Here is a 121896-nt window from a genome sequence, read left to right on the forward strand (position 1 = left end):
TCAGCTTGGAGTCATCATGCCCTGACGAACGTGTTCTTCCTGCACAGAAAGCTTCCAGCCAGACCCGCTTCTGCTGCCCACCTCAGCCCCACAACTCTGCATCTCAGCGGATGCATTTGGTCGCTCCACACATGTCACGTGTCACATATCAGGCATCAGGGTGACCAAACCATGGAGAACCTTCAAGGGCTCATGCATAGATGATTTTTTTAAAAATTGCTGGTTTAGCCTCTTCTGCTTTGTGATTCCATAACTTCAATTCCAAGGTTGTTTTTTGTTTGTTTGTTTCTTTGTTTGTTTTAGATTTTTTGAGACAAGGTTTCTCTGTAGCTTTGGTGCCTCTCCTGGAGCTAGCTCTTGTAGACCAGGCTGGCCTCAAACTCACAGAGATCCACCTGCCTCTGCCTCCTGAGTGCTGGGATTAAAGGCATGCACCACCACCACCAGGCTAATTCCAAGGTTTTTCATTGTAGCGTTTCTAGAATTTAGAGTACTGAAAACTCTTAAGGAAGTCTGCTTTATGTCACTCCCTGTAAATACTAGTAAGATGTATTCTTGTATTTCAAATCCGCCCTTCTGTGATTCTACGTAAGGCTCAGTTTCCCTGACTGTACAATGGGCGGTTTTTATCACAGCACTGCTCTGTGCTAGTGTTATCTGATGTATATCAATCAATCGTTAAAAATTTTATTCTTCTGCTCTCATCTCTGAGGCCCCTCTCACAGCTATCAGTGAATTCTTATCTCTTAAGTCAGTGAAAAGAGAATTTGGGGTTTGGGCCACTGTTGCTTTGATTTGTGCTTATATTTAATTGTCTCGCTAGTAACTCCATGTCACCAGTGACATTCTTGAAATGTCCTCTCCTGACCCATGAAGGCAAGCCAACTGGAACCATCCAGTCTGGAGAATTCTCACCTGCATACACGACTCTCACGTCCAACAAGCCTGTGCCCCATCTTCCAACAGCTGATGAAAACATCTGGAGTGTGACCTTCGCTTCTCACCCTCTCTTCTCACCCAGACTCCGGTACACTCTCGCATCCCTTCCTGGTGCCCTTAAGGCACCAACAATGACCTTCTCCTTCCCAGAACCCCCTCCTTCCCCGTCAGACTCAGTTCCTGTCTCAAGTGAAGATTTGCCTCCCTCACACACCGTCTTAGGGCTGTCCTACCCTGACGCAGGCAATGGCATCGAAGTAAGCAAGACCCACAGCATTAATGGGAGAAATGGGCCAACTTGTACCAGAAGGGGTCTCTGCAGGCAATGTCTGTCTGTGCTTGGTGCTACACCACTACCTCCAACAAGACCAAAGCACAGAAGACTAGTTTGGGGAGGAACGGGAACCTCCACCAGTCCCCTCCTGCTGGATCAGGTGACACTGACCACGTGACGCCTTGGCGTGTTTCCTGGGAGAATTTGTGGTGATTTCAGACACTGACTTTCAGAGTCTAGTCAGCTGACCCTCAGCTCTTGTGTCAAGGACGCTCTCGGGATTGGTTACCAGCAGGAACAATTGCCTAGAAATAGTGTCAGCCTGGGATTGATCAGATCCTCAGAGAAAGTCCTTTTCTAAATCTGGACCCTGGAGTGACCAGCAAGGGCAGAAGGGTGCTTAGGCAGCTAATGGTTTCAAGGATTGGGCCCCAGAAAACACTTTAGTTCAGGCATCTTATACCTTACTTTATCAAAACATCCTGTAAACATGAGTTTGGTTTAAACTGTTTTAACTTGAAATTAAAAAGAACAGAACTTTTGTTTAGATTGCAAAATATGAGTCAAAGAGAACAATCAGCTTCAACGACAAATTTAGTAGGTCTATAAGAGGCCAGACCTCAGAAATGTCGCCAAGTATGTGTCTTTGGCCCTGGGCAGCTGGGGGCTGCCAGAGAATTGTGTTCCCAGTGTGGTTGAGATGTCCAGCCACTGTCGCTTAGCCCAGGGAAGGCTCTAGAACACAGAGGGACCAGCAGCACAGCAACTCATGACCCCTCCTGGTTCAAGACTGTGTCAACTCTACAAGGTCCATTAAAAGTGAATTGCAGGAGCTGGGAGATGGCTCAATTGTCAAGAGCACTGGCTGCTATTCCAGAGGCCCTGGCAGCCTACAACCACCTGCAGTTCCAGTTCTAGGGGATCTGATGTGCTTGCTCCTCTGGTCCCTTTGAACACCAGGCACACCCGCGGTACACACGCTTACACACAGGCGAAACACCCGTACACATAAAAATAAACAAACACAAAATCTTCATTAAGACACATCTCAAAGGTCCCTGAGCCAAATTTTCCCAGGGAAGTCCTTACAGAGGTCGCTCAGCTTGCCAACGCTGGTGGCAGAGAAAATGTGTAGAAAAACATCCTTTTCTCTTTCTGTGGGCAGGATAATTCTCTGCCTGACCCCAACATGGGAAAGCTGCAAACTGGAAGACTTACCCAATAACAAAACTAGGATGAGTATCCTCTCCACATTCCTGGCTAAGACTCAGAATGGGGACAGAGATTTCCAACAGCTGAGACCTGCAGGATGCCCAGGGCAGTATCAAGGGCACTGCTCAAGTCTGTATCACGGAGCTGAGCCAAGGTCCGCGATCCATGCTTAGGAAGGGGCTTTGTGAGCACAGTGGACGGACACTCCAGTAGGGGACCTGCCCAAGGGCCTGTCCTGTAAACGCTGATAGTGCATACTCTGGGTGTCAGCAGTAAGAATTCACAGTCATGAAAGACTTCCCAGATGACGTGGGAAAGGGGTTTTTCTAGAAAGAGAGGTCCTGGTTTACTTTGTTTTCTGTTGCTGTGATAAAACACAGGACTAAACCAGCTTGAGAAGACGGTTTGTCCAACCTGGAAAGCCAGGGCAGGAACCTGGAGGTCAGAACTGAATCCGGGACCCTGAAGGAGCGCTGCTCACTGGCTTGGCACCCTGGTTTGCTCAGCCGTCTTTCTCATACAGCCAGGCCCTCCTGCTCAGGGAGCATTGTCCACACTGGACTGCGCTCTCCTCCATCAATTAGCAATCCAGAAAATGTCCCACAGACATGCGCACAGGCTCAGCTGTCTCTACTTTGTATCCAGTTGACAAAACCCAACACGAACCCCAAGTGGGCACTTGCTCCTGGTGGGGACAAAGCTGAGCAAGATCCTGGCAGCCGCAGGCTCCACCCCGTACCTGGAAGCTGGAGGAAGAAAGGCTTTCCCGCATAAGCCACGCCTCCCCGCCTGTTTTCCTAGTCATACACAGTTGTCGGCTTTGCCAGACTGGCACCTGCATGCCCTTCAGTACCAGTCACCCTTCTGGGAAGCCCTGGTTGCACCCTGCTTGGGCGTCAAGGTGCCCTGTTCTGAGGTCTCAGAGCTCCTAGCAGCGCGGCAAGGTAGGCAGGGTCTGTTGGTCTGTGTGTGGCCGGCAGATTGTGAGCACCTGTGGCTGAACCGAGGGCCCTAACTGTGACTTCTGAAGGTTGAAAGTGGGGTGTGCTGCGCTCCCTTGTGGTGAACAACGGGAGTGACGCGGGATGCTATGAGAAGAGACTGCAAAGAGCCCACTTACTGGACTCCCACAGCTGAACTCGCTCCCTACACCCTCCCCCAGCCTAGCTAGAGGCTAGCCAAGCTCGTGGCTGCTATGGTAATCAGATGCCTCTCAGTGCCTCAGTTTCCCATGAGAAAAAAAAAAAAAAACAGCTGATTCACAGAGACGGCTTAGAATGCCCAGGTGCTATTAATGTCTTTAAGTTAGATCCGGCATTCCACCCACCTCTGGGTATTAGTCCTGTAAAAAAAAGTCAGAGTACTGTGCTGTGTGGCGCACCGCAGCCCAGGGCTGGGTTTTAGGATTTCTCTCCTTTCCTCGTTGCTTCTTCAATTAAACATTTCTGTATATATATATATATATATATATATATATACATATATATATAGTCATATATATACATATATATACATATATATATAAAGTCAGAGTATATGAGGTTGCTCAAAGGGATATCAATCGTAGCCAAACACTGGAAACATGAGGGATGCTCATCAAAAGGAGCCTGGTGGCGTCCATCTGACACACCAAGGAACGCTGCTCTTGCCCTGGTGAAATGACTTGGAGAGATGTCGGGGCTGTTGATAAATGAGAATAATAAAATATGGCTCTTTCTTTCCTCTCTTCTTCCCTACCTTCCCCTCCTCCCTGCCTTCCCCCTCCTTCTCTCCTCCTTCTCCCTCCTCCCTGTCTCCCCCTCCTTCCTTCCTCTTTCCTTTCCCCTCCTTCCCTCCCCCTTCTTCCTTCCCCCTCCTGCGTTCCCCCTCCTCCCTGCCTTCCCCCTCCCTTCCTTCTCTCCTCTTCCCCTCTGCCTTCACCCCTCCCCTCTCTTCATTTCCCTCCCCTTCTTTCTTTTTTCTCCCCTCACCTTCCTTTCTGAGTGACTGTCCCAGAGCCGCTGGGACTGAGCAGGTAGGAATCCTCCCATGGGAGATGTTGAGTTTGATCAGGTTGAGGAAGACTTCCTGAATATGGCATCAAGGTGTCTGCACTTGTGGGGAACTACGTGGTGGTTGAGTGAACAAGAGCAGGGTGACCAAATGGGGCATCCTTCCAAGGAGCGAAGGGTGCTGCTCAGATGTCAGAGTTCCTGAGAGGAGGCCCGGCCCAGGCCTCAGGTTCGACTCTGGTGGGCTGTGTGTTTCCAGTCTCTGCCCGCAGTTGTCCCCCTTCCCTGCTGCTTCACACTCTCCACCATTCCAGGTGCCTGCAGCCGTCTGCAGTCCTAGAATATTAGATAGAAAATTCCAGAAACAATTCAGAAGTTTTGAACAGCAAGCACTCTGAACTGTGTGGTGGTGGACTCTTACATCACCCTGCTAATTACCCCTGGGGTGTGACTCTCCTTTGACAAGTGTTTCTGCGCTGGGTGTCCTTCAAGCTTGCTATTTAGTAGCTGTCTCCAGGATCATGACAACTGTGAGGGTATTGAATGGTGTTCACATTGCCCCTATTTTCCTAATGATTCCAGAACACCAGAGAAGTGCTACTGGCAATGGGGTTTAGTAATGAGTAGCTATGATGGGAAAAGTTCTCTGCTTCAGTGGGGGGAAATATGCTGAAGTTATAAGATCTACAGAAGAGCAGACCTATGTATGAAACCATAGAGAAACAAAGAGAAACCAATGCTGTTTTCTGTCACGCACAGACTGTGGAAGTTACTGGCACTGTGTGTAGCAAGTGCTTGGTCAAGATTGGGGGAATGTTTCTACAAAAGATTTGAGGTGCTTCTGTTAGGTCCTCACTGATGACCGGGAGTCTCCACCTCTTGCATTGCATAAATGGTAGAGCCCTGAATCTGTGGAAGCAGTAAAAGGGTTAACCTGAAGGCAGAAGGCCCGAGTAATGCTTACGACTTGCTCTGAGTCTGTCTCATCACTGGAAAGCAAGAGTAGTAATGATTAACTCCCAGCTGCCACAGGATGCTCCACAGCCATCCTCCCGGGACTGCAGCCCAGTGTCCTGCATTAGTCAGCTCCAGAGGGCAGGAAGATCTGACTCCCTAGGGACTGTGCTCCTTGGAGAGACATCGTGGGAAATCTGACATCCTGGAGACCAGCCCTTCCTTGGGAGTCTTTCTCTTCTTATAGCACCTTCCCAGGTGACCTCAGGCTGGGTGTCCACCAGCAAGTGCCTTCCCCTGTCTCTGCAGCCAGTCTAACCCTTCTTGTTGCCATTCAGGACTCAGTAGCCACCACAAGCGGCAGGCAGTGATTCAGTCTCCCAGGGAGACCAGGGTCTCTTTCGAGATGGTTCCTGGTTCAACTTCAAACGGTTAAGTCTGCTTCCCTCTTGACACACACTCTGGATAAAGAGACAGCCTCTGATTGGCTCACATCATCAGATCTTCAGAGGCAGCTTAATCCAACAATGGTATGGTATCTTTGGGTTCTATGCAAAGGAAATGAGAGAGAGAGAGAGAGAGAGAGAGAGAGAGAGAGAGAGAGAGAGAGAGAGAGAGAGAGAGAGAGAGAGAGAGAAAGCAATGTGCCACATACATTGCAGCATTATGGTCACTGTCATGAAGCCAACCATACATGAATGAACAAATGGAATATGGTACTTACACACAGGTCTAAGAGAAGATTACCCAGTCTTCAGAAAGGATGAGATCCTGCCAAGTGGGAAAACATGGGTGAACCAGGAGAACGTCACAGTAAGTAGATACAGAAATAAAAACACAGAAAATACCCATTATATGTAGAATCTAAAAACATCAAACCAGAGAATTTTGGTTACCTGGGACTCCAGCGGGAGTGGAGCACTGCTCAAACTATATATAAAGGCACCAAGTGATAGCCACACAGGGTCAACGTGTTCATGGTGCGTCTTGTTAACTTCGCCATAGGTAACTTGCTGAGTGTAGTCTTAAGCATGAAAGATGGAGATATTACAGATGGACCTTAATGTAGGCACAGTGTTGGGGGCCGAACACACATGTGAACAAAACAGTGCATAGCCAGAGGCAGCACACAAAAGCATCAGGGACATGGGGCAGATATTCCACGTGTGGCATGTAAGCAGGATCATGGCCCTCAGGTTGGTGCCCTACCTACTAGTGTGGGATCCTGAGGTTGTCAATGTATGCTGGCCAGACTGTCTAAGAAACCAAATCATTTAGAAGTTGAGACTGTCTCCCGGATAAATCAGCCTAAGAGGCCGGCTTAGGAAGCCAGTCTTTGATTCTGATCCCATGAGGCCAGGGCTCAATAATCCACGTAACAAATCTCTAAAATAAAAATAATTCACATTTCAGTTTTGTTTTGGTGTGTGTATGAGGGGTGGGTGTATGTGCATGTGCAGGTGCAGGTGAACCTGCGTGGAGGCCACGGGTTCCTGAGAAACCATTCACCTTGTTTTTGAGACAGGGTCTCTCACTGGCCTGAGCAGGCATGGCTGACCACCAGAGAGCCACAAGGACCCACTTGTCTCTGCTCCTCAGTTCTGGGGAGCAAGTGTGCACCCACATACCTGGCATTTTTTGTGGCTTGTGGAGCTTGAACTAGGGTCCTCGTGATCAACAACAAGCCTTCTTTACTAAACAAACTATCTCTCCATCCCCCTTTGTTCTTTATGTCTGTTTGTGGCTATTTCTAGAGATAGGGTCTGCTTGGCCTGGAATTTGCTATGGAATCCAGGCCAACCTTGAACTCCTAGGTTATTCCCCCATTTCTGCCTCCTGAGTGCCGGGATTGCAGGTATGAGCCATCACACCCAGCTTTGGGTTTGTTCTCACATGGTCCATGGTATCTTAGAACGCACAAGCCATCCAGTAGGGCACTGTATTTATCTGAAAAAAAAAATTCCTAGCAGATGAAATATCCCAGACTGTTTTCAAAATACCAATGATAGAGCAATGGTCAGTGCCGAGAGTCTGTCTCATGCCAGACTAACTTGGTAACTTGGTTGTATTAAAAGCCAATTTTTAATTTAAAATTAGTATTGTGTGTGTGTGTGTGTGTGTGTGTGTGTGTGTCTTACACATCATCTGGGTCTTACCTTTCTTTCTATTGCTTATATTTGTCTTTGTTTCAACAGAAAGCACACATGGGTTTAGCTGTATTTTTCACACCATTCATTTTAAAGATTTTCAGCTGTGTGACCTTGAAGGCAAGCTGGGCTGTTAGCAATTTTCCACTCAATTCATCTATTTTGGGTGGGGAAGGCATCTTAGCAGAATTAGCAGGAGGAATATGGACTTCAGACAATAGCAGGAATCTAGTATTTTCTGTTCATTTGTAGTTGGACCTAAGTTAATTCTAGGCATCTTTCAAAATGAACCATCAGATTTTTTTCTTCTTCTTTATCTTTTTTTCTTCTTCTTTCTTCTCTCATACAATACATCCCAACACAGTTTCCCCTCTTCCCACTCCCCCCAGCTCCCTACCTACCTCTCCTCTCTTTCGGATCCCCTCCCCCTCTGCCTCCCATCAGAAAAGGCAGACCTGCAAGAGAAAACATCCAAACACAACAAAACAAAATACAATAAGACAAGACAAACGTCCTCAAACTGAGGCTGGACAAGGCAACATGACAGGAGGAAAAGAGTCCTAGGAGCAGACAACAGAGTCAGAGACACTCCTGTTCACACAACTAGGAGTCCCACAAAACACCAAGCTAACACCACACATACACAGACAACCTGGTGCAGACCCATGCAGGCCCCATGCTTGCTGCTTCAGGCTCAGTGAGCCCATATAGCTCCAAGGGGAGGGACCACGATGGAGGCATCCAATTTAGACTCTGTCTCTGCCATGTGTGGCTGTGGGTCTCTGCATCTGCTCCCCTCTGCTGCTGAAGGCTAGCTCTCTGAGGACAGCTGGACAAGGCGCCAATCTATGAGTGCACAGAATATCATTAGGAATCATTGCATTGATTTTTTTTTGACCAGTCGTATTTCGTTCTACTCAAGGTCTCTGGTCTATCCAGTCTCAGGTTCCTGGTTATTCAATCAGTGTCAAGCATGGGCTGCCTCTCTTGGAATGAACCCCAAGTTAAATCAGACATCAAATGGCCACTCTTACAAGTCTGTGCCACCATTGCTCCTGTACATCTTGCAGGCAGGACAGGTTGGTTGTAGGTTGAAGGTTTTGTCACTAGGTTGGTGTCCAGGTTTCTCTTTCCCTAGCCTGCAGAGTACCTGACTGCACCAGAGAGACTAGAATGTAAAGGTGAAGGCTCCGTGAGGCATCAGTTCAAGCTCTCCGCAGTCATTGAGCTGTGTGCACGTTGTCCTCTGCAATGGGGCCCCTGCTGTGAGTTTGCAGAGAGCAACCCTCTGTCCTAGCATCAACCTGGGTCATTTGGTGATGGCACAGGACCCCCTCAACCAACAACTCAACCGAATGAAACCCGGTCCTGCCACAGGGAACCTTACCTGGCTACAAGAGATGGCCGATTCAGACCCCATGTCTCCCATTACTAGGGGTCATCACTATGGTTGCCCTCATAAATTCCCAGAAGTTTCCACTGCACCAGGTTTCCACACTGACCTCCAAACGCCCCCGATTCCAGCCATCTCTCCTCTTCATTTGACCCCTCCTGCTCCCATCCCCATTCTCCCCCAGTTCACCCACAAAATCTTTTCTATTTCCTCTTCCCAGGGAGATCCATGCAACCCCCAATCTCTTCTTTACCTAACCTCTCTGTGTGTACAGACTGTAGCTTGTTTATCATTTACTTAATGGCTAGAATCCATTTATAAGTGAATGCATACCAAATTTGTCTTTCTGGTTCTAGGTGACTTCACTCAGGATTATTTTTTTCTAGCTCCACCCATTTGCCTGCAAATTTCACGATGCCAATTTTTAACAGCTGAATAATACTCCATTGTATAAATTACCACATTTTTTATCTGTTCTTCAGTTCCAGTTTCTGGCTATTATGAAAAAGCAGCAATAAACATAGTTGAGCAAGTGACCTTGTGGTAGGATGGAGTGTCCTCTAAGTATTTCCCAAGAGAAGTATTGCTAGGTCTTTGGGTAGATTGATTGTCAGTTTTCTGGGGAACCTCCATATTGATTTCCATATTGATTGTACAAGTTTTCATTCCCACCAGCAATGAAGAAGCCTTCCCCTTGCTCCACATCCTTGCCAGCATAAGCTGTCACTTGTGGTATTGATCTTGTCCATTCTGAGAGGTGGAAGATGGAATCTCATAGTTTTGATTTGCTTTTCCCTGATGGCTAAGGATGTTGAGCATTTCTTTAAGTGTTTTTTAGCCATTTGAGTTTCCTCTCTTGAGAATTCTCTCTTTAGATCTAAACCCTATTATTTAATTAGGTAATTTGTTTTCTTGATACCTAGTTTCTTGGGTTCAGATTTATTTCTTGAAGGCCTCTCTGGACAAACAGGAACCATTCATGCTTTCCACTGTGCTCTGACCCCTGCCTGCTGGGACAGGCACGCGAGGCTCTGCATGGGTGAGCCTTGTGGGCAGCAGCAGAGCAGGGTCCTTTAATTCTTGCACCCCATGGTGCTGTGTTCCATTTGTTGCCCCCTGGCCCTTTCTCTTTAGCCTTTTTACCTCCTCCTTCTGCTCTCCAATCTGTTTACGTTGTCTTGGTTTGTTTTTCTGAAACCTTCCCTTTCCCCTCCATCAGTGATCCCTGAGGGATTCTGAGGAAGAAAGGAGAGCAGTGTCTTCAAGGAGAAAAGGACATGGCACCAAACAGTGTTTGTGGCTCTGTTCTCAGCTTTGTCCTTCTAGCCAATGCTATTTTCAGGCACTCCTTTAAGTGAGAGTATCTTTAAATATTATCCTTATTCTAATAAAGTCATCTCCCTCTGTGTGTGTGTGTGTGTGTGTGTGTGTGGGTGGGTGTGTGTACACATGTGTATGTATACCATGTGTATGTATACACATGCATGTGATGTGGGATTCTGCTCTGTATGCTGTGAATATGTTTCATTACCATTGGTTAATAAAGGAGCTGCTTCAGCCTATGGCAGGGAAAAATAGAGCTGGCAGGAAAACTAAAGTAAATGCAGGAAGAAAGAAGGTGAAGCCAGGGAGATGCCATGTAACTACCGAAGAAGAAGGATGCTAGAACCTTACCTGTAAGCCACAGATATTAATAGAAATGGGTTAATTTAAGATATAAGAGATAGCTAGGAATATGCTTGAGCCACTGGTCAAAGGGTGTTGTAATTAATATAGTTTCTGTGTGATTATTCAGGTCCGGGTGGTCAGGAAATGTAAAAGCAGTCTCTGTCTATATGCATATGGAGGTCATGTCTTCCACCTTCTGTTTGAGACCCAATCTCCCACTGACCTGTAGCTTCATCATGTAGGTGAGGCTAACTGGGCAGAGAGCTCCAGAGACCTTCCCGTCTCTGTCTCCATCCCTACATCCTGGCATCCCTAGGATCACAAGCATGTGCTGCCATGCCCAGCTTTTTGCCTGGGATCTGGGGATCCAAACTCAGATCCTCACACTTGCCAGTGTTTGCTACCTGAGACTTTGCCTTGGTCCTCTAACAAAACCTTGTAAAGTCTTCCCCGACTTCCCATGGCCTGGACAGCAGAAGAAGCAAGGACACATTGTCATGAGGAAATGCCATCTAGGAGGAGGGATGGGGTGAGTGGAAGAGGGCAGAGGGGTGGGAAGGTAGGTGATGTAGAATTCCCCTCTGTATGCTGTGAATATGTCTTATTATCATTGGTTAATAAAGAAGCTTTTTCGGCCAATGGCTTAGCAGAGGAAAGCCAGGTGGGAAATCTGAACAGAGATAGAGAGAGCAGGCAGAGTCAAGGAGATACCATGGAGCTGCTGAAGGAGACAGATGCTGGAAACTTACCAGTAGGTCACAGCCTTACGGCAATACACAGATTAATAGAAATGGGTTAATTTAAGATGTAAGAGCTAGCTAGAAATACCCCTAAGCCATTGGCCAAGCAGTGTTGTAATTAATAAAGTTTCTGTGTGATTATTCAGGTCTGGGCAGCTGGGAAACGCAAGTGCAGTCTTCATCAACAGGTGGGTGCACTTCCTGTAGGATCCCAGACCCTGAGGACTATGCTGTGCAGCCATGTAAAGCAGCATTCCTGATCTCCTAGGGGATGGAAGTGCAGGAGATGTTAACAAGTTTCCCTTTGGGTATTCACCCAGACAGTTGATTCCCTACTCAGAATGATGGACAGGAGTAACCATCCCTACAAGCCAACTGGGTGTATGTAAGTAACTCCCACATGGGGTACCATACTGTTACCCCAATCTCCAATTAGGAAAGCCTCAACCATTGGGTTGGGATAAGGGAAGGGCCTTGGTGGTAGTGAGGATCAGAGGGGGCAAGGACAAGAGTGTTTGTCTCCTGTCACCTGTGACTGAAATAAAGCATGAACACCTTCAGTACCATGGCATTTCCTCTTGTAGTCTCTTCTCTCCTTTCTCCCTTTCTTCTCCCAACCCCTCAGGCCTCACTAATGGAGGGAAAGGATGTTTTCCATCCCAGGAAAAAGAATAGAGAAGACAGGCTAAAGTTTGGATGGGTCTAATAATTTACAATAAACTGGATCACTGAAAGTCCAAGCTCAGGGTGTCTATGGGGCCATGGTAAAAATGATTATGTGTGACCATGATGTGTGAAGGTGTGCAGGGCCACACTGTTGGCAGGTATGATAGGTCATGCTGCATCTGTGAGTGCACAGGGCAATGCTGTGTCTGGGTACACAGAGCCACACTGTTGAGCTTGTGAAGTTCCACTTCTAACACAAGGCTCTCTATAGCAATATTTTATTTGTGTTTTAATAAATAAAGCTTACCTGAAGATCAAAGTGCAAAGCTAGCAACACTAGTCAGCCATACAGGCCAGGCAGTGGTGGCATATACCTTTACTCCCAGCAGCCACACTAGTTAGCCATAAAGGCCAGAGCAGTGGTGGTGCATGGCTTTAATACCAGCACTAGAGAGGAATATAAGGTGAGATGATACAGGAACCCTCCCTCTTTTCAGTTTGAATATTTCATAGTGGTACGAGCTCTCCTGTGGCCTGGTTGCTTTGATTTTCTGATCTTCAGCTTGAACCCCAATCTGTCTCTGGGTGTTTATTATTTGTGCTACAGCTCTCCATGTCTAATTCTCCCCATTGGGCTCACAGCAAGTTCATTATACATTTTTTATTTTAATTACTAATTTTTTAAAAAGATGGAGCCTACATCCCTCATGACCCCAATGGCAATTCTGATGATTATAGAAGAGAACAGACCATCCTCAGTCCTGGGGTGCAGTGGGCTGGTTGCACAGGAACCTGGGAACTCAGTTGCTTTCCTACCCCAGGTCATTTCCCCTGAAGAACATTCAAGTTACACCATCAGTGCAAACAGCTGAGGAGTATAAAAGATTTTCAAGCTGATGGCAGAGGGGTCTGTGTCATTGGTCTCTGACCTCTGGATTCACAGGAGATCCTTTGTTAAGCTGCCTCCCACAGCGAATTGGATGAAAGCCCCACCTTTCTATATGTTTGCAGAATACTTCAAAGATGTTTGGCTTAAAAACACAAGCTCTTGCCAGAATGTGTTGCTGTGCAAGGCCACCAGTTCCAGCAACCCTGTCGCCTCAGAAAAAGGTGACTCTAGAATAGGAAACTCCCATAATGGGGTTCATGCCTGTTTGTGTTGCCCTTATAGACTCTCCTGAGGTGAAGGCCGTTGCTGCAGCATGTCCCAACATTGTGCTAACAGTGTGCTCAGAAAACAGCTTAGAAAAACAGCTTGGGAGGTTGGCCAACTGGTCAACCCTCTGTTCCTGTCTTGCTCTGAAATAAATCATGTCCTTAGATGGCAAAAGAAAGCTCTGGGGAGATAACTTATGGAGTAAATTACAGATCACAGAAGGGTAAGATTGCTATGATGCTGGGATTTTGATGATTGCATGTCACAATGTGGTACTAAGGCTCATTTCTCCCTCAGTGATGGCTGTTTCATCCCCTGCAGTGATAGATATGGTTCTACTCAGATGCCTAACCATTAAAGCAAAATATAATCACAAGGTGTGGGTACTTTGGAAATTTGGATTCTATGTTCTCCCTCTGTACAGTGTAGTCAGTATCTCATAGGATGTCCCGGGACTCATGGAGTGGAACCATAAATCAAGTGACTGGGACTATGTCATGAGTGTTGATTAAGGAGGACACACAAAACTGAGTAAAGATGACTGGGCATATCATGATGAACGATGATCCAGCAGGAGATTCCTAGATATTACCACATGTTCTAGCAACCAGCAAAGATTGGTAACAATGCCTCAAGTTCTCAGATACAGTAGAAAACAAGTCACTGAGGCTCTGGTGGGCTGGCTCAGTGGTTAAAGGTGCTTGCCAAAGCCTGAAAAACTAAGTTCAATTCCCAGGGTCCACACAATGAAGAGAAAGGAACAATGCCTGCAAGTTGTCCTCTGACCTCCACAGGCATGCTACATGCTATGACATGTGCATGCCCAGACATATGTGTACCCACATGCACAAACTAAACAAACCTAATTGATGTGGGATTCCCCTCTATATGCTGTGAATGCCATTGGTTAATAAAGAAACTGTCTGGGCCTGTGATAGGGCAAAAGAGTAGAGCTAGGTGGGGAAAACTAAACTGACTGCTGGAAGAAGGAAGGCAGAGTTTAGAGAAGCCATGGAGCTGCCACCAGAGACAGACATGCCGAAACTTTGCCAATAAGCCACAACCACATAGTCATATACAGATTAATGAAGATGAGTTAGTTTAGTATATAAGAGTTAGCCAGAAATACGCTTAAGTAATTAGCCAAGCAGTAATTTAAATAATACAGTTTCTCTGTGGTTATTTTGTGAGTCTGGGCAGCTGGGAAATGAACAAGCAGCCTTCCTATAATACCTAATTAAAAAACAGTGCCTAGAAAAAATATAACAAAATTGCATAGAGCACACACATCATGCACATAAATATGTATACATATACATAAACTTTATATGTGTATATGTTCATCAAATGCCATAACTGAGCAGCCTAAATTGAGAAATAAGATACTCGTGAGTGGAAATAAATAAGAATATTAAAGTCCTATAAAATGTTTTTTTCCATAAATGATTGCGATTTTCTACTAATCACACACAAAGTTTAATGCTAGCTTGATTTGGGAGTCCCCTCTGTGTGCTGTGATTACCATTAATGAATAAAGAGACTGCTTTGGACCTATAACAAGGCAGAACTTAGGTAGGCAGGGAAAGCTAGGCTGAATGCTGGGAGGAGACAGAGAGACACCATGGAGCTGCTGCCAGAATCAGACATGCCAAAACTTTGCCAGGAAGCCACTGTCACGTGGCGATACACAGATTAATAGAAATGGGTTGGTTAAATTGATATGTAAGAATTAGTCAATAAGAAGTTAGAGCTAATGGGCCAAGCAGTGATTTGATTAATATAATTTCTGTGTGATTATTTTGGGGCTGAGCAGCCAGGAGCTAAGAAGTGCCCCTCCTCCAACACTAGCTTTTGAAAAAAAATTATTTTATTTTTAATTATGTCCCTGTGGGTATGTGCACATGAGTTCAGGTACCTGCAGAGACTAGAGGCTCCCCTGGAGCTGGAGTTAAAGGATGCTGTGAACCACCCAGGTCCTCTGCAGTACAATGAGCTACCTACCTCACAAGTCCCTAGTGCTGTATTTTTAAACTAAATAAAGTTAACATAATATTTATCTGGAAAATTGCATAATTAAGAATAAACAATGATAAGGAAAATATTGATTTTTTTTCTACAAAAGTGTTCTCCTGTCAGATTTGACAGCTATTTTCGGGTTAAAATTATTTGGCACTGGAATGATAGCTTGCGGGTAAAAATACTGCATACGTGTGGTGACTGAGTCATCTCTCAGAAAAGCTGGGCCCGGTGGTAACACGCTGTGTTACACACACCATAAAGATGACAAGCAGCTGCTTGGGGCTCGCTGGCCAGCCAGCCTTGCCTGCAGTGAGCCAGCCTCGCCTGCAGTGAGCCAGCCTTGTCTTCAGTGAGTCAACTTTGCCTGCAGTTAGCCAGCCTTCTCTGCAGTGAGTAAGCCTCCTCTGCACTGAGCCAGTATCGCCTGCAGTGAGTGAACCTGTAGTGAGCCAGCCTTGCCTATAGTCAGCTAGTTTTACCTATAGTGGGCCAGCCTTGCCTGCAGTGGGCCAGCCTTGCCTGCAGTGAGCCAGCCTTGCCTATCGTCAGCCAGTTTTACCTGTAGTGGGCCAGCCTCGCCTGCAGTGAGTGAACCTGTCTCAATAAGCCAGCCTTGCCTGCAGTGGGCCAGCCTTGCCTGCAGTGAGTGAACCTGTCTCCAATGAGCCAGCCTTGCCTGCAGTGGGCCAGCCTTGCCTGCAGTCAGTCAGCTCCAGACCAGTGAAAGAAACATTTTCAAAATAGGAAGAGGATAGCAACTGAGGATAGCAGCTGAGTTTGTCCCCTGGATGCCTCATGTGCACACACATAAACATACACAAAGTTAAAATGATTTAGAGATGCAGTACAGAGCTAATGAGAAACAGGAAGATAAGTAAAACAGAGCTGGGGGCCCATAACCAGATCTTATGACTTATCAGTAGTAAACATTCCATAAAAGTGGTGTCACAAGTTACTGGAGATGGATGCTTTAGATAAGTGTTGTAAACTTTTTTAATTCTGGAAAAGATAATATAAATGCCTTATCTTATACCTCAATAAATTCCCTATGAAATAGGTCATAACTTAGAGAAAAAAATCCCTTGAAATATGAAAATATCAATTTCTGGGTAAGATGGCAGACTAAAGACTGGTGATTACTTCTTTATGGCCCAGTAAAGAAAAGCAGTCAGGACAAGGAAAATAGACTCTCGTGAGAGAAAGAACCAACAAATTTATAGGAATTAACAAAAGTCTACCCTAAAACGTGCATGGACTCAGTTCACTAGTAGAGATACAGACTGGCTAGTCTTAAAATGAAAGATAAACTATCTATTGTCCCCAAGAAATATATCTGACAGGCAAAGACATCCAGAAACTGGGTGATGGGATTCCCCTCTGTGTGTTGTGAATACCATTGATTAATCAAGGAACTGTCTTGAGCCTGTGATAGAGTAGAATGGAGCTAGGCAGGGAAAACTAAACTGAATGCTGGGAGAAAGGAGGTGGAGTCAGTGGAGAAGCCATGGAACCGCTGCCAGAGGCAGACATGCTGAAACCTTGCTGGTAGGCCATGAGCCTCATGGTAAAATATAAAATAATGGAGATGGGTTAATTGTAGATGTAAGAGCTAGCTAGCAATATTCTGAGGTAATTGGCTAAGCAGTGATTTAATTAATACAGTTTCTGTGTGGTTATTTCAGGAGTCTGGCCACTGGGAAACAAACAAGCAGCCTCTTGCTACAACTAGGAGTCTGAGTCTAACTAACTATCTAACTAGGCAAACAGAAGCTGAAAAGCAGGCGTCTGTCTTATTTTCTCCATGACCAAACGTCCCAACAAAGCAACTTAAGGGAGACAGTGTTTGTTTAGCTCACAGGTCAAGGTGCAGCCCATCGTGGTGGGGAACTGAAGGCGGCAGGAGCTTGAAGCAGTGCTCTTAAATGCTATGCTGTCTCTCCATGTCCAGGAAATCTTAACAAAAACCTCATATTTTATCAGATTATAGTGGAATAAAAGTAGGCATAATAAGCAAGAAAAACTATAGAAACTGCAGAAATACTCAGAGACCAAACAATAAACTCCAGAATGACCCATAAGTCATTGAAGAAATCAAGAAGTAATTTTAAAATTCTTAGAACCAAATGAAAACGAAGGCCCAATATATCAGACCCCGCAAAATATAGTTAAGAAAATTCTAAGAGGAAAGCTGCTATCTACACAAACTTACATTAAGTTGCCACTATAACCTAATGATGTATTTCAAGGTCATAGAAAAACAAGAACAAATCAAACCCAATAGCAGTAGATCTAAATAGATAATAAAAAAATCAGGTAAAAGTTGATGAAAGGCTGACTACAAGAAAAATGTATAGATCAACCAAATGAAGAGTTAGTTCTCTGAAAACATAAAATCAACAAAACTGCTAACCAAACTAAACAAGGAAAAAAGAGATAAGACCTAATCAGTAAAATCTAAAGATGAAATGTAGGCATTGTGACAGATTCCAATGACATCCAGAGAATCCTAGGAGAAATATTGAAAATCTATATTATAAAATACTGATACCTAAAAGAAATGGTTAAATTCCTAGACACATACAACTTATCAAAATTAAATGGAGAGGATATAAATAATTTTAATAAAGTCATGCCAATTAGATTAATAATAGTTAGTAATAAGAAGTCTCCTGATGTGGGAGGTGATGTATGCTGTGAATACGTATTATTGCCATTGGTTAATAAAGAAGCCGTTTTCAGCCAGTGACTTAACAGAGTAAAGATAGGCGGAAAGAGATATAGAGAGAGAGTAGGCGGAGTCAGAGAGATGCCATGGAGCCACCAGAGGAGTATGTATGAGCCAATGGTGTGGAGAGTCCTTCGGTATATCTGTTGCTTTTGTTTGTTAATGAATAAAGAAGCTCCTTGGCCTCTGATAGGGCAGAATAGAGCTAGGTGGGGAAAACTAAACTGAATGCTGGGAGACAGAAGGCTGAGTCAGTGAGAAACCATGTAGCCTGCCTCTGGGGACAGATGCACTGGAACCTTGCCAGTAGGTCATGACTTCATTGTGATGCACAGATTAATAGAGATGGGTTAGTTGAAGATATAAGAGCAAGCTAGAAATATGCTTAAGCTATTGGCCAAACAGTATTGCAAATAATATAGTTTCTGAGTGATTATTTTGTGGTCTGGGCTGCTGGGAATGAACAAGAGGCCTCCTAAAACAGTCTCCCCCCCCCCCGAGAAAAGTCAGGACCAGATGGGTTCAGTGCTGAATTCCACTCAGTCTTTAAAGCATTAATGCTCCTCCAATAGCTGTATGAAACAGAAACAGAAACAGATCTACCAAACTCATTCTATAAAGTCAACCTTACCCTGATACCAAAGCTGGGTAAGGATAGAACAGTAAACTATAGATCAGTTTCCCAGATGAACATAAACATAAAAATTCCCAATAAAAGTCTTCCCAAACAAATTGAAGAATATATATTAAAGTAATGAGTAAGTTGCCATCATTCCAGGGATGCCAGGATGGTCCAACATACATGAATCAATAAATGTAATAAAATACATAAATAAACTTAAAGGTAGAAATTTCAAGTCATTGCAGTTGATATAAAAAAGCAAGTAAATAATTTCATACTTAATTTATGTATATAGGTTTTGTTTATAAGTATGTCTGTGCATCATGTGTGTGCCTGGTACCTGTGGAGATCAGGAGGTATTAGATACCCTGGAGCCAGAGTTATGTACTATTGTGAGATGTCATGTGGGTGCTGGGAATCAAACCCAGGTCCTCTGCAAAAAACAAGAGCTCTTAACCACTGAGACATCTCGCCAGACCCCAGGAAGCACTTTTGACAAAGTTTACCATCCATTCATAATAAAATCCCTGAAAAAACTAGGAATATAATGAGGATACCTCAATATGATAAAGGCTATATACATCAAATCTAAGGATAACATTGTACTAAATGGAAAACTGTGGGCATTTCCCCTAAAATCAGTACCAAGACAAGGATGCCCACTGTCATATCTTTCACTCAATATTGTGCTCCAAGTTTTAGCTAGAGTAATAAGCTAAGAAAAGTAAACCAAAGAGATGCACACAGGAAAGGAAGGCATCCAAGAATCTCTCAGAAGATGATGCAATCCTTAAAGAAAAATGTTAGAGACCTGTACAATGAAAACTTTAAAGCTTAGAAGGAATTAAAAGCATCAGAAGACAGAAAGACCCCTTGTTCTCATGGGTTGGTCAAATTAACATGTGACAATCACTAGGTTGCTGAATACAGTCTACAGATTTAAACACAATCCCCTTTTAAAATCCCAGTGATATTCTATACAAAAATAGAAAAGGAATTCTAAAAATTCACATGAAAGCACAAAAGTCCCCATGTAATCCTAGGCAGTGAGAACAACACCAGAGATATCATAACACCTGATCCCAAACTATACTGCAGAGCCACAGTGACAAAACAGCATGGCACTGACACGAGATCAGATGCGAAGACCCAGGGGAATAAAATAGAGGACACAGAAGCAACCATGGCTTATAGCTGTGTAAATTTAACAAAGATATAAATATATGTGTATATATATAAATTGTGTGGGTATATATATATATGTGTGTTGTGTGTGTGTGTGTGTGCGTGTGAGCATGTGCGTATGTGTGTGTGTGCGCGCGCGTGCGCGCGCACACACACACACACACACACACACACACACGGTGGGGGAAAAGCCTCTTCAACAAATGCTGCTGAGAAAAAATATGGGAAAGAACAAAACCAGGTCTCTATGTCCTATTACCCTGCACAAAAAGCAATAACAAATAAATAAAAGATCTTAATGCAATACCTACAACATGGAATTTCTGGAGAAACCATAGCACAGAAAATGAGCCCATCAATTTGTATGTGGATCACACGAAATTAAAAAGTTCTTTTTCTCCATCCAATGCCAGGTGAAGGTTCTATGGTGATATGCAAGATATTCATGAGTATGACAATAGGATCTGGACATTTCTGGCACCCCCTCCTAAGCTGCCCAAGGAACTAGCTGGGGTCGTCTTCCTGGACACCTGGGAACCCCTCTAGAGTCAAGTCTCTGCCAACCCTAGAATGGCTCCCTTAACTAAGATTTATAATTCCTTGTTCCCATATCCACCCTTCCTATATCCCAACCATCCTATTCCCCCAAGCTCTTCCCATCCTCCACTTCACACTTTTCTCTCCCTATCCTCCCATCACCCCATCCCACCCCACCCCCATGTTCCCATTTTTTGTCCGGCAATCTTGTCTACTTCCAATATCCAGGGGGATAACTATATGTTTTTCTTTGGGTTCACCTTCTTATATAGCTTCTCTAGGATTTTTTACGAATTATAGGCTTGATGTCCTTTATTTATGGCTAGAAACCAAATGACAGAGCCCCACATAGGAGCACCAGACTGAGCTCTCAAGGTCCTGATGAGGAGCAAAAGGAGGGAGATCATGAGCAAGGAAGCCAGGACCGCGAGGAATGCTTTTACCCATTGAGACGGTGGGACAGATCTAACGGGAGACCACCAAGTCCAGTCGGAATGGGACTGATGGAACAGGGGACCAAACCGGACTCTCTGAATGTGGCTGACGGTGGAGGAGGACTGAGAAACCAAGGACAATGGCAATGAATATGAACTCTACAGCATGGACGGGCTCACTGTGAGCCTTGTCAGTTTGGTTGCTCACCTTCCTGGACTTAGGGGGAGCTGGGAGGACCTTGGACTTAACATAGTGAAGGGAACCCTGATGGCTCTTTGTCTTTGGAGAGGGGTGGAGTGGGGGTATGGGTAGAAGGGAGGGGAAGGAATGGGGAAGAGGGGAGGAGATGGAAATCTTGAATAAAAAAATGAAAAAAAAAAACAAAAAAAAACCAAACAAACAAACAAAAAAAAGTTCTGTACAGCAAAGGGGCACATTATCAAAGCTAAGAGAAAGCCTGAAAAACAGAAAACACCCATGCCAGGTATACATCCAATTTGGAATTAAACTCTAGATCCTAGGAAGAACATGAAATTTTAAATTCAAAATATTCAATCAGTAAGTGTAGTGTGGAGCTCGGCGGGCAGGCCTGCTTTTCGTCCCGCCCGGCTCCCTCTTGGTTAGCTTTACCTGAAATAATTACACGGAAACTGTATTCTTTTAAATACTGCCTGGCCCATTATTTTCAGCCTCTTACTCACATCTTGACTAACCCATATCTAATAATCTGTGTAGCACCACAAAGTGGTGCCTTACCAGGTAGATTCTAGCGTATGTCCATCTTGGGCTGGAGCCACGCGTCTGGCTTCTCTCTGAGGAGAGGCACGGCGGTCTGTCTAATTTAGGAGAGGCGTGGCATCTTATTGATCCTTCTACCTCACTTCCTCTTCCTGTTCTGTCTAGTCCACCCACCTAAGGGGCGGTCTATCAAATGGGCCAGGCAGTTTCTTTATTAGCCAATGGGAATCCTCCATCATTTCCCCTTTTTCTGTTTAAAAAAAGAAAGGCTTTAACTTTAACATAGTAAAATTACATATAACAAAACAGTTATCAAGTAAGAATTACAGTTACAATATTTATATCTACTTTATCTTTTATCATAACAAAGGAAAACAACTATAACTATCTATCTATTCTTCAACTCCATCAGAGACTCCAGAAGGACACAATATTACCTAGGTGAACAAGAAGTAAGCTACTTCCAAAACTCTAGAAATGACAGAGACATCTCACTGCCTGGACAGTCACCCAAAAGTTCTTTTGTACTGTTGGGGCATCCATCTTCAGCCTACAGGCCCAAAGTTTCCAGCAGACATTTCCATGATCAGGAAATTTCAAATTCAAAGGTAGTTCAGTCACTATCTGCTGTGTCCTTTAGCCAAAACCGAAAAGTGTTCAACATCCTTTGCTACCAAAGAAACGTCACTGAGATTTCATCTGACTCCACTCAGAATGGCTATAAATGTGGGGCTGGAGAGCTGGCTTGGGGTGAAGAGCGCTTGTTCTCACAGAGGACCTGGGTTCAGTTCTCAGCACCCACAAGGTGGCCCACAACCATCTATGATGCCCATTTCAGGGGCATCCGGCACTTTCCTCTAACTTCCCTGCGCAACACGCCCATCCAATGGTGCTCATACATACATGCAGGTGAAACACGCATACACATGAAATTCAAATAAATAAATCTTTTTAAAACAGACAGCAAATGCTGGCAAGGAGATGGAGAAAGAGGAACGCTTACACAGTGCTGGCGGGAATGCAAACTCAGGCAGCCGGTTTCCACTGTGGAATACGATGTAATACTGCTGACTGCTGCAGAAGTTCTGAAAAAAGCTGCTCACAGAAACACCACATGACCCAGCTCTGCCATGTCGAGGTGTACACCCTCACAGCCACACCCTCACAGCCACACTAACATGCAGTATTCACAGCGGCCAAGCTGGGAAACCAGCCAGAGCTCCAGCAACTGGTCAACAGAGTGTGCTGTGTATAGACAATGGGGTGTCATCAGCTAGGGTGTCCACGGGAAAATGGGCAGCACCAGAGTTAGCCAGACTCAGAAAGACAAGTGTCACATTTTTCTCTCATATGTAGAACCTTGATTAAAATACGTGTGTGTGTGTGTGTGTGTGTGTGTGTGTGTGTGTGTGTGTGTAATATGAATGGAGAAATAGGAATGTCACTCTTAGAGGAAGGAATCTAAATGGAGTGGTAGGGACCAAGAGAGCATGATGGGACCCATGTGACATGAAGGGAAAAGGGAGTCTTTCGGAGAAGGATCACCAAAAGGGAAAACGTGATTGAGAACCCATAGTCTGTTACTTCGTATGGTAAGCGGTTAATCAAAAATACCCCCATTCAACAGTAATTACTATAGTTTATATTAAAATTCAATCTCATCACAAATTATAAAAGCAATTGAATTTTAAAAGAAAGCTCTTGAAATTTTGGCCACTTTTGTAGGTCAAAGCTCTGACAATGCCAAAGACCAAAAATAGATGGCAGGGTACGGGAGGCACTTGTGCAAATGTCCAGGTTTCTAAGCACACCAGTGCTGTGTGTTCTCAGCTCTGGCAAAGGACAGGCTATTTCTGGGTTGCCGTGAGCCTGCGGGTGCCCATTTCTGTTTTTCTGACCTCTGTGAACCCATGAACCAGAGACATGAGAAAACCGTGTATGGAAATGCTACCGCGGATGCAGAACCCTTGTGGAGCGGCTAGGGAAATGTCAAAATAGTCCAGCGTCTACAGACCACGTCATGAGGAGTGTTTCCAGACGCTGTGCTCCTTTAAGCTTCGATTTTAAACACCATGGGGGCTTGGGTCATAAAATTCTCAGGGGCGCAAAAGGCGGAATTTAAAGAAATGAACTTTGCCAACTTCATGGGTTCTTCATAGGGACGAAAGAACCCCAGCTGATAGAGGACCTCTCCTCACACAGAACAAGGGGTGCCTGCCTGCTAGTAAGAGAGAGCCAAGGGGACCTAGCTGCATCTGTGCAGTATTTATGGCATCTACTACCTGGGGAGCAAGACCCATAACCCACTCATCTGGTCAGTTCCAACATAAAAACTAAAGCCTGTTTTGCTCATAGAAATGTCTATTGTGTGGGCACACATATGTGTACATACACTCACACAGACACAGACCATTTATTAAAGATGAGTAAATCTTTTTAAAAATTAAGATAAATCATTAGCAAATTACATAGTGGGGAAGGGGCATTAAGAATTGAACTCATTTGTGTCCCTGCTCCCTGAGATAGTACATGGTGTGTGCCCAGATGCCGCTAGCTCCTCCCACCCAACTCCCCCACAACAGACTGTACCCCTGAGCTGCGACAATAAAGCCTTTCTCCCCTAAGTTTTTCACAGAATTTTATCACAGCAATGGAGAAAGAAATTAAGACAGTGAGCCCAAAGGTCCCAGTAAAAGGAAGAAAAGGCACAAATTGTCGGCATATACACAAGATAAAATCCAATTAAATGCTGCTTGTAAGCAAAAATAAATAAGAATGAAGAAAGAAAACCAAGGTTAAAAGGCAAAGGATGGCAAAAAAAAAAAGTTGTGACATGTTAATACTAGACCAAAAACCTGGAGTTTCTGTCCAACGAAGAGAAACAAAGACCAAGCAAGAATCATGTGTAAAAAGACTTTCCCTAGCCTAAAGGGTTAATTAGTTAAGTGGATAAAATGATCCTGGAAATCTGTGTAGCTAGCAACAGAGCTTCAAAAACCATGACGCAGAAACCAGCTGATATGAGAGAGGAACAACAAGGTCCCCTGATGACAGTGGGAGATCAGTAAGTGACAGTCAGGCATGCAGACGCTGAAGGGACTGAGGCACAGGGACAGCGATGCCAGGCAGGCCACCTATTGGCCATTTGCCCCCACTCCTCCCCAAAGAGAAAATTGCACCCTTTTTTCTAGTAGAGTAAGCAAGTACTAAGTACAAAGGCAGTCACATTTTAGAAAGTAGGTCTCTCTACGTTCAAAAGTCTCCTGTTCACACGATGTGCGTCTTCTGACCACAGTGCAGGTATGTTAGAAATCAGCAATAGGAAGACCATTGCAGAATCCCCACAGAGCTAGAAATTAAATAATATAATTTAAAACAACGCATTTTTCATTCGAAAATTACATTGTTTACACATCAAAAGATTATTTTTTTCCCTAAAACTTAGTACAAAATTTTAGACCCCCATTTCCATGATGCTACCATGTCACATTAGAGGGTGGGTCTGGTCAAGGAAGCCAAGATCCACAGCAAAACATAGAATATGGGTCCTGCCCTGGAGGAGACGTATTCATGGAGTCACTTAAATCTTCCCAAGGGCCTACTGAGTGCTAGGTGCTTCTCTGGGCACTAACTACATTTTGATGAAGGAAGATTGAAACTGAACAGGACAACTATCTAAGAAGCGCTTGAGAGTGTGAAATGCTCGCAGAGAAACCAAAGCAAGATGAACAGCAACTAGGGGGCTGAGGAAGGAGGGGAGAGTTGAGGAGATGCTGAGGCCAGAGAGAAGCATCCTGGCAGTGGAAATAGTGAGGACAGAGGCTTTGGGGGAGTTAGGATGAGAGGGAAGAGCAGGGCCTCCCCAGGAAAAGCACGGGGCAGACGAGTGTGCGAAGGGGTAGAGGCGAGGAAGGAGGCTGACCACGAAAATCTTACTCTTTGCGTTCTTCATTTCTACAAGATTCACTCTTTACATTTTATTATTACTCTGTATGCATTGTGTGCATGTGTGTGCATGTGTGTGGGTGTCTGGTGCTTGTTTATGTGTATTGTGTGAGGTGTGCATGTCCACATGTGTGTATGGGAATGCAGATGCTGTGTGTTGGTTTGTGTGCATAAATGTGCGTATGTGTGTGTATGTGTGCACAAGTAGGCATGTGTGTACATCTTTGTGCGTGTGTGTGCATGTGAAGGTACATTTATGCCACAGTTCAGGTCTGGAGTCAGAGGAAGAGTTTCAGGAGTCGCTTGGCTCCATCCATTGTGCACAGCGATCACTTTTATCCGGGTGACTCACATCTGTACTTGAGTGAAAAATCTGTACGTGAATGAAAAGGAGAGCCAAGGAGAACAGGGCTGGTCCCTTTGGCTGATGGGTAAGAGACAGATCTTGGAGGCACATGAAATTCAGTGGGGAGGCCAGGTGAGCATCCTCTGCACTAACCCTGAGGCCAGCAGGTGGCAGCAGGGCAAGGTGTCCAACCTCGCCTCTCTGCTGAAGCAGTGTGTGAGAGGAGGATTCAGAGTTACCTAGGTGCTTGTCTTCTGAGCACCAGAAGAGTGGAACTGGGAGTTCACTACACCAACTTGTGAGCGTGCTTCCGAAGACCATCTTTCTGGAAACTGAAATTCTAAATGCGATTTCATGTTCTCAGAGACTTTTGGTGGAGACATTTCAAGCCTACAAAACACACAAACAAACGCCCAGCAAAGATCCCTTAAATTGTCTGACTCCCTGGAAACTGATAGCAGTGAAAATAAAGTTTTCAAAGAAAAGAAAATGAGTTGAGATCATTTCTGGCAGTCAACAGAGTTTGTGCAAAGACCATGCATCATTTGAGAAGTCTGCGTCTATAAATCAGTGCCCGCTCAGTCAGGCCACAGCCATTCTTGCCAGCTTAGCAGGAGAGCTGTAGAAGTCAAACTGTGGGTTTCTCTCCATTTAGTTTGGTGTTGGCTGTTTGCTTGCTGTATAATGCCTTTATTATGTTTAGGAATGTTCCTTGTATCCCTGCTCTCTCCAAGACCTTTATCATGAAGGGATTCTGTATTTTGTCAAAGGCTTTTTCGGCATCTAATGAGATTATCATGTGGTTTTTATTTTTTAGTTTGTCTATATGGTGGATTACGTTGGCAGATTTTTGTATGTTAAGCTATCCCTGTATCTCTGGGATGAAGCTGACTTGATCATGGTGGATGTTGGTTCTGATGTGTTCTTGGATTCGATTTGCCAGTATTTTATTTAGTATTTTTACATCAATGTTCTTGAGTGAGATTGGTCTGTAATTCTCTTTCTTAGTAATGTCTTTCTGTGGTTTGGGAATCTAGGTAGTTGTAGCCTCATAAAAAGAATTTGGCAATGTTCCTTCTATTTCTATTGTGTGGGATAATTTGAGGAGTATTGGTATTAGTTCTTCTTTGAAAGTCTTGTAGAATTCTGAGCTAAAACCATCTTGTCCTGGGCTTTTGTGGTTGGGGGACTTTTGATGACAGTTTCTATTTCTTCAGCAGTTATAGGTGTGTTTAATTTGCTTATCTGGTCTTGATTTGATTTTGGTAAGTGATATTTATCCAGAAAGTTGTCCATTTCCTTTAAGTTTTCCGATTTTGTAGAGTACAGGTTTTCAAAATATGACCTGATGATTCTCTGGATTTCCTTTGTGTCTGTTGTTATGTCCCTTTTTTCATTTCTGATTTTGATAATTTGGATATTCCCTCTCTGCCACAATATTCCCTCTGAGTCCACTGAAATCAGGAACAAGACGAGGTTGTCCACCCTCTCCACATCTAGTAAATATAGTTCTTGAGGTCCTAGCTAGAGCAATAAGACAACAAAAGGAGATCAAGGGAATACAAATTGGAAAAGAAAAAGTCAAACTCTCACTATTTGCTGATGATATGATAGTTTGCATAAGCAATCCCAAAAAAATTCTACCAAGGAACTTTTACAACTCATAAACACTTTCAGTAATGTAGCAGGATACAAGATTAACTCAAAAAAATCAGTAGCCCTCCTCTACACAGATGATAAAATGGCTGGGGAAGAAATCAGAGAATCAACACCCTTCACAATAGCCACAAATAGCACAAAATATCTCAGAGTAACTCTAATCAAACAAGTGGAAGACCTGTATGACAAGAACTTTAAATCTTTGAAGAAAGAAATTGAAGACACCAGAAAGTAGAAAGATCTCCCATGCTCTTGGGTATGCAGAATTAACATAGTAAAAATGGCAATCTTATCAAAAGCAATCTACAGATTCAATACAATGCCCAGCAAAATCCCAGCAAAATTCTTCAAAGACCTCGAAAGAATGGTACTCAACTTCATATGGAAAAGCAAAAATCCCAGGATACCCAAAACCATCCTGTACAATAAAAGAACTTCTGGCGGCATCACGATCCCTGGCTTCAAACCACTACAGAGCTACACTACTGAAAACAGCCTGGTATTGGCATAAGAACAGACAGGAGGACCAATGGAACCAAATTGAAGACCTGAATATTAATCCACACACCTTCAAACACCTGATTTTTGACAAAGAAGCAAAAAATATAAAATGGAAAAAAGAAAGCATATTTAACAAGTGGTGCTGGTATAACTGGATATCAACATGTAGAAGAATGAAAATATACCCATATCTATCACCATGCACAAAACTAAAGTCCAGATGAATCGAAGACTTCAACATAAAGCCAGCCACACTGAACCTTATAGAAGAGAAAGTGGGAAGTACACTTGAACACACTGGCACAGGAGACCACTTCCTAAATAGAACCCCAGCAACACAGACACTGAGAGAAACAATTAATAATAGGACCCCCTGAAATTGAAAAAATTCTGTAAAGCAAAGGACATGGTCAACAAGACAAAACAGCAGCCTACAGAATGGAAAAAGATCTTCACTTACCCCACATCAGACATAGGTCTGATCTCCAAAATATTCCAAAGAACTCAAGAAATTGGTCATCAAAAAAACAAATAATCCAATAAAAAAAATGGAGAACAGACCTAAACAGAGAACTCTCAACAGAGGAATATAAAATGGCTGAAAGACACTTAAGGAAATGCTCAACATCCTTAGTCATCAAAGAAATGCAAGTCAAAACAACTCTGAGATTCCATCTTACACCTGTAAGAATAGTGAAGATCAAAAACACTGGTGACAACCTATGCTGGAGAGGTTGTGGGGTAAAGGGAACACTTCTGCATTGCTGGTGGGAATGCAAGCTGGTATAGCCCCTTTGGATGTCAGTGTGGCGATTTCTCAGAAAATTAGGAAACAACCTTCCTCAAGACCCAGTAATACCACTTTTGGGTATATATCCAAATGATGCTCAATCATGCCACAAGGACATGTGCTCAACTATGTTCATAGCAGCATTGTTTGTCATAACCAGAACCTGGAAACAACCTAAATGCCCCTCAACCAAAGAATGAATAAGGAAAGTGTGGTACATTTATACAATGAATTTATACACAGCAGAAAAAATAATGACATCTTAAATTTTGCAGGAAAATGGATGGAGCTAGAAAACATTATCTTGAGTGAGGTAACTCAGACACAGAAAGACAATTATCACATGTACTCACTCATAGGTGGTTTTTAAACATAAAGCAAAGAAAACCAGCCTACAAATCATAATCCCAAAGAACTTAGACAACAATGAAGACCCTAAGAGAGACTTACATAGATCTAATCTACTTGGGAAGTAGAAAAAGAGATCTCCTGAGTAAATTGGGAGCATGGGGACCTCAGGAGAGGGTTAAAGAGGTAAGGGGAGAGGGAGAGAGGGGAGCAGAGAAAAATGTAAAGCTCAATAAAAATCAATTTTAAAAAAGAAGTCCAGCTGTGGTTGCTGCCTTCAGGGTGCTATAGCGGGGAGGGAACTGTAGAGGGGAGGGTGCTTTAGGGGAGGGTACTGTAGAGGGTAATGTGCTGGAAAGGGAGGGTGCTGGAGAGGGGGAGGTGCTGGAGAGGGAAGGGTGCTGGAGAGGAGAGAGTGCTGGAGAGGATGGGGTGCTATCAAGGCAAGACCAGATATTGGAAAAGAATATGCACAAACTCACTTTCGAAACTAGAGTAGAGAGTAGCTGATCCTCCATTGAGCAGTGAACTTGGTGCTCATATAAGAGTACAGAGGTGATAAGGGATTCCCCTCTGTATGCTGTGAGTATGTTTTATTACCATCGATTAAAAAGAAGTTACTTCGGCCTATAGCAGGGCAGAATATAGCCAGGCTGGAAGAGATATATAGAGAGAGTAGGCGAAGTCAGAGAGGCACCATGTAGCCACCTAAGAAACAAGAGGTAACAAACCACAAACCTCATGGTAAGACATAAAATAATAGAAATGGGTTAATTTAAGATGTAAGAGTCAATTAATAAGAAGCTTGAGCCAATAGATCAGACTGTGTTTTAATTATCATAGTTTCTGTGTGATTATTTGGATCTGGGTGGCCCAGAAACAAAAGAGCAGTTTACGACTATACAGAGGGACAAGAGATAAGGAGATCATTCACTGAGGGTGGAGGATGTGGTTTGATAACCCTTACACCCTTCCCTCATCCACACAGATTAAGTCATGGGGAACTGGATCATCAGAGACGCCAAGGAGAGATGCATATGCATTACATATAATAGAAGAGACACGTTGAACCCAAAATGGTGGTAAAGACTAGGCCTGCAGTGAGCATAGCCCGGAGGAGCAAGCAGTTCATCCTTGTAGAGGGACATGTTCACAGCAGGCCACTGTAGCCAGACAGAGCAGGATATCCTGTGCTGTCCAGTGTAGAAGGCGCTGGCTCCATGTGACAGTATAACTTCACACACGAATCAGAAAATAAATAAGCCTAAAATTCAGTTTCTCAGTGACATGAGCCCAATCAAGGGTCAGTAGTCACACATGGCCACATGCTGCTGTCCTGGACAGGACAGATGCAGAATCTCTCAGTTGTTCCAGAAGGATCTACGAACTTCTCCTGTCAACTGTACCCAGCAGAGACCAGCTGGAACTCAGGTCCTGGTGGACTTAAGTAGCCCTCGTCACCTCTGTTTAGCCACTCTCCAGCTGAGATACACCCTAAGAGAGAGCACTGGACACACACAGAGAATCACAGACTGTCACCTGTGCCTGGCTGTCTGCCTTACACACACAGGAATAGGGGAAGGGATTGCTGCTGAGTCCCTGGCAAGAACTCAGTTTTCCAGCATTAACATTTTAAATTCAGTGTGTGTGTGTGTGTGTGTGTGTGTGTGTGTGTGTGTGTGTGTGTTTATGTGGGTAGGTACACATGTGTGTGAGCATGTATATATGTACGCCTGTAGAGACAAGGTCTGTTTCAGACAGTCTTCTTCGGGAGCCTTCTACCTTGTCTTCTGAAACGGGTCTCACTAAGACCTGTGGTCGACCAATTAGATGAGGAAGGCTTTCCAGTCAGCCCCAAGGACTCATCGAACTCTGCTTCCAGGAACTGGGACTGCAAGTGTCTGCTGCAGTGCCCAGATCTGTCTATGGATGCTGGGGACTGAACTCAGGTCCTCACGAGTGCAAGGAGGTCATCTCCCCAAACCCTTACAAGGATATTTTTACTGTCACTAGTGTTTTGTCTTAGGTGGGCTGGTTTGGTCATTTGTTTCATTGGAAAACAGTTCAGAATGGAAGGCACAGATGATGACACCCGCTCTCAGGGCACACAAGACCGGGTGCATTGTTTAAGCTCTTTGGGCAGCAGCTCCTTCCTCCATTAAGAAAGCAGCTAAATCACAACTGGCGGTCCTATCATGTCACCTGATTTACCAGAGTCCTGGAAGCTGAGGGAGTGGCCTGAGCCACTGGCCACACTCTCAGGAGGAAACAGAGCTGGAGGGGGAGAGCACACTCAGTGTCCCCACCTTATATCCGCGCCCCTGGGAGCGGATACCTTATGCACGTGTGGTGAACCCCTGATCACTTCTCAGAAGTCATGAAGAGGATAAGGATGTCCCCTAGACACCAAGCTACTTGTCCCAGGTCAAGAAAAAAGTGTCAGAGCCATGACTGGAACCAAGAGCTTTGGATACAGTCAAATGGCCCTCCTGGGTTCCCGTGATGGTCCTCTGTGCCGACCTACATGTGAGGACCAGGAGGCAAGGCTGCCTTTGCAGAGTCTGTATGTTAGTGGGAGTGGCCAGCTTCTGCAAAAACCCAGTTCTACAAAGGCTGCAGAAGATAGTGCTTCAGAGTTCAGAGGTCTGAACTCTGCAGCCACTAAATACGCATGGGTAGGTTTCACTTCTATGCCCTGTGGGTATTTCTGACTTCTGCCCAAAGCTGATGGAATATTGTGAGGCAGCTCACAATAAGGAAGCATGGTCCCTCCTCCTCCTGACTGGCAGCAGCTGAGAGCCTCATGCCCATGTGGGTCCTAGCACAAACGGGTCAGGGTGTTGAGCTGGCTCCTGCTGTCAGCACATTCCCGAGTTATCTCTCGGAACTGCAGCTCATCAACAGCAGGCAGGGAGAAAGACTCACTGTGGCTCCTGGCACAGGTCACCACAAGTCTCCATCCCATCAGACAACCCTAGCAGCCCCCAGGGACAACAGAGTTGTGAATTTCGTCACTGGTCTACTGACATAAATTGAGCGAAGCTTGAATGTCACTGGCTATGTGCTGGCTCGGTGGTCTTTCCCGGACACAAGCCTGCAGACGAAGTGACAACAAGTCTAAGAAGTGTCAGCATCCAAGCCTCCGGTGACCCTGAATAACCTGTGGATGGGACAGTCTCACAGGGATTGGCAGGGCAAGCCCCAAAAGAACCTTCTAGAGCCTGGTTTAATTCTCTCTTTGCTGTCACTTGTTTGTCAATACGATGGTTTAGAGGCAAAGGAAAGGACCACAGGGTTTCAAATAAGTAAATTTTTTAATCCCCTAGACCTCTGCATATACTGACCAGGAGAAAATACCTCAAGTAAAAGTGGATGTTTTCACCAAAGGAACTTTAACCTTATACAGATTACTCCTCGTTATCAGAGAAGAGAGGCTGTGCATGGATCCACTTACCACTTGGCTAGCATCTGGTCACCCGATCACCAGTACCGCAGAGAACCAGCAAGTGCACAAAAGCCCTCTGGGCCTGGCCCAAGGGGTTATGTTTTCACAAGATTGCAAGGTAAGCAGACACTGTCCTAAAAGAAAGGGTGAGCCCGGGAGGACTGTGTGGGTGCCATTGAATCAATTAAAAAGCAAAAGCAAAAAAAAAAAAAAAAAAAAAAAAAAGCACTGAAATATCAAGAAGTCTCAGTTCTTCAGCAAGCTAGAGATGAACTCCTGCTAGAGGCAAACAGCACAAGCTGGCTGCGTTCAACCTTCCAAGACAGGCTTCCTTACTTGTTAACTCTGACTCTGAGCCCAGGGTGTAGCACAATGCCTGTTCTACAAGCCACACACTACTGTACGGTTCGCACGCGATTGAAACCCACGCACTCACACGCGTGATGGCACAACAAAGAATGTCCCCCTTTATTGTATTCCAGGGCGTCTTACATAGGGTCTCCTTCCAAGCCCTAACTCTCAGCCGCAAGCCCACCAGAAACCACTCCCCTGCCATCAGGAACTCCTGAGGGTCTCGTGCTCAGAGCAGCTGCAAAACAAGCTGTTTGCTCAGAGCAGCTGCAAGCATAAGAAGACAAGTTGTTTACTCTGGCAGGCAGGGGCTCGCAGGAAATTCAGGGTCTGGTGGTCCAGAGTGCCCCAACACCAGGGCGCCATTCAAAGAGGACTAAATGCTACCTAGCATTGGGGCGCAGATAGAGGTGCTAAGCCATTTAAGTCACGTGACCTCTCTGGGCCTTCACTTGTTTTCTCTACAATAAGGGTTGAGCCTAATAGTCCTCATCTAGAGACACACATGTGTTCTGACTCAAGAGGCTTTTAGTACTTCTTAACTGGAAGCAGAGAAACTACAAAACACTCTACAGCATGCAGAGTGTCCCCAGCCACAAGTTCAAACCACGCTGTGGTTAAAAAACTGGTTTCAACCATATCAGATGCTATTTTCACGAGGTGACATCCACCCAGACACCTGACAGTCCTCCAGACTACCCAGTGTGTCTTCTCTTCTAGGCCCCTTGTTTGAAGTTGTCCCAAATTGTTTCTTTTTATTATAAATAATAATTTTTATACCATACCAAAAATATGTGACTAAAACACTCAGTTTTAATCAAAAAAAAAAAATCAAACTTCCAAAGACTTTGCGAGCAGAACCCTGAGAAACATTTACAGTGGGGGGGTGCCTCCACTTGGCCTTTCGTAGAACCCACACTGACAGTAGCATTAATCTTTGGGAAGCTACCTTTATGGTTGTTTGGATTATGCTTCCCAAAGACATGGCTCATCAAATAATAACTTCTTTGGCGCTGGAAGTAAGCACTCAGCTTCGTAAAGCCCCATCCCATGGGAAGGAGGCTGCGAGAATGTCGGTGTGAGGTCTTGGTAGCTGCACACACTCCTTCAAAAGAAAGCCAGGGTGGAAATCGGTTCCCTACAAAATGCTCTTGTGTCTTTTCCAGAAGCTAGACCCAGAAGATTGTTTTCTCTCACTACCTCCTGCTTCTCATCCTCTACCTCTCCTGAAGTCTGAGCGGGAAGCTCCTCCCCCACGGGAAGCTCCTCCCCCACAGGAAGCTCCTCCCCCACGGGAAGCTCCTCCCCAGGCTTCCTCAGGACCTCACAATGGTTGTGTTTTTACCACACACTCTACTTTGCTTCTCTTTAGCTCGCTGGACTTTCCTGCCGGGAGAGGCTGTGTCTTGTGTTTTCTGCACCCTCAGTGTCTAGCCACAGTGAGCATACAGTAGATGCATTATAAATGCCAGCTGACACTGGAGTCCGTAGCAGACAGAAAAATGCTGGATCGAGCATCATTGGATAGAGACTTCCAGTGCCGGAGAGGATCCTAGAAGCCAGGCTCCTAGAACTTGGAATTGGATAGGTGGCTCTTGGGTTTCCGACTCATGGGTGTGGTAGTTTCTTGGTGCTGAGTTTAATGACCAGGGGTGGGGGAGGGGGAAAGAGGTGCGCCCTCAAACCTGTAAGTTGTGAGTAGCTGCAACTGAATCCCCAGACAAAACCAAGGAGCAAGATGATTCTGCCCCTCAACCCAGGAAAACGGAAGTAAGGGGATTTGAAAATAACTTTGTGTGATGGTTAACCTCAACTGTCATCTCGACAGAACCAGGAACCACCAGACACAAACCTGTGGGCTTGTCTAGCGGGGAGTCTCTAGGCTGGGTTAGCCGAGATGGGACAATCCACCCTAAATGTGGGTGGTAGCATGCATGTGGGCTGTGGTCCCAGATGAAAAAGGACAGCACGCTAGCGCCACATTCATGTCTCTGTGTTTCTGCAGATGCTGTGACCATCTCAAGCTCCTGCCGCGGTGACTTGACCCCCATGCCTGGCTGCCCCCTCCGACTGTGAGCCCAAATCAGCCTCTCTTTATTTAAGCTCCATTGTCATTGATTCTGTCGAATTTACAAGGCAACTAACTAACATGATGGGAATGTTTCGAAAGTCTGAAGGAAGGTTTAAAATGCAAAATTAAAGAAAAAAAGGGTAAATGGGAATGGGAAAGTCCCCAAATACAAAATCAGTCGCTAAGTAAAATGCCTTGACTCAGCCGACAAGCCAGAAAACCAGGGAGTTGAAAACACGCACAGCCTTCAGCACAGAAACATGGAGACGGGAAAAACAGAGAAGAAAAGTTAAAGAAATAGAGGCCCACTTTCTGCTCCTATAACAGGCTGTCCACAGTCAGGTAAATTACAAGACAAATAAAATCAAATTTATTGCCTACGGGTCTAGAGGCCAAGATGCCAGATCTTAGAGTGCTGGCAGAGTCAGTATCAGGAGAGTTCCACAGATGAACTTTCCTGCTGAGTGGCTCACGTGGCAGGAGCAAGAACACGCATGAGAACCTCCACAGTACTGTTATGTGATTGTCACCAGAATGGAGTCCTCAGGACTGGACAGATTCCCGAAGCTCTCGCCTCTCAAACTGAACAATCCTGGCTTAGATGACCCTATTTTACAGCATTTCCGTTTTCTGATGGGTTTATCGGAGCAGTAAATGCACTTTGGGAGGGGAAGGCGGGCGCTCACAGATGTGTGCCCCTGTGTATGTAGACCAGAGGACGACAGGCACCATCCAACTTGTTGGGGGTGGGGGCTATTCTAGTTTGCAGTTGTTGTTGTTATGAGACAGGGTCTATCCCTAAGACCCGGAGTCATTGATTCACTTAGACTGGCCGGCTTCAAAGCCCCAGGGACCCTCCTGCCTGCTGTAATTATAAACCACTGTATCGGCCTCTTCACGTGGTGCTGGGAATCAAAGTCAGGTCTCCATGGCTGCACTGCAAGCACTATACCGACTGAGCATCTCTAACCTAACGCTGAACAGACTCAGCCAGGCTGTAGTTATATATAGTCAAAATTTACCACCCAGGTGTAACCCCATCCCAAGTACCCATGGGTTCCAACAGGTGATGCTTTGGAGAATACCAACGTACTGACCATGGCGGGCTCTACCCTCAAAAGTAGAGAGCAGAGACTGTGGACACCCGGGAAACTCTCACAAGACCATCAGAAAGGAGCCCCCTTCATTGGCACAGCAGAGACCCAAGACAGCGCTGCGGACCCACTGACTCCCTGCCAGTGGGTGCCTTAGCTTCCCGTGGCTACTGTAACAAAACGCCACAGCTGGGCAGCATAAGCCAACAGAAGCGCCTTCCTGCAGTTCTACCGGGCAGTCTGAGGTCATGGCTGGCAGGCCATCGCCACATCCCACACCTGCAGGGGGATCCTGCGCTGCTTCTGCCAGCTTCTGGTCGTGGCTGCGATCCCCTGGTTTTCCTTGGCTTGGAGCCACAGCACGTACTCTCTGCCTCCATCTGTGCGTCTTCTCCTCTTCCGGGAGGGATGCCAGTCCCGCTGGACAGGGCCCGCCTACTCTAGCATGAGTTCATCTTAACTAATTAAGTCGGTGCCATCCGTGTTTCTAAATGAGGTCACATCCTGAAATGCTGGAGGTCAGAGCTTCAGTGAATATTTGGAGGGAATGTAACAGTAACCTTCTATCCTTCCATCTTTTATTTTAATGGTGATTATGTTTAAACACGTTCTAACAGAAAGCTTTCTTTAGAAGGGAGCACCGAGGAAGACGGAGTACTCCTTGCCCTTCAGGTTTAAAAGAGGGGAATCCCCAGTAACAAGGTGGGTGGTAGGAGGATGCGCTTTTTTCTCCTGCTCCACTCTCTGACCCCAGAACACTTTCCACAGCGTGGTTCTGACAAGGATGGAGTTAGCCTCCGATCTAGCCAGTGGAGGGCATAGCCCTGTGATCCTGCCCGCGTAGGCTCTGGAAAGTCAAACTCGGGTCCTCTTGCCCACAGAATCATCTCACAGTGTGATATGTCTTCATGTATTATCACATCACAGTCCACTCTTGATCTTAGGGTGCTGGCTCTCTATAGTCGAGAGAGACAGACACACAGTGAGACTCTCATACAGTTCTCGCCTTAGAGCCCAGCCCATCACAGCATGCGGAGATGCCTGCTGAGGTTTGCAGACCTTTGCTCTACTTGGCCATGGTCCCGCAACAGGTGTGATCTCAGCAGAACGTCCCCCTCCCAGGTGTCTAGTGTGATGGAGCTAAGATAACACCACCTTTGGCTCTGACACTTTTGATGTGCAGGGGTGATTTGCCTGCCTGTGTGTATGTGTACCGTATGCATGGTTTGCCTATAGGAGTCAGAAAAGGACATTGATTGGGTCCCCTGTAACAGGAGTTACAAATGGTTGACAGTCAGTCACCGTGTGGGTGTTGAGAATCGAACCTGGGTCCTCTGGAAGAGCAGCCTGTTGATTGAGTTTTCTGTCCTGCCTGGTTCCCACAGTTGTTAAGTACCAAAGAAGTCACACAGAGGTCTACATTAATTATAAACTGATTGGCCTAGTATCTCGGGCTTCTTATTAACTCATATAACTTACACTAGCCCATAATTGTTGTCTGTGTTAGGCATGTGGCTTGGTACCTTTGTCAGCGAGGCAGTCACATCTTGCGTCCTCTGCACCTGGATCACGACTGCAGACTGAGCTTTTCTCTCCCAGAATTCTCATTGCCCCACCTCTACTTCCTGCCTGGTTGCCACACCTCTACTTCCTGCCTGGTTGCCACACCTCTACTTCCTGAATGGTTACCACACCTCTACTTCCTGCCTGGCTACTGGCCAATCAGCATTTTATTAAGAATAATACAAGTGACAGGGTACAGACCATTGTTCTGCAGCAGCAGCCAGCGCTCTTAACCGCTGAGCCTGTTAGCTCCCGCCCTGGGCCATTTTTGGGGGGTGTTAACAGAGCACGACTCTCCTTTACATTATCTATTTACTTATTCCTTTGCCTGCAGTTGCTATGGACATTTACTTTTTTACTCTTAATTTCATTTGATTTTCAGTACTTGTGATTTAGCCCAGCGCTTTGTACACAGTAGGCAAACAGTACTACTGAGCAATAACCCCAGATGTCACTTTTTAAGTGCCCAAAATACCTGGGAAGGGACAATTAGGATGCATGCTGGTCTGGACAGTAGGCAGTGATCCTGGTCTACCAGGGGCTTCCCTTCCATCCACTCCCATTCTGACGTGAGGGCCAGCATGAGCTGTGTGTACCACAGGCCCCTAGGTATGTTCGGCATTGGCACAGACTTTGCCACATGGGGTTGAAGGCACAGCACAGCCCACCCCACCAGGCCCCGAGGAATTCTGCCCTCAACAGTGGTTTTCTTGCTTAGGAATCGTGTTTGCTTTCAGCACCCACAATCATAGCCCTCGTTCTAAGACTACTGCTTTACATAGGAAAAAGTGGAAGTGATGTGAGGGAGAAAGGAAACCAAACCGACAGTATGGTCGTTATGTAAGCACAGTCCTTCCTGAGCAACAACAGCCATCCTCCCCAGCCCTGCCTCAGGCCCCCGAGAACCAGGGTGAGCTAGTGGGGACTGACCATTAGTTTCTCTCATGCTGTTTGTGAACACACACTTGCGGAGGTGTGAGCCAGCCCTTCATGTCTTATCTGCCTATTTTAAACAATCAACGTCTCAATCGCCTGTTCAGCTTCTTCATTCACAGCCACAGGAGGATAGGCTTCTCCCCACTGTTGGGCACCGCAGGCTTCATTTCTGGGTCTGAATAAATGATGACAAGCTTCTCAAATGGGAGCACTGACTCCCTTTCTGTTTTCTCGGTGACATTCTGAGTCCCTGTATCTTCTTCAAGGCACATGAAGTGCAGCCCAGAGTCAGGCTCCACTCCTGACAAGGCCCACTTGTAGCCCCTAGGGTAACCAGCATCTCTCCGACTTGCTAAATCTGTCCAGTGTCTTACCACACAGGCACTATGTCACAGAGCCATCAAAAGCCCCCGTCTTTAGGTAGCAGACATTACAGTTCTTGTTTACATTGTCTGACCCAGAGGGTACAAGAGCAATGTGTTCCCAGTCAGTCTGTCTCGGCCCTGCTGGAGTCTTCTGCATCCGCTCATCTCAGGGGCCTAGGTGGTCACCGAAGTGAACACACAATGGTGCCTGCTGTGGGTCGCAGGCACCTTTTGAGCCTGGAAGGGGGTGTTCTTGTGATGGGCACCAACGTGCTCTGTTTTAACATACCCCCCAAATTCCCATGATAATTCCCATAAAGTTATGTTCCACATGAATAGCTCTCATTAAATTGCCCATTGGCCAGTAGTCTCTGCCCATGAGGCTGTAAAACCCAAACATGGGATGTTTACCAATGCTGAATTCTTGAGCATACAATGCAGCCCACCAGGGTAGTTTGTTTTCTTAATTTTCTTCTTTGTTTTTACAGTGATGCTGTGGCCACCCATGGACCAGAAGTCCTTTGTCCCCATTCTGTTATCTTTCTCTTTCCCAAAGTACTGGTATCTGTGAGCCAAGGTCATCCTAACAAATCTGATTTCATGTGTGCCAGCTTACATCATAGGAGAGGTCAGGCTATAAAAAGATGGTAATAAAGAGAACTGACTGGATTTATCTCTTGAAATTAATAAAAAGCCGTTGAAAGATGGGCAAGGAAGCTGCCAGAGGTGGCAAGAAGCCCTGAATGGTTCGTAGGTATCTTGGGGTTTTGTGGTTTTTATTTTGTTAATCAAATTCAATCTGGATCCGCTTTGTAAAAAATCGTGTTAGGGACTTGGGAGTGGCCAAGTCACACACTTGCTGTACAAGCATGAAGTCCTAAATTCGAGCTTTAGGACTCACACAAAAAGTCAGATGCGGTACTCTCTTGTTAATCCCAACACTAGAGGGGCAGAGACAGGCAGAATCCGCCCTACAGCTGCCCCAGGGCTGCCACAGGCCTGCGGAGAAGCAGCAATGCCTAATTCAGAAAAACAAGATTCTGAAGTCTTCAGCTACTGGAACTTCTACATAGGAAAGCTTCTTACTCAGCCTGCATTGGGAGAATAATGTCCCAATGAGAGGAAAGTTCCAGAAGATGAATCCTGACATACCACGAAGAAGCTTTCTCAAGTATGCAGCCCCAGCCGATAGCGTAATGACTCCATAGCTCTAAGTCAAAGAGGCTGTGTCCCTCTGTGGGCCCCACCTGGCTGTGATAGTCCTGAAGGGGTGGGGTGGGGGAGAGAGGAAGAAAAGGGAGGAAGGGTGAACCTGCTTAGTCCTGTGTGGTGACACACATCAGCTCTGACTACCGAAGATGCCTGGTGACACGGCTAGGACCTCGTGTGAATCGTGTCCTTCCTGACCTTCTTGGCCATCTGCGATCAACCCTGTTCTCTGCGATGACAACACACAATCCGTCTCTTGGGTCATGCTTGTTTCAGGTTGGCTCCATGCGGCTAAGGGATGCCCTGATGCCAAGATATCAGACACCATCTCCTGAAGCCTGTGTGACAAATGACCCCAAGCCCTCCTCGCTCTGCTCTGCCCTTTGTCTCAAATGTGCCTGTGGCCTGGCTGGCCATCAAAAAGGCCGCATCTATTCCAACATCTTTCTTCTTTGACTAGCCCTGCCTTCTGGTGTGGAATCTGGGAAAGTTAAGGTTGGCATGATTTCAGGTGTTCACCTACAGTACTGAACAGAAGACAGAAACCTGGGGGCATTTTATTTATGTTACATGGAACCTGATAGGAGTTGAGATATACGTCTGCCGTTAATTAGCATAAATTATCCGTTTGTGTGGATTAAATGATCCACACCCCAGATTGCCCTCGGGTCATATTTCTGAATGTGGCAACTGCCCACAAATAAAATGACAAGGTCACAAAATGCCCAGATGGAAATACCCAGCACTGAGGTAGCTCCTGTGGTTTCCCTGTGGGGCACCATGGAGCTGCTGCTTGCCCGTGTGGCTCGGCTGTCCTCTAGGCTGTCACCAATAGCATTGTTTTACAGCCGATCAACTCTGGGCTTCATGTCTGTGTTACCGTCTCGATGGACGTGTCATGTGACTGTGGAGCTGTGTGGACTCTCTAGTCTAACACTGTAAGGGATCCGAGCACCTGCCTTTGCCTTATCTGATCGTTCCTTCTAGTTCAGGATGGATTTCAACATCGCTCCTTGGCACAGGTTGCTTTCCTTGACTCTCACCTGGAGGCCTCTTGCTCATGGGCATGAAGATCTGGCGTCCTGATAGGGGCTGTACCCATGAGTCAATTGCAGGTGTGAGGGCTTGTGAATTGCCAAGTAGGAGGCAGCCAGGACCATGTCCGGTCCCTGGATGTCGAGGGAGGCTTGCCAATCATAGTCGCTTTTTGAACTAGCCCACTCCCACAGCCTGCCCAGCGAATAATAGACATGGTCTCAGCTCCTGACATACTTGCCTAAGATGTCTTGACACCTCTGAAGAAATCCCTAAATGTCTCTCACTCAGCAGATGACCAAGGGGCTGCAGGGGCCCAGGCAGTGGAATGCCTCTGGGAGGCAGACAAGATGGTCACAGCCATCCTCACCAGTGTCCATCCCCCAACGCTGCAGGGAAGAGGACTATCACGGGTCACTGCCTTTGGACTGAGCAGTTATACCACTGATCATTTAACAGAAGAGGATGAGGGGGAGGAAGAGGAGAAAGAAGGTAGGAAAGCAAAAAGAGAGAGACAGGGAGCATGGACCAGAGAAAGGGGAGACAGGCAGGCAGGCAGGCAGGCAGGCAGGCAGGCAGGCAGGCAGACAGACAGACAGACAGACAGACAGACAAATAGAGGTTACATTCCTATTTTTAGCAGGTTTGTCAGCAGGCATACTTCTCTACTTTGCTTGGCAGCATCACAGTGCCCTGGGATCCTTCTGTCCAGTAGGAAAAACAGCCTAAATCCATTGCATTTAGATGTCCTCACCGGCATCCTAAGGACCTTCCCTAACAACACAGATGGGTGACCGAGAACAACAACCAAGTGACGATGGAGCAGATACACGGAGGCCCTGTATTAGTGCGTGACCTAGATGTGAGATGAATGTGTTATTCTTTCCTCGCAAGTGGATGAAGAGGAAGGACACATCAGGACTGAAAGGCAAGAATGCCCAATTGGAGTGAAGCCTTTGAAAAGGCAGAATGAGGCAGTCCGAGGGAATCAAAGCAAGCTGCCACAGCATGTCGCTCAAGAAGGATCCATAACCTGCAAAGAGTACTTGGCGGTGACCCCCAACCCTGATGCACACTGCACTGGGCATGTATATGCCGTCTCTGTCCCACCTTGTAGGGGAGGCTGGCTGTGTAGGTGACAGAGGTTGTATTAATTTTTCTGGCCAGTTAATGTGCTGAAGAAAGATTAACCAGCTGTGATATGCTAAGGGACTCGGATTTCTCCCCGTGGGATACAGAGAAGGGATTGTTTGTAGAGCCAGTGTGAGCAGAGACGGACTCACAGAGAATGAGGTTACAGTAAACACATCACACTCCAGGGCCTGCTCTGGGCATTTCCGGGCAGCAAGATCTTCCCCCATTGGAGAGGTGCGGTTGGAAGTTGTCCTGCCCAAGGAAAGTCTGACCCGAAGGCTGGTCCCTCTTTAAAGTAAACTAACGCTCACCCTTTGACTCTTGGTCAAGAGTCGTCCTGAGCTGTCCGTGGCTGCCTTCAGCAGCATTTGGAGTCCTGCAGGCGAAACCTCAGGATCAGCTGCCTCCGAGAGCCATGCCGACAGTGGATGACATTCTAGAACATATAGGGGAGTTCCACCTTTTCCAGAAGCAAACATTTTTCCTCTTAGCTCTGCTCTCGGGTGCCTTCACTCCCATCTACGTGGGCATCGTTTTCCTGGGCTTCACCCCTAACCACCGCTGCTGGAGTCCCGGGGTGGCCGAATTGAGCCAGAGATGTGGCTGGAGCCTAGCAGAGGAGCTGAACTACACTGTGCCAGGCCTGGGGTCAGCAGATGAGGCCTCCTTCCTCAGCCAGTGCATGCAGTATGAGGTGGACTGGAACCAGAGCATCCTTGACTGTGTGGACCCACTATCCAGTCTGGCTGCCAACAGGAGCCACCTGCCGCTGAGCCCCTGCCAGCATGGCTGGGTGTATGACACTCCTGGCTCCTCCATCGTCACCGAGGTAAGTGAGTTCAGGGATCAGGATGCAAACGAAGCAAACAATTGAACTAGGAAACGCATGGTTCTTATGCTTGCCCAGACATGCTTTTTGGACTCATCTGCCTTGTAAAATCCTAGTTTCCTGGTTAAAATAAGCAGCCTCTCCCTCCTCTGAGGTGGTTATCGAGAACTCCTTCAACGCTGCCAGGAGTGATTCTGGTATGTGCAGGTCTCGGCAGTAAGCAACAAGCAAACACACATCAGGATGCCTAAAAGTGATGTCAGATGTGGGCATGCTTCTAGGATTCACATTTGCCAGAAGCCACCTAACCCACCACACAAAGGCCACCAGAAGAGTGTGGCCCTCCTCTGAGACCTGCTCTGCTAATGGGTGTTGTAAGATGTGCTTTCTTTTTTTCTCCAGAGATATGTGCTCCTCTTTAGAGTGGTCAAAATGCCCACAGGAAAATTTTGGGGCTTGGGATTAGACTATGGCACGACTATTTTTATTAAAAAAAAAAAAAGTCTAGTCACAAGGGCAGGCAAGGTGACTTAGAGGGTCTAGCACTCGCCGTGCAAGTCTGACAATTCAAGGGCAATCCCAGACCCCTGTGAAAGTAGAGAGAGAGAGGCCAGCTTCACAAAGCTGTTCTCTGACTTTCACATACATGCAGGGGCAGGTGCATGCCTACCCACATACATCATGCACACACATACAATGGTGATAAAAGTGATTTAAAAGATACAGTCATGGTTGAGGGTATGGTTCAGTAGGTAAAGCGCCCTGCCTTGTAAGCTTGAGAATCTGAGTTTAAGGCCCAGAGCCCGCAGAGAAAGCCAGGTGTGGGCACGTGATAATAGTTCCAGTATCAGGGAGGCAAAGACGGTTGAACTCGTGAGGCTTGCTAGCCAGGCAGCTGACCTAGTTGGCCAGATTCAGGCCAATGAGAGGCCCCATATCAATAAAATAAAAAAAAAAAAGAGGATGGTGCCTGAGAAACGGCAACTGGGACTGCTCCTTGACCCCATCTGCACATGTGCATACTTAGGAACACTCACATGTATGCATACACACACATACATATGACCTAAGTGTGAGGCCTCGTTCCCTGAAGAGGAAAATCAAGCATGGAAACTTACTGCGGAATTGTCCTGCAGACATAGAGGAAGCTGTTCAGCAGCTAGTTGGAAAGGACCGCCTGGGTCCTCGGAGGGTCTCCTGGCCTTTAGCGGAAGAGCCTCATCTGGGGGATCTGAAACAGGCTCCACGTCACACCAAGGTTCCAGGACACCACTCTGAAATAGCTCTGCAGAGACTCACCTCATCCCTTTGTACAGAGGTTGGGAAACTGAGGCCAGAGCAGGAGAGCTCAGATGTGCTCTAGACTGCAGAACAAGAAGGCAGGGTGAGGTTAGAAGAGCATCTCTCCTGCCTGCCAGGCCAGCACTGGGCACCCTCCACCTGCCTTCTGAGCACAACAGACCAAATGTACCCCGTCACTGGCAGGACTCTGTGAACCCCCCAGTTGTTTAACATAACCCAGCTGAGAGATCTTAAATCTCATGTTCCCTGGCTGTACAGATGTATCACATCTGTGACTTAGGGCTAGAAGGGAGAAGATGGGCTTGTCTATAAATCAAGTCGCTGCCTGCGTTCAGTTGATAGAGCCAATGCTTTAGCCAAATGCCTGCCTCCCACTGCCAGATGGAACGCTAAATGGATTTCAGGGGAAATCTTTTGCTGGTCTACAGAAAATTAGCATGGGCTAGGAAACAGCTGGGCTGTTGGCACTCGGTTCAAGAAATAGTAAGTAAGTAGCATGCGCTAATTAGCTGAACCCCTGGAGCTCCCAGGACGCCCAGTTGGGAATATTCAAAGAACTCTCTGAGCTGAACTATGTCTAACAAGATTATAACAGCATTTTCTCCCTCTCTCCCTCCGGCTCCTCCCCCGGCTTGGACCACACCTCACATCTGGACAGTTTAACCTAGTGTGCGCTCACTCCTGGATGCTGGACCTGTTTCAGTCGGTAGTGAACGTGGGGTTTTTCATCGGTGCTGTAGGGATTGGCTACCTAGCAGACAGGTAGGTGAGACACCTGCAGGGCTTTTTAAATAACCTGCAGGTTCAGACAGCTCTTGGGCTCACCCACCCTGCATGAATCCCTCTTTGCCCCAAACACACAGGCGGACCACTCACTCCCACCCACCTTAAAGGTGACTGCTTTTATGCTCTTGGAGTTTTCTCAGCTGCTTTGAGAATAATGACTCATGTTTTACTCTCGGATCCTCTGGAGGTCGGGGAAGGAGGTTTCAACCACCAGGCAGGACTTTTTTCTTATGGACTATCTACCAGTTCAGGGCTGGCAGAGGCAACAAATGATTTAATGCCTTTTGTGATTCTCAGTTTATTCTTTGGCCTCACTGTCTCCCACATGGTCATGAGCCATCAGGAGCTGTGAGCACCATCCAGACCAGCTAATCCTCACAGACCAGAAGCCCATCCCTAGGCTCTATGCCTGTCTGACTGTCCATATTCAGTGTCTGTGGGCTGTGCTCTGACTCTGGTCGCCCATCATTGTGGACTTTTGCTCACTGTACAGAAGTTTTATTTTAATGTTAATATTCTTTGCATTTTATTTGTTTATTTATTTTTACCTTTTTAAATTAAAATGTGATTTCATCACCCCTTCCCTTTCCTCCCTCCAACTCTTGAGTTGATACCCTCTTTTTCTTTGATTATTATTGTTACACACCTGTATATATAAACAAATATGTAACTACAACCTGTTGTGTCTTTTTATTGCTGTTGTATGTATGTGGTTTCAAGACTGACCAGGATAACCAATCAAGGATTTCATCCCTGGGAAAGGCTGATTCTCACTCCCTTAACAATCTTTAGCCACCTGTAGATCTTTGTCTAGGGGCAGGGCCCTGTGAGAGTTTCCCTTTCCGAATTAGCATGTCTATTGATATTGACAGTGTCCATGGCTTGTTTATGCAGCCATTTCTGAAAGAGGCCATCACATTACAGACTTTAGACTTCCCGGTCCTCCGGCTCTTGCAATCTTTGCCGGCCTCTTCTGTGATATTCCCCAGCCTCAGATGCCAGAGCTGGGCACCCTGTACCCCGTTAATCTTTGCATTGTGTCCAGTTGAAGTTTCCTGTGAAGGTCTCCATTTGCTCTAGAGAGACGCTTCCTTTCTGATGAGAGGTAATGGCTACATTTACCCGTCGGGTATAAGGCTAAGGCTTAGAATGCAATTAAGGGAGTTGTTTATTGCAATGCACCTTTGCTCAGAGGATGATCATTAGCTAGGAAGGGGAATCCTCAACAGAGAGAGGACTGTAGATACCTGGGTCTATATATGTATGATACAATACTCATAATGCCCCCAGTTGCAGAGTGCCTGTCATAAGCCATAACTCTATGACCTGGCTGGGACCACTCCTACTGCCAGTCACCTAACGGCACGGTAATATGTACCTGTGTATTAACGTGTGTAATGTGTACTATGATGATACATCCGTATAGTCTGTATATGTGTATGCACGGAGACATTTCTGTGTCACATAAATCCAGTGGGTGCAAACAGCCCCAGATAATCAGATGTGATAACACAGGGAGGAAACGATATGCTTTACATGTTTATTGAACTTGCTTTTAATAAGATTTAATTATAAGCATGCATAGCTCTTAAGAATGACTATATTAAACAATCAGCCTGCAAAAATAAATATTTGACCCAGAAATATATAGCAGTTGAGTCTTGTGCTTACACACTGCCTTTTCAGGCGTCCCCAGCTATCTCTCTAATATGAATATAATCTAAATGTAAGGCAGCTTTCTTTAGTTATTCATCGAGCTGGCATCGAATTGCAAAAGAATTAAAGGTTTATAAGAATGTACTGACTTTACAAGAGCCTGAGGCCCCGTTGGCAGCAGGAGGGAGGATGGGTGGAGGTGGAGGCACTGTGCCAAAAGTCACAATGCATTTGTAACTGTCTGCTCATCCTCCCTGGCTAGGCTCTTCCCCACCGGCTGTGGGCGGTTGTGAGGTGGTGGTGCAAGGGGCTGGTGATTTCATTTCTGATTCCACAGAACTGAAGGTAGCTCTTTGCAGGCTGCCCGTGGAGTGAAGACAGACACATTAATGAGGTGATCCAGGGCCCAATCACCCTCGCGGGCCACTGGCTAGGCAGCTCCTGGTTCACCCACTCCCTGGTAGACCAAGGTGGACATTAACACCAGATTTCCAGGAAGTGCCATGCGCACAGGTGACACTGGTAGGCTGCAGAAGCCAGTTAATTATTGTCAGCCCACTCAAGTAGGCTAGGTCCAACTCCTCCTCACAGCAAGTTCCAGAGAACGATCCGCCATCTCCCCTCCTCCTCAAGTGAGCTCATCCTTCCGTCCCTATGCCAGCAATTTCTAGAAAGCTCCTAGTTCCTTTTGCTCCTCTGGAGGCTTTCGATGTGTCTCTAGTTCTTTCCCCAAGAACTTTGCTCTTTATTGCTCTTTTTTCTGTCCCACATGTATGCAGGAGGGCGAAGCAGGGCAAGGAAGAGACATGCCACTTCTCTTCTGAATACTTAATGCCCACAACAAGCTTTAGACATCATAGAATAAGTTAAGAATGGCACAGAAACCCATTTCATCCACAAATTGTAACCAACATTGCAACAAAATATTGTTTTTCACAAACAAAATGTTAAACATGCCCTAATAGCTTATTTGGGCACCGTGTTTAGAAAAAAGTCAAGATATTTTGAAATTATCTGGATAAGAACACTGAAGGGAAAAAAAAGCGAAGTAAGGAAAAGGAGAGAAACAGGAATAAAGGAAAAGACAGGGAGAAAAGAGAGGAGGTGAGAGCCGGGCGGTGGTGGCGCACGCCTTTAATCCCAGCACTCGGGAGGCAGAGGCAGGTGGATCTCTGTGAGTTCGAGACCAGCCTGGTCTACAAGAGCTAGTTCCAGGACAGGCTCCAAAGAAACCCTGTCTCGAAAAACCAAAAAAAAAAAAAGAGAGAGAGAGAGAGGAGGTGAGAAGGAAGGAATGGAGGAGGGGCGGAAATTGCTTGCAGGAATTCAGCCTGTGGCACAGTTGTGAACTGAGTTGTCTACTAAAAAGTCCAGTTTGTTCCTGCACTCCCAGCTTCTTGAGGAAGGGTTTTTTGCCTGTCACCTGACACAAAGGAAAGCAGTTTTTCATCAGTTCCAAGCATTTTGTATATTGTACTCTAATGAGGAATAATGAGTGTTGATTTAGCGGCATGCTTGCAGGCAGTTCACGGCAAGCTTTCTGGAGGGGGCATGTCCATCAAAGCGAGGCCACTGTACTCAGAGGTGTCTCAGCATAAGCACGAGGGCAAATGACCTCAGAGGCTCAGGTGGTCGGCTGTAGTCAGTGGGGAGTAGCATGGTTTGCGCCTGTTACCCTCTTTTTAGAGCAGCGTTTAAATTGCGAGTGGGTATCGCTTGACTTTTAATAACAGTTGTGTTTAACAATTAATTTGCCCCTCTTCCTCTTGGGAGTCAATGCCTGCTGTCCCAAGGGAAGCAGCTCAAAGCAGAGCCGCAGTGGGCTGAGGCCAATAGTTACCAGATGTTGAGAATCACTGAAAACACACTCTCCAGCTACCACATAGGCCAGCTGTTTTACTGGGGACCCTCATTTGATCTCACTTAGGACCATGACAGCCTTGTAAAGTGGATATTTTTAAATTTACTTATTTATTCTTTTTTTATGTTGAATAAGTGTATATTTAGAATTAGCCGGCAGGACTCAGTTTAGATGATTCCAATTTTGTTGGCAACATCCAGAGCATCATAATCAGGAGCCAACCGGACATACGCCTTCTTCTCTCCGTCGGGCCTTATGAGGCTGTTGACTTTGGCCACATCGATGTCGTAGAGTTTCTTCACAGCCTGTTTGATCTGGTGCTTGTTGGCCTTGACGTCCACAATGAACACAAGTGTGTTGTTGTCTTCTATCTTCTTCATGGCTGACTCGGTGGTCAGGGGGAATTTGATGATGGCATAGTGGTCAAGCTTGTTCCTCCTGGGCGCGCTCTTCCGGGGGTATTTAGGCTGCCTTCGTAGCCGCAGGGTCTTGGGCCACCGAAAGGTGGGCGATGTGCGAATCTTCTTCTTTTTGTGGCTGTGGACGCCTTTCAGCACTGCCTTCTTGGCTTTCAAGGCCTTCGCTTTAGCTTCTGCTTTGGGAGCGGCAGGAGCTTCCTTCTTAGCTTTCGGCGCCATCTTGACGAAAAGGGTTGCCTACTCTACTTATTTATTCTTAAAAACAACCTTTTCTCATTTTGCATACCAATCCCAGTTCCTACTTCCTCCCCTCCTCCCACTCCCTCCATCTTCCCACCTACCCCACCCCCAATCCACTCCTCAGAGAGGGTAAGGCTTCCCATGGGGGTCTAGCATATCACTTTGAGGCAAGACGAAGGCCCTCCCCACTATATCTTGGCTGAGCAAAAGAATGGGCTCTAAAAAGCCAGTACAAGCAGTAGGGATAAATCCTGGTCTCACTGCCTGTGACCCCACAGACTGTCCCAACCACACATCTGTCAGCCCACTGCTCTGTTGTGGATCTCTGTATCTGATTCCATCAGTTGCTGGATGAAGGTTCTATGATGACAATTAAGGTGGTCATCAGTCTGATTACAGAGGCAGGCCAGTTCAGGTACCCTTTCCACTATTGCTTAGGGTCTTAGCTGGAGTCATCCATGTGGATTCCTGGGAATTTCCCTAGTGTCAGGCTTCTTACTAGCCCCACAATGGCTCCCTCAATCAAGATATTGCTTTCCTTGCTCTCCCTCTCTGTCCTTCCCCCATCTCATCCAACTTCATGTTCCCAATCTCATGTTCTTCTCCTCCTATCCCCTTCACCTCTCCTCCTCCTCTTCCATCCTCCCTTCTCACCCCCACCCCCACACTCTCAATTTTCTCAGGAGATCTTGTCTATTTCCCCTTCCCAAGGGATCCATGTATCTTTCTCTTAGGGTTCTCCTTGTTACCTAGCTTCTCTGGGGTCATGGACTATAGGCTGGTTATTCTTTGTTTTGCATCTAATAAACACTTATGAGGGTGTACATACTATGTTTGTCTTTCTTGGTCTGGGTTGCCTCACTCAGGATGATTTTTTTTCTAGTTCCATTCATTTGCCTTCAAATTTCAAGATGGTATTGTTCTTTACCGCTGAGTAGTACTCCATTGTGTAAATGTACCACATTTTCTTTATCCACTCTTCAGTTGAGGGGCATCTAGGTTTTTTCAGGTTCTGGCTATTACAAATAATACTACTATAAACATAGTTGAGCACATGTGTTTGTAGTATGATTGAGCATCCTTTGGGTATATGTCCAAGAGTGATATTGCTGGGTCTTGACTTAGGTTGACTCCCAGTTTTCTGAGAAACCACCATACTGATTTCCAAAGTGGTTGTACAGTTTGCACTCCCACCAGCAATGGAGGAATGTTCCCCTTACTCCATATCTTCTCCAGCATAAGTTGTCATTAGTGATTTTTATCTTAGTTATTCTGACTGGTGTAAGATGGTATCTCAGAGTCATTTTGATTTGCATTTCTCTGATGGTTAAGGATGTTGAGCAATTCCTTAAATGTCTTTCAGACATTTGAAATTCTTCTCTTGAGAATTCTGTTTAGATCTGTATCCCATTTTTAAATTGGATCATTTGGTGTTTTGATGTACAGAATCTTGAATTCCTTATATATTTTGGAGATCAGTCCTCTGTCTGATGTGTGGTTGGTAAAGATATTTTCCTATTCAGCAGATTGCCGTTTTGTCTTATTGTCTATGTTCTTTGCTTTACAGAAGCTTCTCAGTTTCAGGAGGTCCCATTTATTGTTGCTCTCAGTGTCTGTGCTACTGGTGTTATATTTAGAAAGTGGTCTCCAGTGCCAATGCGTTCAAGTGTGCTTCCCACTTTCTCTTCTATGAGGGTCAGTGTGGTTGGTTTTATGTTGAAGTCTTTGATCCATTTGGACTTAAGTTTTGTGCATGGGGATAGGTATGGATCTATTTGCATTCTTCAACATGTTGACATCCAGTTGCACTAGCACCATTTCTTGAAGATGCTTTCTTTTTTCCATAGTATAATTTTAGTTTCTTTGTTAAAAATCATGTGTTCATAGGTGTGTGGATTACTATCAGGCTCTTCTATTTGATTTCATTGATCCACCTGTCTAGTTTTATGCCAATTCCAAGTTGTTTTCATAGCTCTGTAATAGAGCTTGATGTCAGGGATGGTGATGCCTCCGGTAGATTGCTTTAGCTATCCTGGGTATTTTATTTTTCCATATGAAGTTGAGTACTATTCTTCCAGGGTCTGTGAAGAATTGTGTTGGGATTTTGATGAGGATTGCATTGAATCTATAGATTACTTTTTGTAGGATTGCCATTTTTATTATGTTGATCCTACCTATCCAAGAGCATGGGAGATCTTTCCATTTTCTTCAGTCTTCTTCAAGTTCTTTCTTCAAAGACTTAAAATTCTTGTCATATGTCTTTTACATCTTTAGGTAGTGTTATCCCAAGATATTTTATGTTTTTTGTGGTTATTATAAATGATGATGTTTCTCTGATTTTCTTCTCAGCCCCTTTATCATTTGTATATAGGCAGACTACTAATTTTTTGAGTTGATCTTATAACATGCCATATTACTGGAGGTGTTTATAAGCTGTCGGGGGTTGAATTTTTGGGGTCACTTATGTATACTATCATATCATCTGCAAATAGTGAAAGTTTGACTCTTTTCCTTCCAATTTGTATCCCCTTGGTCTCCTTTTGTTGTTTTATTGCTCTAGCTAGAACTTCAAGCACTATGTTGAAGAGATATGGAGAGAGTGGACAGCCTTGTCTTGTTCCTGATTTTAGTGGGATCACTTTGAGTTTCTCTCCATTTAATTTGATGCTGACTGCTGGCTTGTTATATATTGCTTTTATTATGTTTAGATATTATCTTTGTATCTCTGAGGAAATCTAGAGAATCATTAGGTCATACTTCAGAAATGTGTACTCCACAAAACTGGAGAAATCTAAAATAAATAGACAATTTTCTGGATAGGTACAACATACCAAAATTAAATAAAGACCAGATGAACAATTTAAATTGGCCCATAACCCCTAAGGAAATAGAAGCAGTCATCAAAAGTTTCCCAACCAAAAAAAAAAAAAAAAAGCCCAGGGCCTGACAGTTTCCATGTAGAATTCTACCAGAACTTCAAAGAAGAGCTAATACCTATACTCCTCAAATTGTTCCACATAATAGAAACAGAAGGAACATTGCCAAACTCCTCTATTTACAAGGTTACAGTTACTCTGATGCCCAAACCACATAAAGACTCAGCTAAGAAAGAGAACTACAGACCGATCTCCCTTATGAACATTGTTGCAAAATTACACAATAAAATCCTGGCAAATGGAATCCAAGAACACACACACAAAAAATCATCCACTATGATCAAGTTGACTTCATTCCAGAGAAGCATATGGTTCAACATATGAAAATCTATCAATGTAATCTACCATATAAATAAACTGAAAAAAAACATGATTATCTCATTAGAAGCTGAAAAGCACTGAACAAAACCCAGCACCCTTTCATGTAAAGTAGATTTTATCACCTATCGTTTACAGAGAAGCATTTCTTCCCAGGTATTAATGACCATTAAAGTCAGCCCAGATTTTGTTATAAATCAAGCTGTGATCCATCTGTCTGGGTAAGCCTGAGGCTCTACATATTTACCACGCTCCCAAATAATGTCGTTAGCCCCTTCCTCCGTTCCAATGAAGAAGGCCTTGGTCTCTATACTGGATAGTAGACAACTAGAAGACACTCCAAACTGGTACCCAGCCACTCTGGTTCTGTCTAGATTTCACTAAGTGATTTATCTGCCTATGTTGTGCGTGGCAGTGGAAGAGGGCATCTCAAGCTATTGGGGCCATTGCAGTCTCTCTGTAACATGGGTTTACTTTCCCTGCTTGGAGTCTTCAATAATGCATTGCCCTCTTCCAGCCAAAGGATTTTCTCCTTCTTCAGCAACATCACAGTGGCTTTACTATGAGTCCAAATCCACTAGGCTCTGAGGAATTGTCACTTGAATAAACCTTTACAGATTTCACAGATTCAGAGAAAGGGTTGTAGCTGTCCAACCCATGGCCCATATACCACTTGGAGCCAAGGATAGCTATGGAGGCAGTCTAGCATAGAATACAAATTTATGCAAAACATTGAGGGGTGTGTGTGTGTGTGTGTGTGTATGTGGGAACACACACACACACCCATGCCAGAGATCAACACCAGGCATCTTTGCTCTCTGCTTTATTTTTGAGACGGGAACTCTCACTGAACCTAGGGCTTGCTGTTTTAACTAGAATAGCTGGCCAGTAAGCCCTAGAGATCACCCACCTTTGCACCCCACCTCCCAGCAAACGCCACCACACCCAGCTTCGTGTGTAGATGCTGACATCCAAATTTGGGTGCTCATGCTTCAAAGCAAGAACTTCACATGCTGAGCTGTCTCCTCAGCCTTATAGTATAGTGATATTTTATTTATGTGTTAATAAATAAAATTTTCCTGAAAATCAGGGGGTAAAACTAAGCCACTAGAGGCCAGGCCATGGTGGCACACACCTTTAATCCTAGAATTTGGGAGACAGAGACATATGGATCTCTGTGAGTTCAAGGTTACTCTGAGCTACACAACCACAGTGCAGAAACAGATCCAGGTGGTGGAGGCTCACACCTTTAACCCCAGTAACAGAGAGTCACAGCCTTTAAGCCTAGCACTAGAGAGGAATATAAGATGGGAAGAGACAGAGGCTTAGGGCTCAGTCTGCAGTCACCCAGCCTTGGTAAAGGTTAAGACTTCTCTAGTGAGTTAACTGTTTTGCTTTTCTGAGCTTCAGCTTGAACCCCAATATCTGTCTCTGGGTTTTATTATTCATGCTACACTATGGCGAGATTTTCTTTAAATATCTTGACTGCTTGGTTCTTAAGCATAAACTTCATAGATGGCACCATGCCATGTCACAGTATCGGGAGGTTAGAGAAGCTGTAAGAACTGGTGAAAACAGGAAGAAACATTGGAGGATGAGAGAAATGTCCCTTTGGCAAGCCTGGCACTAAAAACTGCAGGGTTACATATTGCAGTGGAGAGCCGTGGGTAGAGAACAGGGAAGTGACAGAGCTGAGACCAGTTTCGGTTCAGTAATTTACACTAATGACTAAAGAGGCAGCTTGAACTCCAAATTTCAGACTGGAAACATTAACATCCTAGAATAATCATTACTAATGTTGTTGATCATTTTCAAATGGTCAGTTAATATCTGAACTACTCCCTAGAGCACAGCTGTCCTGTAACAGGAGGAGTGGCTGCCGTGTATTGAGTTACCATGGGAACGTGCAACCCTGACAAACATTATGTGTGTATTAGATATAACATTGTCTCCCATGAGCTATTAAACAACATCCACTAACAGAATTAAATATCTTTTAGAACACAGCCAGGAGGGCTTGGTGGGAAGTAACTGAGGCCCCAAGTTCATTCTCTGAGAGCCAACTATTTCTGTTGCTGTGATGGAATCCTTGAGTTTGGGTAACTTTGGAAAGGAAGCGGTGTTAGCTCATAGTCCTGGTCATCCAAGTGGATGTCACTGGCATCAGCTCAGCTCTGGTTAGGCTCCTGCAACAGATAGAGCCATGGTAAACGAACATGTGTGGGAGAAAGAGATCACCTCATGCGGCAGATTCAGAGAGCCACTCGGGAGTCAGGCTCACTCATGACAACTTGCTCTTTGAAGATCTATTTCAGCGGCTCGGCAGAAAAAGGGATTGCCCTACAGGTGTGGAGTTTTGAATTCTATCCCCGGAACACATGTTTAAAAAGCAGCCCTGGGGAGAACTGGGAAGGTGAATCAGCAGCTAAGTGCACTGTTTGCTCTTGCAGAGTACCCGGGTTCAATACCCAGCACCCATATGGTGGACCACAACCATCCATAACTCCAATTCTGAGGGAGCTGATGCCCATTTCTTACTTCTGGTCATGCATATGGTAAACAAACAAACAGGCAGGTGTACTTTATGCATACACATAAAATAAAACAAGTAAAAAATGTTAAACCAAACATGGTTACATATATATTTAGATTACAATACTGGGAAGGCAGAGATCCTGGGGTTTGGTAGCCAGACAGACAGACAGACAGACAGACAGACAGACAGACAGCCTCAACTACATAGTGAGCTCCAGGCTAGGGAGAGGCCCTAGCTCAAAAAGCAAGGTGGAGAGCATCTGGGGAATAATGCCTGAAGTTGGCCTCTGGTTTCCACATGCACACACACAGAGAAATATGCACACGCACACACACACACACACACACACACACACACACACACACACACAAAACTATCTGAGGACCCCAGAGAGCCACTTTATTCCCTTCTGAAGGCAGTGTCTCCAGTGACCTAAGCACCTGCCGTTAGGCTTCATCTCTTGAGAATTCACTAGTTTCCAGCATGGCCACACCGAGGACCAAGACCTTGGATACGTCAGTCCTTGGGCGACAAACCATAGCATGAGCTGTGTGGGGCAGTAGGGCAATGTCCTGAGCTCTCTCTGTATAATACCTCATGGAATTTGCTTTCTAGATAGTCAGGTAGTTGTGGGGTTTTCAGTGTGCAGTGATGTAGTGATGTAGACTAACTTTCCCAACTTCACAGTGAGTGGGGAGGCCATGATTAGACTCCAGTGACCAGCTTTTTCCTCCAGTCTGTGCTCTTGGCTGCACTTCCCGTCCCCAGACTGATGAAACCTGAGTTCTTCAAATGAAAAGATGGAAGTCATCCCAGCAGGGTGTGAGATGCTGAGGGAAACCAAAGTGGGGACTTTCTCAGATGGGCAATTGGCTGGGACTTTAGTAGATGGCTCTATGACCTGACGAGACTTGGAGCTCAATGCTCTTTAACTTAGCCATGTAGCCTCACAAAGTTTACTAAGCAGAACTGAATGAAGTCAGGGATCTTTATGTGTGCAACGAGGAGTATCCATCCGTGGGTCTTTATGTGCACGTCAAAGAGTATCCATCAATCCACACCTCCAGATCGACCCTCAGGTTTTGATTATATCTTTATAGCATCCGTGAATCTTCTCCAACTTCCAGGAATCCAACTCTGATGGATCATAGTGTCAACTTGTTGGGATCTAGGGTCACCTAGAGACAAAAGTCTAGGCACACCTGAGAGGGGATAATTGAGGTAGGGAAGAGCCACCTTAACTGTGGCATCACCATTCCATGAGCTGGGTTCCTGGACTAACTAAAAGGAGAATGTGAGCCAAGTACCAGCATTCCCTACTTTCTGCTCCCTGATTGCAGATGCAAGGCAGCCAGCTGCCCCAAGCTTCCCTGGCTGCCCTTCTCTGATGAGTTCTACCCTAGAACCAGGAGCCAATAAACTCCTTCTTCCTTCCACAAGCTGCTCTTACCAGGTGTCTGTCTTAGCACTAGAAGTAACTAATACACCCACTAACCCCATGACCTTTCTTGGTTCTTCTCCACAGGTTTGGCCGGAAGTTCTGTCTCTTGGTCACCATCCTCATCAATGCTACCTCTGGGGTTCTCATGTCAGTTTCTCCTAACTATGCCTGGATGTTGGTGTTTCGCTTTGTCCAGGGACTGGTCAGCAAAGCGGGCTGGTTAATCGGCTACATCCTGAGTAAGAAAGCTTGAGATACTGCTGGGTGCACATGGGGACTTTCAGTCAGGTGGAGCCTAGGCAGAAAGACAAGGCTGATTTTAATTCTCTACCCAAAGAATTTTTTAAATCACCCAGTCAATCCGTTCTGTTTTCCTGCTATCAACAGAAAACAATGAAGGCAGAATCAACACACTCCTCTTCAGAGTCCTGTTCAGACTTCTTAGAAAATTTGTTTTCCGGACCCTGGGGTATTATATAGAGACAAAGTCTAGGCTATACCAAACCTATTCAGGCAGGAGACGCCACAATAAGAGATGTGTAAGGGAATGTATTTCTGTACTTCATCTGTTCTAGTAAACCACTTGGACTTGTGCACAAGGATTAGTGAAGGACACGAGCATAGTGGTGGACCCTGGCTATTCAGCGAGAGCTAGAACCACCCAGGAGAAAGGCCTGGGCATGCCTGTAACAGATTACCTAGATTAGGCTTGCCCAGGTGGGAAGACCCATCCTTCCTCTGGGCAGCGCCTGAGCTGTCAGATCAGGGCTGGAGTTGACTCACTAGCAGCCAGTGGGACAATTAAAGTCCTTGAGGGGCAAAAGCACGCTTGAGTGCACAGCACAGTGTCTACTTAGCAGTTGTGAGAACCATCATCTAGTTCAGTCTGGAAATCTCCACCATCAGGTCCTTTCAGCTACATTTGGGAAGTGAGCCCTTTGGAATTAAGGGAATAAGACCAAAACTTTCATTGCACAAGAGGTAAATAGAACATGTGCTTACATTATTTTACCCAGTAGGAATCTGGGCAATTTCAGGGCAGAAAGAGAACATCATTTCTTCCAGAAAAGACAAATGAGAAATGATTGGTTGATGAAGGACTTAATGCATACCGCTATTCAACCACTAATTTGATTTCTAGAACACACTGAGTAGAATTCAATTATTCAGGTGTATATTTTGTCATTAACAGCAACCTCTTACCACTTGTTTCTTCTAAAGTCTGTGAATGTCCTTGGGTCACTGATGCCTGCCTGTGACTCCTCCCCAGCCCCACCCACATCCCCACATCTCCCAAGTCTCATCCAGGGCCCAGGACATTTTGAAAGATAGACAGTTGCATTAGTGGAAGACATGTACCATTTCGTTTAATTAAATCAGCCATTTTAAAATATTTTTAGATGGTTTACAGTAACATAGATAAAGGTTTAGTGTGTATGTCTGTTGGTTTAGAAAAAGATTAAAATCTTTAACAGGTTTGTGAGACATTTAAAGCAAAGACTGTGGCTTGTGGGACATGTGAAATTCCCATTCTAGCATGTTTGTTATATGAAAACAGCTCTAGCTGTTGACCAAGCACCATTCTGTTGACAGAGGTTTCTGTGCCACCCAGTCCTGAAGTCATTCAGACCCAAAAAACACACAGAGGTCTACATTAATTATAAACCGACTGACCTAGTATCTCAGGCTTCTTATTAATTCTATAACTTATATTAGCCCATAATTCTTGTCTGTGTTAGCCACATGGCTTGGTAGCTTATTCGGCAAGGCAATCACATCTTTTGTCCACTGTATCTGGGTCACAACAGCAGGATGAGCTTTCTTCTCCCAGAATTCTCCTGTTCTCATTGCCCTGTCTTTACTCCCTACCTGATCACCATGCCTATACTTCCTGCCTGGCTACTGTCCAATCAGCATTTTATTAAACAAGTACAAGAAACAAATCTTTACAGGGTAAAACCATTGTCCCACAGCACCTAGCTCCCTGCATACAGACCCACAGGTCTGTCATAATGCAGACATGGGGCCATAAATAAAGCTCCATCTGCAACGGTGGCTGGTAACTTGCTTCTCAAAGGATGTGACAAGTCTCATTGTATGTTTTCTACTTTCTAAGCCTTAGCTACTCCCACCACGAAGGTTTCAAAATAGATATATGTTTAACAACTCATTTGCAAAGTTCTTGAAAAATTTTAAACGAATTGTTTTGCAAGCTAGTACTAGCTGATCCCAGCCCTCCACAGCACTTCTAAGTCCTTTACATAAACAAAATTGAAAATTATTTATCTCTGTAAAAGAACAGCTTGCATGTAAATGCTCATTTATAGATGAAGCATCTACAACACAAGTTCAATTTTTAATTCATTTGTTCACGCCTTGAGTTTTCACTGCCTGGTTGATACAGAACAGAACCTTGCATTTGTGTAAAATATGATTACGTTCATCTTTAAAATTTTAAAATTATTTTTATTTTATTTTTATTTATGTGTATGCATGTGTGTATGCCACTCATGAGCAAGTACACATGGAGACCAGAAGATGGTGTCAGATCCCCTGAGACAAGAATTAGAGGTAGAGGTGGTTGTGAGTCACCTAACATAGGTGCTGGGAACTAAACACAGGTCTCTGCAAAAGCATTTTTTATCACTGTTTTTAATCACTGAACCGTCTCTCCAGGCCCTGAAATTCTCCTTTTGCTTTGCTATTTTTATTTTCATTTTTTATACAAAACCATGTATATAGTTCAGAATGGCTTTGAACTTAAAGGAATCCTCCTGCCTTGCCTCTGCCTCCCAAGTACTAGAATTACAGGCATGAGGTACATGCCTAATGTTATTCTCTACGTCAAACAGTTTTGCTCATTTTGCTAATGTGGTTCAGTTAATGCAAGTCTATAATTAATACAATAGCAATATGTGCAACAAAAATGGCCACCACTACACACACACACACACACACACACACACACATGCCTGCACACACAAACATTTTAAATTGCTCAGAGAGCTGTGCAGAAAATCCTATATTAAACCTGTATTTCTGAGCTGGGCGTTTGTGGTTGGAAGACAGTTTTAGCTCATCTTGCTGAGCACACAGATTCTTTTCTGTAGTTACAGAATTTGTTGGTCTGGGCTATCGCAGAACAGTGGGGATTTTCTACCAAGTCGCCTTCACCTTCGGGCTCCTGATACTGGCAGGAGTGGCCTATGCTCTTCCCCACTGGAGATGGCTGCAGTTCGCTGTGACTCTGCCCAACTTCTGCTTCCTGCTCTATTTCTGGTGAGTCTGCTGGGAATGAAAAGAAGATGCCTTTAAATAATCTAGTTTCTCCCTTCCCCACGAACACCCTGCTTGGGTATGACAAGGCTTCCATCGCTCTCCAGGGCTGTGTTATAGGAAGCCAATTCCGTCTGCTAAAATAAAACCTACAGAGTGCCTCACTCGAAATTCTATGTCCTTTAGCTTTGGGCAGAAGAATTCTGTGGCCTGTTTCTCTCATCTCATGTGATTTATTTGATGTTTTGCTGCCAGCAGCTGGAATCCAATTTGGATGGTAGGAAGAAGTCAACAGTATTGCCACTCATTATCCTGTTCCTCCTTTGCAAAAACTCTAAGATGGACAGGCAGAGTGGCAAATGATTACATCACTGCTTTCCCATAGGCGTGACCAAGGCAGACATCTCCCATCAATCATAACAGCAACTATGCCAAATAAGGCCAGCATGGCACTCCAGATAGACCATACGGAAAAATCAGAATTACCCAGGCTAGTAAAATATATTCATCATTCCTACCCAAGGGAAACACATACAGACCAGCATGGTGGTAAATAGTCTTTCACAAGAAAGAAGAAATTAGAAGCACTCTCTCTAGGTTATGAGTTGAGCTTTGGATATGTCAAATTTGAGATGCCAAAAGTGGCTTATGTATAGATATCCAGGACCAACAAAATATAAGGATTCAGAATTCAAGTAAATAGCATGTATGTCTTAGTTGCATAGGAGACAAATAGGATTGGTGAGAACATGTGAACAGAGATGGGAGATGAGAGAACGGGGCAGCTTCAAGTGCAGATGTAGGGACTCTGCAGGCAGGAGTTCTGGCCAACCTTCATCTGCCCTGAAACCTCTGTCAGTTACTTCCAGGCTTGGAGCCCCCACTCCCACCATCAGTAAACCCAAGGCTGCATTTCTGTAGATCAGGTGACACCAGGTTCTGTGGTGGCTTCCTGTCCCAAACATTCCCACAATAAGGCCCCAGTAATGACTGTCCAAATGTCACATGAACACAGATAGTCCTTATGTGTGCATCCAGAAAGCTGTAGAAAGAGTCCAAAGCTCACACATCTCAGCCTGGGTTGACCAGATTTTCCTCCCCTGATGTTCCTAGGAAAGCCTGGACCACCCACATGTTCCACCTGTAGGTTGTCCAGATTCCTACCTTTTCCCAAGCCCACAATTCTCGCAATTCCTACCTACCCCCCCTGCCCAGGCTCAGGCAGTGGCAGCCACTAGACCTTTTCATGGGCAACTAGGAAAATAGTCCTGCAGCATCTTAGTGTTGGCAACCTCTGAGCAGACCACACTCTGGGTCTCGGCCTTTCTCAACCAAGGAGTCACCATGGCCTTCTCCACGTGGCCCTTCTACAGAAAGATTCTTCCCAGGTGCCACCAGGCCCTACCTTTCCCAGAGCAGTGAGCCACCAAAGCTTCAAGCCCTTACGCCTTTAACCCTGTGTTCCCAGCCTTTCTAGCTTCTAGCGTGGCTAGCTGCCCATCCTCCTCCATCCTCACCTCCATTCACCCTGACCTTGACGGCTCTGAGCACTTCAAGACACCAGCTGGGACTTGCACGGGCTGCTTGAGCCTGCTAGGTCAGGATAGAGGGCCCTTGCTCAGAGCAGCACCCTAGGACTTGCCGGGGCTTCTTAAGCCTGCTAGGTCAAGCTCAAACCATCCAGTTCAGTTTCTGCATTATACCCACTACCTGACCTCAGAAGCTTACCTCATTTTTTATCAGTATGAAATATATTTTAAAAATCATGCAACATGGTATAATAACATGTAATGTATTATCTGTGATACATAGCTATATAATAATATATCAATTGTGTATGACATAATTTAATAATAATACGTGTGTGTGTCACATATACCCTTGTTTCCTTCCATGATGCTTTGTGACTCCCACCTCGATTTCTAATCTTAGTTCTCAGGTTTTTACAAAGCCCAGGCTCACCTGGAGGCCACTGCTCCTCATGGTGACCCAAGCTGCAAGCTCAGTCACACCCTGCTCAGCAGCTCACTTGCTGTTCAGGTTAGGAGTCTGAGGAGGGGGCCTGAAGGCTTCTTGGACACAGGCTGACAGCAAGTCAGTACCTAAGGGAGGACAGAGCCTCATGTGCTCCGTGCGGCAGCCTTGGCGTCCTAGGTAGATCCTGCTGAAACTCCCTGAGCAAGACGCCCCCAGAAACCCCTCCCCTGCCCTTACGCCCTAGGTGTATACCTGAATCTCCAAGATGGCTGATCTCCCAGAACAAAAATGCAAAAGCCATGAAGATAATTAAGCACATTGCTAAGAAAAATGGAAAATCAGTGCCAGCGTCTCTTCAGGTGAGTTGAGGCTTTGGGTGTCAGTAGGAGGATACAGAAAATATGCCATGTGTGCTAGCCATTGTGCCGGAGAGGTGTGGGGCCACCTCTGGCATTTTGGCCTTTCTGTGGGAAAATACAATAGAGTATTTCATATATAAGATTTGTTCTCCTTGGGAAAATAAACAGATGGCAAACATCAGACGTCAGACTCAAAAATAAACCAGATTTTCTTTCTTTTTTTTTTTTTTTGGAAAAACAGTCAGTGAAGGAGCTGTTTCTATCTTGTGCAGCTCAAAGTCTTGCTGGTTGCTCTGCCTCAGGGGTTTGTATTGATTCCTGCTTGTCCAGCTTCCCAGGGCAGGTTCTAGGTCCACACAGCAGAGTTCTGAACACAAATAATTCCATAGGATTATAAGCATTGGGGATATAGTCATGTGGTATGTGCTTCACATTTTGCCTATAGTCGATCTCATCAGTCTGAAACCTTTTCATCTGATGGGACTAGAAAGGAGAAATGGATTGTATTTTTAAAAGTTTGTCAAGGGTTGCTCTGTAGCTCATGCCTAGCACACATGAAGCCCTGGGTTCAATTCCCAGAGAGGCACAAAAGCTTTGCGTGTGTATGCCTAAACCTCCAGCACTTTGGAGGTCATGGAGGCAGGAGGCTCAGCAGTTGAAGTCATCTTTGGCTACACAGTGAGTTCAAGGCTAGCCTAGGCGGAAACTCTGTTTCAAAAGAAAATAAATAAAAAGAAAATGATGTCAAGATGTAAATAATTTCTGAATGAGAATGCAGCATGGGTTAGGTTAACAATGTGATATGACATTTTTACGTGATTTTGATACGAGAGACCGTGTGTGTTTGTGTGTGTGTGTGTGTGTGTGTGTGTGTGTGTGTGTGAAGGATGAAGAGGGGTTAGACCTGAAGTTGATGTCAGTGATCATCTTTGCTCACTCCTCTACCTTATTTACTCCTTGAGGCAAGTTCACTCAATCAAAGCCAGAGCACACTGATAAGGCTAGCCTTGTTAGCCACCTGCTCTGGGAATTACTGACCAGCAACCACACCCACCCAGCACATAGATGTTCTGGGGATTTCATGCTTGTATGGCAAGTGCTTTACCTGCCGGCCGTCTCCTCAGCCTCCCGGTGATTTATCCCTACTGAGCTCCAAGTGACCCTGGTGCTGGTCTCGGTGCCAAGGTCTCCAACCTGAGCTTCCTTCCTATTGGTCCAGATGGGCCACTCAGAACCACAGAGCCGGGTCTCTCCGTGGTACCCCAGTGTAACCTCACAAATCACATGCTGTGAGCAGCCTAACTGCTCCATGACCCGAGTCCTCTTCTATACAATGGAGTGAAAAACAGACCCTAACTTCTAGGGTAAAAACGAAATAAGACAGGGTGCTCCATGGAGTCCATGATGGACACTCAGTATTAACTGCAGCTGCTGCTCTCTTTAGGACCCAGAGGCCTCTTCTAACAGAAAACACCCTTCTTGTTCTCCTTAGAGCCTGAGAGCAGATGAGGATGCTGGCGAGAAACTGAACCCTTCATTCCTTGACTTGGTCAGAACCCCTCAGATAAGGAAACACACTTTGATCTTGATGTACAACTGGTAAGACGTCCCTTTGCTCTGACTTAAAATCCCTCCGCACTCATACGATGACGGTCACCCACGTAAATCCCTCCGCACTCATACGATGACGGTCACCCACGTAAATCCCTCCGCACTCATACGATGACGGTTACCCACGTAAATCCCTCCGCACTCATACGATGACGGTCACCCATGTAAATCCCTCCACGCCCATACGATGACGGTCACCCATGTAAATCCCTCCACGCCCATACGATGAAGGTCACCCACGTAAATCCCTCCACGCTCACATGATGACAGTCACCCATGTAAATCCCTCCATTCTCATATGCTGATGGTTACCCACATAAATCCCTCCACACTCATATGATGGCAGTCACCCACATTAAGGAGGGGAAGATGCATACCTTCCAATTATCACCTCTCCCAGCCTAGCATCAACAGAGGATGCTGATACGTAGCTCATGGAGAGCAGGTTTGACTAATAACATTGTCTCCAGACAACTGTGAATCCTGCTTGAGATCGGACAGAATTTCCAACAATTTAGGTCCGATCCTTATTCCTGCTGTTTTGTGCTGTGTATTTAGGTGGAGTGGCATTCTTTAGACTGACAATTACAAAAATGTAAAAGTATAAAGTATCAAAGTTCTAGAAAACTACATATTAAAGATGTACTCTGTCCTGCGGCATCTGATACTTAATATTTAATTATTTACATGAAAATAAATATGGGGCTGGAGAGATGGCTCAATGGTTAACACACTTGTGGTTCTTATAGGAGACACAGGTTCAGTTCCCGGCACCGCACTGCGGATCATGCTGCCTGTAACTCCAGTTTCAAGAGATCGGCAACCATGGGAGAGGGTGGGAGGGGAGGAAAATGTATAGTTCAATAGTTAAACAAAAACAATTTTAAAAAAGAGATTGGTCACCATCTTCTGGCCCCCTTAGCACCAGGCATACAAATAGTGAACTTACATGCAGGTGAGGCACCCATATACACAAACTGAAAATAAGTATTTTTAAAAATAAGCATGCATATCTGTATCATTAATATATAAATTTACTTTAATCTGAATAAATTTGAAAATTATGTAGAGATCAAAGAATTATTTTTAAATAATTTTATGATTATCAGTAAATATTGGATTTGTATGCCTATTTTATATACCTGTATACACAGTGTCATAAAAATTTCTTGGGTGAAAAGTAGTTGAGAGTATAAAAATATTTAAGTAGCCCTGGCTGTGGCCCAGCAACCAGTATGGTTTTTGTTTGTTTGAACACTTCAGGTGTTTCTAATACATAATCCAAAATGAGAAGTATTCATATAGATTATTTGACCCTGAGTACAGATCTCTACAGGTGTGCAGAGCTAGTAAGGAAAGGCCTCCCCCACCTTGTTTCCTGGGAGGGGAAAATAAACAAGCAAAGAAACACCCAGGGGTGTATGAGGAAGACAGCCCTGACTCTCCACAGCAGGGACCGGGCTTCTCAGGGCTGGCTGTACACGGCACTCTCAGGCTATGCACGTCAGTGTGAGAACCTCCATTCTGAGGTAGTCATCTCCCAACAGGGACCACTGCCCCTCACAATGGCTGCAGAAAATCTGCCCTCACTAGCAAAAGCCACACTTGTCACCGTCCTGCATGGCACAGGCAGCTTTGACCTTTGACCACGTTCCCCTTTCCCTCTCTGAATACTGACTCTTGCTTGACAGCCTCAGATTTTCCATTATTTTAGGTTAACAAAATTAGAAGCCCTCTCAGAAGGCTGGTTGTCTCCGGCCAGGGAGGAAACCTTTGAGAGTGAGGCTGCATGCATTGGGTCTTCAGGTTCACGACGTTTGAATTAAGTGGTCAAGTCTTTACACTCAAAATGCTTTTAGAAGCCCATAAAGAGGCTGGGAAGAGGCTCAGAGTAAACCACCACGCAAGCAGAGGACCTGAGCCTGGATCCCCAGCACCACATCAAAAGCTGAGTTTGAAGGCATGTACTTGCTATCCTAGTCCTGGGGAGGTGTAGACAGAAGGATCCCTGGGGCTTGATAGACAGATAGCCTAGAAAATCAGGGTCTCCAGGTTCAGTGAGAGACCCTATCTCAAAAAAATGAGGTGGAAAAAAATTAGAGAGAAATATATCAATTCTGGCCTATGTATTATACCTTCACCTACACAGGAACACTTACACACACATACCACACACACACACATACACTTACACACACACACACAATAATATATAAATATAAGCAAAGAGAAAATGAGCTATTATTACAGCCATTGCTATTATTCCACTAAATTACTCCATCAAGACTTCTCACCTTCTCATTGGACCCATGAATGGGATGTCCCCCAACGGTTTCCAGGTTTCTGTGTCTTCACGTCCCATCAGCCACAGTAAAGCAGTTTGTATAAACACAACGGCGCAGATGGGACGGCAGAGAAAGGCCTCCTACCACCAGCTCTTCATCTTCCCCAGCCCCTCCCCGCAGTAGCGGGAGCCCTGCGCTCAGCCTGACCACGGCTCTCCTTTCTGCTCAGGTTCACGAGCTCTGTTCTCTACCAGGGCCTCATCATGCACATGGGCCTCGCGGGGGGCAACATCTACCTGGATTTCTTCTACTCTGCCCTGGTGGAATTCCCAGCTGCCTTCATTATCATCCTTACCATAGACCGGGTTGGTCGCCGCTATCCCTGGGCTGCATCAAATATGGTGGCAGGAGTGGCCTGTCTAGCTTCGGTTTTTATCCCCGATGGTAAGAGATCAGAGAGCTTGAGGAACTCGGGCCCAGCACCAAACCCTTGCCCTAGAATGTTCCAGCGATTCCCTTGATCTCTGTCTAATCCTTCACTGTAGATGAGAAAATTTTCACACCATTACCTCATATCTATAGAGGACTATTCTTGTTTCCCTGTCTCATTCTGCAATGTAGAGTTTGTCCCCACAAGCCCACTCTGGAACCACATGCAGAGAGGCTGACTGCTGGCTTTCCCCTCAGATCTCCAGTGGCTGAAAGTCACCGTCGCGTGCATGGGTAGAATGGGCATCACCATGGCCTACGAAATGGTCTGCCTGGTCAATGCTGAGCTGTACCCCACATACATCAGGTGAGTGGGAATATGTGGGTTTGGGTTAGACAGCCTGGCTCCTCAAAGCACAGGGGGACAAGTGGGTGTTCAAAGGCAGCAGCCAACAGTTCACACTCAGGCGTATAATCAGCAGTTCACACTCAGGCGTACAACCAGCAGTTCATACTCAGGTGTACAATCAGCGGTTCATACTCAGTTGTACAACCAGCGGTTCACACTCAGGTGTACAACCAGCGGTTCACACTCAGGTGTACAACCAGCGGTTCACACTCAGATGTACAATCAGCAGTTAACACTCAGGTATACAATCAGCAGTTCACACTCAGGTGTACAATCAGTGGTTCACACTTAGTGTCCCCCAAAGCCACAGGGCACAGGAGCAAGATCACCATGCAGAGTGTGACCAGAGCAGCTGAGTGGGTGTATGGAAACCATAGACATGGCATGGGTAGTCACGTGATAGAAGGAAATCCTTCCCTCTCTGGTCTGAAGGCTTATGCAAACAAAAACAACCAACCAGGGGTGAGGGTGTGCGCATGTGTCCTTTCTGCACATGGAAATGAACGGAACCGATGTTTTTCTGCTCTCAGACATCTAATGGTTGGGGAAAGGAATTATCTAGGGGTGCACTGGGAGGCGACTGCTGCCCCACGAGAAGTTAGAGAACTAAATCAGGTTTCTGTGACCTAGGAACCTCGGCGTCCTCGTCTGCTCTTCCATGTGTGACATTGGTGGCATCCTCACGCCTTTCCTGGTCTACCGTCTCACTGACATCTGGCTGGAGTTCCCACTCGTGGTATTTGGTGAGAAATCGCTGTGGGTTTAATTACTAGTGATCGGCAATATTATTGGTATTATTTTAATGCTCCCAAGCAGCACTAACACTGGGCTATGGGACTGATACCTTAGAAGCATAAACTGAAGACAAGATGAGACAGAAAGACATCTCCCTGAAGCACCCCAACTCCCTCTCCGGTGATATCCATCCCTCTCAGGTGTGTAAAAGAACAAACCCTTGCTGTCTTCATTCCCAAAGCACTTTTACTTCATACTTCAAAGACGGTTAAAATTTCAAAACCCAGAAAACACAGAATTCACACCTAATAAAAACATGTCCGCAAGACGGAGCCCCCCCCCACCTTTCCCCAGCAGAGTTCAGGATGAGGCATGGTATGGCTCCTTCTGCTAATGCCAGGGGAGCCAGGAGCTCATATGGATTACCCAACTGCTCCATAGCCTCCCTTGCTAGTGGGTAGAGTATGCCGGCCTCTATCAGGTGCTGATCACAGAATTTGAAAGAGCCCCAAGGACCCTGGGCATCACCATCCAATCACCGGCACTGCCCTTGGCCCGACTGCAGCCTGGGGGCAGCTGCTTGTCTGTGTCTCCTGCAGGGATGACTGTGGACACAGCCTCAGGCTTCCCTTCACCTGCCCAGGGTAACTGGAGCACCCAGGGTAACTCAGGGCACCACTTCCGTTTGCTTTCAGATCTGCAGTGAGGCTTTCAGATTTCATTAAAACCACCCTTTCCCCAGAGCACACCACACTGACTTCTCCCCTGGACTCCATGCACCCAACACTGCTCTCTTGGAGCTGGATTCTGCCCCCTCCACTTACCCCTGTCCGTTCCTTCCCTTGCCTCTGCCCAAGGGATTTGTAAGAGTGAAGTTTCCCATGCCGGAAGACCTGCCAATGAATGTTTCAAGCTGTTGCTATAATTTTCCATCAAAACAGACCCAATGAGTTCCTCCACGTTCCATCAGACTAGCAAGATGGCCAAAGCTGACAACACCAGGGCTCTTTACCCTGGGATAACCAGAGCTCCCAGGCCCACAGATGGGGGCACATGCCCCAAATCTCTGACTCCCAAACACTGGCTAAGGGGGCCTGTCCCGGAGCCTCCTTCCCCCTCAGAAAGTGCCCAGCATACCCCAACTCGTTCTCTCCAGACAGGAATTAGAGATGTAGGTGGTGTCTGGGGTCAGCAGGACATTTCTGGACAGCAAACACGGGCTCCAGGTTTCTGCAACCACCGCTTAGCAAGTCTAAGTCTAGGCCCTTGTGAAGTGGTGTGGTCCCTCGCCCCCTCACCTTCCCCTGGAGGACACAAAGGACAGAGCTTTATAGCAAAGATTACAGCAAACTTAAAGATTGTCCTGAATTTATCTTTGCGGGGGGGGGGGGGGAGTGTTGTCTTTGTTTGCCCATCTTTACCCTGGTAGCAGGAAGACAACTAAGATTCTAACATCTTCCCCCCCTTCTTCCCCCCTCTCTGAGAGTCTCTTCCCTAATTCTAGGTTATGCCAGATGACAATTAAAGCAACCCTCACATCTAGGCAGAGAAACCCTGTAGAGGGCAGGAACTCTCTGACATCTAGGCAGAGAAACCCTGTAGAGGGAAGGAACTCTGCCTCAGCTGAAGTAGCTGAGTCTTGCTTGCATTTGTTTCTCATTACACTACGGATCATGCTGAGAGATTGGGGAGATTCAGAGACGTTAACCACTCTATCATGTCCACAGTTCACACCAGGGTATATGAGGCGGATTACGTCTCTTGACAAAGGGCAGAACGTCAGAGCACTCTCAGGTCCCTAGGTCCTCAGACCCAGATGCCCAGTACTGGGCTTGAGCTTGAGCTCAGTGCCCATGGGACCACTTCTGCTGTTTCTAAGGAGAAATGGCATCCAGCATGCAGCTCTTTGAAACCCCAAAATAGTGAAGAACTAGCACCCCATATCCTAGGCTCTGTTACAGGGGAAAAAAACATCAAAGCACACCCCTTAAAGTTTTATATCTCCAATATGAATTTAAAGATGACAAAATATTGATATGGTTGTTATTGATATTATAACCAGAGACTGAAACAAAGGAACCAAAGAAGCCAAGTGGCCATGTCTGGTCATACGTTCTACCCCTGAGTTGGGCCCACATTATATTCTGTGCTGGGGAATTGAACCTAGGACCTCTCACATGCTCAGCAAGCCCACTACCACTAAGTTATACCTGGGGGGTAGGGAGTGAGACTGTTCTGGATTGCCTTCTTTTGCTGTGATAAAAACTCTCTGATCAAAAGCAATTTAGGGGAGAAGAGGACTTACTTGGCTTACACTTCTGGGTCATAGCCCACCGCTGAAGGAAATCAGGGCAGGAACTTTGCTTCCTGGCTCATTCTCCGGCTTCTGTGATACCTTAGCCCAGGCCCACCTGCTTAGGAATGGTACCGCCCACAGTGGGCTGGGACCTCCTACAACGATTATCAATCACGAGTGTCATTCAATCAATCGATCTCACAGATGTAGCCAGCCACAGGCCAATCTGCTGTAGGCAGTTACTCAAATGAGGTGCCCTCTTCCCAAGTGACTCTAGGTTGTTCCAAGTTTACAATAGAAGTTAACCAAGGGGCTCAGTGAGTATCCAGTGGCTTGGGGTGTTGACTGCTCTCACAGAGAACCAAGATTTGGTTCCAGGAGCCAGACAGCAGCTACCAACTGTCTGGAGAAGCCAATGCCCTCTTCCGGGCTCAGCAGCACTGTTCCATGTGGTGCACAGACATGTGTGCAGGCAAAACACCCGTACGCCTAAAATAAAATGTTCAGTGTTTTTAATTAGACAGTACAAAGACAGAGCCTCATTCTGTAGGTCATACTGCCCTTGAGTTTACAATCTTCCCCCCTTAGTCTCCCAGAGACAATGATTACAGTGAGTACCAAGGTACTCTCGGCTCTGAACATCTCAACTTGAACTAAATGGCTTCACTATGCTTTGTGATAGTATTGCATATGCAGTAACACACAATGCATTCTTCCTTTACTAAAAGGACTACTTAATTATATTCATTGTGTGTGTGTGTGTGTGTGTGTGTGTGTGTGTGTGCAAAGGTGCCAAGGTGCAACATGTGGAGTTCAGTTCTCTCTTTCCACCACATGGGTGGGTCCCAGGGATTGAACTCATATCCTCAAGCTTAGCAGAAAGCACCTTAACCCACTGAGCCATCTTGCCAGCCCTGATGCATTTATTCTTGTTAGCTAGCAATGGTCCAAGTTTCTCTCTTGCTCCCAACGCTAAACGCTTTCTATTGGCAGAGTTACATTCTTCTTCACATGGCTAGGGTTTGGGGGGGGGGAGTTATTTTCTAACTCTGAAATTTCTTAACACTGTGGCGATGTCCAGTGGCCTAGAATAGCCTTGACTCAAAATGTTAAGTATTTCATTTCCCTAAAAGGAATTGTAACCTAATGGTGTTTGGCATTGGGTACCTTATTTATGATGGAAAACAGGGTGTTTAAAGATGGCAAGGGAGTCTATAAATACGAATGGGAAAAATACTCCCCAAAAGAGAGAGGGGAACAAGGGGAGCCCTAATTATAGAGACTGCCTTCCTGGGTTTTGATGCAATTCACATCTGTGTTCCAGCTGTAGTCGGCCTTATTGCTGGGGGACTTGTGCTGTTGCTACCTGAGACCAAAGGGAAGGCTCTGCCTGAGACCATCGAGGACGCCGAGAATATGCAGAGGTAGGTACTCAGGCCCCCTGAATGAACTCCTCCATAGACACTTAGGAAATTCTGGATCCAGCTGGAAAGAAAGATTAGGTTGAACCCAGATCTCATAACATGAAATCAAGGCAAGCTACATCAAAGCAGTAGATATCAAAAAGAGAAAAGAATTACTGAAAACACTGGGAGGGTTGGTTATAGTTCACACCTGCATAATAGGTGAGGTCTGTCTAAATATGCCGAGAGAGAGAGAGAGAGAGAGAGAGAGAGAGAGAGAGAGAGAGATGGAGGAGGTGAAGATCCGGAGATTGAGACTCGAGAGAGGAAGAAGAAGGAGGGGAGGAGGAAGGAGGAGGAGGAAAGAGGAGGAGAGGAAGAAGAAGATGATGATGATGAGGATGAGGAGGAGGAGGAGGAGGAGGAGGAGGAGGAGGAGAAGAAGAAGAAGAAGAAGAAGAAGAAGAAGAAGAAGAAGAAGAAGAAGAAGAAGAAGAAGAAGAAGAAGAAGAAGAAAGAAGAGGAGGAGGAGGAGGAGGAGGAGGAGGAGGAGGAGGAGGAGGAGGAGGAGGAGGAGGAGAGGAGAAGGGAAGGGAAGGGAAGAAAGAAAGAAAGAAAGAAAGAAAGAAAGAAAGAAAGAAAGAGGAGAGAGAAGGAAGAGAGGAAGAGAGAAAGGAAGGAAGGAAGGAAGGAAGGAAGGAAGGAAGGAAGGAAGGAAGGAAGGAAGGAAGGAGGAAGGAAGGTCTGTCTATGGCCCACAGGAGAAATATTAGTCTGTCTGTATTCACAACAATTCAAAGTTAACCTGAAACACTGGGAATCCTGGATAAAGTATTTAGTCTATACAAAGGGCTGTCTTTCTGAACAGATGTAGAGAGCTCTCACAATTCCATGAGAACAGCTGCCCAAAAGCAAGAGACAGGAAGGGCAGGGGCAGCTGACTCAGCAGAAAGGAAAGTCCCTCCACCTCACTCATAACCAGAAGAATGTGAGCTGATGCGGCTCTGGCATCCGTCTGGGTCATCAGAGATCAAACTAGCTGGAACACACTGTGCTGGGGAAGAAGATGCAGGACCCAGCAGCACCCATGCAGCTGTGAACCATTCATTGAAACCTCCATGACAGTCAGCCCCACCCTAGAAACAGAGTGGTACCTGTGGGCCTTTCACCCGGTCGCCACCTCTTGAAATTCAGATGTGTGAAATGTGTGGCAAGGACCAATCGTTAAAGCATCTTTTAATGCAACAAAGGATTAAAAGTAACCTAAATGCCCTTTAGTTGGGAATCCAGTTGAATAAATTGTTATCTCCCATACAACAAAGTACTATATAGCCACTTTTTTAAAAAGTGAGACAGCTTTATATCCACTGATAAGAAAAGATCTCAAAAAATAAGTTGTTATTGGGAATAAAAAACCAAAACATAGAAAAGTATCCATTCTACAATTTGGGTAAATGCAACATAAATACATAGACATACAAATATAAAACAGTATTAAAAATAAAATAGCATGATTATAGAAATATTCAAGTAGTCTCCCTTCTCTCTGCAGTTTTTATTTCCATCCTTCAGTAACCCATGATCATTCAACTTCCTTTGGAGTTTGGAAATATTAAATGGAAAAAATCCAGAAAGAAGAAATTCTTATGTATATATTCTTTCATGTTGCACACTTCTCTTGGTGACTTGATAAAATGTTGCATGTTTATCTCCGTCATGCTCATGATGGGACTCTTTCCTTTGCCTGGCGTATCCACACTGTAAATGCCACCCACCCATCAGTCCCTGAGCAGACATCTCAGTTACCTGTTGGGCTGCCAGGGTATCAGTGTGTTAGGCCCAGATCGCGGGGTCCACCAAACCATCATGGAGTCTGCCCGTGTATGCAAAAGCAAAGGCAAGCAAGGTCAAGCTTGGATGTTCCATCCATCCTACACAGCCATGAGGCTGGAGCACCATGAGCCTAGTTGGGGTGGGGTTTTATCATAGTAGAGGTTGGGGTGAGGGAATTTCTAAGGTTCAGGACCCCTGATTGGCTGACATTTGTCTAGCAGAGTCTTGATGAAATGGTACGGGTGTGTGCCGGGCTAAGGGACATCAGGTGATCCTATCTATAATGGTTAGAGTGTTAGGTATTTCTCCTTGGATGGTCTATTCCTGGGTGATGTCTGTGTGGACTTTACAGAGTCTGGCGGGCTGGGCCCTACAACTGTGCTTGTGTCCTTACAACCTGTCTCTTGCTTGATTGTGACCCAGAGTACAAGAGCAGTGATGCTGACAGCTCAGACATTGTACCAAAGAGAAACTCTTATGCAAAGGGCTTTCTTTGGATATGAAGGGAAAAGTTGTCCACTTGATAAAGGTAGAGAAAGTTGTGTAACACACCTGGTCCTGGGGCAGCATGCTGCTGAAGCGCAGGGGGCTGAGGCTTTTCCAGGAATTGCTGTTGAGGGCACAGGTCTCAACTGAGCCGGATGTCACATGTTGGCAACCATGGGACACCGAGTGTTTTTTCTGGCCCCATGATGTTTTCTAAGGTGAGAAATGCCACATAAGCTGAACTCCCACGATCTGTGACAAAACCAGATATGGGAACCTGGAACAGGCATTTCCTCTTGTTGGCAATTTGTGGGAGCTGAATGGGGGTCTACTCTTTGGTGGCTCTGCTGCTGTTACTATTGGTGCTGCTGCTATCACTGCTACTGTTTCTGTTGCTGTAGTTGCTGTTCTTGTTGTGGCTGTCACTGTTACTACTGTGGTTGCTGCTGTCATTGTTGCTGTTGATTATGTTGCTATTCTTGTTACTGTTCTTGCTGCTGTTGTTACTGTTGCTGCATTCACTGTTGTTGCTGCTGCTGTTGTTGCTCTTCTTGTTGCTACTGTCACTGTTGCTGTTGGCATTACTGCTGTCACTGTTACTGTTGCTGTGGCTAATGTTATTGTTACTGTTGATTCTGATTCTGTTGCTGCTGTTTCTGTTCTTGCTGCTGCTTCTGTTTCTGCTGTTGCTGCTGCAGATGCTGTTGCTGTTGTCACTGGTCATGCAGTTACTATTCTTGCTGCTGCTGTTCCTGTTGCTGTTACTACTCTCATTGCTGCTGCTGCTGTCACTGCTCTTGTTACTGCTGTTATTATTCTTGCTGCTGCTGGAACTGTTGCTGTTACTTCTGTTACTGTTGCTGTTACTGTTACTGTTTCTGTTGCTGCTGTCACTGTTGGTGTTGCTGCTGTCACTGCTGGTTTTGTTGCTGTCACTGTTACTTTTGCTGTTGCTGCTACCATTGTTGCTATTGATTCTGTAGCTGCTGCTGCAGTTACTGTTCTTGCTGTTGCTGTCACTGTTGCTATTGCTGCTCTTACTGTTGCTATTGCTACTGTTGTTGTTGTTGCAGAACTTACTGTTGTTGCTGCAGGTATTTTTGGTACTGATACTGTTGCCATTGCTGCTGTTTCTGTTGCTTTTGTCACTGGTGATGCAGTTTCTGTTCTTGTTGATGCTGTCATTGTTTCTATTGCTGCTCTCACTGCTGCTGTCACAATTGCTGCTGCTGTCACTGTTATTATTGCTGCAGTTATTGTTCTTGCTGCTGCTGTCATTGTTACTGTCTCTGTTTCTGCTGCTACAGTTATTATTCTTATTGCTGCTGTTATTGTTTTTGCTGCCGCCTTGACTGTTGGTAGTGATGTTGTTACTGTTCCTGATGTTGTTGTCACTGTTGTTGTTGCTGCTGTCACTGTTACTGTTTCTGTTTTTACTGTTCTTGCTGCTGTTGTCACTGTTGCTGCTGCAACTGTCACTGTTGCTGCTGTAACTATTTCTTCTGCTACTGTCACTGTTGCTGCTGTTACTATTCTTGCTGTTACTAAAACTGTTACTGCAGTTACTGTTCTTGTTGCTGCTGCCACTGTTGCTATTGCTGCTGTTCTTGCTGCAGCTGTTGCTGTAACTGTTGCTGTTATCAAAGTTACTGTTCTTGTTGCTGTCATAGTTTCTACTGCTGCTGTTACTATTCTTGTTGCTGCTATCACTGTTACTGCTGCTACTGTTCTTGCTGCTACTGTGACTGTTGCTGTTACTGTTGTTTTTACTGTTGTCACTGTTGCTACTGTCATTGTTGCTATTGATTCTTTTGCTGTTGCTGTTCTTGCTGCTATTACTGTTGCTATTGCTGTCACTGTTACTGCATTTACTGTTCTTGTTGCTGCTGTCACTGTTACTGCTATTGTTGCTGCTGTTGTTGTTGTTGCTGTTGATTCTGTTGTTGCTACAGTTACTGTTCTTGCTGCTGCTGTCACTGTTGCTATTGCTGCTCTTTGTGTTGCTGTACTTACTGTTGTTGCTGCATTTGCTCTTGGTGTTACTGATGTTATTGTTCTTACTGCTGCTGTTTCTGTTGTTGTTGTTGCTGCTGGTGGTGATGCAGTTAATATTTTTGTTGCTAGTGTCACTGTTGCTGTTGCTGCTGTCACTCTTCTTGCTGCTATCACTGTTGTTGCTGTCATTGTTCTTGCTGCTACTGTGACTCTTGCTGTGGCTTCTGTTGCTGCTGCTGCTGCTGTTACTGTTAGTTTTGCTTCTGTCACTGTTACTATTACTGTTGCTGCTGTTACTGTTGCTGCTGCTGTTTCTGTTGTTGCTGTTGCTGTTGCTGTTCTTGCTGCTGCTGTTACTGTTGCTGCTATCACTGTTGCTGTTGCTGTTGCTGCTGCTATTGCTCTTCTTGCTGCTGCTGTCACTGTTGCTGCTGCTATTGTTCTTGTTACTGATGTCACTGTTGCTGTTGTTATGGATAATGTCATTGTTGCTGTTGATTCTGTTGCTGTTGCTGCTGTTGCTGTTCTTGCTGCTGTCCCTGTCACTGTTGCTGCAGTTACTGTTCTTGCTGCTGTCATTGCTGCTGCTGCTGCTGCTGTTACTGTTCTTGCTGCTACTGTCACAATTGCTGATCCTGCTGTCACTGTAGTTACTGTTCTTGTTGCTAAGGTCATTGTTGCTACTGCTGCTGTTACTGTTCTTGTTGCTGCCATCACTGTTTCTGTTACTGCAGTTATTATTCTTATTGCTGCTGTTATTGTTCTTGCTGCTGCCTTCAATGTTGGTGTCGGTGTCGTTGCTGTTCCTGATGTTGCTGTCACTGTGGCTGTTGCTGTAGTTACTGTTCTTGCCGCAGCTATCACTGTTGTTGCTGCCACTGTAACTGTCACTGAAGTTACTATTCTTGTTGCTGCTGTCAGTTTTGCTGCTGCTGCAGTTACTGTTCTTGCTGCTGCTGTCACTATTGCTGTTGCTGACGTCACTATAACTGTGGCTGTTACTGCAGTTGCTATTCTTACTGCTGCTGTCATTGTTGCTGCTGCTGTTACTGTTCTTGTTGCTGTCACTGTGGCTACTGTTGCAGTTACTGTTCCTGCTGCTGCTGTCACTATCACTTTTGCAGCAGTCACTGTTGTTTTTGCTGCTGTCACTGTTGCTATTCCTGCTGTCACTGTCATTATTCCTGAAGTTACTGTTCTTGCTGTAGCTGTCACTGTTGTTGTTGTTACTGTCCTTGCTGCTACTTTTGCTGATGCTGTTGCTACTGTAATTGTTGCTGTTGGTTCTGTTGCTGATGCTGCTGTTACTGTTCTTGCTGTTGCTGTCACTGTTGCTGTTGTCACTGTCACTGTTACTGGAGTTACTCGTCTTTTTGTTGCTGTCACTGTTGCTGTTCCCACTGTCACGGTAACTGTCACTATTACTGCAGTTACTTGTCTTGCTGCTGCTATCACTGTTATTGTTGCTGCAGTTACTGTTCTTGCTGCTGCTGTCACTGTTATTGTTGCTGCAGTTACTGTTCTTGCTGCTGCTGTCATTGTTACTGTTGCTGCAGTTGCTGTTTTTGCTGTTGCTGTCACTGTTGTTGTTACTGCTGTCACTGTTACTGCTGCTATAGTTGTTATTTTTATTGCTGCCACTGTTACTGGCTCTGTTGCTGCTGTCACTGTTGCTGCTGTTACTGTTCTTACTGCTGCTGTTACTGGTTCTGTTGCTGCTCTCACTGCTGCTGTTACTGCTGTTACTGTTGCTGTAGTAATTAGTCTTATTGCTGCTGTTACTGTTGTTGCTGCTGCTGTTACTGTTGTTGCAGTTACAGTTGACATTAATGTGTTTATTGCTATTATTTTCCTTTTTGTTGTTACAGCTGCTCTTTATGCTGCTATTGTTGCTGCTGTCACTCACGTTAATGTTGCTTCTACTGTTGCTGAAGCTGCTGTGACATTTTATGCAGTGGCTATTGTTTATGGTGTTCTTGATGTTGCTGCCGTTATTGTTGCTGTGGCTGTCATCTTTTGTAGTGTTGTTGCCATCCTTCCTTCTTTTGCTGTGGTCATTCCTGTGGTCACTGGTACTATTATTGTTGTCAACGCTGCTACTAGTGTTCTTCATGCTACCATTAGTTCTGTTGCTCTTATTGTTGCTGTCGCTACTGTCCTTAGGGCTGTGATTGTTGCTGTTGCTTTCTCTGGTGACACTGCCACTGGTGTTACTATTGATGGTGCTGCTGCTGTCACTGTTGTTAGCACTACTTTCATTGCTGCTGCTGTGGATGATGCTGCGGTTGCTGTTTTTGCCATTTTTGCAACTCCTCCTGCTATTGTTTTTACTATTGCTGCTGCTGTTACCATCAGTGTTGACACTGCTATCAATGCAGTTGTTGGTGTTACTGCTGTTGTGGTTACTGCTGTTATTGTTACTGCTATCGTGTATGCTGTTGCTGACACTGCTGCTCTCAATGCTGTTATTATTGCCACTGTTGACATTGGTACTTCTCTCATTGTTGTAGTTGTTGTTACTGCTATTGACACTGTTGCTGTTGTTGATGCTGGTACTGCTGCTGGCACTGTTGCTGCTGCTATTGTTCTTGTTGCTACTGTCACTGTTACTGTTGGCATTACTGCTGTCATTGTTGCTGTTGTTATGGTTAATGTCATTGTTGCTGTTGATTCTGCTGCTGTCGCTGCTGTTGCTGCTGTTTCTGTTCTTGCTGCTGCTGTCACTGTTGTTGTTACTACTGTTACTGTTGCTATATCCACAGTTATTATTCTTAATGCTGCTGTTGCTGTTCTTGCTGCTGCCTTCACTGTTGGTGTTGTTGCTGTTGCTGTTATTGCTGCTGTCCCTGTCACTGTTGCTGCAGTTACTGTTCTTGCTGCTGTCATTGCTGCTGTTGTTACTGTTACTGTTCTTGCTGATGCTGTCATTGTTGCTGCTGTCGTCACTGTAACTGTTGCTGTAGTTGCTGTTCTTGCTGCTGCTGTCACTGCTATCACTGTTTTTGTTGCTGCCTTCACTGTTGATGGTTTTGTTACTGTTCCTGATGTTGTTGTCACTGTTGTTGCTGTCACTGTCACTGTCACTGTTACTGTTGCTGCTGTTACTATTCCTGCTGCTGCTATTACTATTCCTGCTGCTGCTATTACTATTCCTGCTGCTGCTGTCACTGTTGCTATTCCCACTGTCACTGTAACTGTCACTGTTACTACTGTTACTGTTCTTGTTGCTGCTGTCATTGTTGTTCCTGATGTCATTGTTGTTGTTGCTGTTGTTACTGTTCTTGTTGCTACTGTTACTGTTCTTGTTGCTGCTGTCACTGTTGCTATAGTTACTATTCTTGCTATAGCTGTCACTGTTGCTACAGTTACTGTTCTTGTTCCTGCTGTCACTGTTGCTATTGCTGTTGTTCTTGTTGCTGTTCTTGCTACAGCTGTTGATATAACTGTTGCTGTTACTGAAGTTACTGTTCTTGTTGCTGCTGTCATTGTTGCTACTGCTACTGTTACCGTTCTTGCTGCTGCTGTGACTGTTGCTGTTGTTTCTGTTATTATTGCTTTTACTGTTGTCACTGTTGCTGTTGCTACTGTCATTGTTGCTATTGATTCTGTTGTTGCTGCTCTTACCGTTCTTACTGCTACTGTTTCTGTTGTTGCTGCTACTGCTACTGCTGCTGCTGCTGCTGTTACTGTTCTTGCTGCTGCTGTCACTGCAGTCATTATTATTATTGCCACTGTTGACACTGGTACTTCTCTCAATGTTGTTGTTGTTGCTGGTACTGTTGCTGACACTGCTGCTGCTCCTGCTGCTCCTACTGTGGCTGCTCCTGCTGCTGCTGCTCCTGCTGCTGCTGCTCCTGCTGCTCCTGCTGCTCCTGCTGCTCCTGCTGCTCCTGCTGCTGTTGTTTATGTTCCCATCACCATTGCTATTGCTGTCACTGCTGTTCTGTGGTTGGGCCTGGAGACTCTGGGAGCTCAGTGTATTTGCTTGTCCCCCCACCTGGAGATTGGGAAGCTTATAGTGCTGCTGAGTGATTTGATGAGATTCTGTTACCCACATCTCATCTTGGACTGCTCTAGAAACTGAGACCATGTGGGGAAATGGAACTGGGGCAGTCCACGCCTGATTCAGTACAAACAAGCCCATGCACAAAGGGCAGAGCTGAGAGCAGCAGAGGAAGGAGAGAAGCCCTCCTCCAAAGACTATCAGCAGCATCCATATAGCCATGGAGAAGACAGTAAGAAAACTGAGCAATGTCTTAGTCACAGCCTTTGCTCATCAAATAGTGGAAACAAACTTGGGGAGAATAATTTCTTAAATTCTGTACAAGAATTGATTGAAGTATCTAGATTTTTGCAATCATTATATTTAACCAGCATAGTTATATTTAGCCTTCAACTACATTCTCTGTTATGGAGGAAGGTGAACCACCAGGAGGGAGATATAGAAACACCCTCTCCTGCAAGTTATTCACCCAATTTCTTCATGAAAACCATCATTCAGAAGACATAGTATATGTGATCTTGGACGAATCCTACACTTAAAGTTTGATTTGTTTTGTTTATTTATTGCCCGCTTGATACTTCTTTCATAACTTCTTTCTCACCTGCCTAATTTGATTTCCTATTGCAGGCCAATAAAAAAGAAAGAGATGAGAATTTACCTCCAAGGCAAGAAAGCAGGTCTTCAGCTAAGCTAAAGAGAAAGAGTGTGGGCCCTGCTGGACCAGAGGCAGAGCTTCTTCCCGCACCAGAAACCCACACAACCCAATTGCACTTACCCTAGCACTCCATCTGTGGAGAGCTGCAGCCTGCACGGTTTGCTGCACTGGTGTGCCAAACTCTACCTACCAGCCGGGACCTTCCACCTCACCCTGCTCTCAGCAGGCCCAGGAAAATGGCCATTGCTTTATTGGATTTGTCTTTTTATTTCTTTATTTGGTTTATTTCTCCACCATGACATCAAACCAAAATACACAAGGGAGCTGTGGGTCAGGACAACAAAATATTAAAAAAAATCTGAAAAAACAATAAACTTGAGAGAAGTAATTTTTTTAAGAACTAAATAACTAAAGGCAATATCACAGAACATATATGAAGAACTTGGAATGGGACCTTTCAGTATCATAAATGTGATGAAATTTCAAAATATGCTGCTTACTATGTGGATCACACTTGAAAAGAATCCCAAACAAAAGAATGGGAATATAAGTTGAGCAGTCACCAAGCCTGCCTGTGTTTACAGTAGGTGACCACACACATTCTTTCTGTAAAAGATATGGTAGAGTGCAATAGGGGCATTCCCGGCATTACTGAATTAGCCATGACAATGTTTTTCACTTCGGTAAAATTTCCCTCAAGATTAATGGGCTTTAAAAATAGCATTAGTGGCCAGGTGTGGTGGCCAAAGCCTTTATTCCTAGCACTCGGAGGCAGAGGCAGGTGGATCTCTATGAGTTTGAGGCCAGCCTGGTCTACAAGAGCTGGTTCCAGGACAGCCAGGGCTACACAGAGAAACCCTATCTCAAAAAAAAAAGCCTACAAAGAACTTCTTGTTGAGAAAGTTCAGCTTCAGGAAGGGCAGGTGTTAGACAAGAAAGGTGGACGTGAAGAATGCTCACCTCTCTGGAGGCTCAAGAAGAAGACAAAGGCAAGATGTAATACATTCCCATAAAAACTGCATCTGTGTGCTCATGTGTGTCCTAGTTCCATTTCTACCGCTGCGATAAAACACAGAGGAGAAACAACATACAGGAGACGAACGCCACAGCCAGTCACATCTACCGTGAGAGAAAGACCTGAACAAAGCTGGGATTCTGTGTGTCCTCGTTTAACTACACATTTCTATCGATTTATATCTATTGGGTGTTTTAAATGCATTTAAATTGTCACAAAAGGAGAACTCAGTTTTGCATGCATGTTGGAGTCACTGACAGAACGCACCAGGTCACATTCCCAGACACAATGAGAGATGGTAAACCCAGAATCTTTCCAGGGTGGTCTGGGCATGGAAAGAGAGCCACCATGTGGCTGCCTGTCTGGGAGACGCCACCTCACTCACCCCACTGATCCTACAGAATCTCTGTCCTGGGAGCAATGGAGTTCGCTGGTGTGGGCTTCTGTAGAGTCCAACGGCAATATTCTAACCAAACACAATCGACCCTCAGCAAGCCCCAATGATGAAGATAACGTATGTAAACCTGTTTCTTTTTGCATAGTTGGTAGGTCTGAGCAGAGACCCCTGGTCCCCAAGGACTCTGAAACAACTTGAGTCAGCCTGAGAGACTGCCAAGACTGCTTCCCTCCACTGAGGTCAGGAAACTAATGGGTCTTGTGTTCATCCTGGACCTCCAAATGTCTCTGCCATGTTCCCTCAAGGCAGGAAGATGGATGGTAAGATCATGCCCATGTCAGTGCATGTCACTCCATCTGGGCATCCTTTAGCCTGGTATCCTTTCCCTGGCCTGTCTGGGGCATGACAGACCACACACCACAGGGCTTTCCCTCCAGCACACCCTTCTTCAAGTCACAGAAGACTGGCATATCTGCTCCTGGCTGCAGCTGCTCTGTCCTGGCCACCTCTCCTCTTGCCCCATTCCCACCTGCCTCTGGTAATCCATGGCTTTTCTTTGGGACATCAACCAAGCTCTCTCTGGCCCCTCATCAAGAAATTCATTACCCATGACCCAGAATCTAAGGAGTCTGCTGTGAATGACGTGTGGGCCTGGAGGACACTGCTGTGACTGACGTACGGGTCTGGAGAATCCCTGTGACTGACGTGTGGGCCTGGAGCACCTCTGTGACTGGCGTGTGGGCCTGGAGGACACTGCTGTGACTGACGTGTGGACCTGGAGCACCTCTGTGACTGACGTGTGGGCCTGGAGCACCTCTGTGACTGGCGTGTGGGCCTGGAGCACCTCTGTGACGCACAGGATGAGACCACTGACCTTCTAAACCAAGATGGCTGTGCTGTGGAAATTGGTTGGCAGTCTCCAGAGCTCAAGAGCCTTGAGTTATCATAGGCTCCTGTGCCCAGAGGCTCCTAAAAAGCAATGAGCATTCGATCCCAGGTCCCTGCTGTGGATGGCTGACACTCAGAACTCTCCTCCTAGGATCCAACTTCACCAGGCATCCTGGGGGTTTCATTTTGTTCTGTTTTGCTTTTGAAGCCCAGACTGGCCCTGAACTCACTGTGTAGTTGAGGATGGCTGTGAACTCCTGATCCTTCTGCCTCTGCCTCCCTAGTGTCTAAATTACAAGCATATGCCACCACACTTGGTTTATGAACCCCAAGGTTTGGTACATGCTAGGCAAGCAGCCTATCAGCTGGGCTACAACCCAGGCCCTCCTGAAAGTTTCCTACCGATACCGTTCCCACTTTTTTTAAAAATATTTATTTATTATGTATACAGTATTCTGTCTGTGTGTATGCCTGCAGGCCAGAAGAGGGCACCAGACCCCATTACAGATGGTTGTGAGCCACCATGTGGTTGCTGGGAATTGAACTCAGGACCTTTGAAAGAGCAGGCAATGCTCTTAACCTCTGAGCCATCTCTCCAGCCCCCCGTTCCCACTTTAGAATTATTTTACTGCCAATGAGGACAATGTCTCCTTGCCTGTGTATATTGGTAAGAAGATACTGGGGAAATATGCAATTGCCTTTTACTTATCTGTTTTCTAAGTTCTCTCCCATCCTCAGAGAGGTTGCAAGTACCCAAAAGTAAATGTTCAATGACTATATGACAGCCTCGGGGTCACTAAGAGGAGCGAAGCAGAGGCCCCAGCTCCCGGATCTCACAAGCACAGAGAACAGTGTGGTCCCGGCACAGCATGAGGCCAGACCAGAACTATGCTGTGCTCGCAATGCTGGTGTAACATTAAACCACAACCACAGCCCAGGGGGTGGGTGGTGTTGACCTTTCCTATAAGGTAACCTTGCTATTAAGGAATAATCCTGCATTACACTGAATAGCGAGACAAGATGGACAACTTAGGGGTGGGTTTTGTATCCACTGGAGACAGAGACAGAAAATAAATGAATAAATAACACAGTATGATCGGAGAGGAAGGAAGGACCCAGGGCTCACAAAGTCAAAGCTGAGTCCTGCATGCAGAGTTGGGACAAAGCTCCCAGAGAGCCTTAACTAAGATGCTAAAAATTCTCAAGAATTGCCGCTTGGACCCAGGCCAGAGTGGGTGGATGGAGAGGACAGGACAGACGGAACGAGATTTGAGAAAGAATGATGGCTGGTTAGACGTGGGACAGAGGCTAAAGGGACTCCAAGGCAAGCAACCCCTAGTAAGAAGGATTTCATCAGCATCTGCCAGGAGACAAACCAGAAATAAACCCAAATATTTGCTGCCCAGAAACATTCAGTAAGGGGCAAATATCCCATGCCCTTTCTGGTCTGTCATCACCAGCTCTCCGATCTCAAAGCACAATATATTAACATCTGCCCACAAAGTAGCAGAGAGCTTGCCAACGGGTCTAAAGGCATCAAAACAAACTCATGGAGAGCAAGAAAAACAAAAGACATTTTAGAAGCAATTTCATCCAAATGGTTAAAGAGAAATGGGCTTAAAATTGAAGCGAGGGACCGTTCTGAACTTTCACTTTTGTAACTGTGGTGGTTTTTTTTTCAAGTTTCCGTAATGCACACATTTTAAAAACTATTTGTTAGGGGTTGGGGTGTCCAGTGGTGGTATCATTGGAGGTAGGATTCTGAGAAAAAAGAAGAAGGAGGAAGAAGAAGAAGAGCAGCAGCAACAACAGCACTAAGACTGTCACAGCAAGCTTCCACCCATAGACCGTCGAGCACATTCTCAAACCACATCCACCCCCCAACACCAGTGCTCTCCTGAATCCTCAGAAACATTAACTCATTAACTCATGGGACTTAAGCTTTCTCCTAATTTCACAGTCCCTAAGAATTTGTCTGTTTTATTCTTCTGACGCAGCCGCACATGTGTGCCGCCTTTCTGTTCCATCTCGTCCAGATTTGTGGTTTCAGCCCTTTTCAAGGTGACGTTATCACTTTGTGGCTTTTCTGTTTTCACTCACCGATCTTGCCAGGGATCCGACTGGTTCATTACTTTATCAGGCTTCAACTTTGGCCTTTTCTCTGCATCTCTGTCTTGCATCTTATCCTTTTCTGCGCTTTTTCTCCCTTGTTCTTCTATAGTTCATTCCCATTTCTGTCCCACGCTGCCGAACATGGACATCCTCCTGTTTCATTAATCCACACCCACAAAACGGCACACTTAAAATGAAGGAAAAGATTAAATCTCTGGCTCGATGTCTCTGCCATTTTCACAGTGCCCTTCATCACAGCTTGCCTGGCTTCCAGACTTCTGAAGCGCTATTTTTGAGAGATGCTGGTCATAGCTTCCATGTCACCCCAGATTCGGTCCAGCAACTGCACCGAGTCGTTACCATAACACTTTGTTGAAGGAAAGTGTACTTTTCCCTCACAGCAAACAACCAGTCTGTAACCAAGGGAAGATCTTCCAAGTTCTTATCAGATGAAAGCAAATGAACGACTGTAATCGCAATGTCTCTCTGGAAGAGATGCAGGAGGGTCTGTTGGGGGCTCCTGGGCTGCTGAAAACTCAAGCTTGTTTAGCAGCATTGGGGAGCAGTGCTGATTCAGCTGACCGATAATCCAACAATCAAGAACTGAGAAGCCAGTCGATTCCATGGGCCATGTGTTTCCATCCACTCAAATCCAACGGAGACAGTGGCTGAGGTGTGTCTGTGAGAGACATGCTCCTCCCCAGCTTCCACTGGGGAAACAGAGGTTCCCGTTTCTTGGGAAGGAAAGATCATGGCCTGCACGTGCTGCAACCCAGCCACGTCAGTGGTGTTGACAGCGATGGCTGAAGGATTCCGCTAGCCCAGAAATGACAAGCATTTACCAGCAGTGTTTACGTGACCACCGTTGCCAACATAAGCCATGAAGGCCTCTACCTGGCTCTGGGATGGGATCTGCAGTAAGATCCGCTTGCTTTCATTGTTTGCTGTGCTGGGGCCCAGTCTGGCTGTAGAGCGAGTGCCCAGCAGAAGGAGGGTGTTTGCTCCTCATGTGGAGGTTCCACCAGACGGCATCTTCCCAGGTGTTTTCCTACAATTTCCTTCACTCCTCCAAGACAAGATTCCAATATTCAATTGTGTCTTGAGTTAAAGTGATGTCTGCCACGTCTGGACATCACCAGAGTCTGTAGGTCATCAGTTTCTGGCTATTCTTCTGTGGGAGGCATTGCTTGGAAACAAAAGGTTCTGTAAGAAAAGACACGGACTGGGGAGACGCTCAGTCAGCTAAGCGCTTACAAAGGAGCATGAGGCCTGAGTGTAGAACCCAGTATTCACAGAAAAGGCCAGGCATGGAGGGGTGCTCCTCTCTGCTCGATTCCTTCCTAAAATACATATTTCCCGCCGTGGACACAAGAGAATCATTGTTCTCTTGTGTGACATGGATCCTGGGAGTGATTAACTTAAAGACAAAGGACTACTCTCAAGACCCCTTCAGACTTGACTCCAGGGAACTTTGGAGGCAAACCCAATTAAATAAAGCTCTATAAATGATCAAGCAAGTCCCTTAAACGTGCCAAATCCTTGTGTCGTGTGGGTGTGTGAGTAGAGAATAAAGAGAGACGGGGAAGGGGCGGGGCAGTGACTTGGTGAGTCCTTACCTCCATCGCTGTGGGCTTCCACTTGAAACCCATGGCTCAGGCAGCCGGCAGGAGTGGGCTAGGCATGTGGACACTGTAGAGAGTTCCCCATTTACTTTAGGACTTCTGCTGTACACCTCAGACTGTCCAGCAGAGCACAGTGCATAGTTGCTCAAATGTCCCCAGGAAAGGTGACTCTTCTATAATTTCACAAGCATCTTCTTGGATATGCTGGGGGCAAGAAAGGTCCCCGAGAGAAGACTTTCAGATGAACAGACTCTTCTTATTAACCTTCCTTAGTAGGAAAAAAAGGTTCCATATCCACTAGGAAATCGTGACATAAGTATATTAATATTCTCTATTCCAAAAACTAGGGAAATGGTTACGTAATTACTATAAGTTAGCTGTGGGGGTGGAGATCCGTTCACATACTCCCACATCTCTGTCGTCTTTAGAGACTGTCTCTCCCCAGTATTACTTTGGGAATCTGTTTATTATTGTCTGATTGTCCCAGGGACACATGAGAGACATAAGGTGACACGTTTAGCCCAAAGAACAACAATCCACACAAGGGCAGTCTGTTATAGGTCAACGAGTTCATTAGGGACAACTTACAGGGACATAACTCCTGAAGGAACATTTTCTGAATCTGCCACATACACCTCCGTCTTCTAAGCTCCTAATGAATATGGCTCTAAGTCAGAACTGATGCGGACCTGGGCTTAGAGTGGTACCTAGTGTTAAAGCAGCAGAGGTGGTGGAGCACAGGACATGAGGAAAACCAGGCCCTGGAGAGCTGTATATTCATATACGCCCCGGCCCTGCCCTTTTCGGGGCTTCTGCTAGACCCTGAAAGCCTGGGCAACTGTTGGAAGGAAGAATTGATTTTCTGTAGCCCCGTGTATACAACAGATATATAAGGGCTTGCAGCAAACTGAGGTTAGCTGGCTGGGGCCAGAGGACCAGGGTCACTATATTGCTGTCTGTCTCTAAGTTCAGTGAGACCAGATATACAGATATAACTTAAAGAACTAAAGTTCAATGAGAGCAAGGCCTTGCCTTCCTCGTTCTTGGACTAGAACGAGGCATAGATGGCATAGATGGTTGACTAATAAGGGCTACATTTGTTACGGCTGTATGGTTGGATGATGCATCAGAGGCGATATAAGCTCAGTTTCCAGCACCCACAGCTAGTGGCTCATAACTGCCTGCCACTCCAGCCCCAAGAATGGATCTGATGCCCCTTCTGACCTTAGCATACACATACACAGATACACACACAACACGAATAATTAAATCTTTGAGAAAACATTTCCTGAGAAAAAATATTCTTACTTCTTGTCTTTGACTCAAGATAAAACAAATGTAGAAGAGACAGCAGGAAGCTATTCCTGCAAGCCCACAGTGATGATTGATTCTGTAAAAGCTCAAAGATTGGGGCAAGAATGTTTTTCACTGCTGTTCTTGAGAAATCTCCATTCAGTACTCTTAAATTAATCGTTGATTCGTTGATTGCCTTGGACTGGTTAATTTCTCTAATTACCAAGGCTTTCATGCCCTCTGGCCTGCTGTTCACTGGAGTCTCTGCCCCCGCTGTCCCTGTGGCTCTGACATGTGCTTTGGCCAAAGGTAGGGCCACTTCCATTATATTTGCAGCAGGAGTCACACAGCTGTCCTCAGCTCACAGACAGTTTCAAGGCCTCCTGTGGATCTCACGTCAGCACGTGGGAGGACATCAGTCTTGGTCTCGCCTGTCCTTTCCCCAGAGAGAGCAGCCTTTAGTCTGGACCCTGAGCAGCACGGAGCAGCCTGGCTGAGATGCAATGGATGTATCTTCAACTTTGAACAAAAACAGCTGGTTCGTGGTGACCAAACTATACAAGAAAAAATTGTCTAGTATCCCCCGGTTTCTTAAGACTGGAGGTTCGAAACTCCTTCCCAAATCCCCAGGCAGTATTCCTAGGCACTTTTGGTTTTGGTTATAGGCATTTCACCTCCATTTTGCCTCCTTTCCCTCCCTCTCAGCCTCTGGGTCAAGGGTTTTTGAGTTCTTGTTAACCTGTTTGGCTAAGTATAATCAGTGAATGAACATCAAAAGATTATTTCCATTTGTTTAAAGAAAAAGAATACATTGACTGGAAAGATGGCTCAGTCAGTAAAACACGTGCTTTGTAAGCATGAGGACCCAAGTTCAATCCCCAGAAACCACCAAAAGTAGGCACGGTAGCACACGCTTGTAATTTCAGCACTGGGGATGTGGTAACTAGCAGGTCCCTGGGGTTCACTGGCAAGTCATCCTGGTGGCCAAGCTCCAGGCCCATGAGAGACTCAAAAAATAAGGCAGGGGCCAGGAGGAGGACTCAGCAGCTAAAGTGCTTGCTATACAAACAAGAAGACCAGACTTCAAATACCCAGAACCCACAGAAATGCTGGTGGGTGCTAGCTTGCCTGTGGTTGCAGCTTTGGAAAGTAGAGGTAGAGAAAGGCAAGCTGGCTGTTGAGACAGGCTCTGGGCTTGATGACAGACAGACCCTTCCTCAAAGAATGAGGTGGGACAGTTGTCAAGGAAGACTCCCGGCATCAACTTCTGGCCTCCACGGGCATGCGCATGCACCCATCACATTTGAACACAAGCACACAACCACCTCCACATGCATATACATGAAGAGAAGAAAAGTGGAGAAAAAGACAGACAACCCCTGGAGAACAATACACGGATGCATGTGCACACATATGCATCTTCACAGCACCATACACATACAGGGGCAGGGAAAATGCCTTAAATGTCTATCTCTGCTGATCATTTCCCAGTTTGATAGTTAAGGTCATGGTTTTTGCGTCCACGGTGACATGTTCTCCCAAGGTGCTTCAATTCTGCATTTTTACCTGAAGTGACCATCTCTGAGCTGTAGAAAGTGAGATGGGGGCCTGTGGCTATAGGGGTTCAGGTTTTAACAGTTCTGTCATTTGGGGGCATCGACTACCCAACTGGTCCATTATATAAACCAATTTCACATCTGAGGACTTGACCAGCCACAAAAGGCTGACATTCTTCTTCAGTTAGACCTATGGTTGTGTGTGTGCTGAGCATGTCCAGGCTTGTCAGCATGTCCTATAACAGAACCATCCAATAACATTTCATAAAATGCTTAAATTATAATTTGTATTGAGTAATCTAGATTAAGATATGTTTATGTGCAAATACTTGGTCCTCCTAGGATCTTGCGCATCTACAGATTTGGGGACCCAGCAAAGAGAGAGAGGTTGTGGGAGCAGTCCTCTAGGGAGACTGAGGAACACCTGTAATTGACTGTTAGGATTACAGCACACAAAGTAGGAGGAGCTGGTTTGTAATTTCAGGATGCTCAGAATGGACTAAGAAGTAGAGTCCATTAGGAGTAGATTTTCAGAGGCTGGAGCAATAACTCAGCAACAAAGAGTATATATTGCTTTTCCAGAGGACCCAAGTTCAGTTCCCAGCACCCATGCTGGGTGACTCACAACCACCTGTTAACTCCAGCTCCAGGGGACCTGATGCCCCCTTCTGGCCTCTGAAGGGATCTGTATTCATGTTCACATAGCCACACAATTAAAATATGATTTTTAAAAAGAGATACGTGGCTTAAAATGATAAAAATAAATCTTTAAAAATGTTTAAGTGTATTTTCATTATTTTGTTTGTTTACTTTTTACATCTTTTCATTTTTCTCCTTTTGCTGTGAGAAACACCAGTTAAGGGAAGATGGCTTTGTTTACTTTAACTCAGGGTTCAAGGTTCTCTCTGTCATGACAGGAAGCCGAGACAGCAGGAGCTTGAAGCAGCTGCTGACACCACATCCACAATCAGGAAGTAGAGGGGAAGGATGCTAGCACTTGGCCTTCTTTTTGCCTTTAAACAGTGCAGGTTGCCCAGCCTCAGAAAAAGCCTACCCATAAGTCAACCGGCTCTTCTGGCTCAGTGTAATCAAGACACTCCCTCATGGGCCATACCCCAGGCCACCCTCCAAATGATTCCAAATTCTGACAAGCTGATAGTTCACACTGACCGCCACACCATGCCACAGCTCCCAAGCACGTTTGTGATTTAAGAAAGAGGAGATGAATGTGACATTGCAAGGGACCCTCTAGGTGATGGTCTGTCTCTACAGAGCCCTCTACCTGCAGGATGTCAGCCTGCAGACCAGGCTGCTCACAGTCTCTACTCCAGACCTGTCAGCTTCGATCAGAAGGAGACCTGAAATCTTTCACCTTGGTTCTTAGGTCACTGCAGTTCTGAGTAGCCAACACTTTTGACAGAAAATGATCAAACCAGACATGTCCACCTTAGGCTGGTTTTGGTTGTTCCTCTTTCAGCTCTTAACTGTGTGTGTGTGCTCATTAGTTGTGCTGTTAATCCCCCAGCACAAGGCCCATGAATTGATAGAACAGTTTATAAACGTTATCAAAGCTCATGGGTGCATTTTCTTTGGCGCGAATTCTATTATCTGTTCTCTGTAAGTGCTGCTGCTCTTTTAATAGAGCCAAACTTATTCCTAGTGACCATAATTACTGTCTTTGCGATGCTGAAATTGTCTCTGCTTGACCATCTGAAGCCTTCCTTATTTAGGCATGTCTGTCTTTTTAACACTGCCCTGGATAACTCTGAGGCCTTGCTCTTTGGCAAAAACACTTGCCTGCTTTCATGAACTCTATTTTTTTTTGTCCCAAAGTCTAGTCACAATACCCCTTCGTAGAATCCTATTTTAGCAAATTATGGTTTGCTCTGTGGCTCTGTGTCTTGAGTGGAAACAGATGCCTCTTCATTTAACTGCTGACTTTTTTTTCACCCTTGCAATTCTCTCACATGAAACACCTTTTTATTAATGTCACTTGCCTTCCTCCCACCAAATGACATCCTAAATTATAATACCATCCAAAGCTTTATAAATATTCACTTTTTTCTTTCAATAAAATAGTACAAGACAACAATTTTTAGATTTTTTTATTTTATGCATATGAGTATTTTGCCTGCATGTGTGTGTGTGCACCATGTGCAGGCCTGATGCCTGCAGAGGCCAGGACAGGCTGTCGGGTCCCCTGGAATGGGAGTCATGGAGGGTTGTAAGAAACAATGTGGGTGCTGGGAATTGAACCCAGATCTTCCGTCCTCTGCAAGAGCAACAGGTGCTTTAAACTGTGGAGCTATCCCTCCAACCCCATAGCAATTTTAAGATGCCCAACAGGGTTAGGAATGTAGTCCTGTTGGTAGAAAGCTTGCCTAGCATGCAGGAAGCCCTGGGCTCCATCCTCAGCACTACAGAAAGTCGATCATGGTGGTGCAGGCCTGCAATCCCACCCAGCACACAGGAAGTGAAGGGAGGAAGAGTAGAGCTGAAGTTCAAGGTCACCTTCAACTACACAGAAAGTTCAGGGCCACCTTGATGTACATAAGACTCTATCTCAAAATAAATAAACAAGTAAATAAGCAAACAATACACATTTTTTTTTAAATTACTAATCATGATAGAGACCATGAACAATTCAACAGTCCAAGGGTGCTGGGAAACCACCATCAGGAGACAATGGTGGCCATGCCCAGCAAGGGAACAAAAACAAGCCTCTATAGAATATTGTTTATCCTGACTTATGCACATGTGTATAAGAGAAACACGCATGAGCACTTACATGTAAGGACATGCCATGGCCATGAGAAGCTAGGATAGGTCTTTCAATGTTTCCCCATCTTGGGAGTGAGGTAGAAATCCCCTTCTTTTTATATAACAATAATAAATGCCCTCCCCTAACCGCCTCAAGATGGAAACAACACAGCTCTCCCAAAGACCGACATTGAGTGCCTGGAACATTGAGGTCAATAAACTGCTGAGCAGGACTGAATTTCCTTCTAAAAGCAGGCATGTTTTCTACCAGATTTGCATGTCAGAGGGGCAGAAACACACTGCTTCATCCTATGAGCAGCTTGGTGAGAAGGGGCGGACACAGGGCCATGTCTGTATGTTTGTGGGCAGTCTCCTAGTTCTCCATGTTTAAGAATTACTTGCTCTTTCTCATCATCCTAGGTGTCTAACTCCTCATCTCTTTTCCTTCCAGACAGTTAATCCGGCCTCCTGCCTTTGGTCTCTAGTGGATGTTGCTGGTATTATCTACAATAGACATGAGCCCACATAGCTCACGTACAACCCAAAGTCTAGTTTCCAGACAAAATGAGCTCCTTCTCACTGTAATATTACACTGAATATTATAAATTCATCCTCTGACCTTAGCAATAAGAACCAAAAACAGAAGCAGTGCAGAACAACCCATTTCAAAAACACAGGTGGGAGAAATGTCTTTCTCAAAGAGTCATAGTAATATGCATCAGGTCTGTCCTCATCACATGTGCTAAACAAGACTGGGGACTGCCATTTTAGAACACTAACTGCCTTCCAAGCCATCCCCAGTTAAAATGCTTTTGACAATGTAAATACTTACATGTGCAAATGTGTCTTCCTTCAGAGAGGAATGCAGCAGTTACGGCAGAAAGCAGAGGCCTGTTTGGGTGGCCATGCTTAAAGACCATGCACCTTCAAAACAAGCAGTGGTTCTCAACCTTCCTACAGCTGTGAAACTTTACTACAGTTCCTCATGTTGTGGTGACTCCCCCCAACCAGAAAATTATTTTTCTTGCTACTTCATAACTGTAGTTTTGCTACTGTTACAAATTATAATGTAAATGTAGGTGTTTTCTGATGGCCTGTTGGGGTTCATGACCCACAGGTTGAGATCCACTGCTTTAAGGCATGAACTATATGTACCAACAGTACCAGCAACTCCCGTCAGGACAGACAGACAGGCCAGAGACAAGCAGGGCATTTCGGGAGTCAAAAGAAACCAGACGATGCACTTTCAGAAGACCCTTTAGGGTTGGTATTCATTGGAAGATGGCGACATAGAAGAGTATGGGAAGGCAAAGGCTTCTGGGAGTTCTCCAAGTGGCAAGACCCCTTTTCTCTCTGCCACTCAGGTCCTGGCACAGGGTCCCTGTCAGATTTCTGGAGGTTTGCCTGTTTGGACCTGAAGATAAATCTTGTTTTCTTTGGCCTTTGATTTCCTGTAGCAACCATAAACAAAAACTACAGTTAGTGAATAAACAATCAACATCTTGCTTGTCTGATACTTGACATGGGGTCTTGTGATACACCTGTTGCTGGCCTGTCACTCACTGTGTAGAAATGCTGGCCTCAGAGTTACCATGTGGATGAGTCTGTCTCAGTGTCTCAAGCGTTGGAACAAGAGTCATGAGCCATCCTACTCAGCTTAACGGTCCACGTCTTGATAAAGAAACTTGCAGCATCGAGGCTTGGGGAGTAAAGGCATAAGCAGGGGCAGGAAGAATAAAAGGCAGAGGATGGGGAAGAGCACTATGAAAGAGTGTTGTCTCCTGGACACGACATGGCCATTGCACCCATGAGTTTACTGTCGCTATGGTTACCTGTACAAGACCTGAACAAGATCAAGCCAACAAGGTCAATCAGCATTCTAACAGGCAGTGTTAATTGGATTTAATGGGTGTGGCACAGTGCTATCCTCCAAGCAGAACAACCACTGTCTTCATCAGACAGCTGGATCTTCAAAGAACATCACAGCCGGGACTGTTGACATCCCCTCTGAGGAGGAGGGTATGGGGAGGACCATCAGACCCTATACTCAGGATCCAGTCACTCCTCCCAGCAGGCCGCATGCTGTCCTGCCCTAATTACACATGGCCTTGGGGTCTCAAGAAGGGACTGGAACATCTATACTGAGGCAGCCTAAAAAGAGGTCCTCCATCCATGCAAGCACTGACTTTCCAATGCTGCTGCTTTGGGGTCACCCATGATCTTACTTATAACCCCTGACCCAGGATCTGTAAGCAAGCCTAACAAATTCATTATTCCCAGAGTAATTTTGGTTAGAATCAAACTTTAGTTTGTCATTAGACCTGGGAAGAAGGTGGGAAAACACATTGCCTAGTCCCTCTGCCCAGGGATAAAACTCTCAAAAAGATGGGGTACCAAAACCAAAACAAACAAAAAGAACAGAAGACAGCATGAAGGGGGAAGGAAAAACCTTATGAGTACATGGAGGAAGTGTTGAGACAGTTGGGGGTGGGTTGGAACATGACACATTAATTACCTGTATGAAATTGTCAACAAATAAAAAATGAGATGTTCTGTTGAAAAGAAAAAAAAATCCAGCCTTGTCTCAAAACAGAGAGAACAGGAGAGCCAGCAATAGACAAAGATAACGGTTAGCGCAAATGGCTTGCGTCCTGGTTTTGTATGGAACAAAGAGAACAAAAGGCTACACAAGGCCGGGCTCCAGTCAGGAGTGTTCAGCCTCCCCTACAGGGCAGGAGTGGATGGGTATCCCACAAGGATCTTAAAGGATGGCCACATGCTATCAATAAATCATGCAGAATCAGGTTGGAGTCTGATAACAGAACATCAGCTATACGTTTCTGCCTATTGGAGCCAAAAACAGGAGGTCACCACCTAACAGAAACAGTGCACGGCATTAAACCAATGTCCCTAACTGGTCCACAGTGCACGGCTTTAAACCGATGTCCCTAACTGATGCTGAGAAGCCCAGAATGTCTCACAGCAAGGTTCGGAGGGCACCTGCCTCAGGGCACCACTGGCAGAACGTAAACCAGCTCCTGGGCTCACTTTCTAAGTCAAAAGGAAAGCTGCCCCTGTAATCAGGCCGATGACTACCTTAGTCATCATCATAGAACCTTCAACCAGTAACTGATGGAGGCAGATGCAGAGATCTACAGCGAAGCGCTGGGTCGAGCTACCGGAGACCAGTCCAAGAGAGGGAGGAGCGATAATATGAGCAAAGAGGTCAAGACCATGATGGTGATACCCACAGAAACAGCTGACCTGAGCTAATGAGAGCTCACTGACTCTGGACTGATAGCAGGCAAACCTGCATAGGACCAAACCAGGCCCTCTGAATGTGGGGGACAGTTGTGAGGCTTGGACATTCTGTGGGGCCACTGGCTTTGGGACCAGCATTTTTCCCTAGCGCTTGAAGTGGCATCTAGGAAGGAGCACATTCTTTTTGGAGGGATACCTTGTTCAGACTAGATATAGAGGGAGGGCCTTGGTCTTGTCTCAAAGTGAGGTGTCAGACTTTGTTGACTCCCCATGGGAAGTGTTACCCTCTCTGAGGAGTGGGTGGGGTGATGGGAGGGAGAGGAAGAGGAAGAGGGGGAGGGGAGAGAGTGGGAACTGGGATAGCTATGTAAAATAAGAAAATATTATATTTTTAAAAATTTTTAATAAAAGAAAAAAGGAAAGAACTACTAGGTACGGTTGTGTACCTTTAATCCCAGCACTCAGGAGGCAGAGGCAGGGGAATCTCTATGAGTTTGAGTACAGTCTTGTCTACACAGTGAATTCTAGGCCAGCCAGAGCTACACAGAGAGACTCTATCTCAAAAGTTGAGAGAGAGAGGGGGAGGGAGAGAGAGAGAGAGAGAGAGAGAGAGAGAGAGAGAGAGAGAGAGAGAGAGAGAGAGAGAGAGAGAGGGTGGGGAGGGAGGGGGAGAGGGAGAGAGACTGAGACTCTGCTTTTTCCCAAGATCCCTTTGTGACTCTTCTGTTTCTGTGTCATAAGTTTTGAGATGCACCGCGCTAACCACGCAAGCTGCAGGATGTAGAGAAAATCGGAGGCTGGCTGGACACCTGTGAGAGAGCTGAAAACAGATTCGTCCCACGAACTCGCTTCAGCTCCCTGGGTTTACATGGCAGCCCTTGGACTCATTAGAAGCCAAGGGTTCGATGGCCTTCCCCAAACCATATGAGAATGTCTGATTTTAAGCTCAGGTCCCTATGGCTCCCATAGTCTTTCTCTCTCTCATGCACAGAGGCAACAGAGTCATGAACAGAGCCAGAAAAACTTCCTTACCTGGCATTTTTTTTTCTTTCCTCCTCTCATTACTGACTTAACATTCTTTGTACAGAAAGCCATTAAGGAATCTGACCCAACAATTTCTAATAAGAACAAGAGACTAGTTCTAAAGATGTTCAAAAGTCAGGTGGGCCAGAGATCTGGATGCTCTGGCAGTTGGCAAGACCAGCAAAGGCCAGCAGCCTCTGATACAACACGTGACCACTATTCACTGTCCCTGAAGCAACATGGGACAACTACCCCATGGTCCTGATGCAGTGTGGGACAACTGCCTACTGCCCTGATGCAGTGTGGAGCAACTTCCTGCTATTCATGATGCAGTAAGGGACAACGGTCCACTGTCCTTGAATCAGCATGGGACAATTGCCACTGCCCCTGATGCAGCATGGGACAACTGACCACTAAGAAGCCTGGTCTGTGTTTCTGCTTTCCTCGCAGAGCTCAGCAGCTGAGTTCGGTTCCCATCTCCAGCAGCTCTGGAGATCTTTCCAAACCCACAAACATCTGAAAAGCTCTCCCCAACCCTTAGAGTGGAGTGAGTGAGGGTGAGCAGTGATGTTGTGACCCTTGATGAAAGAAGAGACCACACCTCCCCTTCCGGCACCACAGCCCTCACCCCTTCCGTAGGTTCTCTGCTTCTTCGATAGTCTCAGGCAAAGTCACACCCTTGGTCTCTGGAAGAAGAAATGTCATGGCCCCAGCAGTCAGGCCCAAAACTCCTACAAATGAAACAGAGTTCAATGAAGAGTGTTAGAACACACTCACGCCCCTTACATGAGGGCAGTGAGCCGGAGAGGGTGGGGAAGACATGCTGTTTCTCTTTGAAAGTTATCAAGAACATTTAGGAAAGAACTGGAAGCAATGGGATATTTAGGAAAATACAAAAGAAAGACAAGGCAGTATTTGCCTTCATTTTGCTTCTACAGAAGTATGAAATTCCAAAGTAGCTAATATTTAAGCATCATGGGATTTGTGAAGTTGAATACCTTGGGAAAAATGTAAATATCTATTTTAAGTTGTTATTATAGATAGACAGATGGTGATAGGTGACTGATAAATACATGGTAGATAGAGGGATATATGCATTGGTAGATAGCTAAGTGATAGATGATAGATAGATAGATAGATAGATAGATAGATAGATAGATAGATAGATAGATAGATGATAGACAGATAGATATTGATTAATGATAGCTAGATGATATATTGATTGATGATAGTTAGATGATATATTGATTGATGATAGATAGATGATATATTGATTGACAGATTATATAGAGAGATAGATAGATAGATAGATAGATAGATAGATGATAGACAGATAGATATTGATTAATGATAGTTAGATGATATATTGATTGATGATAGATAGATGATATATTGATTGACAGATTATATAGAGAGATAATAAATACATATGATAGATAGATGGATGGATAGATAGATAGATAGATAGATAGAGAATGATGATTGGTTAATTGATGATAGATACATGACAGATGATAGGTAGGTAGATAGAGAGAGATGGATGGTTGGTTGATTGGTGATAGATGATAGATAGATAGATAGATAGATAGATAGATAGATAGAATAGATAGACAGATGATAGATATATACATACATAAAAGATGAAAGAAAGAAAAAAAGGTAGATAATAGAAACATATATAGATAGATACAGCATGCTTAGATACAGAGGTGACAGATACATAGGTTATATAAGTATAGAGATGGGGCGGAGGCAGAGCTGGAGAGCATGGCCAACCTATATGTGCCCTACTTATTACTCTTTCCTTCCTTCCCTCCATTTTTCCCTCCTCTCTTTCCTCTCCCCTTCCTCCCTCTCCCTCCAGTCCATTCTCTAACTCTCTCCTCCCTTGACTTTTCCCTGGACTTGCCTGTGCCAGGTATGGCATCTTTCTGCACACAACCGGACCCTTCGCCTTCTGCTGGTGGGTGAGCATGTCTTAGGCCCCTCCTTCTCTAGGCTGGGGGACAGAAAAGGTATTCCTATCCTCTTTCACCAGTCCAGTTTATCAACAAAGAGGAAAGAGAATGTGGATTCCCATGTGTCTCCTTATGTCCTTCTCCACCTCACTCTCGGAAACAGGGTCTCACACACAGCTCTTGCAAGTCCTTAGTCCTGTGGTTATCTTCCCTTGGTCTCCAGTGCACTGGGATGACAGCTAAGCACCACCACATAATCGCTCAACACCATCATACCCTAGCAACGGCGTGCTCAGTGCATACCAATTAGAAATAAAATGCACAGGACTGGAGAGATGGTTCAGCAGTGCAGAGAACTGGCTGCTCTTCCAGAGGACCTGGGCTCAATTACCAGCACCCACATGGCAGCTCACAACTGTCTGTAACTCCAATTCCAGGGGACCTGACACCCTCATATAGGCAAACCACTGTACATGAAATAAAAATAAATTTACAAGAAGGAATTTAATGCACAAGAAAGTGGGGGATTACATTAAAAGACCATCAGCCCGTAGACTTCAGGATGGGCTAATAGATTCTGGAGGCACAAGATGGAAAATCTCTGGCTACTCCATCTTTTATTTACATCTTATTATTTCCTGAAATGCAAGGCAGAACGATTCAGGCGACAGCCAGCTGAAGCCTATGCTCCATCCACGATGCCCACTCTACAAGCAGCTGCTGAGTGTTCCTATCATGCCCTCCACCAGGCCTGAAGGAGGAAACAGCCCATGAAGTCTTACCAAACAAAATGAGGGGCAAGGCTTGCCAAACTTCCATCAGCCTGAACACCATGAAGGGGGTGAAGATCCCGCCCAGGTCACACAGGGCCGAGCAGACCATCATCGCAAGATTCCTGGAAAGACACGGAGACCCAGTTCATTTTTAGCTCCGAAGTGTTTGCAGCATCCTTGAGAAGGCACAAGATCGGGGTGAGCGCTCATCCCCTCAAAACCACAGCTCTGGGGAAGAGCTGTGTGAAAGAAGGTGGCAGACTAGCGCAGAGGTAGGTATGGGCTTACCACTGCTCCAGCAGCGGAAAAAGACAGCCTGCCTCTGTAACTGTATCTCCTATGCTCAGCCCTCACACTCCTCGAGGCCAGCTCAGCGCCCGGTGGAGATGAACGCGCATACATATTCTCTGACTTAAACTCTAGCTCTGCTCTAGTCCCGGGACTGTGATGTGTTGTCACTTGGGAAGAGAACACAATATCTGTGTGCGACTAAGTTTAGAAGACCCGGATTCATAGCAGGTGATGCCTGGTATCAATATCAATGCTCAGAAGGTAAAGAGAGGGGGCTCAGACCCCACTGTGAATAAGGGTTCTGCGGTTCAAATAGTCCGTCTTTGAATCAGGAATGTTTACAAGTGATGGGTGGCCACGAATGCCTTTTGCCATCTGCATTTGACTCACTTAACTGTAGATACTGGAACTCGCATAACTGTGTATGCACAGGCATCGGGTTTAAGGTTATTTCTGGGCATCCAGCTTCCTTGCCTACTTTCTGTGGATGCTCATCACCCAGTGCACAGCGGAAAGGGGCACTCAGTGAGGTACCACTCCTCCTCCATAGAGGACCAGACACTTCGCAATTGCTATGGTTTAGGGAGGTGTTCGGATAAGCCTGTGTGTTATACAGTTGGTCACTGGGTGGCGGTGCTATAATGAGATAAGGGAACCTTTAGGAGGTAGGATCTAATGTAAGGAAGTTGAGTTAGCAGGAGCATGCCTTACGGGGTGACAGGAACCCCAGTCCTTCCTCTTCCTTCTCTCTATTTAGCTTCCTGGCCAGACATTCTGGTCATGGTGTTTTTTGCTATCTTGAGCCCCAACCCCACAGCAACAGGGTCAAGTGACCATAGATGGAAACCTCTGGAAACAGAAGTTAAGCTAGACCCTTTCCCTTTTAAAAGTTGACTATTTCAGGCATTTTGTTACAGCAACACACAGCACCTTTGACCATGTCTCTGGGTCTGGTAGCCATGACAATAGATTGGTTTTAGTGTTTTGAGACAGGGTCTCATTATCTAGCCCTGGAAAAAAAAAGTTTTCCCCTTAATTCACCTTCATCTCCTTGTACTCAGATCAAGCAACGTTTTGTAAACAAGGGTTTAAGATATGTTCTTTTAATAAAGGAATTGGCTGAAGGAAGGAAAGAGCAGGCTGAGTTGTCTGTGTCTTCTGGCTCACTGAGCTGCAGCTGGAATATTCCTCGATACTCTCACAAGAACAAATGGAGAAAAAATAACTTACACAAGGGAATAAAGAACCTAAGGTAATAAGCCAAATGCTACCCAAGGGCAGGTTAGGATGATATCCATTTTTTTAAGTTCAAATGAAGTAGTTATTTTCACAATTAAAATAATCTTCTTTTCAAGTTAAGATCTTAAGGCTGGAGATAAAGATCAGAAGGTAAAGGTGCTTGCTGCCAAGTCTAATGACCTGAGTTAGACCCCCAAGACCCCTGTGGTAGAAGGAGAGAAGAGCTTCCTGCAAGTTGTCATCTGACTTCTACACACAGGCTGTCACACACACACACACACACACACACATATACACCATAAGTATGTTTTAAATAACTCTAAAAACTAAGCTCTTCGTGGTGGCAGTGAGCTGGTGCACAGACACTGAGCCTCATCAGGATCTAGGAAAAGTAAAGCTGCCATGAAGCCTCTGCCTCCCAAGAGGACCTCAAAGTGAACACACCAAACCCTGACCTCCATCCTCAACACAGGCCTGGAGGATGAAAAAGGCACAGTATCTTTGGAAAGATAGGTTTACTATTGGTTTTTTTAAATAAAGTTAAACACACATATATCTAAGTCTGCTCCTGCAGTCCCATCCCTGTACTCATCTGAGTCAAATATAAATGTGAATCCATTCAAAGGCTCCCTGTGGGCATTGACAGCAGCTGCCTCATTATCGTATGCCGGCAGCAGGGGTTCACCTGCTGATGGAGAAGTGGGTACCGGAACATTCACATTCTGGAAGACTTTTCAGGAAAGAACAAGGCATTGGCAAACACAGTGAGATGGATCCAGCACATCATAATTAATGACAGGAGCCAGACGAAGGCCCCCGTGTTATGACCTTTCATTTCCTGATGGTCCCGAGGAGGCAAACCTATGCAGGCAGAAAGGAGTCTACGAGAGATTTGGTGGGGGGGGGGGGTGTGAAGAACTTGGCGGGAGCTATGGAAATGTGCTCTAGTTTGGTTGGGGACAAGAGCTGAAGAGTAATACACATAAATGTATATGTACGCACTCTGCATACATCACCCAAACTCATCAAACTGTATTCTAGAAAAAGTCACTTTCACTCTGTGTGTGTATGAGACTTTAAGAAGAAAAAAAAAACACCAAAGCATAGACAGCAAAAGTCAAAGAGATGTTGGACTGTGTGAAACCTTAAAACCTCTGTTCACCAAGAAAGCAATCCCCAGAGTGGAAAAGCAGCTTCAGAATAGAAGGTGATTACATACAAGTCCAGTATCGGATGAGGGGCTGGTATGCAGAACATATCAACAACCACAACCCAACAACCACAGAGATGACCCAATCACAGGAAAATGACCTCACTGGCCATTTCTCTAAAGACGAGGACCTGAGTCACTAAGAGTGGGCCTTGGTTTTACAGTCTGCCCCCACTTCCTGTTTACTCTCTACTTCCTGGCTGCCAAGGCAGTGTGGCCAGCCAGCCTCCCACTCTAGCAAGTCACACCTTCCCCGCCATGATGAACTGTAGACCCCTTGAAATGTGAGCCAGAGTAAACCTTTCCTTTCTTAAGTTGCTTTGGTCCAGTATTTTCTCACAGCAAAAAAAAAAGGAACTATTACAGGGACCCAGCCTTGGAGGCATCTTCGGGAAATGTCTTAGATATTCTGCTCTCCGTCTGGCTGTCAGGTGGCTACTTGAGTGTCCATCCCCAGTCGTGGCCTCACCTGACAAATGTAGGGTACAGCTCAGCATTCACCAGGCAGACCATCTGCAGCACAATGGTGGCTCCCATACGGCCCAGACAAGTCAGGGTGGTGTTCAACCAATGCAGCTCTGGGGAGAAGCAAGCAGATGGTTGGAGCGAGGATGCTTCCTGCCTGAGCTGGAGTCGACAGGGGAGAAGCTGGGCTGGGCTGGGCTGGGCTGGCTAGGACCCCAGAAAACAGGAAGAGCCGAAGAAATAATTCTCTCCACCTGGAGAAGCAAACTGATGTCCTCGATTTGGGGACTTGCTAATGAAATATTCTGGAAGGTTCCTCGTGCATAAGAAAGATTGAACTGCTCAGATCTGTCCTGGCTCCACCAGCCATGCCAAACAGAAATAAGTTATGTATTTATCCATGCCTTGGCTTGCTGAGCCCCCATGGAATGAGCAGACACAGTCTGTGAGCTGCTGTGGGACTTAGGTACAACGCAAATGCTCAGTCTGCCCACAGCAGTGAAAGCCTGGCTTTTAGTTATTATACAGAAAGATGTTGCTGGCTTGGTACCTGAGGCGCAGGAGGTGTGGGTGTAAACAGCGCCCTTGAAGCAAGCATCTACCTAATCCTCATTTCCAACCAAAGAAAGGAAGGCCTTACACAGGGAGAGAGAGTATCACTAACCGTCATCCACTGTTGGCCTGGCTTGTCACCAGGGCTCAAGTGCCCATGGCTCTGAGCCAGGTCCCCTCCCTAAGAAGTCTCTGTATTTACACACATGTCATCTTGGCCCTGTCCCCAGACACTGGCTTGACTGGTGACTTCCCAAAGAGAACAGAGGTTGCTTGCCTGTAGCTGCAATATGGTTTCTGCTCCACTGTTCTGCCCACAGAAGGTCCACACCAGTTAAGGTCACTGGACAAGATGGCATTCCTGCCCTGAGAAGACAGATGAGTCTCTCTGCACTTCAGTCCGGGGTACCAAGGATCTATGTACACTGTAGTTTAGCTGAGCCACTCCTGCCAAAGCCAATAATCTCAGCATTTGAGATCACCATTGGGTTAAGTTTGCTGTCTCCAGTTAATGCTGGACCTCATGCCACCTGCTCCCCTAAATGTCCAACACTAAGTACTCAGATGTGTACTGTTCCTTTAAGGCTAGGCTCTGTCCCCTCTAGTCCCCACCCTTGCTGGTCCTGCCTGAGCACCCCTTTCCCACTCCATTTAGGCTTGCCAAGACCTCCTGATCTCAGTGGAACCAAATGCCCATCCCTCCTCCTCCTTCTCTCCTCTCTGGGAGTCAGCCCACAGCAGGGGCCTTCTCTGTTCAGTTTTCTCCTGAGACTCTAGAGTCCACAGGTGCCTGGAATACCCTAAAATGACGTATAAAGGACAAGACTGCCATAGCAGTGAGCCAAGGAGAGCAGCAGTGGAGACACGAAGGCCAGAAGTGTCTGGGCCCAGTAGTGCCCTAGCTCTGAAAGGCAGTGAAGGATGGCCTCAGCCCTCTGCACTCCTCCTGGCATCAAAGTCACACCATTCAAAAATCTCACTAGGGATCTAGAAATAGGGAAATGGGAGAGATGAGAGGAGGTCTTATTCCAGAGGTACCACAGGGTCTCCCCCCTGCTTGTGCATGTGTACGCGTGTGCACACACACACACACACAGATAGACAAAGACACACACATACATACATACATACACAATCCAGACAGATGAAGACACACTCACAAATACAAACAGACACACATACACAAACCCAGACAGACAAAGGCACACACACATACATACACACACAAACCCAGACAGACAAAGACACACACACAAATACACAGACACATACACTCACACACAAATACAGACAGACAGATACACACACACACACACACACACACACCTTTCATGTCCTGCTCAGTATAACTCTTGAGCAAAGACCTTCTGATCTTTCTCGTAACAACCTGCTTGAGAGACTGCCAAAGCGGCTCACAAGGTTCACATCGCAGGGCACAGCAACAAACAGGAAGAGAGCAGTTCAGCCTTCCTAGGAATTACTGATTCCAATGTGAAGAGCAATTTATATGCTCAAAACTGCCTCAAGGAACTCTGCCTGGACCCTCTATGCACCAGGTTTGTCTTGGGTTGTAGGAATTAAGAAGCAATGCTCACACCCACCACCCGATTGCCATTGGAGACTTGTGGGACCAAGTGCCACAGAGGGGCTGAGACAATAGGAGCATTCCCATGTTACTGGGGGAAGCAGAGAAGTGGCCAGCCATCTTTGGAAGCTGTCAGTTGTCCGCTGAAGCTAAACTCAAGTGTCCCTGTATATTCTGACAGTATGCTCATAGATCTGTCCCCAAGGGAACAAAGGACTCCTATCTACCTTATCTATGTAGCACAGCTCTGTTCCCAATGGACAAACACTGCAAGCAAAATCAGGAAGGGAGACCACACCATGCGATGTCTCTATAAGGAACAGCGATGCTAAGAGGAAAATGTAGCACGTGCAGCCATATGACAACATAGACAAGGCTCATCCGTTTAAAGGACGGATCAGAAGAGCACATTCAAGGTGGCTCTATTTATGTACCTGGTCTACTCTGTGGCAACAGAGGTCAGGAAAGGTGATTGGCAAGGCAGTGGTATTGATCGTGAGGATTGCAAGGGACACTAAGTATTGGAAGTATCCTCAACCTCTGGGTTCTGCTCCCTGATGTCTGTATATTTAACAAATTGAGTCATTCACTTAGAACGTGCCTAGCATATGTTTGCTATACTTCAATCTAAAATTGTTTCAAGTCTAGCCAAGGAAACGCCCTGCCTTTGTTCCCGTTCCAGAAGCTTATCAGGGAGTTACAACACATCCCCACGATTCGATTATCTGGGAAGTGATTAAAACAGACAGCTTACCGTGTGGGATGAAGATCATGATGAGGCAGGCTGCCCCCGCCACCAGATTGGAGATGGCCATGGGGTAGATGCGGCCGACGCGGTCAATGGTGACAAGGATGATGAAGGCTGCCGGGAATTCCACCAGAGCAGAGTAAAGGAAGTCAAGGTAGAGGTTCCCACCTGTGGCCCCCATGTGCATGATGAGGCCCTGGTACAGCACAGCACAAGAGAACCTGAAGAAGAGGCCACCAGTCAAAAGCCCGCTCTAGGGACCCCAGTCAGTTGCACAGAAGGACGCATCACTTGGTGCAAGACGTGCTGGGATGGCATGAAGAGTGTCCTGCCAGGATCCCTGAGAGGAGCTTGTGTCCCCGCAGATGTGACAGTCCTACAGACATCCCCAGGATACCTACTGTTAAAACTTCCCCCAGGCTCTCTGAAACAGGGAGGGAGGGAGAGACTGGGGCCAGATCCTCCTGCTTGCTGCAAGCTCAGGTGTCTGGAACTGTGCTGAGCCGCACACAGAGTGACCTCGAGCACTCCCACGGGCCCGCAAAGCAGAAAGCAGATGCGGGGAAGTGAGTGCACGGGACCTGGTGTGTGACCCCGGGGAAATGGGGTGACCATTGTTTGCTTGTCCTTCTTGCCTGTGAGCGGGATGGTGCTGGCAGGTAGCATATTCCTCTATTGGCAATGTTTACTGAGATAACAGACAAAGGAGCCTAGTATAGCTCCTGGCGTACAGTGGATATGGCCATGGGCATCAGCATCGTCCTTCCAAAGTCAAGGATCCGTGGTTTGACTAGCCAGGTCTCTGGTTCCATGGTACTGTCTTTATCAGGCGTTTTCAAGTCCTCTCCTCACCCTCCACACCAACTCCGTCCATATTCATGGAAAGCATGCCAACATTATGGACCAACATCATAGTCAATGGAAGCATTAAATCAGTCACTCAAGTCCGAACTTGAGAGACCTTGTGTCATTAAGCTGAAATGATACTCTTCTGGAAGCTGTCACCATTGTATCAAAATTGGCTTTGAAATGGTAAGATTTTAATCCAGAAGGAACTATTGTTTTATTCCAGCAAAAATTGGCTATTAGTGCCCATGGAAAAAACTGTCTACTGGTCAACCAGTCAGTGAATTAGTGCTGCCATCTTTTGGCAGACTCTGGAATTGCATATACATATATACTAAAATGTGCTAAGAATTTTCTGCAGCTATGTTCGACTGTTCCAGCCCCTTTGTGCAGATCATCTCACTCATTCCCAGTTGTCTATGATCTCAGCATATTGTTTCTCATACGCCTGATAAGTTCCCTGTGTCACAGACTGGTACAGGCACTCTCTCACAACCACATGGCCAAGATGTGGCAGCATAACAAATATTAATAATTCTTAATAAAAAAGAAGCAGGTGTGGTCTGGGCAGATGGCTCAGTTGGTGAAACGCTTGCTGTACAAGCCTCAGAACCTACATAAAAAGCCATTGTGACGGCACATTCTGTAACCTCTGAGGTGGGGCAGAAACAGCAGGATCCCTGAGGCTTGCTGGCCAGGCAGTCTAGCTGAACTAGCAAGATCCAAGAACAGTGAGAGACTGCCTCCAAAAATAAGTGGAGAACATAAAAGACATCTCATGTGGACTATAGACACACACACAAATATAAATATAAATTAAAATAAGCAAGGAGAGGGCATGGGAGGGGATAGTGGGAGTTGTTCTGGGTTTGAGTCACACGAGGTCCCAAGAAGGAGTGCAGCTCCTTCCTTGTTGGATTCAGAAGGCAGCCGAAGGAATGGGAAAGGTTTGAGAAAGCATGACTGCCTCCCAGAGCACAGCCTAAGAGAGGCAGGGTGGATGCCAGCTGCATGTACGAGATGGCCCCTCACAGTGTTCCCTGCAGGACAGAGCATACACACGAGAAACAGCAGAACCTCATGCCCTTTCGAGGCTATGTTTATACGGAGATTGCTGAGGGGCCTGGTGATGGGAATAAGAAAACAGAATGGTCAGCTGCTTTCTTGGGAGGCGTGTGTCTGGGCTGCAGATGGTAGTGTGGAGCAGGAGAGCAGAGCAAGCCACTGTTCTGTCTTCAGTGGGTCACAGACGCTACACGGAGGAGACACACTGCTGAGTCAAAGACAGAGAGTCATGTGGATGGCCGTAACACCCATGACTGGGCGCAGGACCCCAGTGAGAGAGGTGAAGGGCACCAAGGCAGGAGAAAAGTGATGAGCCTGGTGTCTGAAGGGATCGGAGGGATCTGTGGAACTACTCACGCATTCAGCCTTCAGCAAACATTTACCACAGGCCTGCAGCGTGCCTGACTAGCTCAGCTCTCTGTTCCACTAAAACATCCTAGAAAAGCAGATCGGGCCGCAGGGCGGGCCCTGTGTGAGAGAGGGTCCCAGAGCACAGCAGTTCAGGCATGGTTACTGCGGGAGTAGCTTCAGATTCAGGGTGAAGCAGCCCTGTGTGGAGGACTGACTGGTGACCTGGGGGAACAGGCAGAATTCTTCCTCATGGAAACAAGTGGGGTGTACAAACTGCCCTTGGCAGGAACAGGGACAAGTACATCTATGTACTACAAAGCCCTTATCCATGAACCAAGGGTGCATGAGGACCCGGAAGTGGGTAACAAGGTCTTTAGATGTGAGGAAGGATGCTTCCAGAACCTTCCCCCCTACCCCATACCAAGTCGATGCCTCAGCTGCCCCGCGGACAGAAGGCACTGAGACTGAGGAAGCCTCAGGAACCCTTCTGGCTTCTTCAGCCTCCTCAGCATTGACCTCTCACCCCCTCTTACTAAAACAAGAGCGCCAAGGGGTCCCTTGGAAGGCTCTGACCCAATGGCTGCTCAGCTCCTCTTAAGCCCTGGTACCCAGCATTTGGACAGCAACAGAGCAACCCCACCCCGGGGTGGAGGGAGATGTCTAGGACAAGCACTCACCATAGATACATCAGGATGAAGGTGTGCTTCCTCATGTTGGGAGTGCGAAACAGGTCTACAAATGAAGGGCTCTGTTTTTCCGAGACATCCTCCTCAGAACAGAGCATCTGGGAGAGAGTCAGTCTTCACCACACTTGGCTGGTATACACACGACAGTCCCCCAGGGAGGGCTCCCGTGTAGATCTGGAGGCAGCCCCAAACCCACACACTGAAAAAACCCCTTCTGAATTCCAGTACCTTCAGGTCGGCAGGGGGCAACTTCCCGTTCTTCTGAGCAATTTGCTCCATAACCCTTATGGCTTGGGTGGTTCTCTTCTGGGACAACAGCCATCGAGGGGACTCTGGCACACACCTGCAGACACAGTTCATAACTGTAGTGTCTCTCCCCGAGAACTCACCCCACCTTAGCCCTGACAAGAGGGTTTCAGTGGCATGGCTCAGAGCAGCCAGGGATCCTCCGCTAGGATTGTGATTCCCCAAGATGCTAGGAAAGGAAAGCCCGGGCTGTGGTGCGCAGTTGGGGCCCACGCTGTGTGGCCCATGCATGAGCTCTACAGTTGCTGCTCCTCGGGGCCACTGGCTAAGATTCCCAAAGCAGAAGGGATCAGGCAGAGCTCCCCTTCAGTCTTTTTTTAGGAAGTAGGGTCCTATCTCTCTTGGAAGTTGGGAGCCCCGTTCTGAGCGCTTCACAGAGCCCATCCTTCATATGTCATATGTAGAAGAGCCGCCGAACAAGGCCCATGCCATTTCCCAAACAAAAGTTTCACTTGCCCTGAAATTGGATGGACAACATGCTATTTCCTCTTCCTTTCACATTTTTTTTAAATAAATTGCTCTTTTTTGTTTTGGATCAGGGTCTGCTGCTTCTGAGTTTTAAGCTGAGATCATGTGGAAATAGGGTCTTTGTATCTATTTCTGGCTAGCTAGGTACTTCCTATGTAGCCTGAATGGTCTTGAATCCCATGGCAATCCTCCTGCCTCAGCATCCTCCATGCCAACTCCCACGCTGAGTGCTGGGATTACAGGCATGCATCACCATGTCCACTTTGCGCAGTTTCCCACAGGGCTGGGAAGTTGCAGCTCAGAGATTGAGACTCTGACGTGATTGATGGTCTGCCTGTGTTAAACATCCACGTAGAGCCAGGGTTCTTTCTCACAGAAGACCCCTTTTACTCTGCAGGGAGGGGACAGGCTCCTCCCAGCCTCATCCACCCACCCAAGTACCAGCTTCCATGTAGAGGCTAAGTCTAGCCCATTGTCCCCTGAAGTAAGATTTGTCCTCAATAAAACTGGCAAATGGTGCATGGGTGAGCCAGGTTTCCCTACAGCAGCCGCGGCTGCTCCCCCACACAGCCTACCACTGTGGGTGTGTTTATCCCTTGGACCTGCAAAGCACACACAGCCAAGAAGATTGGCGCCTCGTTGCGAGTGTTCCTGTTCTGGGATGCCCCGGTGCTCACCCTCCCCACAGAAGGCTGCCAGTGGAGCCTTTCCGTTCATTGACCCACTCCTAAGTTCTTTCAATGGAGATCTGGTGCCTACTGCATAGTTAGATGAGAGGCGGGTGGGACCTTTGTAATGGAGACCTTGTGAAGCAGAAGTGAGAAGGGAAGCGAAGTGAAGAGACAGGAGACTGAGGAGAGAAAGCAGGCAAGAAAGCGAGCCGACCTGACAGAAGGAGGTAGTTATAGGGACTCTGGGGATTGCAGGACGCAGTAGTCATGGTCGTAAAGCATCCTCTCTCGTCCGTTTCTCCTGTGCTATATAGTTTACGCAGGCTATCTCCAAGCGTTCTCAGAGCCTCTGAGTAACACACACTGTTTGAAACTGGCCCAGGACCAACTCGGGGGGCCAGTCTCCCTGTGGTTGGCTCGCCTTGAGTTTCCAGAAGGTGCACTTCCTTTAAGATGGGCAGGCAGCCCCTGGGCTTCCTTGCAGTGTCTCTCCTGCCTGTCTGAGGGTGGGGCGAATTTGGACATGCTCTGTTGTAAGGGCAGCAGCCCACACTGTGAGGATCCCTGGGCACATCCAAAGAATAGCATGCATAGTGTGTAAGCACCAGGTCGCAGAAGTGATAGTGAGGGCTCGCGCCTCTTGGAAGGTGGCTTGTGTAGTGAGAGAGGTCAGGACAGCCCTCCATGCCCCCAGAGCCTAGTCCTGCAAGCGGATACCACTCTCGTGTCTGGCAGGGGGTGCGTTACCAGTAATACAGCAAGAAGAAGAAGGTGGGCAGGGAGACCGTCATCTGGAGCCAGCGCCAGTGCGGAATGGCGTAGGCCACCCCGGCAAGTCCCACGAGGCCCATTGTGAAGGCCATCTGGTACATGATAGCCGTCGTTCTTCTGTAGCTGGAGCCCACAAACTCAGTAACTGGAAAAGAGATGGTGCTCAGAGGCAGGTCCCAGAGAAGAGGGACCTAGAGGGGAGCTTGCTCCAGATTCCTGCTTCTCACCGGCCATAGCCCCCCACCACCCCTCTGGCTTCTTTCCACATCCTGACACTTCCCACCTAGCCTTCCCTCAAACCCACTCAGCATTGTCTGGCTTCTCGCTGATCTAGCGCCCCTCCACCTGAGCCCGCAGGTTTACCAGGCCAGTTTGTCACCAGGTTTCCTCTTGCTGCCCCTCCCTCTTTGTGCCTTCTTCCTTGCTATCTATGTCCCCCCCCCCCACACACACACACACATGCTTCAAGGTTCAAGCCTCTCATCCCCAAATACTCAGAGAAGCTCCTGGCAGAGCTAGGAAGTCTCCCAGGGCTGTGGTACACTCCTAATTCTACAAATATCTTAGCATGTTTTCTGTGAACCTGGTACTGCTCTTGGGGTTGGAAGGCAAATGAAGTCTTTTGTTCCCAAATGGAAAACATTCTCCTTCCCCATGGGAGATACAAAGTCAAACACAGACATGTAAGTCAGTCGGGGCTGTGAGCGCAGAGGGGCTGCTGTGCTGTTTCTACACAGGCTCTGTGGGCAGGTGAGTGGATGAGACAGTCACTAGCGAGGGGAGCAGCTTAGCCTCTCAGATACTGGAAGAGGACAGTCCTGGGGGCAAGACTCTATAAGATGTGGCGAAGGGACTGTGTGGAAAACCAGTTGGTGGGAAGGGTGGGGTACAAAGGCTGAGTTTGGGGGCAGCAAGAAATTTTGGGGACTTGAAGGACACTAAGAGACCTTCACGCTCGTGTGTTACTATAGCAACAGAGGGCCATGAATTTCCATCCACAACGGCTCCCTCTGCTAAGGAGTCAAGAACTGAGCATGCTTGCTGGCGGGGGGGGGGGGGGGGGGGGAGGGGAGTGTACATGGAGATGAGGCAATGGTAGGGCCAGGGCCAGGTACGGTCAAGGTCGCTTGACTTGAGGGGAGTTGTTGGCTCTTCCTATACTCACTCACTCACTGCTGGGAGAAAAGGAACTCATACCTATACAATAACAACTCCAATCTCCTCTCTCTCTCTCTTTCTCTCTCATCTGGCTGTCCCCCACCTCCTCACCCCTATCTTTCATCGACCCAGGAACTCCCCCCACCCAGCCCTTGTGTAATTACTCAAGGTGTAGCCAGACACCCAGCTGCCCTTGCTGACCATGCCCTGCAGCAGGCGAAAGAGCAGCATGGACATATAGTTTGGGACCACAGCTGTTAGCACACCCGACAGGGAGGTGACCAGAGTGGTCACCAGGAGGCACAGTTTACGGCCAAACCTGCAGAGACAAAGGGACGGATTAAGAATCTGGGGTTAGGCATGCCTATGCCCTACATGCCTACCTGACAGACTCCTTGTGTATCTCATAGCTCATTTAAATACATTTCCAAATTCCATGCATCTGAATTAGAATGCCTATGTCTGGCCTGAGCGCAGGCCCACAAACAGCTGAGACTTGACTGCTTAAGCCAACATGATCCATAGCCACATACCTGCTCAAAGAATAACACTCTGTTTCTCTTAGTCCCACTCCTCTTCCCAATTTGCACACCCATTCCACAATGGCCTGGCTTCTCTGCCGCCAGTCCCAGCAGCCTGATGCCCTTACAATCACATCTTGTCTGCATCACCCTTCACAGTAGATCCTGGCCAACCACACTCTACCCTTGCCTACTCTGCAAAGACTGGCTCAAATGGACGGCCTTCTGGTGTGGGAGAATTGTTTATACTCTGTCAATTATGTTTTAGATAAACGCTGATTGGCTAGTAGCCAGGCAGGAAGTATAGGCAGGACAACCAGACAGGAAGTAGAGGTGGGCAATGAGAACAGGGAAGAAGGAAGCTTTTTCCACATTCCTCCCCAGACACCAAAGAAGCAGGATGTGACCTGCCCTGCCAAAAAAGGTACTGAGCTATGCGGCTAACATATACTAGAATAATGGGCTAATATAAGTTATAAGAGCTAATACGAAGCCTGAGCTAATGGGCCAATCAGTTTTATCACTTATGTAGACCTTCTGTGTGATTCTTTGGGACCTAACGACTGTGGGAACCGGGCAGGACAGAAACCCCAACAAGCAGGCCCTTCATGTTTCAGCCTTCCATACCTGTCCGCAAAGTAACCCACAATCAAGGAGCCGAGGAAAAAGCCCAGGTTCACACAGGACTGGAAAAGGTCTACCTTCCAGGCATCTCCACACACCAGGTTAAACTGCAGCAGTGGAGAGAGAATAAAACTGAGGATCATGGGACAGCTAGAGGCTGATTCCCATCCTCCGCCAGATAAAGCAAACTGCTCCATAGAAGTTGATCCCCGTCCCCCAAGGCTGGATCAGTTGTGTTTAATCTAACACACTTTCTCAAGATGCAGGTCGTAGCACTGTGAGGCCCAGCTTCTTTCTTGACTCTGTGTCTGTGAGGATGGCTATTGATGGCTTTGCCATTGGTAGCTGACTACCATTGTGTACAAGGTGTTGTTCTAAAAGGAGCAAGAACAAATAAACATCCTCAGAGGAGTTTTTAGCTGACAAGAAAGCGCTCCACAGAGAAACACAGCCAAGAGCCAGGAAGGTGACTCAGTGGGTAGAGTGTGCAAGTGTGAAGACCAGAATTCAGGTCCCCAGCACCCATGTAAAAGTTGGGTAGTGACACATTCCAGACAGCAATGACCCAAGATGGGTGGTGGTGGTGCATGCCTTTAATCCCATCATGGGGGTCGGGGGGGCAGAGGCAGGCAGGTTTCAGAGTTTAAGGCCAGTGTAGCCTACAGAAAGAGTTCCAAGATAGGCAGGAGCTACACAGAGAAAACCTGTCAAAGAAACACTGGGCACAGAGTTCCCTTACAGCCATAATGCTGGGTACTGTTGTGAGCAGCTCCCAGGGTACTCCTGAGCAGCGAGGCTAACCAAAATGTAGAGCTCTCTCTTCAGAGACAGATCCTACCTCACAGAGCAAGATGGGAAGTGCTGGAGGAAACAATGTCAACCTCTAGTCTCCTTTGGCAAGCACCTGCACACACCACACACACACACACACACACCAAAAGAACGTAACCAAGTGCAAAGATAGGTAACAAAAGAAATGTAAAGCCAGGCATAGTGGCCCATGCCTGTGACACCCGCACTGGGGAGTGTAGACAAGAAGGTAGAGGAGAGAGGATTAGGAGTGCAAGGTTATCCTCAGCTACATAGTAAGTTCAAGGTCAGTCTGGGCTCCATGAGACCCTGTCTCAAAAAAAAAAGAACCATAGTCATATTTTTCAGAACTTAAGGCTATTATGTACTTAATTGAACTCTATTACCAAAGGAGCTGTGAGAAACAATGAACAGAAGGGCCTAGACAGAGGCAAGACAGTGGGGAGGGCTTCATGGGGTAGAGTCTGAGAGGGAAGGGCAGTACTACATGTCAAGAGCCAGGGGTTGAATTAAGCAGGAGACAGAGGAAAAGGACAGGTGTGCACCTCTGTTTAGAGGCCTGCAGGGACAAAGGCAGGGGAAGGACCTTCCTGGCCAGGCACATCCTGGGCACCTGCACACACAAACACACACACACACACACACACACACACACACACCAAAGGAACATAACCAAGTACAAAGATATGTAACAAAAGAAATGTAAAGCCAGGCATAGTGGCCCATGCCTGTGGACAGCAGGTCACTTTCTCTTCGAAACTGAGTGGCACAGACAGGACTGACTCCAGGAGGCAGGGCACTAGCACTGAATGGGGCCCTTTGCCCTCCCCGGTGCTGACCAACACTTCTGAGCATCCTACACACTTTCTGTCCCTCTGTTCTGCTCTGCTCTGTGCTGTGAAGCCATGGCTCTAGCAGCCTGGAGCAACTATGGGGTGTGATGGCCACAAAGAAACTTGAGGCCCCGGCTTCCCAATCTGAAACATTCACACCGGGTCCCTCAGGGCTGCTATGAGTTCCAGAGGTAAGACATTGGTAAATGATGAGCCATTTTAAGTTACATGCTAAGATCTTATTAGCTATCCCGTGATTCTAAAGTTGGCATACGAGCTATACCCTTGACCTGTCACGGGATCAAACACTGGGTCTTAGAGACGCTGCATTCAGCTGGCTGAGGGCTATGTGACTGACCTGTGCATTCTTTGACACGGCCCCTCATTTTCCTGAAAGACACACAAGATCATACATTGCCATTCAACACCAGAAAGAAATGGCAGCCTAGATATCCACCAACCTGTGCCCAGACACTCTCTGCTGCTCTAAGAGGATGACAAGCCCCTGGACAGTGTTACTCTGACGCTTTCCACCTACCCCAGCATAACACACACCTTCGTAAGGTCCCTGTGTCACACAAGCATTCAGTGTGTCCCTCTGAGGCCCTGAATTTGCCAAGTTTTCTTCTTGCTCTGTGCTCTATCAATAGAACACACTGGGACAGATCAGTCCTGGGCACCACCTGGGCACCCAAAGCTCTATATCTTCATCCTTCCAACTGTGTCTTTGTATCTCCACTCTGTGTCCCATGACAGTGCTGTCTGTCACTAAAGTCGTATGGCAGGGGAGGCCCCCGGGACTGCTGGCCCTAGGCATCAACTTGATCTCTTCTTGGTCACTGTTGCTTTCCTTTATTAAAAGATTTATTTATTTATTATGTATGCAGTGTGCTGCCTGCATCCCTGCAGACCAGAAGAGGGCGCCAGATCTCATCATAGGTGGTTATGAGCCACCATGTGGTTGCTGGGAATTGAACTCAGGACCCCTGGAAGAACAGCCAGGGCTCTTAACCACTGAGCCGCCTCTCCAAGCCCAGCGCCATCTGTCCAGGCCCCCACTGTTGGTTTCCAATCTGATCTTTGCAAATTAGCATTGCCGTAGGATGGTCTGTCCCCTTCCTCAAGGGTGGAGATGGCTGCTCTACCCTGAAACCCAGACAGCTGCCATAGCAGAGGAAGCCCCGCCCATCTGATTCAGTCTCACCTTCCAATGCCACTGTTCACCGAGGCCAAACACTCCCCCAAAGTTGTCCAGTATCAGTGTCCAGATCCCCTCACTCCTAACTTCCACCCACCCATTGTGCCCTGGGTACATTTATGCCCCTACCTGGACCTGCACAAAAGGCAAGGATGCTCCCGGGGTTTATCTGCGATGCCTGCTGGAGTTGCAGCAGGGATAGGAAAATTTCCAGTGTACAAAACAGTCCTTACAGTTTACCACATCAAAGTCACCCAAGGCCTTGAGCAAACACCCTTCCTCTGCGGGTTCCACCTTAGTGGATCACGTATGCGAGTAAATTTGGGAAGCACCAACGTGGCCACCTCGGCTCACCTCCGTCCAAAGCCTGCTCCCGATTGCTCAATGCCCACAGTTGGTGGGACCAGTGGCTCTCTCTAGCCTGCTGCATGGACTGTGGTGAAGCTGGGGCTCACACAGCAGGTAAGGGCAACAAAAGCTAAGGCGCATCTTATTCCTTCCCCGGGGGTCCTCATGAGCCCAATCCCTAGCCATGAGGTGGGACCTACAGAGGTCAGTCAGTCATCTACCTCCCGAAAGGAAGTTCCAATGTCCAAGGCAGTGATGAAGTTAAAGATTAGTTCTGCAGAAATGAGTAACTACACTCAGCTCCTGAGCTCTGGTTTCAGATAAGAAGTGAGGCAAGGGGGAGAGGCCGGGTCTCCACCGCCCTCCTGCCCTGCCACAGCTGAGCTTTCTTTTGTGTCTGGGCCTGTGCATATCATACGCACATGTATTTGTTTATATGAATGCACATGTGTGTGTGCCTGCACACAGACGTCAAAGGTTAACGTATAACTATTTTCCTCTATCAATTTCCATCTTATTGTGTGTGTGTGTGTGTGTAAAATGAGTTTATATTGTATGATGTGTGTGTGCACGTGTGTATATGATATGTATATGTGTATATGTGTGCACAAGCGTGTGACTGCAGGCATGCACATGAGGAAGCCAGACACCTTGAGTGTCGGTCCCTTCCTTACACCTTGTTCAAGACACGGCCTCTCCCTTTTTCATATTTACCGTGTGATGTACACATGTTCATGGACATCAGAGGACAACACGTAGGAGCTAGCCCTCTCCTTCCATCATGAGTTCCACAGACTGAGCTCAGGTTGTCAGGCTTGGAGGTCAGGACCTTTACCAACTGAACCATCTGACCAGCCCTCTTCATTGGTTTGCCATTGTGTACACCAGGTTAGACAGCCCACAAGGTTTGGAGGATCCTTCTGTTTCCCCTTATAGGAGCAATGAGGTTACACAACTGACTGGTGTCTGGACTTGAATCCTAGGTTTGCATAGTGGTCCTCGTGATTGCGCAGTAGGCCGTTTACCAAACGAGCTGTTTGATTTTCCAGGCCTCACATCTGCGTTTTTTATTACCCTTGAACGTTCCCAGATGGGCAGGCCACTGGCTTTCAACCTCAGCCCTGTACAGCGCTCTCTCTTCTAAAGCCAGGCCCTCGCTGTCCATCTGAATAACACCACACAAGTCAACGTCTTCACCAAGTTTGGGCTCACTGAATCCTCCCTGTGCATGTGGTCAGTCAGCTCTTCCTAAAACATTCTCTGCCCCTGACCCTGCAGGGCACCACCCTGGGCCCAGGTGGCCACATCCTCCAGGTTCCCATCTGGGCCTCCATCACTCCAGTCCCACTCCTTAAGCCAGCACCCTTAAACCACACCACTCATGAACCCCATGTAGTGTCCGTACCTCTTACATCATCCTGTCTTTCTGTCCCACAACACCCATGTCGAATGGCGTTTCTCAAATCACTTGACCTCTTTATCTTTTCGGGGGGTTGTTTTGTTTTTTAACATAGAGTCTCATGTCGCCCAGAGGTGAGCTATACATAGATGATAGCCAGGTATGGCAGTTCGGACCTTCATGCCCAGCACTTGGAAAGCTGAGGCAAGGGGATTACTGTGAGCTTGAGGCTGGCCTGCGCTACACAAAAACAGTTGTTTCTCTGACATTTTAACTGGGAACACTCTGGTTTTATTGCTAAGCATAATAACCCTACCCTGATCCAAATGAAAGAGTTTTATCTGTCTATATAGAGGAGCAGTTCTATCTAGACCTGCTGGGTGGATCAGAATCAAGATGGAGTTAGGGTTTCAGGCTTCACAGAGGTGGAGAATGACAAGGAAGCCAAGAAAAGAACTCGGTGGACCTAGGGAATGTAGCTCAGCTGGTAGAGTATCTGCCTGGTATGCATGAAGCCCTGGGTTCTAGTCCTAGGACGGTACAAGCTACATGGTGTTATCTAAACACCTTTAATCCCAGTAATCAGGAGGTAGAGACCAGAGGACCAGAAGTTCAGGATCATCCTCAACTATACAGCACGTTGGAAGTCACTCTGAGCCCAAGCAAAGGGAACCAAGTAGACAGTGCTGGTCAGATCCTAGATTTCCCAGCAGAGCATTCTTGTATAATGAGCCATCTAACTTGGTGTCTGTCACTGGGAGAGACCTGAGGGCCAATATGCACATCTAAGCACATTAATTAGGGTGTTGAGCAGACGTTCTGCAGGTGACCAAGAGGAGCACTAAGCAGGCCAGGGGGATGGGACTCCTCCCAGGAGCAGCCCTACCTGTATTGACATTAAAACCATTAAGGAAAGGGGAGAAGAGATCCCAAGTAGTCCTATGTGTGTGTGTGGGGGGGGGGGGGGTATGGGTGAGGAGGACAATGCCGAGGCCTTTCAGTCCAGGCAAGCTGTGCTCTGCCCACAGGCAAGATATTGTTAATATAGTTTCCGAGCCTGGGCCTGAGGCCTCTCAATGAGACAAACTGCCCACACTCTCAGCAGAACTCATGAAGGGGGAAAGCCATCTAGTAGGACTTTCTGCTAAACCCTCTTTCTGGGTGTGCTAATGCACACCTTTAATCCCAGCACTTGGGAGGTGGAGGTGGGAGGATCTCTGTGATTTCAAGGTCAGCCTGGTCTACAAAGAGAAGTTCCAGGCTAACCAGGGCTACAAACAAACAAACAAAAAAAGCCTCTCAATGTCAAGAGCAGAGTCAACGAAATGATGGCGTCAAGGCCCTTGGATACCATCACCCCAGGCCATAAACAGTGTAATCGTGTTTGTGTTTGCAGTCAGCCTCCTGGTTCTCAGCTGATCCTCACCGTGGATGGAGTTACTGTAATCCTTCTTGCCTACAGCAAAACCAAGGCTCGGAGAAACAGGATAAATTCAGCTAATAAGAACTGGTAATCACATAGTCTGATCCAAGCCAAGACAATTCCCATATTATGTCAATGGCCAATGCTTAGGCCAATTGTCACCACCTGAGGAGATGAGGGGATTCCATAGCACCAATGACAGGGAAGCAGGATACGGTGAAGACTGTAGATTATGAGATGAATCAGCAAGTTACGGGAGACAAGGCAATGCCTGAGCCCTGAGATGCTCAGAAGATAAAGGTGCCTGAGTTCAGTCCCTGAGACCCACAAGGTGAAAGGAGAGAATACCTACAAGTTGTCTTCTGACCTGCACACACTCATACACACACACACACACACACACACACATATACACAAGCGTACATCATGACAAACACATACAAATATACCCACATATATGGGTACATGTAATATAAATTTAAAAAAACAAAACAAGCTCTCCACATTGCACCTGTGCCTCAGTGTTCTCTCGGGTCCTCAGTCGGTGGGAAGAACACAGAGGCCACTGCAGAACCTGCTACCATACAGCAGACAGGAAGTCGGACTCTCCTTCCTCCCTGGAAAGACACTGAACCATCCAGGATTTGCTTTCAGTCTCCACATTACCAAAAATGCAGAGCCCATCAGTACCTCGGTGACGATGGAGGAGCCAGGAGTGTCGTACACCCAGCCATGCTGGCAGGGACTCAGTGGCAGGTGGCTCCTGTTGGCAGTCAGGTTGAACAGTGGGTCCCCGCAGTCAACAGTGCTCTGGTTCCAGTCCTCCTCATACTGCATGCACTGGCTGAGGAAGGAGGCCTTGTTCTCAGACCCCAGGCTCAGCACGGTGAAGTTCAGCTCCTCTTCCAAGCTCCAGCCACATCTCTGGCTCAGTTCAGCCATCCGGGGACTCCGGCAATAATGATCAGGAGTGAACCCCAGGAAGATGATGCCCACATAGATGGGAGCGATGGAAGCGGAGATCAGACACAACAACAGGAAGGCTTGCTTCTGGAACCAGCCGAACTCCCCAACCTGTTCCAGGACATCGTCCACGGTCGGCATGGCTGGATAGTGCCCCCACCAGTGTAGCCAGACCTGCTCGCGACTGCCACCAGGGCTTCATACAGCGTCTCATTTAAAGTCCTCGGGACTGCGGTGGTTTGAGATCAAGTTGCTGTCCAAGCACGATACATCTGGAAGGCACCCAACCAGAAATAACCTTTTGCCCTGTGATACCAGTGTGAGGGCCAGGGCAGGGAGTACACCAGGCTTGCCCCAAGCCTTGTTTGCTCTTCTGGGAAGGGAGCCAGGGCTTAGTGCTGGGAGGAGGGAGCAGGCAAACAGGCTTGAGCACCCCTTATCTCTCAGGATCTTCTGAAGAACATATCTATCCATGAGCCTTCTGTGGGCTAGGTATGTCAGCTGGTAGAGGGCTTGCCTGGCATAGACGAAACCCTGGGTTCAATCCCAGCAGCATACAAACCACATATGGCAGTGTACACTTGTAATCCCAGTAGCCAGGAGATCAGACGTTCCAGGCCATTCTTGGCTGCACAGCCAATTCTGGGATCAGCCTGGGCTACATGAGGTCTTGTCGCAAAAGTTAATAAAGGACCCTCATTACGCAGAGACGGCAGGCCACTGTCAAGAAGCCTTGAGCAGAACCAATGATTCACTTATAATAGATCAAATGGCCAATGCCACTGGGATCACATCACACAGGATTGGCCACCCTGCTTTCAGGGATTCTCTCTCCTTTGTGAGCCTCAAGAAGCAAGCAGCCCTGCTGAGAAGCGCATGCAGCAAGGAGGTAAGAACAGAGGCCACACAGACTACAACCAGTGACAACTGAGACCTCAGTCCTAACCACAGGAACTGAATCCTGCCAGCCACCAGGGAGGCTCAGGGCCTCATCTCTCCTTAAGAGTTCAAACATTTAAAAATTCACTCTCTTTAAAATGCTCAGTCTCCATGCTGAGGTCCACGGCACTTGCTGACTCGGCAGACCACGTGAAGTTCACGATCCGTGTTGCCACTGACTGTGAAGGGCAAGGAAGCTACTGAAGACTCACAGTTGAGAAAGAGAAACATAGAAGGTTTCTGTGACAATTCCTAGCCCCACTCCCCACCCTACCCTACACTCCCCAAATAACAGCCCAGACAAAAAGCCATCAAAAAGAACTCTTAAAACTCATGATAAGGATTGAAGTGTAGCTATCCGCAGAGATGGCTTCTGCGAGGGGTGTGGGCGGACAGACTCGGTGTTCTTTAGGGAGCTGGCCCCTGGGAGTTTGGCCACGCTGCAGTGAGGATGTGGGCAACACAGATTAGACTTGTGTTTTGTTTGTTTGCTCATTTGTTTGTTTCTTTTTTTGAGGACTCACAGGGGTTGGAGGGTAGAACTAGAAGAACTGAGGAGTGAGCGTGACCAGGGTTCATGATGTGAAATTCCCAAATGATCAATGACAATATGATGTAAAAAAATTAATAAATGTCCAGTCTCATTTAAAATCCAACTGTGGGTTCCTACAAAAATAAATGAAATGCTTTCATACTTCAAGAGGGAAGAATCAGGGCAGAGTCACAAGCTGAACAAAGCCAAGCCAAACTCTATCTGTAAATAACTCACTGTCTTCTGGGCTTCCTCAGAGCTTGGCTGGCTTCTCCGGCTCCGCTGTCTGCAGCACACACAGCTCGTCTTCCAGGCTCCAGCTGGCTCCACTCCACCACTGCTGCTGTTCTTGGTGGTCCTCCCATGGTACTGGCATCTCCAAAACACTGGGTTCTCTGTTGCAACTGGGCTGCACGTTCACCAACAGCCTCTAATAGGCTTTCTTCGTGGTGCCAAGCCTCACCTTACCCTTTCAGTCCTGGAGTTTCATCTGCTACTGAGGCTGTTCCTTCACCGGTGGTCTATCCTGGCCTCTCACAGTACCAAGCTTCAGCTGCTCTCCAGACTCCTTTCTACCTTCGAAACCATTACTACCAGCCCAACAGTGGTAGTGAACGCCTTTAATCCCAGCACTTGGGAGGCAGAGGAAGGTAGATCTCAGTAATTTCAAGGCCAGCCTGGTCTACAAAGAAATTTCCAGGACAGCCAGTACTGTTACAAAGAGAAACTTTGTCTGGGGTGGGGGGGGGGGGAAACAGTACCACCTGGGTGAGCCTTAAACTATCAAATTCAGCTGCCAGCACGAGGGACAACCTTGGCCACCTCTGGAACACAGCTTCTGTGTGCCGACTCCTAGGGAACCACTAACTTCTTAGCTCCCGCTGGCTAGCATCAATTTTCCCAGTAAAGGTTTTACAATAGTATTTCTGATCTCTTATTAATCACAGCCAATTCTCCAGCTCCACAT

General features: G+C 46.3%; 3 protein-coding genes across 3 annotated transcripts; 1 reads left to right on the forward strand and 2 right to left on the reverse strand.

The window, feature by feature from the left end:
• Nucleotides 1-42608: 42608 nt before the first annotated feature.
• Nucleotides 42609-80308, forward strand: LOC119820989 (solute carrier family 22 member 2). The gene is made up of 11 exons (XM_038339770.1): nt 42609-43022; nt 44983-45086; nt 56602-56756; nt 59628-59796; nt 62015-62129; nt 63622-63728; nt 66255-66469; nt 66713-66821; nt 67494-67606; nt 71219-71318; nt 80242-80308. The coding sequence occupies exons 1-11, from the start codon at nt 42609-42611 to the stop codon at nt 80306-80308; spliced, it is 1668 nt and encodes a 555-aa protein (XP_038195698.1).
• LOC119820990 (60S ribosomal protein L23a-like) lies at nt 48780-49265 on the reverse strand. The gene has a single exon (XM_038339771.1). The coding sequence runs from the start codon at nt 49263-49265 to the stop codon at nt 48795-48797; it is 471 nt and encodes a 156-aa protein (XP_038195699.1). The 3' UTR covers nt 48780-48794.
• Nucleotides 80309-93156: 12848 nt separating the features above from the next.
• Nucleotides 93157-119718, reverse strand: Slc22a1 (solute carrier family 22 member 1). The gene is made up of 11 exons (XM_038340101.2): nt 119186-119718; nt 112488-112591; nt 111504-111658; nt 110158-110326; nt 108194-108308; nt 107957-108063; nt 105024-105238; nt 102137-102245; nt 98937-99049; nt 96825-96927; nt 93157-93363 (listed from the first exon to the last, which is right to left on the reverse strand). Exons 1-11 carry the CDS (start codon nt 119597-119599, stop codon nt 93297-93299), a joined length of 1671 nt encoding a protein of 556 aa, XP_038196029.1. The 5' UTR covers nt 119600-119718; the 3' UTR covers nt 93157-93296.
• Nucleotides 119719-121896: the final 2178 nt, after the last annotated feature.

This window comes from Arvicola amphibius, chromosome 8 (assembly GCF_903992535.2).
Source record: "Arvicola amphibius chromosome 8, mArvAmp1.2, whole genome shotgun sequence".
Lineage (NCBI taxonomy): Eukaryota > Metazoa > Chordata > Mammalia > Rodentia > Cricetidae > Arvicola > Arvicola amphibius.

What these genes read in the sequence shown, in the direction of transcription:
- LOC119820989 (XM_038339770.1), top strand. Translation starts at nt 42,609, where the DNA reads ATGCCGACAGTGGATGACATTCTAGAACATATAGGGGAGTTCCACCTT. An exon ending in CAGTGCCAGCGTCTCTTCAG is followed by an intron (nt 62,130 to 63,621) that starts GTGAGTTGAGGC and finishes TGTTCTCCTTAG; the next exon opens with AGCCTGAGAGCAGATGAGGA. An exon ending in TTCGGTTTTTATCCCCGATG is followed by an intron (nt 66,470 to 66,712) that starts GTAAGAGATCAG and finishes CTTTCCCCTCAG; the next exon opens with ATCTCCAGTGGCTGAAAGTC.
- LOC119820990 (XM_038339771.1), bottom strand. Translation starts at nt 49,265, where the DNA reads ATGGCGCCGAAAGCTAAGAAGGAAGCTCCTGCCGCTCCCAAAGCAGAA.
- Slc22a1 (XM_038340101.2), bottom strand. Translation starts at nt 119,599, where the DNA reads ATGCCGACCGTGGACGATGTCCTGGAACAGGTTGGGGAGTTCGGCTGG. An exon ending in GTGGGTTACTTTGCGGACAG is followed by an intron (nt 111,659 to 112,487) that starts GTATGGAAGGCT and finishes TTGTCTCTGCAG; the next exon opens with GTTTGGCCGTAAACTGTGCC. An exon ending in GCAGAGAACCTACGGAAGGG is followed by an intron (nt 93,364 to 96,824) that starts GTGAGGGCTGTG and finishes TGGTTGCTACAG; the next exon opens with GAAATCAAAGGCCAAAGAAA.